The following is a 121896-nucleotide window of genomic DNA, read 5'->3' as shown; positions in this document are numbered from 1 at the left end:
ATATGATAAGTAGCCTGTCTGCCTTAGTCTTCTCTTACTGATATAAGGGCACCGAGACCGGGGCAAGCAGAGAGGGGAGAGGGAGGTTTTCAGGGCAGTGCAAATGAGGGAGGGAGAGGGAGGTTTTCAGGGCAGCAGCGAGAGGGGCAAAGGAAGAGAGCAGAAGTCCAGCAGAACTGCTTCATATGGATGAAGAAAGTTGGGTTGGGGATGGAATTTGGTGGATTTTCCCATCTCCCTTCTTCTGTCTTCCCATCTCTCTGCTTCATTTGAGGTTCAGAAAAATCATGGGGCGGTTCAGAAAGACACACTGTCTGGTGTCATTTGGAACTTCCAGGTCTCATCTCCCACCACCCCCATCCCTAAACCCCAAGGAGGCTCCCAGGAGAGAGCACAGAATGCACTGGGCAGATAGTATTAATCCTCACAACATCTGGGTGAGGTAGAGGAAGCGGACGGGATGCACTGCTGTCTCTTCCCACTGTAAGGAGAAGGAAACGGAGGCACAGAAAGGAAGGGACTTGCCCAAGGTTGTCAAAGAGTCAGAGAAAGAGCCAGAGGCTAGGGACACAGGACTTCCCAAACCCAAACGAGGTGGTCTCAGTGCTGGGGCCATCTCTGAGGGACTCCATCGGGATTTGAGACATCCCAAAGGAGGCGCGAGTTCCTTCTCCGGGTCCACCGTGTTTGACCTCAGCCCCTATGTGCTAGCTGAGAGCACTTCGGCCAAGACCTAGTGTCCATCACTTATGCTAACTTCATCTTTAGCATCTGGTTAAGTTTTTGCATTAGGGAGGCAGTGGCCAAATTGCCTCTATGTGACAGGGTACGCGCACAGCTGAAAGGAAAAAGCTGGAGCGAGCAGGGTTATCTTGGCTCTGAGGAATCTGGGGGCAACTCTAGCTGAAGGCTGACCCCTCCTGGTTCAGTGTGCAACCAGGGGAGGGAGGGATGGCTGGAGCTCAGTAGACGGTCTCTGGAACTGGGGAGCCCTCCCTCGAGATAATTCTCCCCTCACCTACTCAAACACTGCCTTCCCAGGCCGGCTGAGCCCCTCCGAGGTCCATCTAAAGCCCCCATCTGCTCCTACTCCAGTCCTCCCATTTCCCAGACGCCCCCCTCCATGCTCCGTGCACTGTAAACATGAGAAAAACAAAAGCTAAGAAAAAGCAAAAACAAAACAAGAACCCCCCTCCCGCCTCCCAACCTGGGTGAAAAAAAAAATCATCCTTTTTCACCGTAAACAGGATTTGGCTTTTTTTTTTTTCACCTTTGATTCCTTTTTTCTCTTCTCTCATAAAGACGGGAAGATTTGGGCTGTCGTTGGTTGGTTCAGTCAGGCACCAAAACAAGAAACTCAATGAGAAATATTTGGTGCGGATTCGGTAACAGCGACATGTCCACCACAGATGACGAGAGCACCACACACGACATTTTTCTGAAGCTAACATGCTCTGGCTGCCATCCACAGGAATAGCTAGAGACCCCTACGTGGTTTCTACGTGGTCGAGAGGTATATGTACAACCCTTCAAAGGACAGGACTGAGGGGCCGGTCTGTCAGCTGGGACCTCAGGGTCACGGCTAGATTCTCAGCAGCGCGGCCCCCCCCACCCCGCTCCGGGCACCGCCAGCTCCCTCCCTCCCGCGCCGCAGGTGGATGAGGACTGGGCGCCGGGGCGGCCACCACCGGGATGGCTGAGCCCTCCCCCACCCTCCTTTCCACCGGCAGGGATACCACCGACTCCTCTTTCCACACAATGTGCTTCGAGGCTTTTCCTCTAATTCAAATGGCTCAGAAGGCAAAGTTTGGCTGCAAGGGCTATGGCCGTGGGGGGACCTGGTGAAGGAAAACGGGGTGTCCACTGGCTAATTCCTCCCTCAGCTGTCGGCTCCCAGTTGTGTCTCAATGTCCACTCGGCAGATGGGGCATTTCTTGCTCATGGCGAGCCACTGATCCACACACAGTTGGTGGAAGAGGTGCATACAGGGTAGGCGCCTGGAAGAGAGGAGGGAGGGTCGAAGGGAGGGTCAAAGGGAAGGGGCCCCAGGCTGTGCCAGGAGCTGAGAGGGACACTGGCCACTCAGGGGACCAGATGACTCACAGCCAGGACACCTGGGGGACTGGCCCAAGAGGGTCTTAGGGGCTCAGACATGGAGTGGGGCTGTGGCTGGGGTGGGAGGACCCCCAAGGCCCTCCTTCTCCTGTTGCTCTAGACCAGCCTGGAACAAAGCCAGGACTTTGTCTTCGATCCATCCCGGCCAAAGGTCACTCCGTTCTCTTACACTGTGTGTCGGGGAGTCCACACCATGGGCACCACACATCTAGAGTGTTCTACACTCCACCTTCCTAGAACAACCACAGAGCACACTGTGCACACTTAGCACACCCACACACGAGCAAACAAGCAAGGCCCCCGGCCCCTGCCACACGGCATAGGCCTGATCACCAGCCCCACGGAGGACCAGACAGGGACTGGACGAGCAAGGCTCCTACCTCACGTCCTCTCCATCTTCCAGCAGAGACAGACAGATTGTGCACTTCTCATCTGTGTCTGACTCCTCCCCCTCTTCCTTCTTGCCCTTGCCGTCCTGGGGTCTTCGCTAGGGGAAGCAGAGGAGCAGCGCTCATTATCTGAAGCCCGCTCACCTGGTGGCCATGGTCCTTCCTCCACAGCCTCTTGCCTCCCTTTCAGCCTCCTTTCCCCAGTCCCTTTTTAAGTTCTTCAGTAACACCCCGACTTCCGTGCTCTTCCCTGGCCCTCCTCCCTGCCTCCTCCCACGCCCCACTCCTTGCTGCAGGTACAGAGGGTTAAAGCCAAGTGAGGTAGGGGCCTTATTTTTGTTGTTTCAGATAATTTGCATTCCAGGCATAGACTTTGTATTTTCCTAGGGGCATAGAGTTTGGAAAGGAATTGGGTACCTAGCGAGTCAGTCCTTTGCAAACCTATGGCTTGTGTGTAAACAGCTTCCCTGTTTCTAGTCTCTTCATGCTGTCCACCCCTCCTTCCATCCTTTCCAACCTAGATCCCTGCCTCCAGACTTCCCCCTCCACTTCCTGGTCCAGCATGCTTTATCCATCCATCCATCATCCATCTATTCTTTCTTCCTTCCTTCCTTCTTTCCTTCCTTCCTTCCTTCCTTCCTTCCTTCCTTCCTTCCTTCCTTCCTTCCTTCCTTCCTTCCTCTCTCTCTTCCACTCAACTAATACCTATTCATTTATTCATTCATTACTAGATGAAGGCAGAATTCCTCAACTGGGTATTACCTCCCATAATTTGTACCACGCCATTATTTTATATTGTTGGATCTCTCTTCTGGTTCAGAAAATTCCTTGAAGATAGGCACTAGTTCCAACACGCTTAGACATCACGCAGGCACTCACACTTGCTAACTTTAATTGTCCTGTTTTAAATTCTATGCTAATTGGTTGAAAATGGTTAACTACCCTGCAGAAAGTTCCGAGCCCTTAGATGGCGTGGACCATGGCTCACCCTTCTGTAGGTACAGCCTCACACTTGGCCAAGTACAAGATATATCACTGGAGCTTAAATATATATATATATATTCTAGGAACAAAGGAATTTCTAATCAGCGAATTAAATCAGCCCATCTTTCTTGTTCCCAACTCCATGCTGTGCACTGAGACATTCTGATGATACTCATGAGAAGAAAACTGGCCCCTCTGTCTCCTTTCCAGGGATAAAGCAGATTGAAAGGTCATTTGCCAAGAGAAAACTCTGAAGAGTCACAAGACGAAGACAACCTGGAGAATGACTATGACCTTGGGGCCAGGTCTGAATGCCAGGTCTCCCTATTCTGGTCCCTGGTCCTCGTTCCCAGAGGTTCTTAGTCAGAGTTAGTCTGGGGAATTCTGTAAGCTCATTAGAACATACAGGGAAACCTGTGCCTTCTGCTGTGCCCTATACACCTCACTGCAGTAAGTTTCCCCTCATCCAGAATCCAGAAAGTCAGAAGCACACACAGAGTCCCATGTAATTGTCATGGGTGTGGAGTATGAATGGGGCCATGACGATCCACCCGCCTGAGACCCCAGCGGCATTTGCCGGAGGAGTAGCCTCTTTTCAGCTGGCCCTTAGAAAAGGAAGTTCCATAAAAAATACCAGTAAGACTATTTTCTATTGCTCTCGCCCCTCATTATCCATGATTTCCCTTTGATGGTTAATAATTTTAACTTAACATTCTTAACTGTGTTTTACTCTGTCTCTATTTCTTTCAACTATCATCTCTTTTCAAATTTTATCCTATTTCTTCTTTTGTATTTTTAATCTTTTAGGTCTTCTGGGTGAATTGGCTTCTCTTATCATTGTCTATGTAATTTTTACTTTAACTATGACTTTCTTCAGCATTTTGAACATTTAATATTTATTTTCTCCCTTTTGCCCTTACCTTCTCTTTTTCATTAACATTCCTTTTTCACTTTGATGTTAGTGATGTTAATTTTCTATGTTGTTTTCACATCCTAATTCTTGTTCTTTTTATATTTCTATTTGACTGTATGTTTATTTGTTCTTATCCTGTCATTACTATTGTAAGATATCCTGTTTGTTTTATATTATTTTACTCTCAGTTTAAATATTAAATTTTTTTTTACATTTTATTTGGGTCTTAAATGCTATCATTTTGTATTTTTAATTCTTCTTATTCCTTTTTTAATAATATTTTATTCTCTTAATTCTCCTTTTACTTTTATAATATTTTTAGCTCAACTGTATTTTTTATTGAAATATAGTTGCTATACAATATTACATAAATTACGGGTGTACAATATAGCAATTCACAATTTTTGGAAGGAGGGTATAGCTCAGTGGTAGAGTGTGTGCTTAGCATGCACGAGGTCCTGGGTTCAATCCCCAGTACCTCCCCTAAAATTAAACACATAAATAAACCTAATTACCTCCTTCCCCCAAAAAAAAACCCTACAATTTTTAAAGGTTATACTTTATTTATAGTTATTATAAAATATTGACTATTTTTCCTGTGTTGTATGATAATATATCCTTGTAGCTTATTTTATACCTAATAGTTTATACTTTTTAATCCCCTACCCCTGTATTGTCCCTCCTCCTCCGCTCCCCCCACCGGTAAGCACTAGTTTGTTCTCTATATCTGTGAGTCTACTTCTTTTTTGTTATATTCACTAGTTTGTTGTATTTTTTAGATTCCACATATAAGTGATATCATACAGTATTTGTCTTTTTCTGACTTATTTCACTTAGCATAACGCCCTCCAAGTCCATCCCTGTTGCTGCAAATGGCAAATTTTCATTCTTTTTCATGGCTGTGTAGTATTCCATTGCATAGATGTACGTGGCTGAGTAGTATTCCATTATACACACACACACACACACACACACACACACACACACACACACTACATCTTTATCCATTCATCTTAGATCAACTCTTCATCTCATTGGTTTAGTCCGTTTCCCCTGTTCATTCTTTGTGTTTGTTCTTTTCTTTATCTCCTCTCAGCCTGTGGAGATGGTGATAGGTCAAGTGTGTGGTTCTGGCAGGAGTGAGCACACCCTGGTCAGGAAGGCAGAAGTTGCTCCCTGAGCTCCTGAACACTCCTCACTCCCTTCCATGTTCTTCTCCAGCAGCTTAAAGCTCTTTCTCCAGAGAACGATCATTTTCTCTGAGCAGATGACACCCTTTATTACTGAAATATTGTCGTTTCCTCTATTAGCATACTATTCATGACTGATACATAATAGATGCTCAATAAATGTTGATTGGAGTCACTTCTGGATAAATCCAGTGGCTCTATGAGATGCTGCACAGACCCAGGTCTTTGACACTGACGCCATGGGTACCCGGGCAAGCAATAATGAGCCTTCCGTCAAGGTGACAGCACTTTCCCACGCCTCAGCACTACCAGGTACCAGGCACTGTGCTGAGCTGTGTATTCGCACTGTCCCTCTGGACCCCCAGAGCGCCCCTTGTGGCGGTTAGTATTATAGCTTTTCCCATTTTACATTAAAAAGGGCAGAGGAGGAGCCAGAGAAGCCAAGTAAGTTGTCCAAAGTTATGTAGCTTTAGGTGGTGGCTAGGGATTGGATGTTTGTGTCCCCCACCTCCCAAATTCATATGTTGAAGCCTAACCACCACCCCCAAGGTGATGGAGATGGGGCCTTTGGGAGATAATTAGGTTGAGGTGGGGTCATGAAGGTAGGGCCCCCATGATGGGATTAGTGCCCTTGTAAGAAGAGAAAACCACTCCAGAGTTTCCTCTGTGCCACGTGAGGAGGACACAGCCAGAAGGCAGCTGTCTGCCAGCCAGGAAGAGGGCCCTCACCGAGCATCACATCTGCCAGTGCCTCAGTCTGGGACTTCCCAGCCTCTGAAACTGTCAGAAATAAATGTCCATGGTTCAAGCCACCATGTAGATGGTATTTGATTATAGCAGCCCAAAGACAGCCGTAAAATTGGAATTGAAAACTGGCCCTGTCCGATTCCAACACCTAGTGCTCACTTTTTTTTTTTTTTTTTTTTGGCTCAAGAAGGGAAAAGAGTTTATTGCCCTTTTCCAGGACAGGGAACTCATGAGGGCGTGAAGATGGGTGCTGGCATGTTCCTGCTCCAGGTTTCTCTGTGTTAAGAATTTAATTCTTAAAATTTAGCAAGTATTTGTTGGTTTCATAGCAGATTTTGTTTTGTAGCGCAGTTTTGGTTCATATGAAAATTGAGCAGAAAATACAGTGTGTTCCCTCCCTTCCCCTCCCAGAACACACACATTTTGCCCTATTATTAACATCTTGCATTAGCGTGGGTACATTTTTAACAAATGTAGTGACTGATGAACCAAGAGTGATACGTCATTATTAATAAAGTCTGTTAATTTACACTGGGGTTCATCCTTTGTGCTGTGCAGTTCTAAGGGTTTTGAGAAATGTACATCTAAGGGTTTTGAGAAATGTACAATGTCCCATGTCCACCACTACAGTAGCATAAAAAATTGTTTCACTGTCCTAAAAATCCCCTATGATCCACCTATTCATTTTCTATCCCTCCCCCAAAGCCCCTGGCAACCATGAATCTTTCCACTGTTAGTTTTACTTTTTCCAGAATGCTGTATATTTGGAATTCTACAGTACGCAGCCTTTTCAAGCCAGCTTCTTTCACTGAGTAATATGCACTTAATACATATTTTCTGCATCATGTCTTTTCATGGCTTAATAGCCTTTTTTAAAATCATAGAATAATATTCCATTATATAGACGTACCACAGTCTATTTATCCATTTACTTATTAAGAGACATCTTGGTTGCTTCCAAATTTTTTATTTATTTGAATTAAAAAAAATTAACTCCAATTCCTGGGCTATAACCCTACTCCAGATTCCTGAGCCGTAACCCTGGAGAGTCTGTCTCTACAGGCTTAGGGTAGAGCCTGTGAGTCTGTGGCTTTACAAGCAGCCCACGTGAGCCTGACACTGAGGACTGGAAACCTCCGCTCTGAAGCCTTATTGTCCACGTGTCCAGTGTGAGGCTGGGCTTGGAGTCCTTTTCTAAGGCAGATCTTAGCCCTCAGTGCAGGGCCCCCCTCGCCCTCCTCATTCAGATGCAAACATTCACATGCCTGTACGCCTACCCAGGACCCCTCACGAGTCCACCTGCGCACATACATCCAGCTCCCCTCAATTACTGATGAGAGCCCCCCCAACCCCCACCCATCTCTCCTGGTCACACCTGGCAGAGGCGTGGAGAAGACCCTGGGGAGGCAGCCCAGCTTCAGAGCATCTAACCAGAGCAAAAGCTTCTAGATTTTGGACTGGGCTCCTCTGTGGAGAACCAGGCCAGGATCAACTAGATCACAGCCACCCCCACCCCAACCCCAATTTGGCAGGCTGGCCTGCTGGCCTCACCTTCTTGTACTTGTGGGGGAAGGTGAACCTCTCAATGGTGTTCTGCACCGCTCCCCGGGTCACATTTCCCAACCTGTCCTCGAGCTGCAGCAGCTCCTAGAGAGAGAAAACATGTGGATGGGTGCCCTCAGCACGTGCAGACACAGACACACACACACATGATAAGGAGGAGGGGCCCAGAGAGATGCAGGAAGCATTCACAGAGCCGTCTGAGGCCGAAAGCCCCCATATCTCTACTCTCTCTTTCTCTCTCTCAGTCTCAACCCTGAGGCTCCCCCCACCACCACCCATGCCCTGCCCACCTGTGGGGGAGAGAGAGGGGCCGATGGTAATGCCACCAACCCAGCGGGAGCCAGGCTGGCAGGAGGATCCCCAGGCAGAGGGGTGTACCTCGTAGCTCTCTCGCACAGCAGAGGTGTGCCTGCTGGGGTTCAGTCCCTGGAGAGCAAGGAAGTGAAGCTGAGGGTAAGGGTAGTTTCGGATTTCATGGACGACCTGTTGGGAAGAGAACAGAGTTCAAGGCTCCAGGAGCCCAGCTTCTGACTCCTCCTCCCTCAACAGCCAATCGGCAAAACCAGCACATCCCTGAGATGCTGCCGGTGGACGGAAGCGCTGTGTGTCCTCCTGTGTCCCCCTCCCTTCCATCAGGAACCAAGCTGTGCCGAACCAGCTCCAAAAAGAATAACCCAGTCAGTAAAGTAACCACTAACCTGGCTGGGCGTTAATTTCATGGCAGGCACTGTTCTGAGCCTTTCACGTGACTAATTCAGTTATCTCACGTGATCTGTAGTGAGGGTACAACTACTATCCCCATTTTACTGATGGGGTAAGTGAGACACGAACAGATGAAGTAAGTGGCCAAACCATGGTTTCAAACCCAGGCAGCTGGATGGCAAAGTCCCCTCCCTTCCCCTCTGCTCTGCGCTGCCTGGCCAGGCTGGGGAGCAAGGGAGGGGCACAAAATGTATGGAGGCACCAAATGACTCAGTAACCAAGATAAGTAGCATTTTAATGTGATTTTTTTTAAAAAAATCCAAATTAATGCCAAAAATCCATAATGAATCAAATATCAAAGTTTTAACCAAAAACAGGACCTGACTCTATCCTCGCCCGGCCCTGCCTCACTCCCCTCACCCTGACTCCTGCTGGGAGTCAGAGCACCTCACTTACTCCTGCATGATCCTGGGCCAGGGGCTTAACCTCTCTGTGCCTCCACTTGCCAATCTGCAAAATAGGGATAAGACCTTTCATGTGGGGCTTCTTCAAAGCTTAAATGAGAGAATTCACATAAAGTGCTTAGAACAGTGCCTGGTATTCAGTAAGTGCTCAATAACTGTTAGCTTTGATTCCTAGGAGATGGTGCTTTATAAGGGAAACCTTAGAACTTCAGAGCTGACAAGGCTTTCAAGATTTCTCACCCAAGCCTCTCACTTTACAAATGAGGAGACTGAGGTGCTGAGGGGTTAAACCAGAGCCGGGGGCTGGAAGGGCGGAATTTTGCTCTAGGGCAGCAGCGTGAAGAAGCTGCCCGGAAATAAGATTTTCAATCAGTCTCCTGCTGCTTTCATGGAGTATCTTCATCTGCATTCCTGAGCTCAAGATGCCAGGAAGGCGAAGGACCCCAAGCCCAGCCTGATCCATTGTCAGGCTCCTCACCCTGCAGCGCTGAAGGCCCGCCCTCTGCACGTCGCAGCACTGGGTCAGCAGGCCGGCCTGAGGGGTCTCTGTGTTCCCCACACTGGGCATCTCCATCCCGTTTCACAGATAAGGCAAATCAAAGCCCAGGGAAAAGCTGACCCAAGACATTGACTAAATGAGGTCATATGGGGTCCAGGGACTACCCTGCTTGCTCTCTGCCCTGAGCCTTTTCCCTCCAGATCACAGCCGGCCACGTGGCCCCTTTTCCTCTTCTGGTCCCCCCTACTTCGCCCACCCCGAAGCCTTCCTTTCTTTCTCCTTCAAGCCAGATTGGGAATAGGAGCTGAGAGAGGAGGGGAGCAGTTGGCTAGCCTGGGCACAGGGGGGCAGGACACAGGGGCCATGACACAGTGGGGGCAGGACACAGAGGGCAAGACACAGGGGACAGGGCACAGGCTTTAGCCCTCCACTGGCACCAACAGGCAGCGGGGGAGTCTTTCCCGGCAGAGCCTCTCACTCACCATCTGCGTGGAGGAGGAGTTCCGGGGGAAGTGGTGCATCCGAGGAGTCGCTAGGTAATGCTGATAGTGTTGAGGGATGGGCCGCACCTGGAACTGAGCAGGACTCAGGCCAGCGTCCACACTGAGATCCCTGCAGGGACACGGCCACAGTGAAGCACAGGGGGTGTGATTCAGCCGTCAGGTCACAGGAGGAACCTCAGACATCAAGCCCATCAAGTAGAATCAGAGTCACCACCTGCTGGAGCTGCAAGGGACTCAGCCTCACCTCGCCCTTCCCCTCTCCTTACGGTGAAGGAAGCCGAGACTCTGAGAGAGAATGGCTCCGTGAGAGCTGAAGGAACCAGACCGGTCTGAGCCTCGTACGACCTAAGATCCATGCACAAAAGCTCCCTCTGGGGACCAAGCGCATCCTTGAGAGAAACGCTGAAAGAAGAATCCCATAGGCTGTCCGGGATGCAGAGCAAAGGAAAGACAGGGTCCAGGGAACATGGAAGGGGGCAGAGGCCATATTTTTACCACTTTGAGAAAACAGCAGGAGATGTGCCTGTAGTCGTGAGACAGGAAACTCTCTGGAACCACCACCCCCATCCTGAACGTACAGGAAACTCACTTCACTTAAAAATTAATTCATGCAACTGAAGAGGAACCAGGGCTCCTTGGAAAACGGCTAAATTCAGGACCCCCCAAAAATGTGCAAAATGAGATTTAAACATCTTGTCATAATTCAAAGTAAGGAAGTTTTCAAGGTCAGATCAAAGTATTCGGGAACCACCCTGAAGAGGCTCCCAGCTGTGGAGTTTGGACATTTTGCATCAATGAACGTAACTGCAATAGGCTGAAACACATCAGGCAGGTTCAGATCCATCAGAGCAAAATGATGCTAAAGAAAACTGGTTCCCTTGGAAGGATGCTAGGGAACCAGTGCTTCATTTTCAACTAACAAAGCGGAAGAACCAAACATTTATCCTGCCTTTCCTCTGTTAACTGAAATTCAGGGTAACTAAATCGTGGATGAAGGGAAATTGCTTTTCATGAAAATTTTCGAGCTAATAGATGAAGGAGTGATTGAATTATTTGTCACCTTTTTGCATCCCCTGAAATAAATGATCTGGGCGAAGATCACTGATCGCTACTAACATTACACAGAACAGACAACCAGCTTCCTGCTGGAAGAACACACCACCACTTATGATGTTTTTTCAGCAAAAAGTGAAAGTTGACTCTGCTCAAGCCTCGGTCTCGGTGCCAGTGTACAGGGGGCGGAGCAAACTGAGGGGCATCTGACGTGACCCCTCCAGGGCATAACCAGTAGAATTCAGATGAGGGGAAACTACAGGGGGAAAAGGCTGATTTTTTCATCAAATACATTTAGAAATATATATGTATATGAGGGGCATTAAACGAATTTCTGCTTCCAGCTGTGACGTCTGTATTATGACATACATATATATTCCTATATTTCCTCTATGCATTTGCCCAGATCCCTGGAGCACCTCCTGATGAGTCTGTCACTTGGGAAGTGATGTAACTCTTGCAGCCAGTTGGAAGCAAACGTAGAAAGCCTCGTTTCTAAGTCTAGCCCCTCATTTTCGCAGGCCCATGGGGGGCCTGAAGAAAAGTGATGTCTTATCCACGGCCCTACGCGAGCCATCTAGGGCCCCGAGGGTTTCTGACCCTTGCCTGGGCTCAGCCCTGACTCTTAGCACCTGCCCAGCAGTCCCAGGGAATCCAGCAGATTCAAAGCCGAAAAGAGATGTTCAGGGGATTCTACCAAAAGCAAAGTCCCAAGAAGCTGGGAACGGAGTTGCTCCTGTTCCAAGGATGCTGACTGATGAAGAGAGGAGGAGAGGGGTGATCTGCCTGGGTTGAGTCTGGGGAGGGTCTGGGATCCCCTTTCATCATATCATCAAAAATTCCTTCCCAAACCCAGGATTCCTGATCGGGGAGCTTTGCTGAGGCCGAGCTTCCTGCAGGGAAAGGACAGTAAAAGGCTGTCACCTCCACCTCCCCTTTCCCATGGGTCCTGGGGTCCAGACAGGGCAGGTGGTGGAGTGGGGTGCTGTCTGCACGGAGGGCAGAGTTGAACCCAGGACCGAATCAGAGGAGCAGGATAAAGGCGGAGGCATTGGAGCAGTGGTCCAAGGTCAGGGTCAAGTCGTCAGGCCTGGGCCAGATAGGATTTGGGGGAGGCTTGTCCCCTAAGGCCTGCTGCTCCCACGCACTCCTGGGCCAGATGCTCAGCTGAGAGCAGCTGTTGGGGAGGACCAAAATCTCCTAAAGTAGAGGGGAGAGGCCAGGCAGCCTCAGGCCTGGGGCTGGACAAGGGCAACTGGGGTGTGCCAATTCCTGGACCAACTAGGGCAGAATTCAGTGGTTTCTGATGAAAGCGGGGAGGGGAGGTGTGTAGACATGATCTCCTCCTCTCTCCAGGGCTCCTTGCAGAGGGTGAGAGTGGTCTCCCCATAACTCATGTCCTGTCATCTAATTTCCAGGCAGCACAGCTCCTGGCAGAAGCTGCTCTCCTGGAAAAGAGGGGTGGGATGCAGTTAGCACGAGCACAGTTACAAAGAGCCCCTCGTCACCCGCAGGCTGGCCCTTGCTGGAGAAGACCTAGTTACACAGGAGCAGAAATTGTTGGCTCCTCCTCTGAAAAGGGCTTCCTACTTGGGAAGTGGGGACAAGACAGGCAGAATGGGCCCAGATGGACCCGGGCATGGAGGATTCTGCACAGGGGTCTTCCAGCATCCCCTGCTGGGGCACAGGCCAGCCTCTCAGGGTCCCAGTCTCATGTTTCTCGGGGCAAGCAGAGGTCAGGAATGCAGAGCGACTGAGATGAGTGAGAAGGACAGGAGATTTGGCCAAAGACAGCAAGCTGGCGGGGCTAACCTGCACCGCTGCTCCTGATGTCTCTGCAGGGCCACCCTCACCCATGTCACCTGCCCTATCCCACGTGCCATGTTGGACCCCATGTGTTTGTTTCGATCACCCAGCCACACGGAAGGACCCTGGGTGCTCTGTGCACTGAAGTGAATTAAATTGGATTGACTTGCCCAAATTGGATTGACTTGCTAAGGGACAGAATTTCATCCAAACTACAATTAAATCTTCCTAATTTGAATCTGCTAATTAGAAAAAGGCTGGGCTGAAGCTAGCCGAGGTGCAATCCATCTTTTCAGGGAGCGTTGACTGCAACAGAGAAAACCCAAGCATGGGAGAAGGCTGGAGATGACAGACCCCATTAAAACAACCATTTCCTGCACGTCGAGCACCTTTGGCACCCACTCATCCAGACCTTCCCTTCTGAGCTGTTCCTGGGTGCCCAGCCCCAGGCTGCTTCTAAAGCAACCCTTGCCCACGTCAGTTTGCCTGACTAAGTGGCTGAGCAATGACACTACTACGGTCTGTTGGTCTGTTTTTTAAATAGTCCATCCCTTTCCATTGAGGTTTTTTGTTTGTTTTTACATTCTTAAAAAACAAACAAACAACATTTTTTATCTCAAAGTTGCAAGAATAGCACGAAGAATTCCTGAACACCCTTCACTCGGATTCCCCAAGTGTTCAATTTTTACTGCTTTCCTGCATTTCTATTTCCTCCTCTCTCCATCCATCCATCCATCCATCCATCCACCCATCCATCCATCCACACACACAGTTCTCCATGAATTTTTTTTCTAAAATTTCTAAAATTAAGTTCAGGCATGATGCCCTTTACCTCTAAATACTTCAGTGGACTACACATCTTTTTCAAGTGTTTGGGTGTTTGGATGTGACCCTAAGTCAGCCGTCCCCTAGAACCAGTGAGTTGGGTGGGACCCCGGATCCAGAACAAAGCAATTCTGCCTCCCAGGGCAACAAAGAACTCTGTCCTGAGCTCAGGAGGTTGAGGGGAGACTTCACAGGGCCCACTGCCTTTAAAGACACCACGACAAAGCCCTCAACCTCTCTCCATGAGTATCGGTCTCCATGAGCTGGCTTTGACTTGCTGGCATGCTCTGGCACTTCTTTCTGGACTCAAGGGCCACCCCCTCCAGGAAGCCTTCCCTGATCACCTTCACTCCTGAGACTCTCCCTTCCACCCTCCTCCCAGGGGCCATTGTTCACAGCACTCACTGAGCTTGGTTAATGTTTTGCATCCAGTCCCCTCCTTCCTTGCAGGACCATGAGCACTGAGCCCTAGGCTGGGCTCACAATGGCACCCAGCCACAACTGAGCTCATTGCTGGAACCAGGCCCTAGGCCCTTGGGGGGACATCTGGACCTGAGGGTGGCTGGGGACAGGGCTAAAGCTGGGGCTTGGGTACCAAGCCTCCTGCACCATTGAAGTGAAGGAAACAGGAGCTCCATGGACTAGGCAAGACCCTCCTCCCTCCCTCCCCCAGGGACCCCAAAGACTCACCAGTCAGTGCCCTCAGCCAAATACCTGGGCTGAGGTGTCTGGAGTTGGTGGCCGAAGTCGAAGCTGGGGTGGAGGCGGTGGGGGTGGACAGACACACGCTCCTGACTCCGCCTGTGCGGGAAGAGAAGGAGGACCCGCAGCGTCAGGGATGCTCAGGGCCAGCCGGGAGTGCTGAGCAGCCTCAGCAGCCCAAGCCTACAGCCTGTGTATGCGGCAGTCGGCCTTCTTCCCAATTTCCAGGGAAACCTCCTGGGCAGCAGCCGGTAACTCTGACATTCCCATGGTCTCTGGGCTGCTGACTATACGGAGGCCTCTCACTGCAGGTCACCTGCCCCACCAGGCTCTCTGTCTCCTCTGCTCCTTTCCCTACTACTCCCCTCTGTTCTTGGTGGGCTGTCTTCAAGACACAGATCTGCCACCTACAGGCTCTCCCACCTCTGTGTACCCCCTCTGCTCCCTTCATGCTCTTCTCGTCTTCTCCTCCCTTCTGCACACACTTCCCAGCTTTCATGGCCCAAGGTAAAGCCACCTCCTCCAGGAAGGCTTCCCAGAACACTTCAGATCATGGTGACCTCTCTTCCCTCTGACCTCCTACAACACTTACCTTCTGCCCCAGGCACCCCAACCCCTACAGACATGGATGCTTAGGGCCTTAGAGATTATCAAGGTAGAGGTTCTCAAAGTGTGCTCCAAGCAGCCCTGGCAGGCCCTGAGACTCCTTCATGGGGTCTGTGAGGTCAAAATGATTTTCATAATAATAATGTACTGCTATTTGCTTTTTCACTCTCATTCTCTCACAGGTGAACCATGGAATTTTCCAGGAACTATATAACATGTGATTCTGCCACAGCTTGAGTGCGGAAGCAGACTTGAAAGCACAGCTATCTTCTATTAGGCCAGGCATTAAAGAGATTTATAAATATGTGATTTCAAAAGGTCACTCTTCTCACTACATTTATTAGAGCTATTTTTCAAAAAACACATTATTGGTGTTAACATATAACTTTGTTGTTATTTTAAAATGAATTAATAAGTATTTTAAAATTTCTCCACTTTAATTTCTAATAGCATAAGTATCAATAGTCATAACCCACATAAACAGAAGCTTGTTGGAGTCCTCGATAGTTTTTAAGAGTGTAGAAAGTGTCCTGAGATAAAAATGTTTGAGGATCACGCATCTCGTCCACCTCCTTCTCTTGACGGTTGAGGCTCAGAGAGGCGAAGTGACTTGCCCACGGTCCCACAGCTACTTTGGACACATTTGATAAGTATTGGCTAATTTTATTCTGCATTTGTTTCATCGCTGGTCTCTCCAATCAGACTGTGGGCTCTTTGAGGGCAGTCCTGATCCAGCCCTGTCCTGTGATATCTCTTAGGGATCTCAGGTGTTAGGATCAGGTGATCATGAAGCAAGGGGGGACATGAGGGCCCCCCTAGTCAAGCCTCCCACAGCGCACAAAAGTTCACTCAGCATCCTAGCCCACAGTAACCCAGCTCCCATCCCTGCACCTGGGCGATGTGACAGGGATACACACTAGTAACGGGGGGAACCCATATCAGGTTAAGGCAGCACTCATTGCCTGAAACGAATGACTGACTGGAGCAAAAGCTGCCTCCGGCGCCGCGACCCACTTGCTGACTGACTGCTGGCCAAGCCTGGAGGGGTGGAAGCCGGGGTCCAGCCCTCGACCCCGCCCCCGCCCCGGAGCCCCGCCCCCGCCCCGCCCCGCCCCCGCCCCGCCCCGGAGCCCCGCCCCCGCCCCCGCCCTGGCATCACCCACCTGGGGTGCGAGACGAGCCTGCGGTGCTGGGCTTCCAGGAGCTGCTGCTGCAGGAGGTATTGCTGGTGCAGGGCCTGAGGTAGGAAGGAGGGACCTGTGACGTCCTGGAACTGCAGGGTGGGCAGCGGGGTCAGCGACTGGTGCAGGGCGCCGCTGTGCTGGTGGGCCGGGGCCATGTGGGCGCTGAGGCCCGGCTGCGACTGCACGGGGTGGGCCAGGGGGAAGTCGGGAGCGAGCTGCTGAGGCTGCGGGGGGCCCAGGTGGAAGTGGCGACAGGAGGTAGCGTGAGGATGCTGAGACCTTTGAAAGGGGGCACCTGGAGGGGCAAGGACAGAGACTCCATGAGGACCAGCACTCTCCCCTCCCCCACAGACCCCGTCTTACCCATCCCTACCCCCAACACCCGGTGAAACTCGAGACCTTCATCAGAATACAGCAATGTCATCGCTTCTGTACACGTATGCTCATGGTCAGTGCTGCCCAGTAAATGCTCTGTGCAGTATGTGTTGGAGGAGCGTTTTCTTTAATAAACAGATAAGCATCCTTTTTAAAATTAACACACTTGTTAAAGGAATTTTAAGGTACCTGGAGCAGTCTGGCTTTCTTGAATTTCTCCCATGCAACCCTGTTGACACTATTACCTTTTAAAACAGATTCCTGGAGAAAAGTTAGTCCAGCCTAGGGCAAGCTCTAAACTTCACTGGGAGCCTAAATTTCCAGCGAGAAAACAGCCAGAAGTTGTTTTCCATGCAATTTTAAGAAAAAAAAAATCACACAAAAATTTTAAAGTCATAATTAAATAATGTGTTATACTATTGTAATTTATTTAAAAGCAAACATTTCCAGGAAAAAGCCAGACTCAGGCTGCATTTAACTTAGTCTTCACTATTTTCTAAATAAAATCGACCTTGATGACAAGAAAACCTTACAAATTCTTCATAAGCAGAGATCCAGCTCTCGGCACTGGGGTCCTGTAACAAGGCAGGGAAGTGGACTTGGCACCTCACAAAGATTTACAGAGGCTTCCTGCTAAACGTGGCAGATTCAACACATCTCCCTGCTCCTTTCCAAACCCCACTGAAATGGGAGCAAAGGAATAAAGAGAAAATAAACAGACAAGGACAGAGAGTACAGGAGAGGTGACATCAGCAGGCAACAAATGTCAACAGATTTTTGGAAGATGGAAAGCAGATGGAGGAATTAGCAAAGCTGAGAAGGGGCAGTCAGCAAGAAGTGGACAGATCTTGCCACACGTGCTGGAAGGATCTGGAGTTGGGAGGCAGGAGGGATGGTGGTGCTGAGAACTGGGAAATGGGAGCAGTTCTGCTCGGGGTATCTCCCCTTTCCCATGCAGGGCTGTGACTGCCCTTCACTTGCCCTGGCATTTTGCAGCGAAACTGAGTCCACAAGTCTCCGAAGGAGGAGGGCAGGGTGCAGAGCCAGGCTCAAACAGGGGGTTAAGTGAGAGTCTATACATGGAACTTTGGAAACACCTGCTCCCTTCTGCCACTTGGTTCCCAAAGTCCTGCCACACAGGTGCCCTTCTCCTGCACACACCCCAGCCCCAGGCTGGAAACTGGTCCCAGCAAGAACTCTACGTTTGTGTTGGAAGTACCCTGGGAAAACACTTGAATTTCCAACTGGCCACACCCTGATAAAGCCCCTAAGTTGAAAAGTCGGTGTATATACACACACAGCTTCTGGAAGCTTTTAGTGACCCACTATTCAATGTGAACAGACAGCCAAGAACAATCAATTTCTTGAGGAAGATTACGAAGTGAAGAGAGAGAGAATATTCTAAATTTTCAAAAAGAAAAATCAAATAAACTCAGAGTAACAGAAGTAAGGCAAGGATCAAAAAAATAAATAAAGTTTAAAACACTATAATTAATATCCTTGGAAAAAATAAGATGTTGGATCCACGAAACAAACACAAGCTCCTTTAAAAGGAGCAAAGGGAAAACAGGAAAGCTCTTGGAAGTAAAAAATACATGAGGTGAAGCCTGGAATTCAGCAGAAGGGTTAGAAGATAACGCTGGGGAAATTTCCCAGGAAACAGAACACAAAACAAGGAGATGAGGAAAACGATGCCAACATTGAAGGGCTCAGGCAGGAGAGTCCACATTTGACTAATAAGAGAGAAAGAATGGAGAAAGTTATGAAAAAGGATTATGAAAACTATTTCTGAGAACTGAAGGTCAGTTTCTAGATAGAAAAGGCCCTCTGAGTGCCCAGCAAAATGGGGTGCAGGGGTGGGGGAGAACCACACACCAAGGCATCTCACTGGGGAGTAGTGTCCAAGCAGTGGGGACAGAGAGATTTTCAACCTAGAATTCTGTGCCCAGTCACACTATTAATCAGGTGTGAGAATAGAATAAAGCCATTTTCAAACATGCAGGGACTCAAAAAAATTAACCTTCTCCCCACCCTTTCTCAAAGCAGTACTGATTACAAACCAAGAGAAATGAGAAAAGAAATAGAGGTGACATCTGAAAAAGGGGGTTGCCCATGCGCACAGCTGTGTAGGGCCTCCAGCAACCATTTCAAGGCGGGCAGGAGGGAGGGCGCTCCGAAGGGGTGTCTAGGGGGTGGCGATAAAAAAATGCAGAATTACCAGCAGGTTTGGCCACATGAAAATAGTATTTGAAAGAATTTTACAATTTTATGGAGAATTTGGTAAGAATTTGTAAAACTGTCACAGAAAGCAGGCAGTTATTACCTCCAGGAAGAGAAAAAGCTGTGCAAGAAAGTGTAATTATTATGCACTACTTGGCTCAGCTGTGAGCAATATTTGTATATTAATAATACAACAAGCATTAATAAACTATTTTAGAATAGAAATGGACATTTCTTTCATAATAATACAAAAATAGACAATGTCAAAATTGAAAAACCAACAAACAGCAGTATAAGAATTCACTTAGAAATTTACTTAGTAGGTCGTGTGTTTCAGGAAGAAAATACTGGAAGAGGAGTTGGAAGTGTTGAGCTTCAAGGAGTGGGACCCGGGTGGGGAGGGCAAGGGACCGACGGTCGCTGTTTTCCTAAATGTGTCTTATATTGATGCCATTTGTCTTTGTAAATGACCTGCATGTCATTGATAGATTTTTTTTAAATCCTTTAAAAATAAATATTTGCAAAACAAAATGGAAATGAAAAGTATTTCTGATTCACTGAGCCAGAAAAGAATGATCTAGAACCTTAATTCCCATGAGCGGTCCAGATCAGTCAGGCCTCTCTGCCTAATGAATTCTGGCTTCGGTGAGTCCAGGGGCCGTGGCCTGGCCAAGCAGACTCTGGATTCCCTATTCTCGTTCACCATCATCTATCATCACATGTGACCATAAAAAAAAAAGAGGGCCCACGTGACCAAAGGAAAGCAGGCAGGAAGGGAAAGGAGAGATTTCATTTCGAAAGTTAATGAAAAGAAGTGAAAATCAGGCATGGCTGCAGAGGAGGGGAATGGGGAAAAAAAAAGGATATTGTAAAGACTCCAATCCAGCACTGTCTATTAAATTACAGCATGACCCACACATGTCATTGTAAATTTTCCAGCGGCCACCTTTATGGACGTAAAAAGAGACAGGTGAATTTCACTTTAATTGTCTATGTTATATAACTGAGTGTATCCAAAATGTTATCATTTCAACATGGACTCAAAATAAAAAGTTATTGAGCTATTTTACATGGGTTTTCTTTTCATACGAAGTCTTCGGTGTCCTGTGTATATCTGGCACTTACAACACATCATAATTGGGACAGCCACCTGGTCAGTGGCTTCCATGTTGGACAGTGCAGCGCTGAAGGACACAGGGCAACCTCATACCTAGAGCAAAGCATTTTAGCCAAGTTTGCTGATGGGTCTTTCTTCAGATGGGAAGCCCCCGTTGCTTAGTGGTGAGATGCACACCCCTTAGTCTGGTCCTAGAGCTCCATCCTGCTGACCACCCCCACCACCGCCCCACCAAGCCCTCCCCCGCCATCCACGTTGGTCCACTCGCATCTCCAGACACTCCAGGCACATTCCCACCCAGGGGCATTGCTCACACTCACGGCTGCCTTCCTCGTCTTTAAAGGCCATCTCTCAGCTCCTGAAAAAAATGCCTCCCCTGCCCGCCAGCCCCCAGGGACACCTTCCACCTCCACAATCCTGTGGAACGCCCTGTCGCTACCACTCATTTGGCACCTGGCAGCAGCCACCTTGAGCTGTTTCTTCACACCCACCACCCCCAGCTGGCTGAGCTTGGTGTCTTGCTGTTTCTGGATCCCCCACGCGCCTCCCTGGAGGTGGCACTCAGTAAATACCTGGTTGACTGACTGCTGGGGGTACTGAGGGAAATGCAGGGGCTCAGGGGGATGGATGAATCAAGACTGGTTGAAACCTAAGAGTGTGCTGAGTGGGGCCCGGTGAGCTCTGGGTTTTAAAGCTGCAGCGCGGCAGGGGCGGGGCGGGCAGAGCCGGCCAGTGTCTTCCCCCTTGGCGCTGATCGCCAAGAACAGTGCCTGCTTCCTTGCCACAAGCCACCCCTGCCATGAGGGCACCCACCCTGCGAGGGGGGACCTTCCGGCTTCTATGGAGGCCCATCAGGGGGAGGACTGACCACCACGGTAGCCTGGAGAAGCTTCCACTCTCCTGCGACCTGCACCCTCCAGCTGATGTGCTGAGAGCAGCTGCTTCTCTCCTGAATGAGCAGCAAGAGAAAAATGAGCAAAAGTATCTGTCATAGTATTTCAAGCAATTTTTTACCCACAAAGGTCTTTTGACTTCTGTTCTGGGACTCTGTGCCCCTCTCCCCTGTCATCTCCATCCCCAGAGGGTTCTGAGTCTCATTAGCCCTGTTCAGAAGGGAATTAAAGCCAGGAGACCCGCTCTGGGGCCCCCGCCTCTCCCCAGCCCTGTGTCCTGTGGGGTCTGTGAAAGCAGATAACAGCTATTGCATTTTTGGTCTCTAAGACCAGAGGAGTGAAGTTCCTAGGGTAGACTGTTTGGGCCCGTGACAAGCCAATGATCCATGATGTCTGAACAACACTTAAATCCCAAACGCCCCCATCAATAGACAACCTACAGGGCTTCCCTTTAGAGTTACTCTTTGGAGTTAAAAAAATAATCTTCAGATGTTCTTGAATCTACTATCCATTTATCTTATTGGCTGAAATGCCACCAGTTGGAAGATTCATCATGAACTAAATAACACTTTTAGGGAGTGGGGAGAAAGAGGGGTTTCTCAGAAAAAAACCAACAAAGGCATCACACTGAAGAAACACAGCAAGGGTAAGACACAAATTAGTTTGAGAAGTGTGAAGAAAGCACATGCATCCTCGAATTCTGGAAATGGATGCTTTAGTACCTCCTGAGAACTGGCCGGGGGCAGCGTGTCCAGGCAAGGGCTAGGGCCTGAGCGAGGAGGGGCAGGGCTGGGGAGGAGGCCCGCATCCAGCCCTGCACAGCTGGGGCAGGGGGAGGCCACCACGTGGGGCTCGCCTGCTGGCCACCTGGCACATGTGGGACATAACAGGCGCTCTACAAGAGCCGGGACTGGTGGCTGATTCGTGCCGCATGGGCAGAAAGCCAAAGAGGCTGGCAGCTGGAGCGTGGGTGGATCAGAGGACAGCAGAAACCACACAGCCCTGTGGGGAGGGAAAGGTGAAAGAGAAACAGAGGCTGCGGGGGCTGAGGGCTGTAGGCAAAATGGGTGGGGAGATCCCGAGTCTCTGGAAGGTTCATTGACACTCATCTGGTAAATGGCAGAGTGGAGATTTGAACTGAGGTCTTTCCTGAAAGCCAGCTGTCAATAAGAGGGAGGGACAGAGCCCGGGAACTAGAAGGCTTGATAAAGCAGACGGGGCCGTGGGTGGCCCTCTCGAGGAGAAGAGCAGGGCAGAAATGGCCTGGTCACCCACAGGACATGCTGGGTCAGTCCGGGCCTGGGGACAATGGGGCTGGAGTCAAGGGTGCTGGAGGAGCCTGGGCAGGAGCCAAGACAAGCCAGGACAAGAAGTCAGAAAGCCAGAGACGGAGATGGAGAGGGCAGAGCCCTGTAGCCTAACAAGGGCTTCTCCAGAGCAGGCAGCATCCTGAGCTGGAGGAACATTCTAGCTGAATTCTAATCTGCACCAAAATGGTCACCCCGAGTAAAGTGGCTTCCATCCTCCAGACTCCAGGGCTGAGAGGCACTGCCTTCGAGCCCTCAGGCAAAGAGGAAAGGGGAAGGTCGGGTGGTGCTGGGGGCAAGGACCAGGGTGGGCCTGCCACTCACCCTCCCCGCCCCCGCCCCAGGGATAACCGCTTCCTGCCAGTGGGAGCCTCAGGCACAAGGATACAAGCCCACTGCCAAGCTGGCCAAATGTCCCCTACTCCTCGCAGGGTTGAGGGACCCTGGGAGGGCAGGATGGAAACCAAAGCTTCCCAGGTTCCCAGGGAAGCCAGCAGGTCCCATCCTCCCGAGGCCAGTTCTCAGGTGTCAGGTTCCCACCTTCCTCAGCTCGGTGACCCGCATCACTCTCCCTCAGAGGTGGGGGAAGACCTGGAGGGAGGAAGGGGAAGGGATGCTGGGCAGGGCCCACAGCAGAGTCAGAAGGAAAGGCAGGGCCAAAGAGACTCCCTCCCAGAAGCCCCAGGGTGGAGGGCAGCCAGCCAGGCGAGAGGTGGGGGGTGGGCGGGGAGGTGCTGACACTTGTCTCTGCCGAGCGCCTCCAAGAAGCTGGGGCTGGAATCAGTCTGCTCCTTTCTGAAAAGCCTGCTCTCAAGCCACAAAGAAAACCAGTCTTGAAAAGGAGATTTCTGCCCACAAGAGCCAGTGAAGAAGGCCTGGGCTTCGGAAGAGGCTTTCAGAGCCAGGCAGAGTCATCCGGTGTAAGGGCTTCATCTCGGAAGCCAGGGAGCCTCCCGCAGCAGTCAGGCCTGGCGGGACATTGGACTTCCCCAGGCCTGTGTCCGAGACTGTGACCCACAATGGTGACACCTGATTCTACATGCCTGCTAGTGTCTCTCGGCTGCAGGGGCCACAGACATCTCCTGCCGGACCTCACCTCCCGCTCACAGGGAAGCCGAGTAGAAAGCACGGGATGATGTTGTGGATTGAGTTCTGTGACTGCCCCCAGGGTCCCACAGCGGGCAGCCCAGGCGCAGGTCTCCAGCCTCACCTCCTGTCGAGATAAGTGCGTGTGTTCTGTGTGACGCCCGGCACCTGAAGTGAGCGTGAAGCAGCAGGAGGCAGGACAGACCAGAGCTGACCTTTGAAGCCTGTCCTCCAATGGCGCCACATCATCCTAAATCCAGTTCTGAGCTTTCCATCCCTTGCCCAAATGCCCCCTCTGGTCTTTCTTTCTCTCATTGTTCCCTCTCCCTCTCCCAGACCCTGAGGGGCCTTGCTACCCCCTGGCCCCATACCCTACTTCCCGGGGCTACTGCGTTCTGTCCAACCTCCAGCACCCAGGGCAGGTGTTAACTCTGGGATGGGCTCTCCCAGCCAGAGGAGGCTTCTCTCTCCGCTGAACCGTGACATCTGCCCATTATCCCCGGCATTTTTTTTGTGGACAAATTTTATCTCCAACACTGAGCTGTAGAGTGAGTGATTCCAGGACAAACACCATGCAGTAAGTGTCTTTTGTTCCTAGTAGGAATGTGGAAACTTCCAAGAGGGGATGGAGAGGGAATGAGAGAACAGAAGAGAATGGAGGAGAGAAGGAAAAAGAAAGAGGAAGAGGGGGAAGAGAGGGGAGAAAGGGAGAAGGAAGGAAAGACCTTCATTACCTTAGAGAAGGTAAGTATTGTATTATTAGCTAGGAAGGAAATTCTACAGTTCTTCACGGAATCATCGAATATTCAAGCTGAACGAGGCTCAGAGATCATATAGTCTTTATTCTACTTGAAGAGGACACTGAGGAAGCTGGGAAATGGGAGGGTGGCTTGTCCAAGTGCTGTCGGGTAGTATGGCCGGGCTGGGACTAGAGTTCAGGCCTCCGGATTCCCAGGGCGGTGGGCCACTCCTGTGTGGCCATTTCAGAGCCCCCCTACCAGACCCAGCTCCTCATATGCTCACAGCCATCCACTCTTGGCATCCCAGAGAGGAACCCACCTGCCCAGGCCCTGGTGGTCCCACCTCCCTTCCCCATCCACCCCAGCCACATCCCACGCTCCCCCGGGGAGGAAGCCTTTCCTCCTTAAGGGATTAACTATGAGTGACAGGGACCAGCTGCTGGTACCCATGGGGAACAGTTTGAATCTCTTCTGTGAGATGCTGGGGAGTGGCCGTGCCGAGGGACATTGTCTCAGTTAAGCCCGATCCTCCTTGACCAGCAGCCCCAGTCTTCTTCCCGGGCCTAAGAAAATGCCAAGGGCAATCCCGCCTTTGCGGAGTAGGCCACGGTGTTTCCAGCCCGCTGGCGCTCCTGTCACAAGGCGACTCCTACAGGGCCCCTGGAAATCCTTACGTGGAAGGTTTTAGCCCTACGATTCACAGGGTTTAACCAACGAAGAGGGATGGAGGAAACTGATGGAGGAAACTGCTGGGGTCCTGGCACCAATTCTGGGCACCTGGTGTTGACATGGACACAGCTAAACTAGACGCTGATGGGGAGACCTGAATTGTGAGGGGAATTGAGTTTTCTGATGGGAGGACCAGCTGAACAGTGAAGAGGAGACTCGGGGTCAGGCAATAGCTGCAGGCAAAGGGATTCGCTCTTTCTGGCAGATTTGGGTCAACACAAGGAAGCTATTTCTTAGAATTCACTTTGTCCTCCAAAGTTCCTCATCACTGCGGACGTTCGTGCCGAGGCTGGCTAACTGCCCAGCCCACGAGTGTGAAGACTGGAGGGGGAGGTGGCCTGGAGCACCTCCAGGGCCCCTTCTGTGCCTACCATGAAATGATGTGAATTCACGCAGCCTCTACCCACTGCCTGAGCATAGTTAGGACAAACTGGTCTGTGAAGGCACAGAAAGGCTGGGCTAGGTGACGGGGAAAGGAGGAAGGGATATGGCAGCAAGGACAGAGCAAACCCAAGCCTGGAGGGTCAAGGAGGAGAGGCCAGCCACAGGCAGGCATCCAAAGACAGACTCCCTCTTCTAGTCATTGCAGTCCCAGGAGCCTTCTCTCCCCTCTGCACTGACACAGCTCAGAACTTCGTTTCCTGCATCTTCTGAGCCTCCCAATGCTCCCCACTGACTTCTCCATCCTGGGACACCTTCAGGTTTCACGTTGCTAGGTAACGCATCCTTTGTGATCCACTCAGATGTAGGATGCTGGAGGGATGACACAGGAAAAATGGAAGAAGGGGCAGATTCTGGGGAGTCTGAATAGCAGGACCAGGAGGCTGGAGTGTAGTTTGTGAGCCAACTATTTGAGTGAAACCCAGAGAAATCAGAGATGAACATGGGAAGTGGGTCATCTGCCCAGAACCCAGCTTCCTAGGCTGCCCTCCCCGGCTCCCTCACTGGAGGTAAATCACATTAACCTCTTTTGCTCCAGCTGATCAACCCAAAGAAACCTATTCTGGGGCTTGGCTTCTTGGGCTGCCAGAGGTCTGCTTTCCTCCCTTGGATGGTTGGTTCCCTGACCAATGAGAACAAACTGGCCTTGAAAGGAACTGATATGCCCAGAGGGATTCTTTACAGCCGTGAGCAGCTTCGTGAATGCTTCCCCAGGGCCAGCCTTTGATCTCTAATGAAAAGCTCAGCTTCTTTCGAGGAACTGAATTCCTGGCTCTCAAAGCACTGATGGGAGGGGACTTTCCAGCCTAAGGAAGCCTCCTTGCCCGTGGGCATGAGACAATTCAACAGCAAAACTTCCAGCAAGCATCCAAGGGCCAGTTTTTAGCTCCAGTAGTGGTTACAGACCAGGAGTAAGGGAACGGAGCCCAGGAGCAGGAGGTCAGCGAGACAAAGGAGACAATTACAGAAGAAGAAACCTCCTGGGGTAATGGGACAGTCTTCCAGCATCATCCATCCCAGAAAATATCTTTTCTCTATCTAATGCCAATAAGCTCTATAAAAACATTCCCACTATAGTCATAAAAGGGCATTTTGTAGAGGTATCTATACAGAAGCCCTCATCCATGAGGGCAGGACCTGGCTGTATCCCATGCATCTGTATTCCTAGTGCCTGGCACAGGTCTTAATACATGGTAAGAACTTGGAAGGAAGGAAGGGAGGAAGGGAGGGAGGATAGAAGGAAGGGAGGGAGGGAGGAAGGGAGGAAGGGAGGGAGGGAGGAAGGGAGGGAGGGAAGATGGAAGGAAGGGAGGGAGGGAGGGAGGCTGGGAGGGAGGGTTATGAACTATTGAACATGAAGTGGCATCTCGCTACCTGAGAGTGTGCAAAGCAGCTGCCTTCTAGCATTTCAGCACTGGGGGCTTTGCATGGTGGCAGAGGAACAAATGTCACTCAGGGAGGTAAAGTGTAAGGTGGAAAGACTGACCTGGCAGATGCTGCAGAGAGAAGACAGAGAATTCTTTCAATGAGCCTAGGGGCCTGGTTGCAAGTCCAGCACGGACCAGGGTGGCCCAGCACAACAGAGGGTCTCTGTGTATCACAACCAGCTAACCTAGAAGACGTGGTTTCAGACCCAGAAGCCTCCTGCCGTCCCTCGCCAAAGACCACAGCGTCTGCACCCGTGATGGCATTGGTTAGCCTTTTTGTGAACATATGCATATTTCCTCCAAGGTCATGAGTTCAGATACTCTTCTAATATTCTTGATAAAGACTCACGTAAATAAATAAATTAAAAAACCCCAAGCCCCAACAACTTTCAAGAAATGCCAGGCTGGCTACCTGGGCCCATCTCACATTGGCATCGCCTGGTGCCCAAAATAAGCCAACCAGGCTCAGAAAGCTCCTTCGAGTGAGACGCCACTTGTCACGGTTTGCAGAACACGGGTTACTCTCACACGAAGGCCTAGCCCTAGGAATACTGTGGACAGGGCTGAGGCTAATATTGTCCTTCAGCCTCCCGTTTCCCCCAGGAGAACTCTGTTTCTTCTGACTCCACGTTCTCCTGTGAGCTCCTCTGCCTGCTCCCAGCCTGACTCTCGGGCTGCTCCCGGTGGCAGGCAATAATAGATGAGCAATGATGGCTTTTCCTAGGACCAGTTAATGAGCAAGATCGCATCATGGAGTCCCAATTAATGGTGGGATTTCAGATGGCAGCCAGTGAGTCTAGGCACTGGGGGAGGGCCTGGCTTCCCTATGCCCTTGAAATCAAATTCCGCCAGTGGGTGGGTGTCTGCTTGCTTACAGAGGGAGCCAGAGCCCATTAAATTAGATTCCCAGCAATTACTACCCGTGGGCACCTGTCTAGCACCCTGGGATGTACGGTGCAGTGCGTGTGTTGAGTTGGGGGTGGAGGGTGAGGGAGGATGTTGATTGAAATATATGAGGGAAGAGAAAGGAAGGCGAGGGGAGAGGCTGTAAGGGGAGAACAGGAAGTGAGACATTTAAAAGGAGAGAGGGAAGAGAAAGGAGGGAGGGAGAAGATGCCTGAAAAAGGCTGAGCTATCGGCATCTCAGAATTAGCAGGTCCCAGATGCCTAAAACAGCAAATGTCCCCCTCAAGCCACCTTAAGTGACTGTCAGTTCCTCCAGTGCTCCGGCCAGCCACGTCCAGCTGTGCCCTTGTCCTCTCAGCTCATCACCTGGTGTTCTGCATAGTCATCATTTCAGGCCAATATCCCTTTGACCAGGTCACCCCAGCTGGACCAGTAGCCCCTGCAGGCCAAGACTGTGCCTCTGGAGAACAGCCACAGCGCTTTGCTTCCTAGCTCTGCACCGAGCTTTCTGATCTGCAGAATGAGTGCACTGTGCCTCACCTGCCCACCTGGCGGGGTGACTGCCATCAGACACCGCCTGCGAAAGTGTCTGACAAGAACGCACGCTTCTCATCCTCCCCTGGGCTGGCTGCGGAGAACAGGCTTAGAGAAGACCTATGGCTCCCAAGTCCCCTCTTTCGCCATCAAGCCCCAGGCAGGGTCTATAGTGAAATGGCAGGCAGGGGACAGTGGCCAGGATACCCAGCGACAGGTCACCCAAGATCTCCCTGCCAATAGAAGCACCCTGGCTGACCCGCTATTCCTGGGGTGAACTCAGGGACACCAGAGAGACTCATGGTCCAGGAATAGCATTCCCACTGGAGCCAAAAATTTTCCAGGAGGGAGTCATGGCTTTGGATTAAGCATTGCTCTCTCTCTCACTTCTGCTTTTAAAATGCAAGTGTTCCCAAGAGGGCGGCACATTAAGTCCCTAACGTTGAGTGTGACTGAACTTGTAAGGCTTTCTGTCTGTCCAGAAGGAATGGAAAAATCAGAGTTGCTGAGTGAGATGGCAAGGCTGGGAGAGAAAGACTGTGTCTCCTTCATGGCTCTGCTCCAGCAGCCCTGGGAAGGAGGACAGTCAGACAACAGGTCTTTTCTGGATCTGATGCTGTCTGATCACATGCATCTGATTGGCCAATTGCGTGTGATTTCAAACTTGACTTGCTCACCAAATATTTATTGCACACCTATTACATGTCCGGCACTGTTCTGGGTGCTGGGTGCTGGGATGCGGCCATGAATAACAGTCAAAAATACCTGCCTCGTGGGACTGTGGTCTAGTCCTGTATTTCCCTGTGTTGTCACCATGTGTGGCTATTCAGCATGTGAAGTGTGGCTAGTCCACATTGATATAAAATATGCACCGAACTTCAAACGTTTAGTACCAACAAAATAATGTAAGGAAAACTAAAAACATTGCACATTATTTACATGTTGCAATGATAAATGTTGGATATGTTGAATTAAATAATGTATGTTATTAAAATTTTTCTTCATTTATTTTTACCTTTTTAAATGTGGCTACTAGAAAAATTTAAAGTATTTATCTCCTACATTATATTTCTATAGACAGTGCTGGTCTAGACAATAAATAGGTATATAAGAAAATACGTCATTTGTTGATAAGAACTATGGAGAAAACTGAAACGGGGAAGGAGGTTGAGTGCAGGACCTCGTCTGCTATTATAGGATGCTGGCTTTTACTCAGTGATTGTAGAAGTCAAAAGAGGGTGTCTGAGCAGAGAGGCGACAAAATTTGACTCGCTCTGGCTGCTGTATTGAGAACAGGATACAGGGACAAAAGGGAAGAAGCAGAGACCAAGAAAGAGACGATTATTCCATGGATGAGTGTGTGAATGGGGCAGCGAGAGAGGTCATCATATCCAACACGTAAGTCAGCGGTAGAGGTGACCAGATTTGCTGATGGAGTGGACGTGGAACGTGAGAGACAGAGGACAAGGACTCCAGCTCTTTTGTCCTGAGCAACTAGAAGGATGGTGTGTTAAACAGTTTGCAGAATTGGCCCCAAGTTCCCCCTCCTAGTATGCACACCCCTTAACAGGTGACTTTGTAGCCCCTCCCATCAAGAGGTGGAGCCTATTTCCCTACCTCTTGGATCTGGGCTTCACCATGTGACTGACTCTAGCCAACAGAATGCAGTGGCAATGACATCATGCCAATTCCAAGCCTGGGCGTCAAGAGATCTTGCGTTTCCACTGTCATGCAGATCCATGCCTCTACCACATGAGCAAGCCCAGGCTAACCCACTAGAGTATGAAGCAGAGATAAACTCCCAGTTGAGGCCATCTTAGACCAGTCTGTCCCAGCTGATGGTCAACATATGAGTGAACCCAGATAAGACCGAAAGAACTCCCAGCTAAGCCCAACCTAAACTGTCAACCCACTAAACTGTGAGCTGGGTAGACGGCTGGTGCTTTAAAAGCCAAACTCTGGAGTGGTCATTACACAGAAAAAAGCTAACTGATACAGATGATGCTGCCATTTACTGAGGTGGAGACTCAGTTTTCAATTATGCTGTAATTGTTTTGAATGTGAGTCTGGATGCTTAGAGAGCAAAATCCTTGTCCTCCTCCTTGCAACACCCAGAGAAGCCTTGGGAAAGGGCCAGATGGAATCTGGGTGCTCATGTACACTTGGTGGATGGATGGATGGATGGATGGATGGATGGATGGATGGATTTGATAGATGACTTATTAATTGGCTCTCTAAGCAACAGCCAGGTTCCCAAGTCACCGTTCTGCTGACAAAGCCAGAACGATTTTAAATGCCTCTCCTTCCCCTCCCCTGCACCCACACCTTCCACTCTCTCGAGAGTTTGCCGCTGAACTTTGATTTCCTGTAGCTTCCATCACTGATGGCAACAGAGAACTGAAATCCACGGATCCATGTGTTTCCTTGAGAACATGAAACACTGACTTTTAGCCTGTTTTGACTTCCCACACCCGGCCTTTTCCCAGATGTGCTGGCAAATAGACAAATCAATTGTTTTGAGTTTTTCTTCCTCTCCACCCCTTTGACATGTTAATTAGCAGGGAAAATGCCAACAGCAAAGTCAAAAGGGCTGAAGACAGTTCCCATCCCTGAGCAGCCCGCTGGTACAGCACTGGGCGTCCTGACTTTCCATCCAGGGCCCATGTCCCTTTCCAGGGCCTGGGACACTATTTTCTGCTTCCCTGCTTGTCTTTTCTGCCACCTCCCAGATGCTCCAAGTCCCTCAGGAAACCCGCTCCGGTTCCTGTGATGGAACCAGAGCCTCTGTGATGCTGACAGGAATGTCGGTGCATCATGTCAAAGCATCTCCCCAATTCAGCCAGCCACACAGCCATCCGGCTCTGGGAATTAGGAGACAATCCCCATTTTAGAGATGGAGGAACTGAGGCGCAGAGGGGTAGGCAGACATGGCTAGCAGCCCTTGGCCCAGGGCTGGGAGTTTGAAGCCTGGTTTTCTTTTATGGTCAGCACCATCAAAATATGTTCTTAAGAAAGTGCCAAATACACTGAGGAGGGGGGCGAATTGCTGGTCATTTTAGGCAAGGTCTCCTGTGGGCATTTAGCTGATGTCAGTCTGGCCCAGGTCACCCAGGCCCGGGGAGGGGGCAGCTTGAAGAGACACAGGGACTCTCCCACGCCCTGAAAGTGCGCCTGTCTGCGTCTCTGGGGCTCCAGCTGTCCCTCGAAGCTAGCAGGGTATCCAAGTGCCCAGAATAAAGGTCCATCTTGCCAGGTTCTTTAGAGCCTATGGGACTTGTAGCTCCGGTCAGGCCCCGGTCCCACCCACAGTCCCCATTCATAAGGCGCAAGAGGAAGATGTTTACCAGGAGCAAATGGCCCCACCAGACCTAATGTAGCATCTCACAAGGCCCTCCCCACCAGCTGTGACTGCATCGCTTCCTCTCCATCAGGGCCAGGGGAGCGTGAGGAGCAAGGGACTCCACATGCTGCCTGCCCTTCTGGAGTCTGAGAGGTGTGGAGGGTTTGTGTGTGTGTGAGTACGTGTGTGTGTGTGTGTGTGTGTGTGTGTGTGTGTGTGTGCGCATGCGGGCACCCACAGAGGGCAGCTGTAGCCTTAGTATCCATAGCCTGCCCCAGGGCCTGCCGGGACTGGGCAGGCCTGCCTGTTGGCAATGCCAACTCATGGTCCTGGCTTACCAGGTCAAGTGTTTTTTTATGAAATACCTGCTCTGTACCCCCACATAATACAGGGAGAGTAAAGGATTTCCCCTCAGGGAAGCAGTGGGATACATCTGCCTGGAAAGTCAGGCAAGTCGCATTTAAGTGAGTCTGAATCACTCCCTCGCTGTGTGACTTTAGGTAAGTAGCCCAGCCTTTCTGAATCTCCACTTCCCAACCTGCAAAATGGGCATAAGGATTTGTCATCGCTGCCTCCAGGACTGTCATGGATTCAGTTGAGTTATGCTGGGGTGAAGTACCTTGAAAACTGTAAAGTGACTTAGGCATATGAGGCCCCGTATCAATGATGCCACAACAGGCACGTGTATGAGAAGACCCTGAGGATGCTGCAAGAGCTTGAATTAAACTGTGCGGTGTAGATTACAGCTCACGTGCAGCAGAAGTAAATACGCAGATGATTTTGAGAAGGATCCGTGAGGTCTGACAATGGAGGTTCCCCGTGAGGGGAGAACTTGGGTGGCTGGGGGCAGGGGAGGGGGAGCATGTGGTTTTTCCTGTTTATATTCACCCTTTTGTGCCACATGAATTTTGTACCATGGGTATATATTATAAGGTTGTTAAAATACAGAGTAGTGTTTTTTTTTAAATGAATTAAAATGTGTACCAAAACAGGAAAGGTGGTTAATATTTAGGGTTGCTCTGCCCCTCTTTCTCATCCTCTCCCTCCTTCCCCCAAGGTCTCCCACCCCTCTCCCCAAATATCAACTCTCTCTGTCTCCCCGCTTAAAAGACAAGCAAGCTGAGGTGCAGAGAAAGTCAGCACCTCGCTGTCACACCTCCCAGCAGCAAGGCTGACACAGGGGGGATTTGGGGTCAGTTCTGCGGAGCTCGGTAGGACTCCGGACTGTCCTCTGCCCCCAGGGCGAACCCACAGCTCAAGTCTGCGGAGAAGGCACAGTGATGCCCTACGGCCGTGAGTTCAGGCCTGTGTGAGAGGCCGCGGCAGGTGTACTTTGGGGCAGAGAGGGTCTTCCCGGGGCCTCTCAGATGTCACCACAAGTCTGCTTCGGGGTAAGGCTGGGCCCCAGTGACACTGCTTTATAAAAGGTGCTTGGGGTGTGAACTTGGGAACCAGGGTCCTCGGACAGGGTCAGGCAGCCCCCTTACTCTAATTCGACTTGGGAGGAAAGAGACCTTGGCAGGGTTCCCAGCTTGCAGTGTTTTAACCAAACAACTTTGAGAACTGAGTTCAAGACCCATCCGTGAAGCCACAAGCTCTAGCAGAGTGCCACGGGGCCCAGCTCGCCCCGCGAAGGGGGCAGCCGGGACACCGCCAGCTTCTGAAAGAGAAGACCGTGTTGCACTTGAAGTATCCCTCATGTTTTGCAGCCCAAGGCCTCAGAAATTCTGGGGGGTTTTAAGAATCCCTGTCAGGGACAGGGAGGACCTGCCAGTGACCTTAGACAGAGGGTCCCCATTCGGGCCTCTGAGTCCTTGTCTGTAACAGGGCACGGTGATATCTAGCGCACAGGTCATTCTGGTCATAGAAGGCATGCGTGCCATGTTGGCTGCTGGCAATACCTCCACTTCCAAGACAGCTCCTGCCTGAGATGGCCTGCCCTCTCCAGGAGTGGCGGTGGCCCTGCCCACCAGCAATTGCCCCTCCTGTCTGCTATGTATCTCCCAGAGAGGGAATATTTCACAGCCCACCTGTGGCTCAGAGGCCCTTCAACCAGGGGCTGCAGCTGCTGGGGGGAGCTGGGGAGAAGAGGGCGGGGTGTGAGAAGCAGCAGGCAATGGAGGCAGCCTCCCGGCAGCGTGACTGATGCTGGCCTCCTGGGAGTCCTCCCCACACCCTGGGCTGCACGCAGGACGGGGCTCAGCAACCAGAGGGAGGTTTGGCAGGTTGGCAGGAGGGGGTCTGCTCTCTGCTCTGACTCCCGCTGCTTTCAGAGCCTGACAGGCTGCTGTGAGCTGCTGCTGAGAGTCAAAGGCAGTGGCAGATGGGCAGGGGCACGTTTGTCTACAAACTTGGTGGTGAGCCTCTGGGGCTGCCAGGTAACCAAGAGACCAGGGTTGGGGCTTGCCTCCGGCCTGCTGAGCAGTCAGCCCAAACTGGGACGTGTCCCCAAGACCCCAGGCCCCTGGAGTCCATGGTCGTGGCAGGGTTCATGGGCGGTGGCTCAGTGTGAAGTCCGATTCTGAAGAATGGGGGTGGGGAGGCTTAAACCTGGGGCGGGGCTCTGTGCTTTGATTCCCAAGGCTCCGAGATGAGATGAGCTGTTCTCTCCTGCTGAGCTTGAGCTGTGCACTTGGGGAAGAGAGGGCGTTTAAAAATAGCACCACTGACTTGAACACCTCTGCTCCCAGCCTGCTGCAAGTCAGATCCAATTACTCTGCTGACAAGAGGCTTTTAGCCCAGGGATCCTGGCCTCCTGGATGCCACTCCAGAGGGCTGGACCCCATGGTCCCCTAGCCCCCCCTCCTCCCAGGGTCCAGGAGAAAGGACCACAGGGATGCAAAGATCACATACACACATGGCCCAGCCCAAGGTCGTCATCTGGGCACATCCCCCTACTTTGTTGAATCTGGTTTCCTTGAACACCCTCCAACTTTTCTTTATCTTGGATGAACAGTCCTAAATATCTGACCCTTGCCTGAGATTCCAACAGTAGAGACTCGCCCCTTTGGGATTCCGCCACGAAGATCTGAGCGACCTTCCCTGGAATGGGTACTTGGTCACAGTTGAGGGCACGCATAGAATGTCAACTCCACGAGGCTAGAATTCCCATCTAGTTCACTGCGGGCACACAGTAGGTACTTAATGAAGGTGCGTAGAAATGAAAGGATCAGTAGTAAAGGAAACTTGGCAGGAAAATGCAAATGTCTCTTTGCAATCTCTCTTACTGCAAGTGTGAGAAAGAAGCAGCTGGACCCAGAAGTGCAATGCCTATTAATAATGGCCACGTGGCATCACCTCATCCCCAAAGGCCCAGTGCAGAGGCCTCTAGGAAACGTCTCTTTCCTTTCTCCAGCCAATGTCACTGTCACTGCAACTTCCAGCAAACTCGCCCAACCCAAAGCAACTTGCCAGTGACTCTGTTAAACCAGCAAATGCTAGAGCGCAGGTCTCTCTTGTAAGGTTTAGAAGCAGTTCCGTGCCGGGAAACCCGCGTTGCCTGCCTCCCAGTGCAGAGGTCCCTCCGCTGGACCACGATTTCCACCCTACTCAGATGTGGCCAGGAGTCCACAGCATCTTAGCCTTCCCCATTCCGATACTTTACCACCCAGACTCAGACTATTCTTTCTCTATCAAATTCAACTCTTGGGGTCAGTCCTTTCATCCCTTCCCTCCTGCTATGTCCTCGGCTCAAAGAAGAATGTGTCACCACCTTTCCTGGCAAATGTGCCCCAAACTTCAAAGCATCCTTTGATCCCCTGCCTTCCCTTCTCAGGAGGTCATACCAGTCAAACAGGACTTGTTTATCCAAGATCGTGGTAGCTGCTCCCTACAATACCATCCTGTTCAGTCAAAGTATCTCATGTCGCGGTGCCCTTTTCCCCCCTTAAGTGGAAAATAAGCTGGCAGACTCTCTTCTCTTTGGGGACAGTGGAGGCACCAACATTATTTTTCTCAGTCTTCAAGGCTTGTGTTTTTGATGATGGCTCACTGCGTGCCGGGTACCGCTAGGTCCTTCCCACATCCTAACTCCTGCGGTCCTCAGGACTCCACGGTATAGCAACTGAGGAATCCTAGGAACAGCAAGGGCAAGTCACTTGCCCACGGACAAACCTGAAGTAGGAAATGGCCCCGAGGGCAGCTGGGCAGTGAGTAGGGAACTGAGACTTGAAACAGAAACCACAGCTTGCAAAAAGGCCTATGCAGTGACTCACAAAACGGATAAATGGCAGACTGTCTAAGCTCAAATTCTTCTGACACCAGCTCGTTCACACGCTTATGTTCCAAGATAAGACCACAGACAAGCTGATCCGACAGCAGTTCCAAATAGGCTGTGTGTTCTAAAGATATGGTTTCTGACTGTTCCAGCAGGGCCCTAGTTTACCAACTCTGACCAAGACGGTGCTGCAGGAAACTCCCCCAGCCCCCAGCCTGCATAAGCACCCCTTCTGTAAGCTCCCTTTTGAGGTGCCCCACAGTCTCCCATGGTGTGTGCTCTCTCTTGCTGCGGCAGGCTAACTCACCTGACTTTGTTTGGCCAGAGGTGTGTTCTTGGTGGTCTTGGCCGGTGGGCTGTAATGAGATAGACCTGGAATCTGAACCTAGGAAGTCAGTCTGTGTGCTGAGTCTCTGGGTTCCACCTTCTAGGCCGTCATTACAGATGCCGGTCATATGGGCCTGAGATCAGCTCTGGCTCTGGGTAGGAGGGAGATCTGGCCAAGAGGATGGCAAGGCTAGGCCTGCTCCCTGGCAGATCCCCCTCCATCTCCTGTGGCCTCTTCATTGTTCCTTAAAGTAGACCTAAGATTCCTCCTGCTCACCTTCTCCTGAATCAGCGGCCTCCATGACAGCATCTTAATCAGGGCTCCCTCCTCCCTCCAGGTCAGATGCCACCCTTCACCTCTGACTCCAGCCCACTGCCCCTGCCTCTCCGAACTAGTTCCAGGCCCCCAGACCTACTGGAGCTTTCCTGCCTCCAAATATCTCCCCAGGCTGTTTCTCCAATCTGCAACATAATCCCTCCCTCAACATCCACCTGCAAAGACTTCAAAGCTCAGCCGCTATCCCACCGCTTCCCAGAAGGCTTCTCTGACCGCCCCATGGAGTCTCCGCCACCCCGGATTCCTGGAGGCGCCACCAGTCTCCGTGCTTCTCAGGAGGCGAGCCTCTCCCAAGCAGCCTGTGACACTGTGATGCCGTAATGCCCGTGATGTCACCCAAACTTTTCCTGGGTGCGGCTTGTCGCCCCAACTGGAATGCATGACTTTCCCAGGCAGGAATTCCCTCATACGCCTCAAGCCATCATGCCCAGGGCCAGCTCCCAGCAACTGCTTCCCTGCTCTTAAATTAAAAACCCAGCTATGAGGAGTAGCAGCTGTATTTCATCTTTTACCCCATGTAAGCCACTTCTGGAGCTGCAAGGCTGCAAAGGGCCTCTGCATTAGAAGGGGTTAAACTTCAACTTAAAAAACTAAACTAAATGAGACTAAACAAACCTTCATCGGCCAAAAGAGAAACTCCAGAGGGAGGTCCCAGTGGGTAACACGGTCCTGCTAGGTGATGGGGTTCTGAATCACATTTTTCAAATTTGTTAACATGATTTTATAATGGCAGAAGAAATAAAGCCATTTAACAATAATAAAGACAATATGTACCGAAGAAAGAACATACGTGAGGCCGCAAGAAAGAGCTAATCCTCACGCCGGCTGTCGGCCGCAGTGCTTGGATGGGACGTCGGGAGACTGGCCAGGCGGGGCAGCCTGGTACCTACAAAGGGCTGGACGGGTCTGCCGCCAGACGCCCGGCCAGCGCTGGTCTCCCACCCTGTGGGGTGAAGGCTGCATGTGCCCCGGAGAGGGAGGCAGTAGCCCTTGTCACCGATCCCAGTACTAAAATAGACGGCAAACGCACAGGAATTCCAGGCAAATCAAAGGGAGCCCAATTGCTGTGGTAATGGCCGCAATTTATAGTCCTCACGTCCCCCCAAGAAGTGGGAGAGGCAGGGGCAAAAACCAGGTTCGAGGAGGTTTTAGGTAACTCTTCAATAAGAGCTCCATAAATAATCATTTTTAAAGGGAAACCAGGCTGTTCGGGGGCAGAACCAGGCTGATGTCAGGAAAGACAGCCATGCTCTGCCTCCCCATCACTAGGCGTCCCCATCAGCGCCAGGATCCCGGGCTAGGCGGGCAGCGCCTGGAGCCACCTGACCCTGCCCTCACTGCCCACGCGCAGGGGCCAGCGGGGCGCACTCAGAGCCCCCGCCCCAGAGCTTGGTGAGCTAGTCCCTAACCTGCCACCGTGGGCAGGGCGACCGGGCAAGTCAGCTGCTTACGTACAACGAGCCAGGCGAGAGGCTCACAATGAACCCAGTTCCCACGCTTTGTTCCGCTCCAAGGACACCCTGTCTCGTGTTTACTTGAGGCCTGGAATTCAGAAGGACAGAAGGACCGAAGGGCTGCCAGTCTCTCAGGGGCTCGCCTTCAGGTTTGGGGGCGGTTAAGGTTTGGGAGACACCCCAAGTGGAGCTGTCCCTCCTCCCGGCGCTCAGCGCCCTGATGGCAGCCACCCCCCCCAGGAGGTCGAGAAGGGACTGACTTAATGCAGCAGGAACACCTCACAAGTGGCGGTGGTTATGAGGGAGGGTACACACGTGTGAGTGAGTGCATGTGTGTGAGTGTGTGTGGATGATGAGTGTGTAAGTGGATTCTGTGAGTGTGTGAGTGGTTAAGGGTGTACATGGTGTGTGTGTACTTGTGTGTGATTGTATGTATGAAGGGAGTGTGTGAGTGTGTCTAGGGATGTGGTTGTGGGTGTGGATGTGTGTACACAATATTTGTGAATGTGTTCTAGTATATGTGTGGGTGAGCTGTGAAGGTGCACAAATGTGTATGGGGGTGTGGGGTGAGTGTGTAAGGCTGTGTGTGAGTGTATTGAATGTGCGAGGCCGCACCCTATGTGTATGTGGGGTGTGACCATGTGCGCATGCGTGAGTGTGCGCTGTGTGTGGATGCGCATACAGGGTGCACACACGTGCACAGACCCAGGCAGCCGCGCGCCCTGGGTGGGAGGAAGGGAACATTGGTTCTGCAGGGAAGTTCATTGCAGGGCAGGTCTTCCACACAAATAACTCCTCAAAACATCCACCCTCACACAGTAACCCCAAACCTCTCCTGCCAGCCCAGACGTTAAGAAGCTCTTTGTCTGAGTGCCCCACGTACACTTCAGACTCAGATCATCCAGACCAAATTTATTTCCCCTCCCACCTGCTCCTCTGCCTGTCTTACCCCTTGGGGTGCATACAACTCACCTGGACCCGTGGCCCAGGTAAGGGTCCGGGGAACCTTCCAGGGTGTCTCTCAGGCTCTCTCGTCCACCACCCTTCCTATCCAATCCCTCAGCCACCTCTGCTGTGTCTGCCACCCCGAATGACTGCGGGCCCCCTCCCACCCTACTCTACCCCACCATCTCAGCTGTGTCTGCTGCTCTCATTGTCCTCATCGTCCTCGTTGTCCCCTCCCGGGCCACTGCTCTGGCCCTCACTGGCCCCTCCACTGCCCCTCACACTGCGGCCGGGCTGGCGGCCAGGAGCCAGCCCGTCGGCTCACGGAGCTTCACGCCTCCCAGCGGCTGCCCTGACTATGCCCCCGGCCACGGGTACCTCCCTCAGGCACTGCTGCTGCGGACCCTCAGGGCTGAGCGCTAGCTGACCTCTCAGCTGAGGACTCTGCCAAGGGACACTCAGCAAGTCCCTCCATGTCTGTGACCCCGAGAGCAGCAACCCAGTCTGCCATGCTGTCCACCAGAAATGGTTCCAGAATAATAAACTCATTTTATGCATCAGCTCTTCCATCAAAAGGAATTCTGTGATGAACTTCCTGCCCCACAAAAACTGGATTTTGCCATATTTCTACTTAAAGGCCAGCTCAGCTCTGCAAGAGAGTAGAAAGAACACAGACTTTGAAGCTAAACAAAGCCGGATGTGAATTCTGCGTGTATCACATAGCCATACCAGCTGTGTGACCTTGAATGCCACTTAACTTCTCTGAACTTCTCAGCCTCAGTGTCTCCAACTCAAAAAGGAAGCTGACAATCTCTACTTCACTGAGTTTGGAGAGAGTGAAGTGATATAACGAATATTGAATGCATGGCAAGTCTGACACAAAATAAATATTTAATACCTATTCATTTCCTTCTGTCACGCTTTGTCCTGTCCTTGACCTCCATCCATCAAGTTACTTAGTGATAACTCATTCAATTAAGTTCAAAGGAGTGAGGAAGCCACTCAGCACTGACCCTACATCTTCCAACTAAAATTGTAGTGCAGCACAAGGACCGAATTTGAAGACAGGACCCCAGAACTACTGAGCAATTTTTGAGGAACCAAGAATTACGGCAGAAGGGGAGATGCTTCAGACCGTGAATTGTGTTTACATTTTCCCACAAGGAAAAAAGATGAAATCCAGAGACTTTAAATTCGAATATAAAACATCTTGACAAAGTTTTGATGGATTTTAAAAATGATTTGTGATGACTTCAAAAGGGAAGGGGGAGGGGGAGGGCACTGATGATCACCAGGGGCCAGCAAGTTCCCTGAGGAAACGAGCTCTTGCGATGGGGTTACCTGGGTTGGGAGATGAGCACTGAGTGTAATGGATCAGACTTCCACGAGGCACCTGACACACTATACAAGGAAGCACTCAATAAATATTCACTGAAATGAATGAGTGAGGAAAGTGAATTAGACTGCTACGAAATGTTTGTAGATAAAAATGAGAAGTGTCATCTGGGTAATAGATACTGCACTTAGGTGAGTTGCCCAATGAGTGTTGGTTGATGTCAACCTACAGGAGGCGGGGAGGGGGAGGGAGGGCTCTCTCCAGGGCACACCACAGGCATCTGCGCTTAGCTTTGGCCTGCTCACATTTCCACCCGTTACTTGCTTGAAGATCTATTTGATTTATCAGACTTGACTATATTCTACCCTGAGAGGGATGAACGTCTGCTAGGCGACAGACTCTGGCCTCTGTGAGATTTCAGTGGCCTAGAAGCACGAATAAACCACCAAGATGAAATATCATCGGCACAGATGGAAAAGCCAAGGCTTTGCTCAAAACCTCTGCCTAAAGGCTGGAGGAAGGCCTGCCCGAGGGCACCGAAGTGAACGAGCTGTGGGTTTTGAGTGTGACCGGCTTGGCAGGAGCCACAGGGCTTGACTCAAAGAGGCTAACGTGGGGCAGGGGTGGGGGTGGCATATAGCTCTAGTGTTACAGAGCACCTGGGTTCAACTCCTGGTACCTCGTCTAAAAATAAGTAAATAAATAGACCTAATTACCTCCTTCCCCTCCCCAATTTTTTTTTTTTTTGTTTTAAAAATTGAAAAAATGAGGTGAAAACAATCTTGACATCAATGATTAAGCTCGTGACATTGAGAACAGGGGGAGGCGCTCTCCAGTGTCCTGAAACACCAGGAAGCTTCAAAACACATGGGCGCCCTGGGACCTGTCTTCAAACACCAGAAGGGCCGTCCCAGGACAGAGAACACATGAGTTCTATATAGCCCAAGTGGGCAGAGCTTAGGGCTGCCAGTTAGCAAACAAAAAATGCAGGCTTCTCAGTTAAATCAGAATTTCAGGTAAACAAGGAACGATTTTTTAGTATAAACATGTCACAGGCGATCTTTGGGATGTACTTATAACGAATCCATTCATTGTCTATGATTCTAATTTCACCAAACATCTTGGATTTTGTCTGGCAACCTTAGGGAAGCTGGGGTTGGAGAGCAGAATTCAGAGGAAGGCAGGGTCTCACTGAATATAAAGTTGTGACAGCACACGCCCAATAAGGAGATTATCTAATAAATGAATTAGTACATGATCAAGAAGAGTGAACCAACAGGGAAGAGGTGATTTCACAGGTATATACATATGTCAAAACTCATCAGATTGTACAGTTTAAATATGTGCAGTTTATTGTCTATTTTTTTTTAACAGAGGAGGGAAGACGGGACTGTCTCACACACGACGTGTGGGACCTTTCCCAGACCAAGTTCAGTCCAAGGCCTCTTGTCGGGTAGCAAGGAGAGGTTTTCTGAGTTCGCATCAGATGTGTGGTTTCTGATTTCTTTTCTGTGCAAATAGATCTTACTGAGAGCCCCCTACCCCCACTGCATAGAGCACATAAAAGCAGATGGCCCCCTCCCACAGTGTAAAGCCCCCGACTCTGTCAGGAGATGCTTGTGGTCAGCTGGGCTCCTGGACCCTTACTAGGCCTTCCTGCCCTATGGGACCATAGGAGGTGACACCTCCAAGGCCTCCTCAACTCTAAGTCCCCACTGGCACCAGCAAGCTCCACTGGGCTGATTCCACAGTTCATACTCACTTAAAAGGCAGACCAGCAGGTGCCTGACATTTGCTAAAGAGAGTTCAATATACAATAGCCAAGACATGGAAACAACCTAAGGTCCACCAATAGATGACTGCATAAAGCTGAGGTATATTTATACAATGGAATACACGTCAGCCATAAAAATGAATAAAATAATGCCATTTGCAGCAACGTGGATGGATCTGGAGATTGTCATTCTAAGTGAAGTAAGCCAGAAAGAGAAAGAAAAATACCATACGATATCACTCATATGTGGAATCTAAAGAAAAGAAAAAAGAAGACACTAATGAACTTATCTGCAAAACAGAGACAGACTCACAGACATAGTAAACAAATTTATGGTTACTGGGTGGAAAGGGGGTGGGAAGGGATCAACTGGAAGTCTGAGATGTGCAAATACTAACTACTACAAATTTCTTCTGTATAGCACAGGGGACTATATTCACTATCTCGCAATAATCTTTAATGAAAAAGAATATGAAAAATATATGTATATGTATGACTGAAATATTATGCTGCACACTAGACATTGACACATTGTAACTGACTAGATTCAATCAATTTTAAAAAATAAAAATAAGGGACACATTTTATAATTAAGAAGATGAGTGTTCCCTATAATTCCATTTCCCAGAGAAACAAAAAAAAAATAAAAATAAAAAAAAATAAAGAGGGTTTAGTGGGAAGATCACAGGACGATGTGAGACCTGGCCAAGAAGCAGGGTGACCATGGGCCAGTAACTGTCCTGTCCAGAAGAAGACAAGGCCCTTGCCCTTTTGAACCCTAATGCTCCTGGATCTATTATAGAATTTAAATGCAAGGTATTTTCACTCTTGAGTGACACTGAGAGATCTGGAAAATTCCACAATAAGGAAAAAAAATGTCCTTGAGTGACACCCGGTGGTTGGAGATGTGGCGACTGGGGAGAGATGCTGCGTGATGCCCTCTGACCACTTTGGATGGAATCTGGTCTGCTGATTTCTGAGTTTGGTGTGGCCTACAGAGCCACCCAGGAGGCCCCAGGCCAGGCCTGGGCTGGTGTGGCAGGTGAAGTGGCTCCCTGGGAAATGGACTATGCTCCCAGGTTCTCGCTCTCAGACGGGGCCTGGTGGCAGGCTTTGCCCTCACCTCTGAGCAGGACCAAGTGGGCCCCTGGGGGCCCAGGTCCAGTCTTCCTGTGCCCTCACCTCCCCCTGAGTTCCAGGCTCACATCCCATGGCCCAGGGACTCTCAACCTGCACAATGCATCCCTCCTTGCCTTTTGGGGATGTCTGGCCTTCCAGCATTTCTAGTAAAGGCTCAGCTTTGATGGTAACAATCTTTGCCTCTAGCAGCTTCAGTCTCCCTGTGTCCCATCCCCCACCACTCCCACTTGCCTATCCAAAACCTGCCCTCCCCAATAAACCTGGGGTGGGTGGGGTTGTAAATGCCTCCATGAGCCTAATCCTGAGCCCCTTACCAGCATATTTTATTCTAACGGAAGACCAAGGAGAGAAAAAAATGCACACAGGGAGGGGCAGGAGTCGGTCTTTCTAGAAGCGCAGTGACAAGCTGCTGAGAAGCTGGCACAATCCGGGCTGTTCAGACCCAAGGAGACGACAGAGCACCCTTGGCAGACCCGGGCCAGCACACCACCAGACGCGAGAATGTTCTGAACAGCTGGGGACCTTGAGAACAGGGTGGGGTGCTCCGCCTGCCTAGAAACGACATTATCCAGGCAATGCTTTTCCCCCTTGTTTCTGTAGGTCACACAATCTTACTGACTGCTCATTAACAGACTGAGGGTTCCCGTTTGATCTGAGTCAGAGAGGGGGTGGAGGCCTGAATAGCACTCTTTGAGCAGGCCAGGAGGAAGCCACAGAGCCCTTAAGAAAGCCACCTCTATTCACTGGACCTGCTGGGTGCCCAGTCCCTCTTGTAGGGACCCAGAGAAGTGAGCGATCAAGTCCCTGCCCTCCATGCAGATGCTGGCTGAGCCCATGCACAAAGACTGCCCACGTGGTCAGAGGAAAAGCCTCAGAGAAGATTTGCTGATAAGAGGGGAGAAAAAACAGGAAGGTCAGAAATATCTGGACCATTCTCAAAAGTCAGGGCTGGAGCTAAAGAGTGAGACCAGGACAAGCAGCCTGAGCAATGAAGCCAGGTGAAGGGGCAAGAGATGGGGCGAGAATCCCAGCCTGAGGTTGGAGGATGCCCTCTTTGAGATCCGGAGTGCCCAGCACCCCCGGAGCCTGAAGGTCAGAGCACTGGAGTCTGTCCTACGTCTGCCCCTCATTAACCTTATAAACCTCAGTCACCTTATCTGTAAAATGCAGTGAGATTGCTTGTCCCAGTCGCGTTCCAGGAAGGTGTACACCAAAGTACTTTGGAAAAGCCAGCCACAGTGCAGAGTGTGAGGAGTTGGTATCAGGGAATTTGAGAGAAAATGAGAGAAGTGGTCAGAGACAAGTGAGACGAATAAGAGTCAGGCCTGGACAGGGAGGAGGGAAGCACTCTGCCTGATGATGGATGAGCCGCGGTCAAATCTGAGACACAGAATCTGGGCATGCGCCCTGAATCTGCCCTTCATCAGAGCGCGGCGTCCAGTGAGTCATGTCCCCCTCCTCTGAATCTCAGCGTCCGCACCTGTAAAATGCGATGCCCTCCACTGAACAGTCTGCGACTCTGAGGGCTCTGGTTGTCCTTCCAGCCATGAGACCTGCCTCTGGGACTGGCCACAGGCAGCACTGGACACTGTCATTGTCAACTGACCCTGCCTCTCATGGCTGACCCCTTCTCTTCCTTCCTGTCAAAGCCTACCACCCTGAGTCCCAACCCCTCAGACTCGACCTCTGCCACTAGCCAGTAACCACAGCACATTAGCTAATCAGATAAAGCAGGCTCTCCCCAGCAAGTCACACGCCTGCTCCCACCACCGCCCTGATTGAGTGCAAACATTTCCAGGAGCCTTGCTGTCTGATCCAGTCTAGTGGGGATGTTTGATGGAAAAGCACACCCCAGTTCTACCACCTGCTACCTGTGTGAACCTGGGCAGTGCTTCTCCTCTCGGGCTCCACTGTCCCCATCTGGAAAATGGGTACAGCTATCCTCCCTGCTCAGCAAAACTCATAAGGCAGCAGAGTTCTAGAAAAACTCTGTGGTTGGAGGTATTGCACAGTCATGAAACATCAGAGCAGTTTCTCATGTCCTCCTGGGGTGGCGGAGGGTGGGGCTTTGTTAAAATGCAGGTTCCCAGGCCCTAAGGCATGTTAGCTAAGCCAGCATGTCGGGAGCCTTTTCCAGAGCCCGCACCTCAGCAAGCACTCCCCAGAGCATTAGCAGAGTGCCGATTCATAACCACTGCCCCACACGTGTGTCCTATGTCCCATGTCCTACAACACGTCTCATGTGAGATGGGGATCCAAGGAGGAAGCAGAGGGAAAAAGGACAGTGGGCAGCCACCCACCTGGGAGCACTCAGTGGAGGAGGGAGGAGTCGCGGCTTCGGGGATATTCAGCCTCCCCCTTCGCAGGTCTCAGACCCCTTGATGGCAGCAGCTTTAAGGCCACCAGCCTCCAAAGATGCCCTGAGGGCTGGACCGTGTGCCCTGAGTTCAACAGCAATTCACAACCCACCAACCCAGCTCAAACCCCCTGCCTCCTCCAACTTTCCTTGGCCTCTGTGCTCAGTGTTTCTTCTGCCTTGAAGTCCTGGCCACACCGTCTGACATTTCGTGGCCATCATTGCTGGCCCGTGGTCTCATCTGTGCCAGAGTCATGTCCCCACCAGTGGTGGGCATCTTAGGGGCAGGGGGCTGGGTTTCTTCTGCTGGACCATCCCAGCTTCTGACAAAGGCTCAGGTCACCTGACAAGCACTTAAATACCTGGTCTTCTGGTGTTTGCTCTTCCTTCTACCTGGCTCCTTCCTCCTACCTTCTCATCTCCCCATGACCACACACACACACACTCCCACCTCCCCGTGACCACACACACACACACCCACACTCCCTGCCATAAGTGACTGACACGGTAATCTGCTCTCAGTTACCCCTGAGAAACCACAAACACTGCGTCTGGTTACTTCCTGATCTGGAAGAAATCCCACTTTGCCTCCCACCCCCAGGCTCCACTCCTGACCCTGGGAAAGGCTGAAGGTAGAGGTGTGTGAGAGGAATGACATCTAATTAAGGTCCCTTCCTTCCTCCTCCAAACTGGAGGGCAGGAAGGAGGCACAGCTCCTCTGAGGCGAACCTCGGTGGCTCCCGGCAGAAGGCAGCTTCCTGTTTCTAAGAACTTGGGGCTTTGAAAGGCTTCTCCTGTCCCGGCCGCCCTTACACAGGCAGCTTTGTGGCGGATCTCAAGCACCGTCATCTCAGATTTCCCTTCCAGAGCTCTCAGGCTTTCAAAGGAAAAGGGGAAGCCAGCAGGCTGCAGAGACACCCGCTGGATCTGACTAAACCGAGCCATTTGGAAAAGCAGCAGAAAATCCACCTGGTCCACATGGTGCCAAGACCCGGGAGGAGTTTCCAGAGCCGGGGGTGGGGGGGGCTCGGCCACGTCCTTCCTTGGATGGTCCAGGCTGTCACGTGGGTGCGCTTTGCAAGGGCAGTACTTCCGAGGCTGTCCGGAGCCCTTCTCTGCAGCCCGCATCCATCATGCCGACCTCTGGTTCGTGGTCCTAAGCCCCAGGCTGAGAACTGGGCGGCCTCTGACTCTCTTGGATTAAGTAGGGATGGGCTCCAGGCAGTAGGTACTTAACAAAGACCACTGAAATTAAGTTATGTTGAATTGAGTTGAGGTGAGGTAACTGAATTAATTTCATATTTAACAACTGTTAGCTGAGAACCTACTATGTGCCAGGCACACGCCAGATTCTTAGAACTCAGCAGGGAACAAAGTCCATATCCTCCAGGAGCTCACAGTCACAAGAGATACATCCAGGCAGCCAAAAGGTCTGCAGAAGCCTGGACCTGCTGGCCTTCCCCTCCGTCTCCCACTAACCGACCTGGGCCTCCGGGAGGCCAGGGGAGCACCAGGAGAGAAGGAAGACAAAAGTGGCCTCAGCCGCCCCCTCCCCATCCCTCCACGTCCCTCCACGTCCCTCCCCGTCTCCACTCCCTCGCAGTGTGGCTTTGCAGCCACTCCCATTAAGAGACTGAGCCTAATTTCCCCACCCTAGAATCTGGGCCAGCTTTGTGACTTGCTCTGGCCAATAGAAGGCGGCAGAAGTGACTGATCCAGCTCTAAGCCTGCGCCTCAGAGGGCCTTGCACATTTCCTTTCTCCGTTTCTTCTCACATAAGCCAGCCTGAGCTAAACCTGCGGGACCATGAAACTGCACAGAGCTAAGCCGGGACAGCCCACTTGTCCCGGCCAAGACAGTACCGGGTGGGAGAGCCCAGCCAAAGAGCGGGAAACCACACCCCGAGGAGCCCCGAGGAGCCCCGCTGAGCCTGCATGAAACCAGGCGGACTATTCAGGTTTCCCGGAGAATCATGAGCAGTAATAAATGATTATGTTCTCAGCCATTGGGTTTTGAGTGACATTACACAGCAGATTGTGGCTCTAGATATGGACACAGCCACTCCCTGCACCCCCAGCCAGCCAACCTGTTACAGAAGGACACCAGATCTACCTCTCAGCCACCCGTTCCCATCCCCACGGGGCCCCGGACAGACTCTGAAGGAAGAGAATTCATGGCTGGGACCCTTGCATTGAGGCCGCCTATCAGCTCACTTCTTCCAAACTCCAGCTTGGGCGCTTCCCCACGTGAACACCAGGTGAGGTCCTGGGCTCCTTGGAGCTTCAGAGAGTGACCCAGATGTCATCCTCTGCAGCAGGAATCATGGTAAAGTCATGGACTCTCATGCCAGACAGACTTGGGTTGGAGTCCTGGCCCTGTCACTTGCAAACTGCAGATAAGTTATGTAACTCACTCAGCCTCGGGGAATTCATCTGTAAAGTGGGGATGATGATAAGGTTGGTTCCTCAAAGGACTGCTGTGAGGATTCCATGAGATAACACACGTAGAGCAGCAGTTCTCAAGTGGGGGTGAGTTAGCCCCTCGGGGGACATTTGGCAGTATCAGCAGATGCTTTCGATTGTCACAAAGCGGGGAGCGGGGGTGGGGACAGGGGCTGCTGCTGACATCTAGTGGAGAGAGGCCGGGATGCTGCCAAACATCCTAGAGTGCACAGTCAGCCCCATGATGCAGAATTATTATCTCTGCTGCGGCCCAAGCTCAAGAGGGCCGAAGCAGAGAAACCCCGAGGTCCGTAGCCCTAGTCCCTGGCACACAGAAAGCAGAAGTGGAGATGGTCACAGAGACCCCAGGAGAAGGGGACCCCTGCTCCCTTCCTGGGAGGTTCAGGGAAAAGCAGCAACAGCAAGCTGGGTGCTGAAAGTCGCTGGCCCACCTTCCATCTTTGAGTCCATCTACCCTAAAGGTCTATACAATGAGAGTCTAGCGAGACTGGACTGATTCTAAGTGTTGGCTTGAGTTACGACAGGGGAAAGGCATTTTTGAGTTTCCGGTAGCTAAGAGTCTGTGGCCCAAAGGCAGCCTTCTCCACAAGGTAAAGAGGCTTTGCATGGGACTTATAGCACATTTGGCACAAAGCCCCACCTATATGAAAGTTCACATTAATTGAGTATTGTAAATTCACAGAGTCACCCTACATTTTCTCCTAGGGCATCTGTTTTCAAAGAACTGTATTTCATAAAATACACAGGAAACTCCCTTTGTTGACTCAGAGGCTTTTGGGTCCTGCACAAACAACCATGGGGCCATTTATTAGGAGCCATGGTGGTCCGGGTGCAGTGCAGGGGACACGGAGGGACAGCTCTGCCTCTCTGGATTCCTGCTTGTTTGGATTTGGGGTAGGTTACGGAGGGGCTTATTAAACCAAAATTAGAAATAAGTAGGAAAAAAACCCACCACGGTAGCTAGTTATGAACACACTCTGAACCAGCGTTCCACCCCATCCGCCTAGGTCTCACAGAAGCCTCCTCCACTGTAGGTGTGCGAGCAGGGATGAGCTGAGAGGTGATGACGGGGGCGGACGAAGACCCACAGAAGCGAGGTCTTGGAGAATCACTCGGGCATCAGTCAGCAGACAGTCTGGGAGGGAGGGGGAGAGGCATGGCCTTCCCAGGGGTGAACAAGCCAATGTCAGGGACACCAGGCAGCTGGAAGGAGAGCTGTCTGAGTCTTGGGCAGTGAGCTGGTGTAGGGGTGGCCAGACTGCGGCTCTCACTCATGCCCCAGAGAGACCGTGCTTCCACGGTGAACACAGACATGGACTTGATCACTGTAGGTTCAGGTTTTCACCTTGTTTACAGTCCATCCTCTGTAGGAGGGCCCCCATCTGTCTTGCCACCCCTGGTCATTTGCACCTAAGTGAGAAGAAGATTCTGGAGGAAGGAAATCAGTGAGAGTCTGGTTCGCCGCAGGGAGTGCACCCCCAAGGGCGGCAGGAGGCCAGAGTGGAATGTGGGCGCACATGGGACAAGCTCCCGGGCTTCCCCGCAGCCAGCCCCACTGGAGCCACCATGATCACTGCCTGGCAGTGGGCGCCTTGTCTCTTCCAGGCCTCACATCAGTCAAGACTCAGACTTCAGTGACTGCACATTATTAAATAGTGTAGACAGGTTTTGAACCCCCGTCTGCAGACTCCAGACCCCAGGTGGGTAAGGTGAGTTCTCACGACTTCCAGGCTCTCCAAACTGTGACTCCACATTCCTTTCTACTCACTGGACCATCTGTCTCCCCACTGATCGCTGCACAGTGGCCAGTGCTCCTGGATTGGGACACGGCTTCCCTGGGTGGAAGGTTTTGGAACCCAGAGGATACATCGAGGTTGGAGAAGCATTTGGAGTGAGGGGACAGCAAATCTGAGACCTCACACCTTGATGAGTTAGACTAAGGTCCAGCTCCAGTCTCATCTGGAAGACAGAGAAGGGGGCCACGGCCCAGGCAGGGCATGAAGCTACGGGGAAAAGAGGAGAGAGCCTCCCAGCACTGAAGACAGGGTTTCTAAAACCCTGGGAGGGAGAGATACCAGTGTTGCCTGGGGTCTGCCCTCCGGAAGACCTGATTTGGCAGCTGTTGGCAAGGAGGAGGTTGTTGCCCGATCTGATGCTGCCCAGTCAACTTCACAGGGCCCAGGCCCAGCCCTCCCACTAGGACTGCCCTCCACCTCCCAGAACAAGAGCTGGGAGGATCCACACGAAGCAGTTCTCCTCAAACATAACCGGATGTTGGCAGAATGAAACCCACGGGCATATCCTCTAGACCAGTATCAGAATTCACACCCCAGTGCCCTTCCTGGTTGCCATCTCCACCCTGAACCGACAGCGTGCAGTGAGCCAGGCTCTGTGCCCAGCCCTGAGGCGCAACGTCCTTCCCACCTGACAGACAGCGGGCCACACGCACACGCACGGCTCCAGCTTACACTCTGCAAGTGATGGAGACGCTACCGCCTCAGGGCTACCAGGGACAATCCATGTGAACGCAACCCCCGAGGAAGCGCTTGTGAACAGTAAACTGGCAATAATGGACAAAGAAGCAGCAGCCGCCCATTTAGGGAGCCTGGACTGGCGCCGTTTTGTCCTCAGCCCCACTGAGCTAGGAAACCCCCTCTGCAGCCACCCAGCTGGCAAAAGCAGAGCCCAATTCAAACCTAGTCCATCACACTCAGACTCTAATAAATGTGAAGTGTTTCCACTGTGGTCATTACTTCCAAGAGTTTCAATGACACTGTCATACATGGGGGAGGTTCAAGTCAATCAAAGTCCCCTTTAGCAGAAAAATCCGTCCCATTCACTGAGTGCTTCTGAAATGACTTACAGTCACTGTCTCATGCAACCTCACGCCCCTATGAGGCATCCATGCCCCCATCCTACAGATGAGGGAAATTCACTACTGAGACCAGGATACAGGGCTCAGAAGTGGAGCCACAGGTCAATCTGCAATTCTGAGCCCTGCTCTCCCACGTTCCCTTTGTCTCCCCTTAGTCTCAGAGTCCACGCACCATCAGCACCCACGGATGGGGCAGAGGGACCATTGTCCTACAATGGGGGCAGGGGGAGAACAGAAAAACTGGCCTATTTCCGTCACTTAGAGAAGGGTTCGTGTTCCATTTCACAGGAAGCTGGAAATCCACATGCTTTACGTTCGGGTTCCACTGAAAATAGAATTTACTTGCCAGAGTCTATGAAACCAGCCACAGCACCTGAGGAGACAGAGGCAGTGACCCATCTCCAGCCGCTGTCATTTGTCGTCAGACAAGTGATGGCTGATGGAGTCATCTTCCCCAGAGACCCCCACCCTGGCTTAATCTCCCACAATGCCCCATTCCTGCACCAGCTCCACCCTGGGGAGGTGGGGGTCGGGGGGCAGGAAGTGGAAGAGTCCCAGGGTCCGAGATGTGAGGGAAGGCTGAGGGGCTGGTTGGCGGAGGAAGATCATTCTCGCCTCCATCAGCCCTGGGCCTCTGACTGGGTGGCTCCCTCCCACCCCCTCCCCTTTCTGTGCCTTCAAAACGAAGGGCTTGAGCCAGGTAACTCTGATATGCTTTGTTTCTCGTAACAGATTATGCGCCCGTCCCCCAGTATATCCCATGGGAATTTATCTAAAGTATTTAGAAGTTACAGTGAGGTTTCATTTATCAGCCTTGTTGAGAAAGACTCACATAAGTGATTTTTTTTCCCCATCACTGCAACTTGCCCATATAATCGCCATCATTTCGTATGGAAGCCTTTCGTAAATGCTCACACACTTAGCTGTCTTAGCGCCTTAAACAGTGACTAAATATGCTGTACCCCTCCCCATGTCCCTGGGGTCAGAATCACCTAATGTAATGGGACAGAATGACCCTGTCCCTGTCCCTCCCCACAAGCTTCTCCTCCCCTTCCCATTGCTTGTTTCCAGTCTGCTGTGGACTGTAAACCACAGAAACTACAAAAGGAATCCAGGAGACTGGGCCCCAGGGTGAAGTACGTGAGCTCCATGGTCGCCATTTCAGGGTTTTGGGTCTTTTCTTCCTTTTCTTTTTACCTCTGTGTCCTTGGATCTGTTCAGTATTCACCCACATCGACCTCTCCATGCAGACACGCCTCCTGGAGTTCTGTGGGTTTACTACCACTCCCCAATACTGCCTTCTAAAAGAGCTGTTTTCTCTTGTTGACTAGGATTTGGTGGGCTCACTCGTGCCCACCCACCACTACACGCTCCCCTTACCCCCACATCTGAGAAGCTCAAGCCAGCAGAGTAAAAAGAAGCCATAAAGGCCCAAAACCCGAGACCCCGACTGCGGGCAGCTCTGCCCAGCGCCCACCGTGGGCTTCCCGCACCCTCGGCCGCGGCTCAGGCAGACCTGGGAGCAGAGCACGGGCACCTCGCCACCTGACTTCTTTCTGCTCATCCTGCACGTCCTGAAGTGTGTTTCGGAAACAAACTGTTCTGCAGGATTGAGCAGCTTCTACGCCACAAAAGGGCCCTGGGACCAAATGCATCTAGGAAGCAGTGGGTTAAAAAAAGTTCCAAGCCTGGAATATCACAGTGAGCGGTGCTTTTGGAAGGGAGGAGATATGATATTACAGGAAATGTCAAACTCAACAAACCGGGACCCAAGCATCCTGGACAAGACCACCTAGCTCTGCGGCTACTCCTTTCACGTCCTGAGGGTAATTGCATTAATCATGGAGCAAGCCTCTTTCCCTCACTCAGCCTCATGCTCCTCCTGTGTCAAGCGGGGGGCTTAATCTGGATCAGGAATGGCAAAGAGGCTTGTGTGGAACGCATGTGCCAAGTCAGATCTTGGAACATTCCGGCCTGCAGTGTGTGTTAAGAAGAATTCCGATGCTGCCTCCAGGCCGGAGGGGAAAGCTGCCGCGGTCAATTAACATATCTGCCCCGGTCCCTGGACCCGGGCTGGCAGCCCGCGTGGCCCCGTTGGCTGTCCCTGTAACGAGATGACGCCTAAGCTTATCGCCTTCTGCCTCAAGAGTCTGCTTTTGGGGACGTGACCCTGGGATTTCAGAAGTCCTCAATGGCAGAGCCTGGAAGCCTCTCCCTCGGCCTTGGCCTCCTCCTGGGCAGTTGCCTGGGGTTGCTGTCTGTCCCCATTTGGTGGGAGCTCGCACCCTCGGTCCAACCACTTGCTCAGCTCCTGACCTCCTCCAGGTCTGTGACACTGTCCTCACTTCCCACCTTCCGGACTGACACTTAGGTGCCAGTTGGACACACAGGAGCTCAGGGGGACTTTGGCACCAAAGTTGGGACAAACTTCCACCTACAAGACCTGGAATAAGACAAGTTCTGTACAGATTCCCTATCCCCAGAGCTAACTGCTGTTTTCCTAGTGGAAAAGGCATCTGCTGTCCTGAGGAAAGCTGTTTTCCACCCTCGGGGAGGCCCCAGAGCACCGCACTGGAAGCGCGGCTCGTTTTCAGCCAGGAGCTTGTATTGACCTCCCGTGCCCATCCTGGAACTCTCTACAGGTGGCGCCCGGCTATCTGTCTTTTTTCCCACGTGCCTCAGCAGGACGCTGCCGGTGAGAACCACAGGGCATCAAGAAGCGTGTCTGCTGAGCTGGCCGGATCGAGGCCCTATGCTAACAAGGTGTGGCAGCGTATCACTGCGTGAGACCACCAGTTAGCACTGTTTCCCTGACCCGGCCCACTCTCAAGGACGTGGTGAGACATGAATTCAATGAGCCGTGTTTGCAAAGTGCCTGGTCCACGCCAGCACCCAGTGGAGACCAGAAACCTCAGTATCCCCCCTCCCCTCCATAGCGTTCAGCTGCTCCTCCACCACCCACACCTCACCCGCAGAAGGCTCTAGAAGTCAGAAGGTGGAGGATTCCCAAAACGACCTAAAGCCAGTCTGCTGTGGACAGAAGGAAGGAGGAAATGTAGGAAGGGAGACAAAACCTCCCTCTGGGAGCTTCATGTCCAGGCTCCCACTCCACACCCTGGATCTTTCTGTCCACAGAGAAGAGAGTCCCCACTTAAGGGACAGCCACTGGGGACAGGAAGCAGGCCTGGTTTTGTTTACTACTCTATTCGTGCCTACGTGCTTGGCATGAAATGGGCCTTTAGTAATTATCCATTGAGTGGATGGATGGATGGATGGTTAGGTCGTTCGATGGATGAATAGATGGATAAATGGGAGATGGAGGCATCTTGGATCAAGAGATATAAGATACCATAGAAAGAGACCTGGGTTCTGGTGCTGGTCCCAGTACTTACTGACCTTAGAAGAAAACTGATATTAACCTCTCTGAGCTCCTGTTTCGTTTTAAACAACGATGGTTACACCTGCTTCGACTCTATCATAGTGGGAGTTTGTGCCTCTAATGGGATGACTACATGCATGGTGGCACTTGGTAGATCATCAGATTACAAGTGCCACACATGATGGTGACGATGGTGACAAGGCACATCAGTACTTCGGAGAGTAGCCAGAGTGGCAGGGCCTCCGGATCCTTGTACAAGGATGGGGAAGACTTTATTTCAGGCTTTCTCACCAGCGCGGGCACTGAGGCTGCCAGGAAAAGGAGGATAAACCCTTGCACTGTGGGTACCCACTATCTTCTCACCCATGAGAGCATTCTCCCTGAACTGGTGGGCTGAGGCATTTTCTGCCAAGGCCCCACAAGGCCATGGGTGGACCCCACTACCTCTTTTCAGCAAAACAACTCAGAGGCAGGCCCAGATGGCAGGGAAGCTCCCTCCTGTGGACACAGGGTCCAGCGAGCCGGAGTGTCAGAGCTGGCAGACACCACCATGAGGTCACCTAGTCCCATCCCCTCATATTAATAACAGCGACTCCTCCAGCCCCAGACACCTCACTGGGCTCAGCTGAAACACTTATTACTTACAAAAGGGGGGGAAAATCACTTTTCCAAGAAGGAGGCAAACACTGATTTATTAATTAATTATGTCCAGGGGGTCCTGCCAAACCTGCAAGAGTGCAGCAACAGGCTGAGGGCTGGGTGGTGGCGGAGAAGCTCTGGGAGTGGGTGGTGGGTGCACAGGTCACACGCCAGAGGGTGAGGGCTGACACATCCCACTGAGGGGCTGGGGCGCTCATATTTAGACTTTCTCTCTGTGCATTTAAAACAAAGCTCATCTTCCTTCCAGTATCCGCAGATTTCTGAATCTGGGGACTTGGAGGCCCCAGGGGCAGCTCCCAGTAGGGTCAACAGAGCCACCCTGGAAAAGTCCTAGTCTCAGGTTCAACGACCACGTACAGCGCTTCCTTTTCAGGCCCCTCCGTGCGCGCGCACACACGGACACGCACACACAGTCTTCCCCGTGCTCAGAGCCCTCCAGACAAGACAGTCTGTCATCAGTTATTTACACCCCTTTGTGAAGATGCGCCACCACTTCTATGTCCCAAGAAAACATACAATATCACTCTCACTTCTGCGCCATTTGATTTAGAGCCCAGGAAGAAGCCATAACCGCTGGGGAGGGATGGGCTCTTCGGGCCCCTGAGATCACATCACCCGGGCAACCACCGTCTCCAACCCAAGAGAAAAGAGCTGGTATCAGCGTGGTGAGCAGGAGCCAGGAGAACACACGCCAGTGTTGGCTGGACTGTCTCCCGCCGGGACTTCAAAAGGTGTGCCAACCAGGAAGTGTAAGGGAACCCTGGAGAGGACTGTGGAAACCTCTGAGGGGCCGGGGGCGGGGTCACTGTGTGTAGATGTGCCGTCTGTGATGGGCACGGAGAAGTCCCGCAAGGGGGTGAGTAGGGCTAAGGCTGCGTGGGTGCCCCGGCCCTGCCCGCAGCTGCCAGGGCTGCGGGAGGCATCTTCTAACCCACGCAGAGGTGCAGAGTGGGCCCCGAGCCTCGGTCACGGGTGGGAAGAAATAGCGGAGATCGGCCCTCCTTCTGCGGAGGCGGTGCCGCTTCACAGAGCACCTGAGTGAGTGTGCCTGCTTGTATAGGAGGTGTTGTGTGTGGGGGTCTGTGTGGTGGGGCGGGGTGGGGGGAGGGAAGGTAATATATCCACGGGAAAAATTCAAAGCAATGGATGTGGGAGAGGATAGAAAACAGGGGCCAGGGATGTTTCAAAACAGAAGAGGCCCTCAAGCCCCAGTTCTGGGCAGAGCCCTGAAGGAGAAGATCCGTGATGAAAGGACGTGGAGTCACACCTGTGTACACACACACACACACACACACACACACACACACACAAGCACATACACACCAGCCTGCAGGTCCTTGCAAGACCAGGCACCTTCAGGAGATCTTGGGCACCCCCAGCCTCTCAAGACTCACGTCCATCATAAAGCACCTAGGTTGTGCTAACAACCAGAGTGGGGTTCTAGGTGGAGGGAGGGTGGGGCAGGGCCCAAAGAGAGGGGCGGTGGCCTTGGACGGTAACAAACCTGCTGTACCACGTCTGTGCGGGGCTCTCTCTGCCTGCAATCCCTCCATTTCACTTTCTGTTTCTGTCTGCTCTTAAGTCCAAAACTATGAAATAAGGCAAAAAGAAGACTCTGCATCCTTTCAAAATCATACTAGAACACTACCTGAGAGTCACCTGGCTTTCTAGAGAAATAGAGCTTTATTTGACTTACTACTTACTGTTGGTAAAGTTAGACAGTATCATTAAGAACCTGATAAGGGTGCAAACGATTTTTGCCCAGTGGAGAACACCAGCTTTGTATCTAGTTTAGCCATCTGATTCCGGTGCCCCTTTTTTCCCACTAACGTGTGTATACATCATCCTGCTGATTCCCCCGTTAACCACGTAAATAAATCTTTGGCTTGTGCTCACTATGTATTTGTAGGAGAATTGCCTTTTTAACATTTGGAAATTTGATTTTGACACTGTCTGGGGCTGATCCTCTGCCTTCAGCCCCCAACACTGACTGCCTCCCACAGCTGGATAGGTAGGGTCTGTCCGTGTCTCCCTCTTGGGCAGCCAGCATCCAGCTTGAGTCTGTCTCACTCACACAGCCCCTTTCCCAGCCTGGGCGGGCCCTCAGCCTGATCCTGGCCTAACACAGTGAGAGGAAGGAGGATGCCAGCTGGGTTCTCTGCCCCGGCCACGCTGGCCCAGCAGGTGGGTGTGTGTGTGCCGTTCCAGGCCTGGGGCGGGGAGAAGTCTCACTTCGTCAGGCTCTGCCCGATTCTGCTGGACCAGCACTGGAGCTCCATGAGCCTCTTTCTTTCCCTGCGCACAGAGGAAATCACACCTCCCAGGGCTGTGGTGGACATCAAAGGAGATGGACAATAGAGAGGATGGTTGGAAAAGCTGGAAACTTAAAGACGTGCAACTGCCAGCAGAGCCTGCTGGGACAGGATCTTACCTTCAGCAGCAGACAAAATCAACAGTGGAGTAATGAGAGACTGACACTAGCTGAATGTATTAATTAATTAATTTTAAAACATGGAATGACATACAAAGGGAGGAATTCTTCTTTGCAAAGAAAAAGAAAAAAAAATCTCATCTCATCTTTAAAAGCCACAGGTTTGCAGACACCCAGACCCAGCAGGGCCCAGCCCAGGGCTCTGAGCCGAGCAGTAAATCTGAAGCCAGACAGAGCCTTCAGGGTGAGGCTCTGACTGCAGTGTCTGACTGACTCTCCAGCTGCAGGCCTGAGGGACCTCTGCCTCCCTGGGGCCGCCCTTCTCAGGAGGAGGGGACGCTATCTGTCCAGGAGGGAATCTGTGATGCCAGGGATCCAGCTGCTCAGATGACAAAACCTGTCTTTGAAATCCTTACAGCCTCTTATTTAAAAACCAAGCTGTCCAAAGCCAGCTGGCTCCAACAGACTGAGGCTGAGCCAAGGAGGGCTGACCTGTCCACACAGCTGTTCACCAGCACCTCTGGAAGCTCAGCCTCAGGGCCCTTCAGGAGCATCTGGCCATGAGGCCTGAGGGAAGAGGGGCGCTGCTGGTGAGCTGAATCCTGCGGCCAGAGCCAAGGAAAAGGGCATTTCTACACAAGTCCCTTCTCAGTGGTGGTACCGAAACCCCACCACAAGAGTTTTGTTTTTTCTCTTTGTTCAAGAGTCTTAAAGGATGTTTTTCCCTTCCAGGAGGCCTCTCTGGAACTGGGAGGAGCCTGAGAGGGGCCAATCTTTGATGCAGTCAGAGCCCGGGGAGCATGGGGCGAGGGGCAGCCTGGGGAAGAGGAGGAGGAAGAAGGGAAGGGGCAGAGAAACACAGCATCGCCTTGGCACAGGTCACTGTTTCCTGGGGCCAGACCTACCCTTGTGGCCTGAGATGAGACAGCCTGTCTTCTCAGAGACAAGAGCCAGAGCAGCAAGTCTGGATGGAACCCTGGCGTCGGCTGCCGATGGCAGAGCCCATGCCTGGCCTCACAGTGACAGCGCCCCCTCCTCACTTCAGACCAGCTTGGCTTCCCTGCCCCCATCCTATGGGAAGGGCAGAGTGATGCTACTGTCCCTAGTTTATAGATGGCGAGAGAGATCCAGTGATGTGTGGAGCCCAAGGCTTCACCATACCTCCACACATGGCCAGAGAAACCCAAGAATCAAAGATGTCCTCCACGACGAGTTATTTCAGAGAAAAAGAAACCCAAGCCGACTGGGGCTCTGCTCAAAGTCTCCCTCTGCCCCTTTCCTTCCTTCTCCGCCAAGGGACTGGCTCTGGGCTTCCCCTGAGACATCTGGGAGGTGGGCTGGGGAGTGTGATGGGTACCTGACCCAGGAGGCAGCTCTGCCTTCCAGCCTCTCTTTCCCCTTAGCTGGTGGGGGCCACTCACAAGCACCCAGCCCCAGGTACCAATCCAAGCTCAAAGCTCCTGGATCCCAAGTAGGTTCAGAAGTGTCAGGTCTGAGGGATGACAGTTCTCTGGGCCATAGTTCAAAGCGCTGAGGAACAGTGTGTGGCAGCCGCATGCTCCACGCAAGCGCCCATTATCAGGATGACTCTGCTATTGGTCCCATACCTGGCAACACCAGGTTGGCCACAGGGCCGGCAGGTGGCCCAGAAGGGAACCTTGAGACCTGACCCCGCCCAAAGGCCGCCCCGCCCAAAGGCACGTGCGCGTACACACAGGTCTCCTGAGCCGTTCCCATGCATCCATCAGTGGCCTCTCCTTGTCCCTGTTCGTGTCCCTATCCCTCTCTTTGGGAGTCACCGAGCGAGGGGCTGGTAAAGCCGAAGCCAACCCCACTCTCCTATTTTACAGAGGAGAAAACTGAGGCCCAAAGGAGGGAGTGGGGGTGAGGGGTGGAGAGGGAGGTGAGGTTCAAGGCTCTTCCACTCTGCCCCCTGCAGGGAAGGGGTGGCAGGGAGTGAGATGTTTGTTTTTGGTTTTGTTTTTGTTTCATCTTATTTTATTTTTTAGCACCTTTATTGTAGTATGGTTCCTTTTCTATAGTCCAGCTATAGTCCAGCTCCTGGACGAAGAGAATTTGAGACCAAGGGTCAGGAGGAATTTCAGAGTATGGGTGGCCTTGGCCGTTGGATCCTCAACTCTTTTTCTTCCCATTTGCGATGAGGTCATCAAGCCGACTTGGTGGCAGGAAATTCCCCGTGGGCCAAAGATCCGCCCCCCCCACCTCTCCCGGGGCAGGACAGCTCCTTCGGCAGTTGGCTCAGTAACAGTACTCACAGGGTGACATCTCTTGAAGTGACCCTGAAACAGACTCTTTTCTCAAGCTCCTCCTCCCCATCTGTGTCCTGAGTCACGTCCTTTAAGTTCAGAAACTGTAGCCGCCCTTGGAGAGACCAGACCTTCGCAGTCAGCAAGGAGAGTCCTGGGCAGGGAGAAGAATCTGGAGGGTGTCCTAAAGGAGGAACCTGGCCATGGGGGCCTGGTGAAAAGAGAAGGGCTCAGAAGAAGGAGACGAGGACCACTGCTGCTGTCCAGGCCCAGAGGCCAAACTCCTGTGTGACCTCAGGCTGGTCACTCAACCCCTCTGGGCTTATTCCCTCACCTGTAAAATGAATGGGGGGAGGGGGTGGTCGTGGGAGATAAGTAGGGAGGGGCCCCTCAGAATCTGGAGGGGTGAAGTATCAGCCTTGAAAAGAAACCACACTTTGTCCTATGAGATTGATTTGTTCTCTTAAATTTCAAGTTAAGTTTAAAGAAAGGGTTTTGTGTTCGCCAAAGTGGGGTCAACAAGCTTAAAATCATCTGGACAGATGTCCCCCCGAAGGAAGATAAGAGGGTTTTCTTTGGTTAAGTGACTCCCCAGGGTCCTTGTATTTCTAGGTCCTCTCTTTTCATGGGGTAGAATCAGAGGTCAGTGTTGGGGGACTGGGGTTCCCAGCAGGATCATGAGGCCCCAAAGCCTTCTCTTTCCTTCACCACCTCCACCCACCCGTGGGTCCTGGGGACCAGAAGCCATTGCTGCCCTGCTCCCCTCCTCACTCCAGTCCTAGTTAGGAACAAGTGAAGTGAGCCGCATGCAGGTACCAGGGTCCCACCACTTGACACATGGTTAGTTTCAGCTGCTCATCCATCTGAGCAGTGGGAGGGGAAGAGGAGTGGGAGGGGGAGGGAAGTTAGACATCTAGCAGCAAAGACACCTCAGAGCTTACCCCCCACACCCCACCCCCACCCCCTGCCAAGCTCCCAGAAGCCTTTCCAGGTTTGGTGGCGATTTAGAGAAAGAAGCACAAAGGCCAGCACTTCTCACCCTGCGCCTCCCACTGAGTGTGTTCAGAGGGACAAATGTTCTATAGGATGAGCCCCAGGAGCCTGACTGCTAGGCCTGACGCTGACTCTAACTGCTATGTTCAGCAGACACCCAGCCTCAGTTTTCTTGTCTGTAGTATGGGCAAAGGGAGAAACTATTGTGTGGTGCTGTGCAGACTAGAGCTAGGCTGCCTAAGGGAATGTGCAAGTCTTTATCTCACTTTCAAACACCACATCCTTGAGCTTGCTCCCTCGCTACAAATTGATAAATGGCTGGGGTTGCCTTGGGCCATTAATGAAGTCTGAACTGGGATCTGGCAGAGCAGTTAGCTAAAATGCAAAGCCCAGGACCCTCTTCCAATGGCCTCATCCTTTAACTACTGAGACTCATCAGCTGCCGAGACCCACCACCTTTTTCCAAATTCCTCTCCATTCCTGCGCCACCTCCCTCGTGCAGCCCACCACCACCTACTAGCCGTCCTCCTGCCCCAGATCTTCCTCTCAGATGCCTCAGCATGACAGGTCCCACCTTCTTGTACCCTTTACCCTAGACGTGGTGTCCCGAACTTCACCCCCTTAATACACCATGCATTTATTAGTTCAAATCACTTCCTCTACCAGAGTGCTCTCAACCTTTGCCTATCAAACTCCTACTCATCCCACAAAGCCCCAAACACCAGCCTCTCCCTAAAGCCTTTGTCTATCTCCCATGCTTCTTTCCTCAAGCAAAATTAATCACACCCTTCCCTGACCTCCCATACATTTGGTTCATAAAGCCTTCACATGTGCTTTTCTCTCTACCTGGTACCCTCTGTCCAGCTCCCCACCTCATCCACCACCCCTTCATCTGACAAGACACTACTGTCAACTCTCCCACACCACTTCTTCCCCAAAAGCTTCCTCCAGCCTCTTCCTGCTCCAGATTTGAGTGAGTACCCTCCAGGGGGTTCTTGCAACATCTCCGTGCATAGTCATTTTAGAGCAATGTTGCTATTGCCTTTTTCTAATAGACTTTTTTTAGTTTTAGGTTTGATATTGCTTCTTATTTGTCTGCCTCTCTCATCTCACTGAAAACTCCTTATTCATTGTGTGACCAGCACGTAGCAAGTTTCAGTGAGTTGAATAGTAAGTTGAAGGGAGGGAGGGAGGGAAGGAAAGAGAGAAGGAAGGAGGGAGGGAAGGATGCCACCAACTCAAAGTCAAATTTCCAGTCTCAGTCTTATGAAATGTTCTTTTCATTAAAAGTTATCTACCAAAGATGTAATGAAATGTGATACAAGCTATACCTTTTCAAGTCACAGGGCCATGATTTTGCAACATCCCGCAAAACCTGGTCTAATGTTCCAGTGCACACAAGTGAGGTCCCCCACCTGGGAAACGTCATAAGACCCTTGACAAAAATATCTCCCCAAGGGACTGCACCTACTGCTTCCTCTATGCCTGTGTTCCTCCTCTTCACCTGCCAGGAACAAAGCTCAATGTGGGGCAGGCTGGGCCTGGCTGTGGCCTCCACCACGTCCTGATCGTGTTGTCCTGGGCATGCTCTGAACCACCCTGAACCTCAGCATCCTTGTTGGTGAAGGGGGCGTGCTAACACCTCATAGAGATTCTGACACAGAGAAGGTACCTATCTAATGTCAATTCCCTGCCTACTGTATGTTAATTTTAGAAAGGATTTAAAGTGGACAGGAAACACAGGTGACGGTTTTGCTGTCTGAAGCCCAGGCCCATCAGCAGGTACACAGAGGAGCCTGTTGGCCCCTCAGCCACAGGTGAGGGTGATACTCAGAGGGACCAATGCTGACTCTGTGTGAGCCCCTTCTAAACACTCTATGCGCTGTATCTCACTTAATCCCTATACATCCCTAGGAAAGATTATCATCCCATTTTACAGATAAGAAAACAGAGGCAAAAGGAGTTGAAGTTACTTGCCCCAAACCACAGTCTCATTGAAGGCAGAGCCTAAGCCTGTTTTGTTGTTTCCCTGGCACTTTGGCCAGGACCTGGTAAAAGATGGATTTCAGGCCACCCTAAACGTACTCTACTCCACATGCTGTTCCTATCCCAAAATACTGTCCCCGTCTTGTTTCTCATGGGGTCTGAAATTCTGTGTGCTCTAGACCTCACATAAAACTGCAGGGATCCAATAGTCACCTGACAAACATAGAACTCCCCGGAGCCCATAAACTCATGCAGCCACTAATACTGCAGTTAATACCATGGTTAATCCATACTCACAAAGAAATGGAACTTAGGACAAGTCATGTATGGTGAAAAGGACAGGAACTATTTAGAGCCAATATATAGATGGGGCCAGTGGGAGCGGAACAAGATGGGGCGGTGGCCTGGAAAGAGCTCGATCAAAGACTGTGAGGGCTGGGAGAAATGGGAAGACAAAATGGGGATCGGAGGGGAAGCAGGAGCTTCCGTCAGGTCCCAGAAGCAACCCAGACAGATGCAGATAAACCCAGACTAAGGGAGGTTTGCAAGAGGAAACTCAAAGCCCCCAGGCAAACGATGTCTTTAACTTTCTCTGGACCTTCGCTTGTTGAAAGGGTCCCGGGGTCCTGGCTGGAGCCTAGACATGTGAAGAAGCAGTTAGGAGAAAAGTGGACGAGGCAAGATGGAGTCCAGGCACCCCTGCATCAGCCTGTGGGCCCACTGTCAATCAGATCGTCGCCCCCTCTCTGGGGCATGCAGGTCCAGCGGAGGCAGAGGCCCTGCAGGGTGCCCAGGAGCTCCTGGAAATGGTCTTCAGGGATGCCGAGGTCAGGGTGTAGCGTCCTCCGTTCTCCCCCCAGTTCAGCCAGAGCTCCTCTGCTTCATGTGCCTTATTTACTGAGCCTCCAGGTAAGATTTGGGACAGAAAATAGCTGGAGGAGGATTCCATTGCTGGGTTTGTTTGTTTAAAAACCAAGGAATAAGAAGGGGGTGGGAAGGGATAAATTTGGGAATTTGAGATTTGCAAATGTTAGCCACTACATATAAAAATAGATTTTTTAAAAAGTTCCTTCTGTAGAGCACAGGGAACTATATTCAATATCTTGTAATAATCTTTAATGAAAAAGAGTATGAAAACGAATATATGTATGTATGTGCATGACTGGGATGTTGTGCTGTGCACCAGAAACTGACACATTGTAACTGACTATACTTCAATTAAAAAAAAATTTTTTAAGACACCAAGGAATTAGAGCAAATGAAAAGGCATAAAGCTTCCCGTCTGGGGAGAGAAATTCTGATGTGTGATAAAACATGGACAAAAGTTGAAGACATTATGTGAAAGAAGCCAGCCACAAAAGGACAATTACTGTATGATTCCACATATGTGAGGTTCCCAGGTAGGCAAACTCAGAGACAGAAAGTGGAACAGAGGTTGTGGGGGCTGGGGGAGAGGGGACGGGAAGTTAGTGTTTATTGGGAACAGTTTCAGTCTGGGAAGATGGGAAACTTCTGGAGACGGATGTGGTCATGGTTGCACAACAACGTGAATGCACTTAAGGCCATTGAAGTGTGCATTAAAATGGTTAAAATGGTCAATTTTATGTTATGAATATTTTACCACAATAAAAAATTAATTAGTTAGTTAATTCATTAAAAGAGAACAATGTTTTTTAAAGCCACCTGGCTGGTGCACGCCCTGCCTGGGCCCCAGATTTCTTGTTTGTGACAAGGGCTATAGACGGAGACACTGGGTAGTTCGGGGAGGTGGGGGACCAGGATGACGAGAATGCCCCAGCCTGCCCGTGATCGTGTAGAGGGGAGAAAGCACCCCTCTGTAATTAGAAACATGAGGGGCCTGAGTTTGTCATGGGAATCGCAGCCTGGGCGCCACACGTCCCCTTTGTGGGAGCAACTGTCCATCTGCTCCAGGAAGCAGGCAGATGCCAGGGGGGCTCACGGCCATGGGGCTGGGGGCCGAGGCTGCTCTGAGCCCTGCTTCCTGCATGCATGATGCAGATGACTCCTCCTATGGCCCAGATCTTGAGGAGGGTCCAGTCCAGGGAAGAACCCAGGGGGCTGGGTACACACGAGTCTGCTCAGGCAGTCACTGCAGGCTGTCCTGGAGCCCATGAGCCATTGCAGGGGTGCTCAGCTCCATCCTTAGCATCAGCAGGGGTTTACTAAGCCCTCCATGTCCCCAGCACTGTTCTCGCTCCTGTCACGACGTCACTGTCAGTTGGGTCATCCGCAGCCTGAGGCACCACTGCAGTGACCTACCCTGTGAGATGCGTCCAGCTCGGCCAGTCCTCCCCTCCAGGACACGGTGGGCTCCAGGGGAGTCTGGAGGCGGGACAGAGTCCTCCGCTGGCTGGGCCTCTCCCCACGACCCCTCAGCCCCCTGGGCCTCACTTTCCTCACCTGCCTGGTGGGCCAGCCATCTTCACAGGTGCTTGTCAGGATGAGTGACTGTTACTATCCCTGGGCTCCGATTGGCTTCACCATCCCCCAAGGCTGAGCACCAGCCACCCAGACCAAGAGTCACGGCATCAAGTTCATGGCCCTGGAGGCCCCTAGAGGAGAGCACAGCCTGGCAGGGGGCTCTTCTCAGTTTAGTGTGTGTGATAAGAAGGCATAGTCTCCTCTACACACACACACACACAGGAGGCTGCCCCTCCCTCAGCAGGGCTGCTGGTACCACTGGGAAGCTATGGGAAAAGAAGGGAGAGGTGGAGGGTGCAGAGGTGAGAAATCTTTTCCCTGCACCCTCAAGGCTTCCTGAACACCATGCAGCCCTTACACAACAGGACTGCAGTGTGGTTAGAATAAAGGAAACATACAGATTTTGTCCTTCTCAAAATGGACAGGATTTAACAAGCATGGATGAAACAGCTCGGCCAAAACAGGAACAGCCTTTTGTTCCTGTAGCCAGAGCAAGAGAGGGCTCTCTCTCCAGCCCTGCCTCCCCTCCACCAAGTCCTAACAGGAGAGCCCCAGCCCCTCAGGCCAGCCCCTCCCAAGGCTCCAGCTTCCTGTTGCCATGGTGACATGGGCCAGTTCTGTGGATGGTGGTCCTGTCTTCCAAGACAAACAAGCTCTAAAGGTCTGGGGGGAGTGGGAGTGAGCTCACACAGGTGGTCCACACAGGGATGGTGGAGGGGGCAATGATAACTCTTGACATCGAACTATTTTTCCCGGTCCCTACGTGGGCCTCAGGGGGGTGCGGTGGCAGGTTTATGGCTCCCAGCACTGAGGCCTAAAGAAGTGAAGTGGCTTGTCAAAGGATGCACAGCAAGTGAGTGGTGGAGTCAGTGCTAAACTCAGCTCCCCATTCTCCAGCCAGGCTCCCTGAGAAAACTCTAATGCCACCCTGATCAGCACGCTCAGAAGGACCCCATAGAAGACCTGGTGGATCCCTAGGGGGAGCCTGAACACGGCAGACCCTCCAGCCTGCGAGGACCTGCTGGCCAACCCACGGCCCACCAGCACCACCCTCGTGGTGCACTCCTGTGTAGATACCAGTCCCTTCTTCTACCCCAGAGGAACTCTACCCTGCCCCCAGGACACCTCTCAGCGTGGGCTCTGTACCCGGCTCTCAGAAATGACATGTACCCAGTCCAGTTCACTGTGAGTAGGTACTTCATGAACAGCTGTTGGTTGAACGGATATGAGCAAACATGCATGAGGACCTGGAAGGTTAAAGAGGGTCAGTGACTTGCCGAAGGTCACACTCAAGCATTCAAGAACCCAAGCATTCTTGCTGTGGACTTTACGAGCCTTTCTGCAGAGACTGGCCACTTCTTTATTCACAGCCAATCCTTGGTCCCTGGTAAGTGCTCACGACCCTCTGTGTGCCTGGGAAGACTCAGCTCTGCGGAGTTGTCCTGAAGAGAACAGGGCTGCAGACTTGACTCACAGGAGAAGGACAGCCAAGGATGCTGGGGACAAAGCTTGCCAGACTGTGACCGAGGTGACCTGGGGCCCCTGGCCCACAAGGAAGCTGCAGACACCCGTGGATTTCTTCCTGCTGCTCTATATCCTGTGACTAGCCCTGTCCTGAAAGTCCTGGCTTCCCACCCAATGGCCCTGGGGGGTTAGGATGTGGGGAGAGTGTTGTAGGGGAGAAAGGAGGCAGATGGAGGGCAGTGAATATTCTAACCAACATAACCTCTTCTCTGTTCAGGACTTTATGCCTGAAGCCAGTCTCGCCAACACCACACAGGCGTAACTTTCAGGGATGAACCCACAGTGAACTTCCAGGAAACTTCACCTGCACAAGGGCGAATGGAAGTCCAGGGAAGCAGACAAGGCCTGGCCCGGTGGTTCTCTACCGTTAGTGTGCATCAGAATTACTGCATAAATTCTCACTCAGTAGCTCTGGGGAGGGGGCCCGGGCATCTGCATATTCGACAAGCTCCCCAGGTGAAGGCACTGCTTAGGGGGCTACACTTGGAGACTTGCTGGCCCCAAGTTCTCAACCCAAACTGGGCATCAGAACCAAGTAGGGAGGTAGTTAAAATACATAGAGGCCTGCTCCACCCCAGGCCAGCTGCAGTAAATATCAAGAAGGGCCCAGTATCTGATTCGTTTGAAGCACTGAAGAGATGCTGACGTTGAAGAAGGCTTGAGAAGCGTACTTCTGATACTCAGGGGAGCTGGGGTCTGGTCTTGACTGAAGCACAAAGTCACAGGCTGCTGGTGGGGAATAAACCACGGCCAGTCTACTAGAATAGGCTGCCAAAGGTCACACAAGCACATCTTGCTCCGTGCTGGAAGCTTTATGCGATGTTCAGTTTTAAGCCCAGGCTGGGGGCTACCCTTTCACTGAAATTGCCTGATTATGAGGACAGCAGGCAATGGGTCCAGGAGACCCATCTGGAATTCAAGAACTAATTCTACCCTGCCTCAGAGAGGATCGGCACAAGGCTTTGGCACAGATGCTTGGAGCAGAGAGCCACTTTTCTTCCAAGCAGGAGTCCACTTCCTCTCCAGGTCACTACTATGGACAAGTTGTTCCCTGCCACCAGAGCTGAACATTGATACAATCTTCCAGTTTGAGTTCTGATCCTGAAAACCCCTGAACTGTTGAATTTTAAAGCAGATGGAGACCTCAGGGGTCATCTGGTCTACCCTACATCTGGCGAGGGCTGAACCAGTTGAGTAGGAAGCTGAGTCCCAAAAGGTCCTTGGAAAACCCCCAAACTCAGCATCCGGAAGGAGCGATCCCACAGCCCCCAGCAGACCGGCAGCCTGGGAGGAGCCTTTCATCCGCCCAACCCTAGGGTCCTCCTGCTGTATTTGCTTTATAAGGTCCACAGCGTTGTTTTGCTTGGTGATTTATTGCCTTTTTCTTGGAAATTAAGTATATGATGAATTTCCTCTTGGTGTGAATCCCAGAAGCCCAACGGGAGGACTGGGCCCTAAGCCAGTTCCGGCAAATCCATTCTCTCCAGCAGGACACAGAAGACCTTTCACTAGACTTGCGTTTTCACTCTTCAAGACAATTTTGTTTGCTCTTGCTTCCCCAGCCCCTAGCACAGAACCTAACATAGAGCAGACAATCTGTACATGTACGTTTAAGTAAATGAATGAATGAATGAATTCTATCAACCTAATCTCAGAACTAGGGAGGGCAGAGAAAGGTCCCAAGGCAGAGCTGCGCTTGGCCCTTCCGAAAGAAAAGCCTTTCTCCCAGTTTAGATAGAAGCTTTTCAGAAGTCCAACTCCAGCATTTAATAACCACTGTGCTATCAAGTTCTCCTTCCATCCCCCAGAAGGTACTGCTGGGCGCTCCATTTACTAAGAACATAAGGAAACCAGGGAGCAACGCTCCATGACCCTCACCAAGCTCTCAACGGTTTATCATAGAATGAACCACAGCGTCTGAACAGCATTTGGAAAGAACAGAATGTCCTCCGGGGCTGGGGCTGGGCTGGGGTAGGAGGCGGTGACTGTCAGTCGTTCCCAGCTCACCCCCCTAATCTTCCAGAAGGCTTAATCCTGTGTCACTAGAGTTCTCTCTTAGTGAGACCTCAACTTGTATCGATTCCCCTTTGTTCCCAGGATGTGACATTTCCTTTGCAAATGATTTTAGCTTCCTTCAGGGCCACTCCCTTGCTTCACGTCCCTTCTGTGTCGTTCCAATCCCTTGCCCGCCCCCTGCACTCTTGGGACAATCCAGCCATGAAGTTAGAGCTCTCATTACTGAATGAGGATGTGGAAACCCAGAGTATAATGAGATGTCCAAGGTCACGAACGAGAAGTTACCCCAGCTGGAGATGAACTTGGGACCCTGCACATGCTTGTGAAGAAATAACTGGATGTGTTCACTTAGCATAGAAAAGTCTCCTCCAGAGACTTCTCGAGACAGATACCGGTCATCCCAAAACAGAGCCCTGGACCCCATGAGACCCTGAGTCGGGGGCGAGGGGTGGGTGACAGACAGGAGGGTTTCTGAAGAGTCCCCATTGGAGCCTCAAGGCGTGGGCTCAGACCCCCTGCCATCCGAGCCCCCTCCCCTGTCACCCTAGTCTGGTTCCCAAGAGCAAGGCCCCTCCCTCTCCTCTGACAGGAAGGCGGGAAACTGCCCCAAGAGGACGCGGCAGGAGAAGGAGGGAAGGAGAGACAGCAGGACACCTGGGAGAACTGGAGACCCGCAGGGCAGTAGATGCAAAAGGGAGTCCCAGAGACGGTCCCAACCCACCCACCTTCCCTTGTCAGAGACAGAAACAGGCCCTGAGAGCCGGGGAGGGATCCACAGGGACCAGAGGCCCGGGTCTCCTGAATCCTAGGCCAGGGCCCTTCCCCATCTCCTGAGCCACCATGGAGGTCCAGGAAACCTGGCCAGGCAGCCTCCTGAGCCTCTAGCCTGCAGCCTAATGAGGAGGTGGGAGGAGGGCCGCACGGCCCTGGTTCTCCGGGTGCTACTCTGCTCCCAGTCACCCCAAGGCCGCTCACAAGGGGAGATTGTCAGAGGAAGCCAAGGGCAACCTTGTGAAACCACCCAAGGAGACTCCATGTTACCTGCAGCCTCTCTTTTGGCCCTTCTAAAGAACACAAAATCCAGTTGTAAACCAATTCTAAAATCCAGGCACCAAGCCCTAGATGGAGGAGGGCGCCTTACAGTGAGGGGTGGAGAGGACCTGAAATCACAGGCCCAGGTGGTCACCCCACCTTTGTGCGAGGGGGCATCCCCCAGGGCCCTCCAGGGACCCCACAAAGTGAGCCTCCCTGTGCCACTTTAGACGGTGTGTTCTGCGTCCTTGGAGCTTTTTTTCCAAGCTTTGTTAGACCACACCAAAACACATTTTGGGTAACTCTTGAGGACTTTTGACCAAGCAAACTTCTGGGTGGGGAGGAAGTGCGTGGGTAGGGGGTGGGGAGCATAAGAAAATTCTGGAAGACCTCTTGTCCTTAGGAAAGCAGTTCAGGGAGACGAGACTGGATGTCAGGTCCTCTGAGAGGTGAGTCTGGAGGTCACACTCACCAGTGGCCTCAGCTACTTTGTGTGGCCTTTTCAATTTTGCTCAGAAAGTCCAAGGAGACCCAAGACACAGAGGCACGTTCCCTGCCCTCAAGGCCAGCTCCCCACGGCAACGAGAGCTGTGGCTCCTTAACCAGCCCGCAGGCCCCACGGCCTGGGCTGCGACCTGACCACCTGCTCTCCCCACGTCCCCTCCCCAGGCCCACAACAGGGCTGAGCTCAGAGCAGATATCACCCAGCCCATGGGAGGGGCGTGTGCAGGGGTAACAGGGGACCCAGAGACAAAGTGAATCCTGATTCATGGGTGCAAGTCAAGGAGAAGCAAAGACTCGGAGAGAAGCCAGGCACAAGGGCCACTTCTGCACCAGCACAGGGGCCACTTCCGGGCCAGCACAGCTCCCGTGACAGCTGGAGCTTTGCAAACAGCAGATCTGGCTGGGGCACTGCGGGGTGTTCCCTTCTGTGTCTTTAGCACCTGGCATAGAGCCGTCGGTTCTGCCAGGTTAGAAGACTTCTCTTTTCCTTCCTCTATGGCCAAAGGAGGTGGAAGAATTACGAGCGCTCATCTTTGGGGCCACATTCAGAGCCCAGAGAAGGAGGCATTTTCCTGGCTGGCAGCACAGCAAAGCCACATCTTTTCAGACCCTTCTGATTTAGAATGCGTGGTACTTCCCATCCACTTGGTCAATGAATATTTATTGAGCACTAACTCTGGGTCAGCGCTGAGCCCAGCACTGGGGCTACATGGGGACACAGGAGACAATGATTGGGCAGAGCCCAGGCCCTCGTGAGCCTCCTTCCTGGGAGCATAGAGGCCGGCCTCGGTGTAACCCTACCTTCTTTCTACAGGTGTGGGCTCTGCACAAGCCCTGGGGTCGGCTTGCCCTTTGCTACTCTCTCATCCTGAGATTTTCCCCTCTCGAGACTCAGCCTCCACCTCTGTGAGATGGAGGGGCTGTGTGAACACCTCTCCAGGGTCCTTCCGGCTCAGGTGTGCTGAGCTTCGGTCGGTCATTTAAAGACAAGGACCAGAGGGGACTGTGGGAAAGAAAAACTTGCCGGGCACCTTGAACACACCAACTTCAGTACAACTGACCTTGGTGTGGTCATCACAGATTCCTCTCATTTGTTCACCGAAGCAGATTCCTGAAGTTTCTTTTGTCCAGGCCGCGTGACCCTGTGTCTGTAGGTAGCAGAGCTTTGAGGCTTTCCCTGGCTCACACGAGTGAGGCGTGGCTGCATCACCGCCTGCTCGGGTGGCTTCTACGCTGTGCTCAGGGTTTTCAGGAACAGAAGATGAGTCGCACAGAAGGTACTGAGGATGGAGCCGCAGACAGTGCTCGGGAGTGGCCCAGGCTCTGGCCGGCCGACCCTCCGCCCACACCCGGCCCCCGCCCACTCCTGGAAGGCAAGCTTCTTGGGAAAAGTCTGTTATTCCTTTTAGAAGCTCCCTGAGGGACTCGCCCAGCAGAGTCTAAGAGTAAGGAATCTCGAGTAGAAACCAATTTTTTCACAAAAACTTGAAGGGAACACCTGGCCTCCTCAAGAATCCACCCCTAGGGCGCTCGGGGTGCACCACACGGCCTGATGGAGAAAAGACTGGTCTTGGAGGGGAAGCCACTGCCCTTTGACCCTCTTGTCACCCTGGACCTGCTCCCCAGCCCTAGGGCCTGGGGCCTCCCCTCTGCACCCCCATTTCTGAGAGGGGAGAGGGCGGGAGCCGGCCGCAGGCAGGTCTGCTGCAGCCGAACCAGAGAGGCATTTTGAAGCGCGCTGTAAATGCCTTTGAAATCCTTCGGGGCCATAAATGAGCTATTATCTTCACTGCTGCCCTATTTCTTAATTTAAGTGTGGAAACGGGGCATGCAGCAGATAATAGAATCACGGAAATTTGAGCTGAACAGGCTCTCTAAGAGCAGCTCACCCCGCCCCCTCATTCACGAGTGCTCAGGATTGAGATCCAGGGAGGGTCAGAGACTGGCTTCCCCACGAGCCAGCAGGCGTCGGGGACAGTGGCCTCCAGAGCATCCTAGCTCACACCTGGGAGGGTACGGCCTTCACGCCCAGGCCACCGCGCAGTGGTGGGGCCTCAGCAAGCAGCGCGGGACTCGGGCAAGTGGCTGTGCTCTTTCCTGCCAGGTCCCCATCAGCTGCTCACTGCGGGGCCAGCTGAAGTCCCGTGTTTTCTAGTTACAGAGACTTGCCTCCAAATGTAACGTCTGTGAAGCCCACTTTGAAAGCCAACGGGAGGTTGCGGTGGGGCCCCCAGGCTCCCCTACAGCCCTCCTTTACAGCTCCAGTCTCCAGGGGGTCCCCAAGAGTGGCTTGAACACCCCAAGACTGGACAGTGATCAGCTCCCTCCCAGCCTGAGGACCCTGGGCCCAGCCTGACCCTCCCAGGCCTGACCCGGCCTGGACCACCCCACACAGGATTCCACACCCCCTCTCCTGGCCCCCAGGGAAGCTCTGGCAACTTCCCCAGTGCAGGGACCTTCTGCCTGGTGCTGCCTGCTGCTCTGGTCCCAAAAGAGAGGAGGAGAGGGCTAGGCTGGAAGGCAGGGATTGCCATGGCAGTGTCTTTGAGAAAAAGACACAAGCAAGGCTGTCTCAAGAGTTTGTTTGTAAAAAAGTTATTTGCAATTCCAGTTGCATTTTCCTGAGGAACCTGCAGCTCCCAGGTTTGCACAGACGCAGGAAGACCACTTTCTGATTTGGACCTGACACCTGTCTCGTCCGCTGTCCACAGAGCAGCCTCTGTTCCTCCAGGTCTAGTCACAGACCCATGACCCCTCCTTCTCCCATGCTCCCAGCAGTGAAGACCTCTCACAGCCTCAGCGTCTTCAGCGGAGGGCGAGGGGGGCGTGGGGGGCGTGGAGGGGGAAGGGTAGCCCTTGAATGAACTACACAGACGGGAGGAAGAGGAGCTCTGTCTGAAGGAGTGGGGTGGAAGCCCCTCAGCCGAGCCAGCACATGGATTAGTGATGCATCTTGTGGTACTCTGGACCTCAAATGCCCTCATCAAATGAAATACTAAACATGATGGCTATGATGGAGGCCATGAGTCATCTCCAATATCCATCTTCCTGTCTTTCCATAACAATCAAATCCCTCATTCTTAGCTGGCCATGGCTGTCTGGAATAAAGACACTTTTTTGGCTTCCCTTGAAGCTAAATGCAATCACTAAAACCTGTCCAATAGGATTTAAATGGAAATGATGCATGCAATGTCTAGGAAGTGCCTTAATTTGAGAAAGCATCCTTCCTCCTTTGTATTTGCTGGAATGCAGACACAAAGGCTGGAGCTGTAGCAGCTATGTTCAGCCATGAGTGACTTTAGGAGGGGTCATGAATGGCACAGCGATTAGTAGAAGGAGCCTAGGTCCCTGACACTATGGGGCACCACACCAGCCCTGGACTGCTCCTGCCAGACTTCTTCTAGACAGGTGAGAGAAATAAACTACATATGTTAAACCAGATTGAACGCTTATATGATGGCCTTTCTACAGGAGTCCACCTGGGCTCTCTGGCCTCAGTTCTCACATCTCATTTCCTCTCTTTGCTCCAACCACATCTGGCTGTTCGCTATTTCAAGGAGAGCCCATGAGCTCTACCCTCCAAGGTGCTATTCCCTCTGCTGAGAATTCTCGTCCCACTCTCTGCCTGGCTAACTCCTCCTCATAGGCCACCTCCCCTCGAGGGATCTACTGACCCTTGAACCAGCTTAAATACTCCTCAGAGCTGCCTGCACCCCTCTTGGTGGTGTCCCTCAATTTGTAAACTCCTTACACATGATCCATACCCTCTTTGGGCTGGGAGCTGCCTACCTGGTCCCCCCTGCACTGCCTGGCCCACCCTGCATTGCCTGGCCTGGAGTAGAGCTCAGATCACACAGCAGGAGCGCAGATGGTCAAGCTGAAATCAATTGCATAATTCTAGCTTCTCTACAGTTATTTCCATGTCAGCCCTATGAAGTGGGTATTACTACCTCCACTATATGGAGAGGGTGGCTGAGGCCCGGGAAGGGACAGCTCTCACCCAAGCATCATGTCAGCCCAGTGGCAGTGGTGGGACCTGAGCCCAGGCCTCCAGATGCAGCGGTGTGCATGAAGGGCAGGGGGAGCTAGGTGTCTGCAGGGTGTGACTGTCAGGAGTCTCTCATCTCACTGTGGTTTTTTTTAAGTCTAACAATATTTCTTGCATGCGTGCGTGCTCTGAGCAGATGCTCCCCGGGCACTGGGGGCACAGTGAAGACAAACTGGGCTTCGTCCCCCCTGCAGGTTTCTCCCTGAGTGTGCGGGAAGGAAAGGGATGGGAAAGAGGCTGGGTGGCGTGGTCATAAAAACAGGAGACAGGCCCCGTCTTGGATGTTTGGAGCATGCCATCAAGGGCCAGAGGCCAACGCTCCTCCCAGGGGCCCGGGTGATCATCAGTCCTCTGCCTTCTGCAGCCGCCACACCTGAAAGCTGGAGCCAGGGCGGTTGGGAAAGTTCACAGAGAAAGGCTGAGAACGCCCAGAGCCCCATCGCTTCCTTCAGAGGAGAAACAAGCGGGCCCCCTTTAAGATGCGCTGCAGGCCTCATAATCACTGTGGCCTCATTTTACTGGACTCACAGTTCTAGAAGAAGGCTCGGGGCCAGTCCTGAGAGCCTCTTCCCCGGGGCCATGTGTGCTTTGTGCATTCCCGCCTCCACTGTCTTTTACTCATTCGCTTTCTCACTCTCTGCCTTCCTCCCCATGTACCTGGATCCTCCCGAACCCTAAAGACCCTTCCCACCCTGAAGGCTGCCCTGCCCCGCCCACCCAGGCCCCCTTCCCTGAATCCCTGCCGCCCCACAGGCTGTCCCGCTCCCGGGGCCTATGAGTCTCATCCTTGCTGTGGGTTGAGTTGTGTCCCCCCAAAAGAGATACATTGAATCTTCACCCCCAGTGTGAGTGGGGCCTTATTTGGAAGGAGGGCCTTTGCAGACACGATCCAGGTGAGATGAGGTCACCCTGGACTACAGTGGGTCCTAATCCAATGACTGATGTCCTTATAAGAGGGCAGCGTGGGGACACAGAGACACACAGAGAGAACACCATGTGGAGGTGAGGAAGAGACTGGAGAGATGGACGTACAGGGCCAGGATTGCCACAACCACCAGAAGCTGGAAGAGGCGAGGAAGGAACCTTCCTCAGAGCCCTCAGAGGGAGCGCGGCCCTGCCAACGCCCTGGCTTCAGACTCCCAGCCCCAGGACGATGAGACAATAAATCTCTATTGATTTAAGACCACCCCCCGTCATTTATTTGTCACAGCCGCCTTAGGAAACCAGTACAATCCTTATCATGGGTGATATCCTGTCTCCCTAACTGAATGGTGAGCCCCAAACGTTGGCAGGGGTCTTGCTCTCCCCTCTACCCCAGAGGGAAATGAATGGAGAGGGTCCTGACAGCGGCCCTCACCCGCCACCACCAGGGTTCCTTCAGCACTGCTGGGGGTGCTGGACAGGAGGTGGGGAAGCCCCACCCGCCACCCCTCCTCCGGCACAGCCCACCAGTGACGTCACCCCCGCTGCGGACACCCCCTGCCTCCTCCCTCCCGACACGCCGTCCTGCTCGCACCCGGCCCTTGTCACGTGTCGCGAGCATGCGTGTGTCTGTGGGTCATTTGTTTACCCCAGTCGCCTCCACTAGACCACAGGCTCCATGAGGGACACAGGGGTTCTGCTGACACAGTACGTGTGTCCCTGTGCGATGTCTGCTGCAGGGCTTGCTGCTCTAGTAGATGAGTGTTACAACCAGGGCCTCTGGGGACGGGCCTGGGGGGAAGGCGGGGTGGGGGAGGAGAGACACGTTTACTGTTCGGTGTGGAGTCTTCCATACTATTTCCACTCCCCACCCCCGTGCACCTCTTTCTTCTTTAATGACCAAACAACTAGCTTGTATTTAAAATTCACAAATCAGTATTTTCATACAGATTTCTACTTCAGAAATGCAGCTCTGCTGTAGGGGCTGGGAATATGGATTTTTTGCAAGCTCCCCAGGTAACCCTGATGACAGACATGAGAACGGCTCAAAGCCAAGTGTCCCCACTTGAAATGGCCACTGCGGCTCAAAGTCACAGAATGCTGCCTTTCCAACCAGGGCTCCATCTGGTTCTGAAAGAAGGCTCTAACCTTTGGGGTCTCAGTTTGCCCTGAGTGTAAAACCTCTGACCACCCGCACCGTGATCGGATGTGACCAAGGTCTAGAACAGAGGTAGGGAGTCGGGGGCAAAGAGCTGACACCATGAGGGGAGCAGGTGGCAATGCCACTGAGAAGGGCCTGGGGTGGCAGAGCCCTGGAAGTGGGTGCTGAGACCCCAGGTGCCCTCCCAACCCTTAAATGCCCGTGTCTCGGACTTGATTCCTGGGCGCCCTTGGTGGAATCTGGACATTCTCTTGTGTGCATGTGCGTATACCCGCATGCATGCTCACATGCACGTAATCACAGACACATGAGCACACACTTGCACACAAAGACACACGTGCACGTGCACGTGCACACATGCACACACCTTGTCCTCAGAGTGGTCCTGAGAAGACGGACAGACCCACTAGGCTCCCACCTCCTGCCAGCCCCCACTGCGGCTCTGAAGCTCCCAGGCAAAGAAATCAGACAAAGGGAGGAAGTCAAGGGAGAGGGCAGTCAGAGAACCTCTTTGGTTATTAATTGGTATGTGGTTTTGAGCAAGTCAGTTCACCTCTCTGGGCCTCAGTTTCCTCGTAGTAAGAAGAACCAAGACATGTGCACTGAGAGAGGCTCTGAAAGCTGAGCCAGGGCGCCAGTCAGCATCCCTGCCGACGGGCGAGCTGGGGAGGCAGCCTTCTGGCCCCAGAACTCAGAGAACCATTGTGCCCCAGTGTGTGACAGAGACGTAGGGGCCAGTGTAGCAGAGTGGTCACAGCTCAGACTCCAGGGTCCCCTGCCTGGGTCTGAATCCCGGCTCCACCTCTACCAGTGTATCACCTTTGGAGACCTCTCTGCACCTCAGCTTCCCGTCTGTAGAATGGGGATAATGACAGTCTCTACCTCCCAGGGTTAGTGTGAGGACTGTGTCGATAGGATGCCTGGTGCAGAGGGAGCCCCGGAAGTGTGGGCACACCGGGATCTGGAGGCAGGAAGCAGCCACACCAAGCCCCTCCCACAACAAGGGAGGCAAGACTCACCCCCTGACATCCTCTGGGCTCCCTCTCCCCCTGCCCTCAGGCTCAGGGCTCTGGGCAGCACGGCACTGACAACAGGGCTTTTCCTGATGTGGACACAACGTGAGCACCCCATCCTCTCTCCCTATCCCGCCCCAGCATCACTGCCACCTTGCCATGTGCTCTTTTGCACCTGAGCCCGTCACCTCCTACATGCTGTTTCCCTGCTTACGTGTTTGCTGTCTGCTGTGTCCCCCACTAGAACGTAAGTTCCCTAAAGTTGAGGGAGGGCGCCTGACTGTCTTGCTCATTCTCGTGTCCTCGGTGCCTAGAACTCGCCTGGAACCGGGTAGGCCTGTCAATCAACATTGTGGGATGAGTGACTGAATAAACAAATGAATGAAAGGAAAGAAGATAAAGCAATTTTTTTTCAGCTTTTGCACAGACTCTGGGGTCCCCTGCCTGGGTCTGAATCCTGGCTCGACAGTTCGCGGCACAGAGTAGGGTCTCAATAAACATTTAAGTAATAAATAAAGGGGAGAATGAGGGAGGAATGGTGGAGATATGGACCAGGGTCCTGTACTGAGCCAACCTCAGCCTGACATAGGGCCAAATACCCTGTAAACCCTGCCAAGGACCAGACCCCTGGCCTTGGCTCAGCAGGCCCTCACCTGGCCGTGCCTCCACCAACACAGAGGTCCTCTGTGTCATCCCGGTCATGTCATTATCACCCATGGCTCAGATACCCCATGAGGTGGGGCCATACCGGGCATTTTGGTGCGGGGTCCTGCAGGCACAGTGGGGCCGTGCAAGGCTTTGGATCATGTGTGCAAAGCCGGGTTGAGGGAAGTTCTTGAGGGGGCAGCTGAGTACACGGGGTGGGGGGAGGGGGAGGAGAGAGGGAGGGAGGCCAGGCAGGTACTGAATGCAGGGGCGGCAGAGGCCCTGGGAAGGGTTATACCAGGGTACTGGGAGTCTGTGGCTCCTGGAGGAATGGGAGGAGGAGGAGTCAGCCTTCCAGAAGGGTCACCTGAGTGTCTAGAAGTTTGGTGGCCCTTGAATAGACACAGGAAGGGGGTTTGGACAGCCGGTTTGGGGAGAGAAGGTTAAGAAAGTTAGTATTTTTTTAGAATATTAACTCTAGGGCACTTCTGTTCTTTCCAAAGCTTTTTAGACAGCAAATTTCCCTGAGGTCCTCACCAGCCCCTGAAAAGTGAGGCAGAAAGAGGATGCACCTTCCTGTGGACCAGCAAGGAGCTCAAGGTCCCCAGAGAGGTTAACAAAGCTCAGAGGGGTCCTAGGACCCCCACCTCCCCACCCGCTGACTTTTGGTCCTCTGGGATGTGTTCGTCCTCTGGAGCGCTTGGGTGTGAGGGGTCATGTTAAAAATAAGCTAAAGGCGGATGTCTATGGTGAGAAAGAAAACTAGATCTTATGAATCACAAACTTGGCACTGATAATTTGCCTTTGAACTTTCTGCAGACTTATTTGTGAGCCCCAAAGCTTTGTGTATGGGAAACATTTAGAATAGAATGCTAAATTCCATCAATTCTAAGAGGCTATCAATTGCACGGTGCACTGTCACTTTATGAGCAACCGAAAGACTTGTAAAAGGCAATTAAACTGGGACACACAGGCATTTATGAGATGCATCTCAATTTCAGAGATGTGATACGTGCGAGTGAGTGAATGCATCTTAGCGCTCACTGATGCCGGGTCTGACCGCAGTGGCACATTCTGGGAAACCCTGAAGTATCAGGCAGAGGCCCTGGAAATATTCTAACCAGATGTCTCCTGTTTGGCCTCTAAGATATCAGGGGACCCTGTGTTGTCAGTAGCACTGTTGCATTTAGATACCCACACACCCTGATCTGTCCTTCCCATCCTGTGCTTTGTGCATGACAGCCTCATCTATTCAGCCTGAATGGAACCTCGCATCTGAATGGCCCCCTCCTGGTTTACAAACTTACATCAGTTGGCTCCACCCTAACCTTGGGAGCTGGTCCCATTTGCCCACTCTTGCCCTTCAGCCCACCCTGATCAATCCCTGATCCTGCAAAGCTCCGCCCCATCACAGTTGCTCCCTTCAGAGAGGACCCCCGCGTAGGCACCTCTGCTAACGTGCCTGCCCCTCCCAGGCCTTTCCCAGACTGGACACAAGGAATGCAGTGGGAAGAAACAGAATGATTCATAACTGGGGGCAAAAGGAAGAGGAGAGAAGAAGTGAGGACCAGGGAGCTTTGTGGCTCCTGCCCCCTCCCCAGAGACTGAGAGGAGGGAGCCTGGGTCTTTACCCCAGCTGAGTGCCCTTGGCCAAGTCCCCTGTCTCTCTGAGTCTGTATTTCTTATAACATGGGGGTGGCTGGAAGGGCTGGATGTCTCTGGAGTCCCTTCCAGCCCTGCCATCCCAAAATTCCAAAAAAAACCTTAAGAATTGGGTTTTGATGGACAGGGCCCAACCAGGCTAACCCCCAGGAACCCCTGTGAGCCAGGCCCCCAGCCCCAGGTCTCTGGGACCTCCACATGGGATATCTGTGTCTGGTTATCGCTTCTGGAGAGTGAATCTCATTTCCCTCACCATCCCTCAGGGAGGACCTGAGGTAGGAACCTGGGGCGTTGGGCACCTCAATGGCCTGAGGAGCCAGAGCCCGGGGCCTCTACCCACCAGCAGCGCGTGTCTCCTTGGCCTGTCACTTCTGATCTGTTTCTCAGAATCCTCCCCCATGACTCCTCCAACCATCTGTGGAGGGATGGGGTGATGTCCCTTACCCGGGGTGGCAAGACTGAGGCCAGGGAGCAAACTAGCATTCGTGGAGTGCCCATGGCTTGCTGGGAACCTGTGCTAAAGCCTGTGTAGATCCCACATAATTATCACAACAGCCTCTCTGGAAGTTCCAGCCTCTCTGTCTCTCCCAGCAGCCTGAACTGCAGTCTGTGCTCTTGACTCCCAGGCCACCCTGCCTCTGCGGCAGCTTCTACTCCTGCTCCAGATGAGGTAGGAAGCCCCATGAAAAAGACGGCAGGACCCCCAGGCAGGGCCACTACCCTCCTGCCAGCACCATTCAGTTCCCCGGCCCTTCGGCATTATCTCGCTTTTTAAACTCTGAAACGACTTACTTCTGGGAAAGCAGAACTTATCCCTAAGATTCTGTTGGTTCCCTGAACTCACTCCTGATTGGTCCATTTCTCTCACTCTTGATTGGTCCATTTCTCTCACTCTTGATTGGTCCATTTCTATCACTCCTGATTGGTCCACTTTGTCACACGTTTTTTGCATACGATGTTGCATAGTCTAGACTGACAGCCTACAAAAGCCTGTGTAAACCTACAGACGGGGTCCAGAGCTTGGAGTGTTAACTCTTCTGGGCCCACTGGTGTAATAAACCTGAGTTCTCCAACCCTCCCATTGCTGCTTGGTCTCTCACCCGGATCCAGGTTCCTGTCACTACTGAGCTGTAACACACTTTGCTGCAACACAGACACTGTACCAGGTGCTGCCTATGGACTCACCGAATCTCCCCCACAACCAAGGGGTGGGCCATGACTACACCCCCATTTCTCAGATGAGAAAACAGAAGCTCCAAGGACACCCAGCATTGGTTGAGGGTCTGTACATCATGCCCTGGGCTGGGCACTCGTAGTCATCGTCTCATTCTTAGCTGAAACCTTGACTGTATTCTCATGGACAAGATGGAAAATGTGAGCTGGTGACCAGGACAATGAGGAGAGTTTGTAAGTTACTGAATGAGCACATCTTGTCAACACATGTCTGTGGTTTGACACCAATTTGGGCCTTGGTGGCTTCTCACTTCTCGCCTTGGCGCTCTGTCCTTGCCTATTAGGTGACGCCCTGGAAGGTATGCTAGCCCCACCCACCATGACACTAAGCTGAGCAGGGTGGGCACCAGATAACTCTTCAAAAAACAAATTTCATAGGGGAAGAGTTTGCTTGTGAGATCTTTCTCCCATAGGACAATTTTTAAGTAGGATCAATGTAAGACCTCATCTGTGGGCCCTAAGAACCAAACGAGGGAGAGATGACTAGTTGTCCCCCAATATCTGTTCTCTCCTTCCATAGTAATAGAACCCTCAAATTTAGCCAAGCACATGGCCTTGCAGAATAAAAACTACATTTCCCAGCCTCCTTTGCAGCCATGCATGGTCATGTGATCAAACTCTGGCCAATGGGAAATGAGTGGGGGTGCCAGGCAGCAGTAAGTCATGCTCTTCCTGCTCTTTCCCTTCTTCCTCCATCCCGCTGCTTGGAAAGTGGACCTGGGGGTACTGTCCTGCACAAGCAGAAAAGGGCTGTACCCCAGGGAAGGTGGAGCAAAGAGAGAAGAGGTGCCAACATCCCTGACGTCAGCACCGGCCTGCCGTGCCTGCCCAGGACCACTAACTCCAGGCTGTTCTGAGACAGTGTACCCCCATTAAGCCACCTTTATTTTGTCTCCAGCTCCAGAGCCAAGCTTACACCCTGCCCGATAAACCAGCCCCACCAGGTGGAGGCGTGAGCGTCTCCAAGCAGGTGCTGTCAGATTCGAGAGTTCTGGTCTGCGTGAATTAAGCTCAACAGCAGGGTGATGTGTGCTCAAAACATCTGACACACACTCAGGCTATATTCATGGGAGCGTAGATTCTCGACGAAGGGAGGGCATCTGACAGAGTCCACACTGGCTTCCTTCCCACTTTCTGGGCTTCGACCAGCTGGCGTTCAGCAAGGTCAGCATCTGGATGGAACCAAAGGCACCCGAGGAGAAGGCACTGGGGATGCCTGGCCTGCTTCTCAGAAGCAGAGCCCTGTGAAGGCTGCCGAGAGGACAGTCAGTGGTGGGGAGGGGCCAGGGCCTGGGAGGCAGAGGACAGAAGTCTGCCATTCTGGGACAGGCCCAAGAAACGCAAGGAAAGGCAAGGGGCAAGGTCACTGCCATGGGCCCCTGACCTCCATCACAGCAGGACGGGGGTTATGTGTGTGAGTCAGGCCCTCCTGTCCCACAACCAGCCCCACCACCGACCTGCAGTGACAAGGTCTGCAAGCCATGAGTGGAGAGAGAGCTACTGCACTGGACTCCAGGGGCCCCCAGGGAGCTATGACCCACCTCGGGTGAGGGCAGCCCAGGAGCGGGGGATCCCCTTTAACACCTGTGAGTTCCCCCTACACACCGCAGATTCACTGCCAGTCCCTGCCACCCGTCCGGGGTGGGAATACTGCCTGGGGTCACTGAAGGGACCTGGTGTGCCAGCCAGATTGAAACCCCAGCCTCAGTGTCTAGGCCGTGAAATTTAAAGCCGCCTCCTGCCACGCCTCAGTTTTCTCATCCCTCAACTGGGTTTAATAGAAGACAACCCACAGATCAAGATAAGAGGACAGAGAGGCGGTGCCTGGAAGCCCCCAACATGGCCTTCGTGAGCTGCGCTTCTCCCTGAGCCGGCAGGAGGTGCTGAGCTGAGGGGTGACGGTGCTGGGCGCTCGGTGGGAGGAAGGAGGCAGCCTTTGCGGCCTTCACCCTTTTGGCTCAAGACCCAACCTCTCAGCTTTTCACTCGGGGTCTAGTTCTTGCCAGGAAGTCCCAAGCCCACCCCTCAGAGGTGGGGACTCTGTAGGGCTGGAAGAATCTGTGTTTTAACAAGTTTCCGAATGATTCTTACTTGGTATCGATGCTAGAGTTTGAAGCCCCTTGGCCAGGTGATGCCCCAGGCCTCTCTCCCAGCAGGGATGGTGTGCCCTCCCACCTGGCTCCGTGGGTCTGCAGCTCCCCCCACCTGCTGGGACATCCCGCCCCGGCACATCCCAGCTCGGGCAGCTCCCAGCCCCCCGGGCTCAGCGCTGCTGGTGCCTTCCGTGATTTATGGCTGTGACTCCCACACACACACTCTAGGAACAGGAGAACCCAGCGCACTCTTCACAAATTAAATCCAGCCCGCCTCTCCTCCCAGGTAATGGGCCCATCTGATGATAGAAGAGCTTATAAACAGCTATCGTCAAATTAATCGCGATGTCAGAGAAATAATAGCGGCCGTAAATAAGACTGAGTGTGCCTGGCTCGCCAGCTTGTTAGGGCGCTTTATAAAACAGGGCAGCACCATTAATATCGCACAGTCTGTTTAATTCCCCCAGCCATCCGCACACAGAGGCTGAGCACTGGCTGAGGAGTCCCCCAGGCGTCAGGACCACCACCCAGGCTGGCGGGTAGAAACCCCAGCTGAGCAGGGGTTTCTGCTTCTTCCTCCACCTCTGCCCAAACTGTCCCCATACCCTGGCCGGGGTTCTCAGGGTTGGGGGCCCACCAGCCGTGCTCAGTCCTCCCCGCGCTTCCCACCTGGGTGCCCTCCCCTCTCTCACTTCCTGCTGACCTGGACCTCAGCCTTCAACCCCAGCTCGAGTCCCGCCTCCTCCACAAAGCCCCCAGGCCGCATGGCATCTCGAAGGAGCTGTGTGATGTCTATTTCATCCTCCATCACCAGACAGCTACAGTGGGGACCACGGCGAGTCAGCCCTGCCTCCCTCGGGGGCCCACACAGGCCACTGCCCACCCCCAGGCCTCAACAAGGGCCCACAGAGACAGTAGAGCCCTGAGGACGGTGACAACCGGGGGCCACGGACTCTGCGTAGACCTGGGTGCCTTAACTTGGCCGGCCTGGTGGTACACGTGGCCACGCTCAGGGTGGCGTTATCTTGGCTGAAGGCTTCCATCTCCTTGTTGGAATATTAACCGTGAATTCAGTGATGGTGTCCACCTCACAGGGCTCAGGAGACGTGTCAGTGGAAAGAAGTGGAAGCAGGCATTTAGGAGGTACCGTGCGTGGGTATCCTGGGTGTTGCTATGTGTGCTTGTGTGTGAGCAGCAAGTGACTGTACGCATTTATTAGCATCTGTGCTTGTGACTGCACGTGTGCTCCGTGTTCTGCCCTAGCAGGTATTTACGAGCATAAATGAGGGTATGTGCTGACGTTACGCATGTGTGTGGACTGTGTACAAATATGTAAATGTGTATTACACAGGGTCTTTGTGGGGATGGGTGTGTGTCGCGCTGAGCATCTGGGTGCACTGTTATGCCAACACCAAGTGCTAGACAGATCGTGTGCAGTGGGTCAAATGTCGCTGCGGGTTCAGGGGCACAGGGGCTCACAGGAGGAGAGGGAGAAAGCTCACCCCGAGGAAGCTGGGCAAGGTCTTAAATATACAAAGATGGGAGGGAAGCCCTGAGCAGAGTGGGGCTTCGGTTCGAGGCCAGTCCCTCCAGCGGCCAGGAGCTCCCTCCAGGGTCACCTCGCCTCCCTGGCTGCTGGCAGACCTTCCCCAGCTGGCCAGAAAGGGTGGCACTGGGAGTGAGTGACAGGCCCCCTGGTGACCTCCTGATCTTGGAGTCCTCTCCTGAGTAGCTGAGGATGGCACTCCCAGGAGGAAGACAGGGCTGGGGAGGACTCTTGAGACATGCAGTCACCAGATGAGGAGCTGTCTTTAGTGGCCTTTTAGTCTCCATTTCCCCTCAGTATAAGGAGCTGCTTTTAGCCAGTCAAGCTAGATGACCAGCTCTCGGGCCAGCATTTGCCAAACTGTGCTCCCTACACCAAGTTCAAGACATATTTCTAAGAGTCACACACACACACAGTTTTGTGCTCAGATAGTTTGGGGAAATGAAGCAGAACCAATAGGCTTTCTTTATTACAGGACTTATCAGAGCCTTTAATAAGCTAACAGACATTGGGACTCCCTAAGACAGAGGTATATAGTGTGTACCATTTTCCAAATTGTTGGAACATGTAGCCCTTTTGCAGAAACAACTTTTAACAGCTCAAGAGGTCCCAGTGTTTGGTTGGGCAACATGTCAGGAAATGCTGCCCCAGACAGCACTGCCCGGCAGGGTTGACCCCACATCTTAGGGAGCTACCAGACACCACATCCCCTTTGTCCTCCCTTCTTCTGAATTGCCTCCAGCCATCTCAGCAGTAGACCGTGATAACACTATTATTATTGTTGTTGTTGTTGTTATTATTATTATTATGCCCCATCGTTGCTTTCTGAGGGTCTGTCAGGATCCCAGCTTGTTTTCTAGACCTCCAAACGCACGGCCCAGATCTTGCCCTCAGCCCTTAACTTGCACCGGACATGCCAGAGCTCCACATAGATTGTGTGCATTTCATCCCTGACCAAAGACAATCAGCCACCAGCAATGCTGATCAACAGGCAACATTGCTAAGTTGACAATGAGAAGTGACAAGGGCCCAGCTGCCTCGTAGGACATTCGCCTACTCCCCATGTCCCCTGTGCAGTACTCTGCCCCTCAGCCCGCCTTGAGCCATGCAGTCCTTCTGCCTGCAGCACCCTGCCCGCATCACCCTACCCCTGCCTCTCCCCCTGGTCAGCCTCATGCATCCTTTAAGACTCAGCTCAGCCTGAGCATCTCCAGGCAGCACCTCCACTGAGATGTCTCCCCTCGGGCTGAGAGCACACCCAGCACGTACCTTGAACCACACATCCCCCATTGCTCACGTATCTTTTTCCCATGAGATTGCATCTCTTTAGGGCAGGTAAAGTGCTCAGGAGAGTGCCTGGCACAGAGCAAGTGCCACGTGGGCGTTTGATGCTGCTGCTCAGTGTCGTTCTGCGATCAACCTCATGTCTCTAGTGCCTGGCCGGGCACCTGGTCCAGTGCAGATGCTCAATGCACGTCTGTTAGGTCAGCTGAACAAACCCGTGATCAATTCTGAGCCTCATTATAACCCTGTTTGGCGTTGGGGGTGGGGGTGGTGAGTACTAGGATTGTTCCCATTTTACAGATGAGGACACCGAGGCTCTGAGAAGTTTTACCCCTTCCCTTTGTTCCCCTTGTTCCCCTTTCCAAATCCCAAGTGCTCCTAGGAGTAGTCAGGGGATTCTGTATTCAACTCCCTAGCAAGTAGCCACACACAACAGTAAGAGGAGCCCTGTGCTCTGTGCCAGACGTCATGGTGGGTGTGTTCCATCCACCGTCTCATTTGACCCTCGCTCAGCCTAGCAGGGAAGAGTGAGAAGAATGAGTACCCAGTTCTGCAGGGAGCAGAACCAGTGCCCTTCAGAGGAAGGGCACAAACCCTCAGGTCCCCATGGGCAGCCTCCTCCTCTGTGTAGCCCTCCCAAGGGACAACACGTGGACCCCTGGGGGCGCTCAGGCAGACCAGCTGGGCAGAGGGGCAGAAGGGGCTGGAGGATTACAGGGGAAGTGGCCAGGGCCGGGCAATAGCAAGGAGGAAGGGGACTGGCATGGGTGGGATGACGATGAAATGAGAGGGCCCGATGTTTCAGAAAAAAAAAAAAGAAAACTCAGACAAGGTGACAGCCGCAGGACTCTGAACATTCACCTCTTGGATCAGATCTGGGTCTACGTGGGAGAGGGGCAGGGGGGCAGGCTGGCCCGATAGCTCCCCCAGGCGGCAAGCTGCAGAACACCCTCCTGAAGGAATAACTCCAGGTCTGCCCCATTTGGGAGGCCCTCCTGACTGCACCAGGCCTCAGTGACTTCCCATCCCGGGCACCAACCCCGGCCAGCTGCCTCCAGGCTGGGCCACACTTTCAGCCAGCATGACCTGGCCCTCGGGGTGGCCCAGTCTGTGCATTCTCCACCCACTCCAGGGGCGTTTGGGGTCTCCCCAGCTATACTGCGGGCCAGATGCTATGCCTTGGTTGCCCACAATCCAAAGTCGATTCTCAGTAACTGCTTACCCAGTGAAGCCGAAATATGCCCAGCCCTTTCCTGTCTGCCCTCTTTGCACTCCTTTTGGACCCTTTGGACTGTTCCAGGCCCAAATACACGGGGCCATGTGTTCAGATGGGGGGTGGGGAGCTGGGATAACCATCTTTTGCTAAGTATTTCCCAGGGTTTTGTGTATCTTGTGCTTTATATGCATCATAGCTCTCTTTCATCCTCACCTCCCTAATGACACTGATGTTAATAGCAATTATCTCTGTTTTTTCTGATGAAGAGACTGAGGGTCAGAGAGGTCGAAAGTCATCCGAGGTAAGTAGCAAGACCAGGATCAAACCCAAGACTTCCTGAGGCCAAAATCTGTGCCTTCCTCCTTACCACTTAGTCTCCCGCACCATCCTGCATGAGACGCGGCAAGCACAGCCTGGCCCTGCCTGGGAGCCGGCCTCAAGGTCAAAGGGGCCCTGAGTTTCTGGGGGCGATGAAAAGGCTTTGGAAGTAGGAAGTGGTCATGATGGCACAACACGATCAATGTACTTCATGCCACTGTACTGTACACTATAAAATGGCTAAAATGGCAAATTTTATGCTGCATATATTTTATCACAGTGAAAAAACAAAGTCCTTGTAGTACTAAGGACAGCCCCCCACGGTGTGTCCCCCACAGGAAGACCCCCTCACAGGCCTGTTCACGGGGTTCATCTCCATCTGCTGCCCTCCCCTCTCAGGCCGTGGCCCCCTGTCCTGGCTTTGGCTCCGTGGACTAGGAACACGTGGGACTTGGCCACTATGTTGAAATGCCACCCTTTCTCCCTCTGCCCCATCAAACCCCATGCTTCAGCCTCTCCCAGTCAGGCCACCCAACAAAGTGCCCCTTGACTGTCCTGCTGGAGCTCGGGTCGCCTCCAACTGGCCTTGAGTCAAGAACCAAGAAAAGCACTGGCCCTCAGGGTCAAGTGACCCAGGGCCAATCCCGTCCAGGGCCCTTGGGAGCTGGCTTTGCAACTCTAGCCACTGGACCGGCTTGGGTTTCCACTTCTGCAAAGAGGAGACCTTGGACCACAGGGAAGGGCTCTCACACTCTGCCCCGGGGCACTCAAGTGTCAGAGGGATGCAAAATGGCCCCAGCCGGCCCCCCTGCTGTTAAGAGGCCTGGCCTGGCCTGGAGTGTCCGGATGTAATATGTCATTAAAGTCCTATGTTTTCACTCAAAAGTTCGTGCAAAGTCTGTAACTGGCGGCATGAGAGTTTCTTGCTGAGTTTAATATAAAAATCTTCTTTTGCCCAAGTTTAGCAAGAAAACTGAAAACCACGCTGTGTTTATTCTGTGGCAGGGCAAGGCCCTTTCTGGCCCCAAGTTGAGGGTTCTGCCCTTTGTCTGCTGCACACCTGTCCAGTCTCCCCTCCAGTCTGGGTGCTTGCAGCGTGCAGGCCAGGCCCACCCACCTAGGCGAGCACGAGGCAGGACTCTGCAGGCACTGGCACAGACTTAGTGAGTCCCCAAGAGATGGGTGCTTCCTGCTGAGAAGCGGGGACAGTGACAAGAGAGCGAGTCTCTAACTTCCTCCTCCCACCCTCCCACGCTTCTCGCTCCTTCTTCCCTCCACCTCTCTCCTGGGGGAGGCTTGGGCTGGTCGAGGACCCCTCAGGATGAGATGGGGATGGGAGGTGGGCTCGGTGAACGCCATCCCAAGTCCACATCTGGGCGCCCAGCTCACCTGCCCAGATGAGGGCTGGCTGGCTGCTGTTCCCTTTACCCCGCGTGACCTCACTTCCCCTCACCCATCCGGCAGCCCTATTCCTCCTAGTGGGGAGAAGGCTGGATTCCTCAGGTCCTGGGAGGCCCAAGCTCCTTCCCAGAGCCTCTTACCACCTACCCTTCCCCTCTCCCTGGATTCCAGCTCTGGCTCTGTGGCCGCCCTGCTTCCCAGCACCCCTGTCTATGGCAGCCTGTTTCTCCTCAGTCAAAGGAAGTCAAGCGAGAGCAGCCTCCCAGGCCTAGCTTCCCTGCAGACCAGCCAGCCGAACCCCTCTTCAGTCCTGACTTCCTCCTATGCCCTGAGGGACGGGAGTCCACCGAAGGTGAGGCCAAGGCTGGGCCCACCCACCCTGGTGTCCCAGAGGGGCTCTGGTGACCACTGACTGAACCAGGGCCAAGGCTCTGCCCAGCTGCCTCTTCTGTCTCCCTCCCTCGGTACCAAGCTGGGCATCACAGGCGGCTGGCAGTTGGGCCGGGGACCCAGGTCTTCCGCACCTTGCCCGGAGCTGGACTTCTCAGCTGCATTCAGCAGGGCCATGCTGGTGGAGGGGTAGGTCTGCAAGGGCCAGCCCCTCTCCAGGGAGCACCAGGGCCACTGGCAGGGCCACCCTTTGGCTTAAGGAAGGCGGGTGTCTCCAGCCCTGGGTGAGTGGGCACATTCACCCGTTAGCACCCGCAGAGCTTGGGAGCAGAAGTAGTTGTTCTAGGAGGGGGTGGTCTAGGGGGTAGGCAGCACTGTGGAGGCCCTGAGCACTGGGGAGGGGGTGGCCTGAGGGCCCTGGCAGCTGGTGGAGGAGAGCCGGAGCCAAGCACGCTGGCTGTGGGGGGAGGGGAAGCCTTGAGAGGGCCTCCGCCCCCTTCCCTCCCACCCGCAGCCCCGAGAAGGCGCAGCAGCTGTTCCGAAGCTTCCTGCCCTTCCTTGAGACAGGTGTTGGCTGAGTTCTCACTTCCTCCCAGCCTCAGAGAGCTCCTCCACCCCCTCTCCACCCGCAGGCTGGTGCTGACTCAGCACATGCCACTTCCTCTCCTAGACTTGGGGCGACCAACGCGCATCCCGCCTCCTAAGGGGCGTGGCTGAGCCCCGCAGCGGAACACGTGGCCGACTCTCCTGTCGTGGCTCACCTCAGGGGGACGCTTAAAGGAAAGGACAGCATTGGGAAGCAATGATGCCCCAGGGACAATGATGCTCCTCTTGCTCAGGGGCCAGGAAGCAGGACAGACCCTAAGCTCAGGACTCCTGGGGGCCGGCGCTCACTGCCTTAGCGCCAGGACTCACCCGGGCTCCCCATCCCTCCGTTGCCGCGCGGGTGCCCATCTACTGAGCACCAAGGCGCGCGGCTGCTGCCCCGTGAAAAGGCCAAAAGGCGGTGGGAATGGGAGTTATTCTCGTCGAGAGGAAATCACAATTTTCTAGAGCAGGAAGGGGCAATTAGGCCAATTATCTCCCTTGGCAGATAGGAAGCGCAGGGCCAGAGCAGCCAGACTAGCCAGCACATCACACGGCTGGTTCCTGGCAGACTGGCCTCAAAGCAGGGCTGTGCCTGCGGTTCTGCACCGCCTGTCTGAGCATCACCTCCTCAGTAACGGGCCATTATTGTCACCGTCCCCCTCTGGCTGGCTTCTCCCTCCGTTTCATGTGTATCACTTCATGGGACAAGTCCTGGAAGGCAGAACAATGGACCTATCATCCCCATCTAAAGGATGGGGAAACTGAGACCCAGCGGACGAAGGTGACTTGCTCAGCATCACGGTGGAAGCTTGTAGCAGAACAAAGACCAGAACCCAAATGCTGGAAGAATTTACCCAAATCTTTCTCCCCCACCTCCTCTTTTCTGCCTCCCTTCCCCTTATTTGGGCCTGTTGATGGAAGGGGCTGATGGTGAGCAGAGGTGCCTGGGAGCTGTCAGATTCCACTCACCCCCTCCCCCGAGCAGGGCCAAACAGGTGGAGGGAGGTCTCTGGTAGACCAGCGGGAATGGCCTGTGACCCAGGGCCACCAAGTGCCTCACAAGCCACCGAGCCTGAGTGCAGAGTCGCCTTTCAGGTGGAATACCGTGCAGCCATTCAGAGCGATGCTTGTGAAAACAACTCAGCAAAACATAAAAAGGCTTTTGATGTGTTAAATTTAAACAGTAGGAGAATGCAAACGTGTATATTGCTGTGTTTACAGCTCTACCAAAAATATGTATATGTGTATGAACAAAATGTGAAAGGCCTTTCACTAGAGTGATCCCAGGGCAGTGGACTCCTAAGAGGTCTTTTCCCCCTTTGGTCTATTTCCTAAACTTTCCCAAATGGGATTCTATGACTTCATGATATAACGGAGACTCTGGGAAGGCGTCAAGAAGATCTAAGAAAGCACAGAAGATGTGCTCATGACTTGGGAGCCAAAGTCCTCGAAGGGTGACACCTGGTTCTTTCTGCGGCGATCAGAGCACAGAGCCCCCCCAGTTAAGCCCGCCAGGCCTCCTCTGAGCCTGAGTCTGCAGGACTCACCGCAGGTTCTGGCCCACAGGAGCCTCTCTGGTCCACTGTGCACCCTCCCTGTCTCAGCCTCTCCTTCCAGGAGGTGGGGGCTCAATGTTGGGGACTTGACCCGCCTCGCTGCTTTGCCGGTCATGAGCTGGACAGAGGCCTCTCCCAGTGCGGACAAACTGGTGCCCCTGGACGTGGAGGAAAAGCAGGGATTCCTTTCCAATGCTTGTCTGGGTTTCAGGAGGGTTCTTAACAGTGTTCAGGCCGTGGAGGGCGGTGCAGGGAGCCACGGCCAGCCAGCCAGTCGCCAGGCATCCACGGCTGGCTCAGCGGGCAGGGGGCAGCCCTCCCCAACCTTGGCCTCATTTGCCTCCTCTGGTCCCCAACTACCTCCACCTAGATTGTGTCAAGGAGGAAATAACAGAAGAGGAAGAGCTGCAAATTCAGGAAAATCAGCTCTCTGCAGACAGGACAGATCCTGAGGTTGGAGCCCGTGCCCCACGTCTAGCACCCTGCCCTTGTCTCCAGCTGCCACATCCCCGCCCCTGTCCTTCTCCCCAGTTCTACTATCCAAGGGCTCCCTCCAGCTCCCCCTCATGTGGACAGGGCTGACCTTTTTACAAACCCGTGGAAGCAATAATCCTGCCACCTGCCTGCCTTGGAGGGTCTTTCTTCTCAAGAGGGGTGAAATTTGATCAAAGTTGTTCAAACTGAGATGGGAGGGCACAGCTCCCTGGCCGGTCAGTGCGGTCAGAGAGGTTGCCGCAAGACTGACCTGTGAAGCTGATACGTCCGCACAGCCGAACAGGGCACCAAGGGGGAGTTTTTGAGGGTGTGTCATGGAAATATGATCAATTTTTATCATCGAAATTAATTTCTTACTCCACCCAGGTACTAGAATCTCAAATCCCAGGACATTGCCATGGTCCCCTTCCCTCTGCCACCCTCAGCATCTCAAAGTCTGTCTGTTTCTCTGCACACTGAACTAGCCTCTCCCTGAAATGGACAATTCCTCCCATCTTCCCTGTTTGTCTTCATGGTCTTACATTCTCCCAGACACGTCAACTCAGTTCCACTTGCTTCCTCTTACGGTAAGGTCCCTCGTGCAAGCCTTCCTTCCCATCTGCCAGACCCCTGGCTTGGGCTTCCAACACCCCTGGAAGCCCGCCAAGGCTTTCTCCCTGGGCTCGGCCCCCGGGCTCACCCCTCTGTCATCGGTTGCCAGAATAAGCTGTTGAAACACTGCTCTCCCCAGAGAGCCCTCAGTGGCTAAAGTTGCAAGTCCAAACTCTACAGGAGCTTCCAAAGACCTTCAGAAACCGGCTTCAAAATATCTCCCAGCCTTTTCTCCCGTATTCTCCCAACCTCATGCTGCTTAACTCCTGGAGAGAGAGTTAAATGCTCTCAGGAGAACCGTTTAAAGACAGGACAGTGGTTCCAGTGCCTCCTGTAGCTGTTCAAGGGGACAGGCCTGCACGCATACCCACTCTTCCACACACACACACCCTCTCCTCATAAGCACTTTCTATTCTTACCAAATCAGCAGAGCCACCTGGCCGTGGCCAAAGTCTCACTCCTTCCCCATCCGCACCTGGAGCTCTCGCTCCTCTTCCTCCTGTGTACATATCACCCTTTGAGGCACATCTCAACCCCTCTTCCTCAGTCAGTCAACCCTGACTTTATTCGATTCCTTGGCCATTAAATTCCTACAGTTGTGGGGGGGCGGGAGGCAGCCACCTCGCATGCCCTAGGCACCTGCTCTGCGCCAGGTGCCTTAGAAAAATCTACACACACACCCCCAGGCAGGCATAATGACAGTCATTATTTAGATGATGCTCAGAACAGTGGCCTAAGTTCCCCCTTCCAGGTCAAGACGGGGCTAGGACTCAAAGCCTGGGCTGCTCCCAGCTCTTCCCACCTCACCAGTCAGAGTGTTCTGCCATGCATTTGGGTGCCGTGGCACAGAACATCTTAGACAGTGTCTGGTTTCCTGAGCATTTGTCTCCCAGTCTCAGCATCAGCCTCAGGAGGGCAGGCACCCAGGTCCCACGTTTCCTTCATGTGCCCCCTCACCTGGCCCCCAAGCAGGTATTCAGTAAACACTCATTAACTAAATGAACAAATAAATGAATCAGTGAATAGATGAAATGATTGAATACGTGAAAATACAGGCATTGCAAGTGGCTCAGCTGTGGGGTTACAAATGTTTGCTTTAGTTCTTAAATCATCCAGAAACCCTGAGCCTCTCTAAGGTAAGCCTTCCCCCACCTCCCGATTCTCTTAACCATATAGTGGTTCCTCTGTGGCCAAAGCATGCCAGAAACTAATAGACACTAATTCACACTCATACTATGTTAAGCTAGGAATTTTTAAAGAGCTGTTTTGATTCATAGAGAAACCAAGGCACAAGTATCTTGTACATTTGGGCAACTGTGGTCAGGTAGGACTCAGCCATCCAAAGTCACCCCCCGAGTCGGAGTCAAGGGTGTGTCTCCCAGCCCAGAGAGGGGTTTCACACTGCCCTTGGATCGAGTGCCGAGCTGCTGCTTCCCTAGCTGGGGAAACCATTAAGTTTTCCAATGCACACCACAGGCTGCTTATTTAAAGAAGGGAAGGACATGGTGGGGGGGGCGGGAGGTGAGCAAACTGCAAAAGGGAGAGGTGAGAGGTGGCCCAGCCTCTGTCATCTGCATGTTAGGGCATGAAGACTCTTGGCTTTTCCCCCTAAACTTGAGTGATGAATAGTATTTCCTGGTTTATAGGAAACTATTGTTTAAGAAAGCAAGCTCATCAATTAAGTGGGCCTTATCCGATGCTAGTTTCAGGAGAGAAGTTCTCTTGTTCAAAAGGAAGAGCTGTCAACAAGAACTGTGTTCCATCTTATTACAAAGTCTGGTGTCTAGTCTACAGAGCAGATGGCTTTTCCCAAATCTTGGAGTTAAATTTATTAAAACAGTTATGTGTCCGTTGGCTGAGAGAGCAAAGAACAATGGCTTTGTGGTGACTGGATCATCCACTCAGAGGAAAAGTCTCCTTCAGGTGAATGATTATTCTGGCAATCTGGGTAAAAATACAGTATGCACGCGATAGATTGCTAAAACATGGCTTCCCATTAACCCACTAACTTTCTATATTACTAGTAGGTTACTAAATCATCCTCGAAATGTACTGACCAATAATTTCAACACATATAACATTAATTTAAAGAAATAAAATCTTAGAGCTGGTTAATAGCGATCTAATGAACCACTGCTCTCAGGGATGGAAATGAGGGTGATCACCTGGTTTGGGCGAGTTTTTATTATTGCTGCGGCTGGTTTGGGGGTGGTTTATTTTGCTTTCTCAAACTAGGGACAAAATTAAAAGTTTCATGAAAACCGAAATAAAAGGAGAGGAGAAGAAGGGAGTGAAGGAGGGGGAGAAACAAAATCCTCGAAGACCTGCCCATCTCTCCTTGCACAGATGACAGCCTCAGCCTCCGCTGGGAACTTGCATGTGTGTCCATGTGTCACAGCAAATCAGCTCAGCTTTGCCACCCCGGCTGGGGAGAGCATGGGAACAAAGGGCCAGAGCAGAAAGGGCAGCTGTGGGGGATGAGGAGAGCTGCCCCAAGCCACAAAGACGGCAAGGAAGCCCTGTGTTCAGGCAGGGCTGCGCCTGCCTGGGGAAGGGACGCTGGCAGAGGGCAGAGGCGAGCCCGGGAGACAGCCCACAGGAGCGAGGACGAGGCACACTGGCCCAGGGAAGAACGGCTCCAAAATGATGACCTTTGAAGGAACCGTGAATTTCTTTAATCAACTAATTTCCTGGGTGACTAAAATGCCTCACTTAGCAAGGCTTGTTCTGGGCGGCAATTGAATAGGTGTAATTGACAAATGCTGGAATTTGGGTTCCACTCTGGGGAAAACATACCTCTCCACTGGCTCCTTAAATGTAACGATGGGGGAAAAAAAGATACATTTTAAGGGTTCTTCTTCCAATTCCAACTGGGGGTAGGTCCTGACTTCCCTCCTGACCCTCCCTGCCGCCGCCACCCATACACACACACACACACATACACACTTTGACAATGGCAGAGATCTGGCTTTCTTTCTCAAGAGAGGCACTAGGGCCACAGATGAGGCAGCTGTCAGGAAACTAGGCTGTAATCAGCTTTAACTGGCTTGCAGCCCGCAGAGGGCACAGGCCCTCTTATTCCTACAGTAACAGGTCAGGCTGCTGGCCCCGGGATGAATGTGGGAGTGGTTTGAACTGGTTTCTGTTTCAAACATCTTCCTGATGTAGGAGCTCAATGCGAAACTTACATTGCAGGTCCCAATGATCTATATATGCACACAGAAGAGGGTACCTTAAAATTCCAGGTCACGGCTTCAACTACATGTACCTTGTCACCCCCAGCATGACTTATAAGGACAGTAAATCAATGAAACAGTAAAAAGAAAAGTTAAAACACAACTAAAAATGGGTTTTTTTCAGGCGAGTCTGAAATGCTGCAAGATTGCTAGTTAAGAACAGTATCCCTTTTCTCACCCTACGTGTTACATCCCCATCTCTTTACCAGCATCATAAACTGAGTGCGCATGTAATTTGAAAACTGAGATGAAATGTGGAGGCTATTGGGTACACAGGTGGCCAAAGACAGGAGTTCTTTCTAGGCAGTAGAGCTATTTCGGTGTGACAGGACAACTGACCACCCCCTCATGGCCCCGGACATCTACTGTAGGAAGATATGGACTAGATGAGATTAAAGTCACCGTATCTGTACCACAAAAGAAAAAAAAAAGGAAAAAAACAAAAACCAGAAGGCATTCACTCAAATCTTACAATGGGAGGTGGGAGTGGTGGGTGGGTGAGGGTGGGGATAGAAAAGCAAGGGGGGGAAACTCTAAACAGCAGGATACGACAATCAATGGGAAAACAGCAAGAGAAAAAGCACACTAGGTTAATATAGGAAACTAGTTCTTTATTGAGAGATTGTATATTAGTATTAGTGGATTCTGTGTGTAACAATGTCGTCATGCACACGATACAAAAAAAAAAAAAAAAAGGCTGGGCCCACCATGCTTCGGAAGGGCAACAGAACAAAAGCAGCGTACAATGAGCAGATGGCCCGGCTACACCAGCACAGTACGGTTCAGCAAGGGAACGTCTCTAACCGAGCGCTGTACATTGTCAACTGGGGAATGTAAAAAAATACAGATCATGCTTTAGTTTTAGTACAAGAAAAGGTGAAAAAGATACACAACCAAAAGGATATTCGATACAGAAAAAATTACCCACAAAATAAGAACAGGAAGTAATTCAGCACAGCAGAACACGCTATCCCTGTTTAATGGAAAACCATTTTGCTGGGGGTTCTTTTTTTCTTTTCTTTTTTTTTTTTTTTCTTTTCTCTTTCCTTTCAGATTGCTAAATGGCAATCTGGGGAGGCCACTTGGGACTTTATTTTGGAAGAGCCCTCGAAGTAGAGGCCTTATTCTTTCATTAGGGCTGCTGTTTTGTTTCAGTTTTCAAGCAGGTTTGGCCAGCGAGGCAGCAGAAGGGAGCCGGCTGTTAAAGGGGCAGCTCTGAGGGCCAGGGCGGATGTCCAAGGATGCTCTTGACATTGTACAATTAAACAATTAAGACACCGTAGCCATGGCTCCCCCTTAAGCCAGGGACCTTGCGGCACCAAGTTTTCAGATTAGCAGCAACTGTCATTTCCTCAAAATTTTTCATATAGATATTTATTATTTTTGGCCTCTGACTAAATGCAGTCTCTTCACTTATCCCTGGGTGCTGCCAGGAAGCTTGCTGATGGCCCCCCAGATAAGTGGGAAATGGGGTGCTGTAGCCTCCAAGCCAAGGCAAAAGGAATCCACTTAACAGGGATTTACAGTGCAATGTACTCGGCTAAACAAGATGAAGATACAAAAATGGTTATTTCTCTACATCTATTCTGAAATGGCCTAACTCCTATACTACAACAATGGAAACTAAAAAGAACAGATTTAAGCTGGCAAGCTATCTAATAGTTTTACAAGAAGATTGTGGTTTAGGACCTTGTTGGGTTAAGCATTAGTATCCTCTATCGGAAGGTCATGAATTTGTACCACATTGTGCTCAATTTTACCCACAGCCTGACTAACCCTCAGCCCTTGAATTTCCTATGGGCATGTTTGCCATGAAAGTAAAGTTTGACTGACTGGCAGAATTTATTTTGTTGGGTGTCGTGTTTTTTTGTTGTTGGTTTTTTTTTTTGGTGGGGGGGGGTGTTAAAAATAAAATTTAAAGGCAGCTGAGCAATTTGAATTTCAAAACGTGGAATCAGCATCCTGCAATGGTATTTAGAGATCGGTGGTATTAATGAGGATGATAATGATTTAATCAGGATAATTATACTTTCAGGCTCAACATCCTTCTTAATCATTTTTGAATTTCTGCCTAGTGTAATGTTCCACACCCGTTTTAACAGGAAATGCCAAGTAATAAGATATAATTGTGTATTGGGGGAGGGGTTGGCATTTCAAGGGAGATCTCACGCAGCCCACCCCCCATTCCTATTCTTCCCACGCCCACTCCACCCCCCACCCCATTACTAGGCTGGCCTGAGATAGGGGATACTGCCGCTTAAATAGCAATGCTTTCCTCAGATGGAGACAGGAGATGGTTAAGAGGGGTGTCACAATACAGCTAAATGCGGAGGCAGAAGGGTCACAGCGCACACAGCAGCGAGTTGACCATTCACTGAGCTACACAATGAAGAAAAAAAAAGATTTGATAAATGCAGAATGTCATCATTCTATCATCACACAAAAAAATTGCGGTTCAAACAGGCCTAAGGGGGCCAACCTTGCCTTTTAGGTTCTGGGGAGAGGTGTGGGGCTGGGGACAGCTGGGCTGGAAGAAAGAAGGCTGGGCTTTCTTTTTCTTGCCCAATCGGGCCCCTGGGGCGCACTAAAGCGCCGGCCCGCGACCCCGCCCCCCACTCTGACTTGGTGGAGCAGCCCTGGTTGCAAAGGGAAGACATCATTCTGTGTGTGAGGGAGGGGAGTGGGGGAGGGCCTTAGCCAGCAGGGATTTCAGCAGACGTGGAGTGGGAGAGGAGAGCAGAAACATTTCCAAGAAGAGAAATGTGAGTCCAGAGGCAGAATACAAAAAGAAAAAAAAATCTAAATGCATCTCGGCTTTGCTTTGGGAGGTGGGAGCTTTTGATTAAAAGAAAATGGAAGAAATGTGAAGGGGGAGGCGGGAGAAGAGGGGGAAATCAAGCTATTGTTGTAGCAGAATGTAAGGGAAAGGGGACGTGGGGAAGGGGACCGTGCAAACACACCCCATGTACCACAGTTAAAAACAAAGCCGGCGCCGGCCTGCTGCTTTGTAAACGCCTGCCCGGGGCAAAGGCCTGACTTGGGGGCAGCGTCCCACCGCATCCTCACACACAGCGCAACACCCAAGGGCCGGCACTCGGCTCCGGCCGGGCCCAGGGCTGCACAGTAGTGCACGTCTGACTCTCCGAGGCGCGCACACACTTGCATGCACTCACACACACACACACACACATACAAGCATCTTGAACCCATAAAGGCAACTGTCATACAAAGACCGTGGGGTGGGAGGGATAGCACAAGGGCGATACACAAAAAGGGTTAAAGGGGAGGAAAAGATGGGACGGGAAATCGTGCAAGTGCCCACGAGAATGTGGGGGCTGGGGCATGGGATAGGGCAGATGCCAGATCCCAGCTAACCGGCCAGCAGCATCAGTGACCAAATAATGGAGATATACAAACACAAGTGACACGAAACACACATACACCTCAAGAAGACCAAATCACAGAAAGCCAAGTATGCTCACACACACACAAACACGCGCGCGCGCGCACACACAGTCATGTTTCTCTCTCCGTCCTTCGATCAGACAGGGCTAGGTACTGGGGGAAGGGGCTATGATTTGAGGGAACCGCGTCCGCCGCAAAGAATAAAAAAAGGGGCTGGGGAGGGAGGGAGGGACTCAAATTCGCCAAACCCTAACTTCACTGCAAAAGCTCCCACGAGGGCGGCCACCTCCACACTCGGGGGTCCCCTCAAAGGGGAGAGGGGAGAAGCCACCGCTCGCCCTGCGTCCTCGCGGGTGTGCCCTGAGCCCCCCGCCGCCCTCGGCGCCCTCCCCCGCCCCGGTGCCCGCGGCGATCCACGCTCGGAAGCGGACCCCGAAAGGAAAAAGCGATACCTCTGTTTCGCACAGAGCCAAACACTGGAAGCACGAGATAGCCGACGTGGACCAGGACCATCCTGGCTCCTCGCGCGGCGGCGGCGGCGGCGGCGGCTGCGCGCGGGCCCTTTGTGGCGCGGCTCCGGGGCGCGGGCGCGGGCGGCGGCGGGGCTGCGGGAGCCGCCGGGGCGGGAGGCGGAGCGCGGGGCGCGGGCGGCGGTGGGGCGGCGGCTGGCGGGGAGACAGATGGCCCATGGAAAGGCTCCCTTCCCGGCCCCTCTCGACATTCAAAGGCGCTGGGGCCGCAGCTGCCGCCACACAAAGGCGCGCGCAGCCAATGGGAGCGGAGCGCAGCGCGGCCTCGCCGGAACCGCGGGGGACAGCGGGGACCGCGGGCGCGCGGGTGGCGGGGGGAGGGAGGGGTGACGGCTGAGAGGGAGCGGGCGACCAATCGCGGTGGCCCGCGGCCGGGCGCGGGGAAGGGGTTAGCCCCACGGGGCGCGTGGAGCCCCGCGCGGCTCCCTGGTCGCCCGCAGGCCCGGGTGCGCGCGCGTGGAGCGCCCTGCGCACAGACACGGGCGACGTGCACACGGGCCGTGCACACACCGAGAGGGACGTGCACCCAGACATGTGGAGGTGCCTTCATGCGTGCGGAGAGACAGACTCGAGCGCTCCAAGCGCACACGACCCGGAGGTCCTTGCACAGCGCGCCCGGGTCACTCGGGGACGTGCGCATGGAGGCTGGCGCACGTGCAGAGCCCGGCTGCGGGCACAAGTGGAGCTGGAAAGCCAGCAAGCGGCCGCACACGGGACCCAGGCACTGTCACACAGACATGCACACACCCAAAGCCTTGTGAACAAAACACGTGCCAAGAACGCATTCCCAAAGACACACAGAGAGGACACACATTGCAGATATGTGCACTCACAGGCTCCCTGCCTGCCGCTCCGCTTTGTTGCTTCTGCAGAACACAAAGCTCGCGGTGTTTATTTGCGGTACTGAAAACCACTCATACCCTGAGGTGTGTGCACACATGCTATACGGAGACACGCTCACCCAGAAAGCCCAGAGCCACTCGACCACCATTCTCCCCACTCTGACACAGGTTCAACCGCCATGTGCACAGACACGCCCACTTCCACAGCCGACAGGCACATACGTGACATCAGGACTAGAAGGCTCCTGAGAGTCCCACCTGGTGGCACAGCCAGCGTGTCACATGTGGCCTGTGGTTGGCCTGCCAGGTACAAGCAAGACAGAAGCAAAGAGCCTTCACTGCAAAGCCCGGTTGTCAGGTGGGCTGCTAACACCGAGTTCATACACACTCAGCCCACCTGCTGCGAAACTCCCAGCACGACCCTCAGACCAGGCTCACAGTCCACACGGAAACCAGCGTGTGCCTGGGCAGCCAGAAGCAGAAAGACAGAGGTCATTTCCTCCATTGGGACTTGTCTTCAGTGTCTCCTTTATTTAATGAGTCTGATAAGACTAGATGGTAAAATTGCAGTCTGTGGAGCTGGAAAAATCTAATCCAAGCCAACTTGCCTCCTTTTTTGAGATAAGGAAAAGGAGGCTCGTTCGTTGCGTGCATTTTGTGTTGTGTCAGGGCACAGGGAGGTGATGCAGGTCCTACCGAGGCCCCAACACCTGCAGCCCAAAGGGGCCTCAGAAATGTAAGAGATGGGTGTCAGAAGGGGTGCTGAGGAATGGGACACCTGGGGGGGCACCTAGCCAGGGGGGTGGGGTGTAGGGAGAGCAGCTGGGGTTCACTCCAGAAAAGTGACTTCTAAGTGTGAGTTGAAGAATGAGAGAGGTGGGGTCAGGCAAAGAAGACAGCAAAGGGAAAACTGTAGGCGGGCTTTCCCAAGACACTCACCATATTCCCAGTGGCCACAGCAGGGTAGGATCCCAGCACACACCCTTCTCTCTTGTAGAAGCACGAGGAAAACTATCCCTCAGACCTCTTCCCCACCCCAGATGCCCCTGCTGTCCCCAGGGAACTCAGGGATGCAGGCAGCCGGAGGACCACACCGACAAACCAACACCTGGACAGCTCCAAGCCCCGCTCTTGGCCATCATTCCCACCCACTCCCGCCACTAGCTCTTTCCTTGGTTCATTATCTGTCAAATAAATGTAATGCCACCACTAATAAAAATGTTTTTAAATGAAAAGACCTTAAGCAACACCTAACTATGTGAATTTTTTTCCTGTTCTATTTCAGGCTTTGTCAATATGCACATGTATTGGTCTTATCATCACAATCTACACATTTTTTAACCTGCTTTTTAAACTTATCATTTTATCAGAAACATTTGCCATCCTTCTCCATAACTGTCTTCCTAATTTTCATTTTAAATGTTTTCATAGTACTCCTACAAGTGAATGGACTGTGAAATTACTTAATCACACTCTATTCTTGGGCACTTAATCTGCTCCCAGTTTTCCATTGTTGTAAATCATACAGTGAACTTTTCCATGCCCATAGCTTGTTGCTTTTGTTGAACTATAACTTAAAATAAACTTTTAGAGTTGGTGGGTATTCTTAAATTAACAAGTATGGAAAACTTTCTGTGTCTCCTTCCCCACAATTAAAACACTTTACAAAAGGATCAAACTTGTTGTCAGTGCTACCAGCAATATACGGTAGCAATTCCTCTGCAATCTTGCTAGCTTTGGGTGGGCATGCTTTTTTTTTTTATCTCACTTTGTACCAGAACAGCTCACAAAGGCTTATGCCAACCCAATCTGACCTTGACAACAGAGTGGTTTGGGTATACACCCCATAATCAGATTGCCTGGCTTTGCCTTCTGCCTCTGCCCCTTACTAGCTTGGAAAAATTATTGAACTTCTCTAGGCCTTGGTTTCAATAGCTGTAAAATCCTTCCCCACAAGATTAGTGTGAGGACCCAGGAAGTCAATACTTGTAGAGAACACAGAACAGTGTCTGGCTCTTCCGCCCTTAGTTCTTTCCCATTTGCTTGTCCATCTCATCTTGTCCACTCCGTCTTGCCCTCCTGCTATTATTTATAACTGCCTAGTTAATGCATCTGGTGTACATTCTACCATAACACAGATTATCCATCGGACAAAAGCCAGCACCAGGAATCAGACCAGCACTGCGTAGGGAAATCCACCCACTAACTGTACCTTTCATATTCAGACATCAAAGGGACTCAACAGACAGATGCCCCTGATCACCAAAATACCAACATTCACAAACAGGCCTGTACCTCCTGCCAAGAAGGAATCACTGTGGGTCAGGAGGACAAGCTTCATTTGTAACGAAACCTACCGTCCCTCAGCCTCAAGGCACCTGCCAGACCTACCTTAAAGGTTTGTTGTGAAGATCAAATGAGAAGATAGGTATGGAGTCTGTAAATAATACAGAGAATTCTGGAAGCATAGGGACAGTCGTGTCTCCAAGAGTGGAACTGGATTATTGTCTTGCCTACCTCCTTGTTTTGCAGATGAGGAAACTGAGGCTCAGGAATGGGCTTCAAACAAGAGCAGAACCATTCAAGGCTGAGTAACAACTAGAATCCATCTTTCCCAGCACACAGCCTAATGCCCTGCTCTCCTTAATTTTTGCCCCGTTGTTCTGGGATGTCTGTTTTCACTCCCCCTCCCATTACTTAAAGCCTGCAGAAGTACAATAAAGCAGATTCCTAAGAAAAGAAAGATTTGTAAAAATAGTCCATTCATCGGGTTTTTTCCTTTGTACGCTCTTCCCACCCACTGCTGAAATCAATACCTCGAGCATGTTTGCAGGCTTAGCATGTAAGACTCGGGAAGAAATATAAAAAGGGAAAGGTGAAGGTCAGTCTATAATTCCAGATCCAAAATGGAGAAACGTGACTCCTTAAAGTAGAAACAGCACTGTCCACTTGAACCCTGACCTGCGCTTTGGTTGCTCACTCGCCTATGTCTCCACGATGGCCACGTGCAGAAAGGGTTCTAGCATGTTTCAGGGGCCCACAGAAGCACGTTTCGAGAGCCACCCCTTTGGAGCCCGGTCCCAAATCTGGGTTATAACCACCATCTCCCTTTAGTCAACAAATGGAAACAAATACACCTCGTTAGTCACATAGACATCAAACATTTTCCAAGATTGATGACAGAGTTCCTGCTCCCCTCAAGGTTGTGTTGGCATCAGGTAGACACAGCTATCAGTCTCTGCACAAAACAGCTGTGCCTCCATCACCGCACCCCCATGATTGGTGTCACAACAGCCCCTGTTCTGAACAAGGAAGGAGGTCTCGATGCAGGCACTCGGTAGTCACTGGGGAGTCCTCAGCGGCATAAACACAGGAGAAGCAGAGGGATCCAGGAGGGGCCACCCATAACCAGGGATGTTGGTGAGTCAGACGGAAGGCAAGGTGGGCTCGAGTGCTCGGGAATCCTTCAGGGCAGAGCAGGGTAGGAGAGGTCCTTGAAGGGTGGACCCATTTCCAACAGGCTGAGAGAACGGGGGAGGCATTGAGTCAAGGAGGCAAAGCATGAACAAGTAAGTAAAACAAAGTAAATGGAGGAGAAGCTGGAGAGAGGGGAGGAGAGAGAAAGAGAACAGAAGAAGAGAGGAGAGAAGGAGGGAGGAGGAGGGGAGCAGCGAAAAGGGAGAGGGAGGAAAGGTAGAGAAGTGGAAAGCGGCAGCTTGGGGTCAGTGAGGCACTAAGAGGCAGCACAGGGCCCCCCTGAACTAGAACTTGGGCTGTGAGTGGACAAGAGCAGCAGGGGCGGAACTGTTCACGCACGTGTTCCGCGCACGCTCACTGAGCAGAGCTCTGTGTACCAGGTACTTGTCTCAGCCCTCAAACAGGAGGGGCCGACAGGAAACACAGGAGGTACCCGGGTCCACGACCCCCTTTCCCATTGTAATAGGGAAACCATCGAGCACCTGGCTGCCCAGCTTACATGCCGAAGATCCCAGACCCCCTGGCAGTGGGGTGGGGGCCTCTGACTCTGTGCTGGGGAAGGCGATGGAAGCTGGAATGGTGTGGGATGGCTTTCTTAGAAAATTAGCTGATTTGGGGAGTGGGTACAGCGTGGTGGTAGAGCACATACTTAGCATGCACGAGGTTCAATCCCCAGCACCTCCATTAAAAAAAAAGAAAACAGAGTTGATTGGGGGATGCTAGGAAATAACTTAAAGAAAAATAAAAACAAATAACTGGTAAATAGAAAGAATCAAGCACGTATCCTGCCTTTTCTTCTACGGACTCCATTTCAGGATAATGAGATTGGTGAGCACCATCCAGTCCACAGAGGCCCCAGTAGAACAAAGAGGCAGACGAAGGGCGAATGTGCTCTCTGCCTGAGCTGGGACGTCCATCTTCTCCTGCCCCCTGCCGGACATCGTGCTCCTGGTTCTCCAGCCTGTGGACCCGGACTGGGCCCCCGTCATTGGCTCGCCGGGTTCTCAGGTCTTCGGATTTGGCTTGGGACTCCATCCACCGGCTTTCCTGGGTCTCCCGCTTTGCAGATGGCAGGTGATGGGACTTAGTCTCTGTGGTTGTGTGAGCCCATCCCTTAGTGAAAAATCTCGTTCTGTATATCTCTATACATCCTATTTGTTCTGTTTCTCTAGAGAACGCTGACTAATACAGCTTATGTGTGAAATTTGTTTAAAGTGAATTATATACAAAAAGGCAGCAGGCACGCAACCTTGCACTTTGCGGGCACTTCCGGTTGGGCAAAGTGGAAAAAGGTGCTTCTTCCTCATATTCCTCGCAGCCCTAGGCCAGGAGCTCGGGCTGAAGTGTCAGCTCCCACTCCCCCCTGCCCCTCCCAGGATCACCTTTGCACCATCTCTGTGCCGCAGCGTGAGGTACCCGGGCACGTGGCTCACTCGAGTGGCCACTGTGGATAGTTTACTTTCTATCTTGTTTAAACCACTGTTCCGTTGGGTTGTGCTCACAGCCAAACCTAATTCTAACTGAAGGTAGAAGAGGTTCATACCCTAAAAGATGCACTGAAAATACCGCAGGGTTTAGATGAGGAAAGAGCGTATCTAGCCAGGTGAATTGGTTAGCTATTGCTACCAAAAATTTACATAATGAATACCTATAAAATTGCAGTGGCAGCCCTCAACAAGCATTTATGCTGGCTGGGGGCCGGCCCCACTGGCCAGCTCCGCCTCTGCCATGGGGCAGCTGTGGCGATGCTGCCGGTCTGCGGAGTGCTGGGTGGCTCTGCTCCACCTGTCCCTCATCCTCCTTCAGCTAGCCTGGACCTGTGCTTCCCTGGCAGCGGCACGTGGAAACACAGAGCCTTAGGGTATACAGTGGTGACAGCAGCTTACTCGAAAGGCTGGAGAAGCCAAGATATAGGGTGAATTAGGGGAACAGCCAGTGGTTTTTTTGATGGGAATAGCGTGTGTGTGTGTGTGTGTGTGTGTACTCTTTGTGAAAAAATTGGGAGCTTATTGGGTTAACAGTGGGAGCTCTGGAGATTTCTGAGCAGAGGAGTGAACTGATCAGCAGGAGGAATTCATCTCTGCACAAAGTGAAGAGGGGTGGGGCTGGGTTCTAGGGGCTGGGGAATAAGTTAGGGGGAATAAATCACGGGGTGGACTCACTTAAGAATGGCACATTGACCCTGAGGGCGAAAGCCTAAAGGAGGAACAGGGGACACACCTGACGTTTTTAACCATGTTGAGAAGAGCAGGCACTCCTCCCCTTTTGAGGATGTAAGATTCCAAAGGTAGTTCCCAAGCCCAGTTGTCCCAAATGTACAGTGATGCCCTTCAAGGGATCCCATACATTCTGAAAAAGTCATTCCCTTTGTAATTATCTGATTCTAATTGTACACATTTCCTCTGATTTCACTTTTATTAGACACGAGGCAGTCATATATATATATTCATAAATCAACTCAAATGTAAGGATGCACATAGCAAACATGCCTTGGATTAAGGACAACTACACTGGTGCTGCAGAGTGCTAGGTGCCCCCATTATCTGCTCTCCTCTTCTTCCTTGATAATACAACGGCTGGCTTTTAGTCGGACATATGGCCACCTGGAATAAAGACTACATTTCCCAGATTCCTTTGCATCCAGGTGTGGCTGTGTGACTAAGTTCTGACCAATGAGATATAAGCAGAAGTCCATGTATGACTCCCAGAAGATGCGTCCTTTTTCTACTTTTTATCATTTATACTAACTGGAAGAGGGATGCAAGGGCTGGAGCTGGAGCAGCCATATAAGACCATAAAGTATAGAGTGAAACTCATGCAGATGGCAGAGAAAAGTTTGAAAGAGCCTGGACACTAGGTTGATTGATTTCATAAAACCACCCTACCAGCCCCAGACAGCCTCTCTGTGACTTTTCTAAAATAGGAAAGAATTAAATTTCTCTCATTGAAGTTGTGGTTATTTTGCAGCTTTCCCTTACTTTCCCCAAAATGCAGCCAGGGGTATAGTCACCACGTGCCAGTGATTCCTGCCTTCGTGGGTACTAGACAGAGGTGAGATGTTGCAGCTGGGATGCAAGAATCTGTCCAGGCTGCTGGAAACGTGTAAGCTATAAATTCTTAAGTAGAGAGGTGTTACTTTGTGCACATCAAGAGACAACGAAGGAGGGAGGGAAACATCCAAATGGAGTCAACGAACGTTAGGGCAGATGCACAAATTGGGTGTGAGAGGATGAAAAAGTTAGCCTGTCCTTGAAGGAGTGAGGGTGTTAGGACTTTTCTTAGCTCCTTGATTCCCTCGCCCTCCCTCAGGAGTGTTCGCCTTTGTAGGTGGGATATGTGATGGTGGAAGCCCATGTAGAGGGCCGAGGGCAGTCCCTAGACTCACCATCCTTAGGGGCTGGTTCTTATAATTCAGTGTGTGTACGAATCATATGCAGACACTTTAAAAGATAGATCCCCGGGTCCAAGATTCTCAGGAGGCCCCAGAGCAGGGCCTCAGGAATCTGCATTTTAGCAAGCCCCACCCCTCCCAGGTGAATGTCACGCAGATGGCGAGGGGGCAGCTGGGCAAAACCCAGCCCCAAGGGCAGGTCCGCACTGCGTCTGCTTTGCTCTGCGCCGTGTGCCCGGCACCCAGCTCCCTGCTGGCACCAGGGGCTGCTCCACGCTTCTGACAACCTGGAGCCGCTAAGAGATCCCGAGTCGAGCGTGACTTTAAAATCATTTCCCCTTCTCCTGGCTCTGCCACTCTGAGCCTGCTGAGGGAGAACAAAAGAAATTTCTAATCCAACAAGAATTGAGGATTTTCTTTTCTAAAAGAATCAGACTCTGAGGCCAGCATTTTGATCTCCGACCTGCTTTCTGACTTTGCAGCTGCTGTCTGCTTGGCACACAGGCGACTCTGGTTAGAACTGGGTGGTTCATCCTTTAGGAGGTGGGAAGAGAGGTGTGGAGGTGAAGCCTCCTGCTGGCAGAGCCTGCCTTCTGTGTCCTCACTCCTTGTCATCCTGGGTTCCTCGCCCCTCCCTGCAGCGGACAGGGTGGCTCGGCGTGTCCTCATCTCCCAGGTGAAGAAACTGAGGCTCCCAGAGTCCAGGTCACCTTATCCAGGTCCAGGGCACGAGAGTCGCACCTCAGTGTGCCACCTGGCTCTGGTGGCTCCACCATGGGACACTGCTCTTGTTGGCATCATGTCACTCTCTGCCCCACCCCCCAGATGCCAGGCTAGCCCCACACCTCATTAGAGGTACTGGCCTCACTTTTCAGTGGGACTTGAGGGACCCAGGGGTCCCACCCATCCCCTCAACATTTCACCCCCAAATCAGGCACAGAACCTTAAAATGCCACCATCCCTCACTGCTTTGATTTAAGGCATCATTCTTGCTTAAAACCTTTCCTGCCTTGGAAAAAAGCAGTTAATGTTCAAGTAAATGCATGCACCAGCCCCCTGCAATCAGCCTTCTAGAAGCTAAGTTTCCCCACAGCGTAGCAAGCACTGCTCAGCCCTCTTTAGCATATCTACCATGTCAGCTGAATTTACTTCCAGAGGCTTTTGCTTTTCTGTCCCCTCCCCTGGGCTCCTGTCCCCGCTTCTCTGGGTAGTCAAGCCCTCAGATTCCAGAGAGAGAATTTCCGTTTGGGCCAGGCAGCGGGATGGATTTGCAGCCTTGGAGGCTGATCCCGCGGAAGTGGAAGGGAGAGGGAAAGGTTTAGGCCAGGGACCCAGCCTCTACCCCCTAATGGAGCCTAGAAGGAGGTAGGAAGAGGTCAGAGTTCAGCCAGACCCCCTGGGTCTGTTCCTTTGCGAGGCAGATGTGGGCCAGGCTTCGCCACACGTGTGTTCAGGTTGCATCATTAGGGCTGAATTGATGGTTGATTACCAATAATAACCGCTCCAGAGCAAAGCCAGATGGGGAGTGTTCAAACTGAATGAAGAAGGAAATGAGCTGCCATCCACAGGGAGAAGGGCTTCGTGGGAGGCCTGGGATCAGGGACTCTCAGAACCAGAAGGGACGGTTTACAGAATCCAAGCCATCCGCCGGCTCAGAAGGAGAATCCTCACCGCAGCATCACCCATGAGCCGTCACTCAGCATTTGCAAGGATGCTTTTGGTGACCAGGGGCTCCCAGTTCACATTTCTGTCCTTCTGGGTTCTGTCTACCCTTCTGTCCATCGAGGGGTTCCTCTGGATGCTCCAGCACTCTCTAAGCCTCGGATGATTAACCCTTTAGAGGCATCTGACCAGAGGGCTTGCCCTTAGGCAGAATTACAGCAGCTGTGGCTAAAGGGGGCGTCTGGAGTGCCGAGCCAGTGTCTGCAGCGTATTCACCTTAGGTGCTTCCAAGGGACCCTGAGACCCCTGGAAACTACCTGAGGTGACAGCACAGGGGACCCTCTGCCATTTCCTGGCAGGTCACAATCTGGCAGCCCCATGGTGTTCGGGGCCACAGAGGTGGGGGCTTTGGTGGGTAGTTATTTAGCCAGCAGAGCCCTGGTTGTGTTTGGCTTTCATGGCAAAGCTCCTCATGCCACCGTGTAACACCCCTCCCTACCCAGCCTCACTCGTCTCATTGCATTACCTGCCCGCCCCTGGAGGTGCTTGAATTTGTCATTCCCGGTCCATCTCTGCCAGGACACCTTCCTAGGTGAACACCTCCCACACCTGGCCGGCCCCTTGCCCCCAGCATGAGGCTAAGCCTGCCTTCCGTTATTATTTTGCATGTGTTCTTAGACCCCTCCATCTGCCCTGCTTCCTCCAGGCCTAGGCCTGTCTGTATCATTTCTGTTTCTCTACCTAAATCAGTGCCTGGCACATAGTAGGCACTCAATATATATTGAATGAATAAATTGCTAGTTTATCTTCAACTCCCATGAGGCATGGCTTTTGTTACAAGTGGACTGTGTCCCTCCCATATATCCACATGTTGAAATCCTACCCCCGAGTGTGACAGTAATTAGGGTTAGATAAGGTCATGAGGGTGGGGCCCTCATAAATGGGATTTGTGCCCTTTAGAGGAGTCACTAGAGAGCTTGCTTCCTCTCTTTTCCGTGAGGTTACAAGGAAAAGATGACTATCGCAAGAACTCAACTATGCCGGCATCCTGATCTAAGACCTCCAGCCTCCAGGGCTCTGAGAAATAAATTTCTATTGTTTACAAACCACCTGGTCTATGTAGCAGCCCTGACTAAGACAGTTTTTTTTCCAGGCACCAGAAGAATCTGAAACCAGAAGCATGGTCTGTGACTGTTATTAGTAAGACTACTTTTAATTGTAATGAGCAGACAACCTTATTAATGGAGGCTCAGACCACACGTTCACTGATTGTTGACTTGGCAAGTCCCATGGTGGGAGTATATGTGGTATCAGGATAGGTTCAGAGGCTCAACAATATAATCAAGGTCCCATAATCTTTCTACCTTTGACTCCACTAACCACAGTGCATGAGCTTTACTTGTCTGTTTTTATTGCCTCATGTTGCAAAATGACTGCCTAAGTCAGGCATCATATTCTCACATGATAAAGTCCAAAATAGGAAGGGAAGGAAGGAGAGAAAGGCTTTGTCTCTGGGCAACTCTCTCTCTTATCAAAAAAGAAAATTTTTCCCAGAAATTTCACCACATACTGCACTATCGCCTAGCCTAGACCAGACACATATCTCAGGGCCAGAACCGGGTGGCATACCCATCCCTGGACCAGTCATGACACAGGGGAATGGGATTGCTATGACTGGTGCTGATCACTCATGATCCACCCTAGGGTTGGCCCGACACCAGCTGCACCAATTAATATTCTGTTAGGCAGAAAGAGAGGCTGTGGCTGTTGGGTGGGTAGCAACAGTGCCCCCTGAATCACACTGCAGACTCCAAAGCTGCCAATATATGGGAGGACATCATCCCCAGGAGGAGCTAACCTAACAAGCAAGAGTCAGCCCACGCTCGAACAGAAAGAACCTGGGCACTTCTGACTTCAGAAAGCAAACATCCAAATGAAGACCAGAAAGAGCGATGCCAGTGTCTTTTCAGTGTGTGGCTGTCCTCCCCACCATCCACAGCATCCAGCCACATAGACCCAAAGGCAAGTGTGCTGCTCACCCAGGCTGCTGGTGGGGAGGGGGGTTGCCCTTGGCCACGCCTGGTTGCACTCCACCCCTCTTACCAAAGAAATCCCTACTGGCCAGGGCCTCCCTCCCTCCCAGCTCCCTGTGAAGGAGCTGCAGCTCTTTAGGGATCTGAGGGGGCCTGGACAGTCTGGGGCTCTGTCCCTAGGGAACCTGTCTCCACCTCCCAGCTGCAGCAATTTGAGAAGCAGCCCCATGGGGGCCTGGCCTGACTGCCAGGTGACAGACAGTTGAAGTCAGCAGGACTGAGGCCTCTAAAGGGATCTGATCACTTGGTAGGATAATTAGAGTAGAGCAAGAGAGAAGGCAAAAAAGGCAGAGTGAACACACACACTGAAGCTTGCTCCCTTCCAAAATTCACTAAAACTAATAAAATGACTTTTTTAAAGACAGAAACCTACAAGGACAGGGAAGACAGAAAAGGCGGTTTTGGCAACAGATTTGAGAGGCTGGAAAGCAAATGGACAATGGTAACTGGAAATGGGCAGGCCCCGGGGAGCTGAGTCCTAAACAAGTGGGAAAAACCACTGAGAAAGGATCCAATTCCACTGTGGAATTCTCAAAGGGCTCAAGAGCTGACCGCAGTGGTACCCTTGGAACCGGGAACAAGAGAACTGACAAAAACTCAGAGATTTGAGAAACAGACAGATACCCCAGGTCCACTTCCCTGCTCCACAGTACTGGGCATCTGCCCCCTTTCTCCATCAGGGCAGGGGATCTGGAGGTTTATTCTGTGCAGAAGATAAAGCAGAGTCTTCATCTCTGCTTTAGTGGAATTAATTACCGCTCCCATAATAAACCTCTCCCCATCCAAGCTCTCCTCCCCATCTCAGCCTCCACAACACTGGCACCAGACCTTTGCCCTCCAGACAGGAGATCAGAAGAGACTTCTCTGGGCACTTGGCCAGCCAAGAGGAAAGACCTAAAGACATTGACCCAGAGCGTCCTCAATGAGGGGCCCACGATGATCACCCTACAGTGAAGGTCAAAGTCAAAGAGCCCCAGTCACCACTCAGAAGTTCCAATCAGCATTTCGGTTCCTCCCTGCCCACTTAATCATAAGCAGACAACCAGAGGTTACCAGACTTCCTAGTAAAACCTTCAGTAAGGAATATGGAGACCAAATGAACTGGAGGCAGCAGAGATATTACAGGGAGGAAAAAAAAAAGATTTTTAAAGACCATGAATATCCCCAGGGAAATCAGAGAAGATGCTGCATACCAGGAACAGAATGTTGTTTTTTAAAGACTATTTAGAGAACAAAAAAAAAAGTTTTTGGAACTCAAAAACATGAGAGCAGACATGTGAAACTCAGTGGAAAGGTTGAAAGATCAACTCGAGGAAATCGCATAGAAAGAAGAACAAAGAGACAAAGACACAGAAAACCCAGAAACTCGGGCATCAGAATAACAGGGGAGAGAGACAGACAGAGAACACTGAGAAAGTGGAAATCACGGAATCATTCTCAAAATAATTTCAAGAGTAATTCTCCATCCAGAAGAACATAAGTTATAGAACTGTTGTAGAAATGAGTCCTTCTGGTTTTCGCCTATGACATGCACCTGGGTTCAAGGAGAATTTCTCAGTAAGTGGTAAGGAATAGTGTTTGCTGGAGAAAGAGGAAACCACAAGGCCAGGGTCTGTAAGAAGAGACGGGAAGACAAGGAGTGGGAATGGCTGAATCTCCCATTATTTCACAGGGAGATATGTTGGGGTCATGGTGCTGGGATGCAGTGTGGGTCTGGATCCAGTAGACGGACCCCATCCTCACTGTGGGTTTCCCTTTTGTAGGCAACTGTAGGAAAGCCATCTTGTCAAGGGGGTGACAGTAGGGTACTGGTCCCCAGGCAGTCTGGATCTAGGGTGTCTGATGTTTGCAGGTGTTAGGTAATGCAAGCTGCCCAGCATCTGGTGACCTTAGCATCTGTGAGAATTTGTAGGTGCACCCCCTAGGCCCCCACTGGGGGAGAGCAGGAGAGAGGAAGCTATTGATCTTATAGGAAGCTATGTTACCAAACCAAACTTGAGTCCACTCACCCCCAATCTACTGACATCGGGTTGTGGTGAAGGAAAGTACAGCGTTTATTGCAGGATGGCAAGCAAGGAGAGCAGGCAGCTAGTGCTCAAAAGGCCCGAACTGAAAAAGCCTTCAGGGAAAAGTTTTTAAAGATAGGATGAGGGAGAGGGTTTGGGGGTGCATGATCTGCTCATGGACATTCTTCTGATTGGTTGGTGGTGAAGTAACCAGGAGTCAACATCATCAACTTTCTGATTCCAAGTGGTCTGGATTCTACGTGCTTGTGATCAGAATGCAGTTAACTTCTTCCACTGGATGGGGGTTTCAGTACCTGCAAAACATCTCAAAGGACATGGCTCAGAACATTATCTATAGCCCTTGAGGAGGAACTAAAGGTCCTGGACTTTGTTTAATAGCCAAACTGTTAGTATTTTTGTCTTGCTTAACTGTTTTCCTTTGTTTCTGCATTTTCTCACTGCTCTGATTAAATTAACTCTTTGGAACTCACCTAGGAGGCTAAAGTTTTTCTGCAAACAAGAGGCAGGCGGAGGACGTGGGGTTGGGGAGGGGGGAGTTATGTCCCAGGAAGGCCCCTAGGATACTGCTCAGTTATGGCTATGCTTAGATATAGCTCCTCCTACCCTGAAGCCAAGCTGGCTTATGTCTAGTCAACCCAGGGTAGGCTCCAGGGTCTTTTAAATAATTCTGCACCATGAAGGCGGAATAGCCCACTGAGCTTCCAGCATAGTGGCTGAAAACAGTTCCATCCTAATGCATGTCAATAGGAATTCTCAGAACACTGAGGATGAGGAGAAAATCCTGCAAACTTCCAGGGAATCAAGCAACTGGTCTCATATGAAGGGTCAGTGATCTCAATGGATTTGAACCTCTCAATGTCCATACTGTCAGAGAAGACAATGAAGCAAGGCCATCAACATTCTGAAGGAACAGGATTTCCACCCTAGAATTCGATATCCAGACAAATTATTAAGCAGATGGGTGAGTGGTATTTTTCAGCCATGCAGTCTCCAGAAGTCACCACTCCAAACTCTTTCTCAGGAAGCTACTAGAAGTTGTTCACCACTGAAACCGAGAAAGAGGGACATAGAAAACAGGAGATCCAACCAAAGCCAAAATAATTTCCTGGAGGATAATGGAGGGAGACCGCGGAGGGCAGCCAGTCCAGACTGGAGCAGTGCTTATCATGTCCTTTGCTGCTATACCATGTAGTTCCCCCGATCATGTGCTTTTAGGAAAGCAAGAGAGTAAACCAAAGAAGAGAAAGCCTTGAGATCCAGGACACATGGACAACCCCACTCCAACCAACTCAAGAGAAAAGCAAAGGAAATTTTAAGGAAGACGGCAAAAGAAAGTCCCAAGATGACAACTGGATGGCAGGCCTAGAGAAGAGCAAGTTCAGACTGGAGAAAAATGAAGGTCTCCCAGAGGGACAACTCCAGGGAAAAATTGGAAAGGATAGATTATCTCCTATGACTGACCTTATGGAAATGTGTACCATGGGAAGAATATGCAATGGGTGTAAAGAAAGTTAAGCAAATGAAAACAATAAGGCAATTATTAACTTTGGAGAAAAACAAAAGCAAAAAATGAAAGAAAAAATAACATGCATTTTAATGCTTAGCTGTGAATAATTTTTACACGGGCATAGTAACATAGTCTCTGAATGTTGTTTTAAGAAAAAATTGTAAAATAACCTACTGGAAAGATGAAAGAAGAGAAGGAGAGAGGATATTGGTATAAGAGCACTAAACCCATCTATCATGATAAGAAAACAGTTGCATAAATGTTTACAAATGTTATATCCTCTTGTTGAATTGAACCCATTATATAACACCCTTTTGTCTCTTACTACAAACTTTGTTTTAAAGTTGATTTTTGGTAGGGTGGGTATAGCTTAGTGGTACAGTGCATGCTTAGCATGCACCAGGTCCTGGGTTCAACCCATAATACCTCCATAAAAATAAATAAATTAAATAAATAAATAAATAAATAAAAAGTCAATTTTTTTCTGACGTAAGTATAGCTATCTCAGCTTTCTTTTGGTTTACATTTGCATGGAATATCTTTCTATCTTTCTGTGTTCAGTCTGTGTGTGTCCTTACATTTAAAATGACTCTCTAAAGGCATCATATAGATAGAATTTGTTTTTCTCAGCCACGGTATGTCTTTTGATTGGAGAATTTAGTCATTCACATTTAAAGTAGTTATTGATGGGTATGGGCTTACTGCCATTTTGTTTATTATTTTGTAATTGGTTTTATGGTTCCCTCTCTGTTTTTCCCTCCTCTTGCTTTCTTCTTTTGTGATTTGGTAATTTTCCTTAGTGGTATGCTTATATTCCTTTATTTTTTTATCTTTTGTGTGTTTATTATAGGTTTTTGCTTTGTGGTTATCATGAATGGATAAAGAAATTGTGGCATATATATATATATAATAGAATATTACTCGGTCATTATTAAAAGAATGAAATCTTGGGAGAAGGTATAGCTCAAGTGGTAGAGGGCATATTTTGCATGCACGAGGTCCTGGGTTCAATCCCTAGTAACTCCTCTGAAAAATAAATAAATCTAATTACCTCCCTCCTCTTACCAGACAGAGAGAGAGAGAGAGAAGGGAGAGAGAAAAAAAAAAAAAGAATGAAATTTTGCCATTTGTGACATGGTTGGACCTTGAGAACATCTTGCTAAGTGAAATAAGTCAGAAAGATAACTACCATACGATCTCTCCTACATGTAGAATCTAAACAAACAAACAAGCTCATAGATACCAACAACAGATTGGTTGTTGCCAGAGGCAGGGGATGGATGGTGGGAGAAATTAATTAAGAGGATCAAAAATTTTAAAAATTTAAAAATAAAGGAGACATAGGCAGAAGATTTGAATTGACATTTTTCCAGAGAAGAAATATAGACGACCAACAGGTACAGGAAAAAATGTTCAACATCACTAAGCATCAGAGAGATGCAAATTAATACCATAATGAGATATCACCTCACACTTGTTAGAATGGCTATTCCCAAAAAGATAAGAAAATAACATGTGTTGGTCAGGCTGTAGAGAAAAGGGAATCCTTGTGCACTGTTGGTAGGAATGTAAATTGATGCAGCCACTATGGAAAGCAGAACAGAGGTTCCTCTAAAAATTAAAAATAGAACTATCATATGATGTCTAGGAATTCCACTTCTGGGTCCTTATCCAAAGAAAACAAAAATACTAACTTGAAAAGATATATGCACCCCCATATTCATTGATCATTATTCACAATAGCCAAGATATGGAAATGACTTAAGTGTTCATTGATAGATGACTGGAGAAAAAAGATATGAGATATATATATATAATGGAATATTACTGAGCCATAAAAAGAATGAAGTCTTGCCATTTGCAAAAACGTGGATGGACCTCAAGGGCATTATGCTAAATGAAGACAGACAGACAGAGAAAGACAAATACCATATGATCTCACTTTTATGTGGAATCTAAAAAAAAAACAAAACAGAACACCAAGTTCATAGATACAGAGAACAGATTGGTGGTTGCCAGAGGCGGGGAGTGGAGGGTGGGCAAAATTGGTGAAGTAGGTCAAAATGTACAAACTTCCAATTATAAAATAAATAAAGCAAGGGGATATAATGTACAGCATGGTGACGATACTTAATAACACTGCACTGTGTATTTGAAAGTTGTTAAGAGAGTAGATCTTAAAAGTACTCATCACAAGAAAGCAAACAAACAAAAAAGGAATCAATTGATAACACCTAATGTGACTTTGCCACTCTTCCCGTCTAGGGGTGGTGAACTCTGCCCCATGGATCTGACCAGCCTTGGGGCATATTTTGACCAATAGAATACAGTATAAGTGGATTGAGTGAGTTCTGGAGCCTAGACCTAAAGAAGTCTTACAACTCTGCCTGTGCCGTCTGGGAACACTGCCCGGACCACCTCATAGGAAGCTAGTCTAGCCTATGGGAGGATGAGTGGTCCCAGGGAGGGAACTGAGGCACCCAGCCAGCTACCAGGCACGTGAGTGAGGCTGTCTTGGACCTTTCGATCCTGACCAGCCTCCAGCTGAATGCGGCTACAGGAGAGAACTGGTAAGACCAGCAGAACCACCAGCCAACCCACAGAATCATGAGAAATAAGGAACCATTATTGTTTTACAATTTTAGGACGCTCTGTTCCATAGCAATAGATAACTGTTATATCAAGCCAGTTACCACTAAAGGCTGCTGGAGAGTCTGAGAGACAGTGTGGAACATGACTCAGAGTTATCTCAGTCGAGGGATGGGGGAGCCGGGGTATTTATTCACCAACTTTCCATCTGTTATTGGTCGAGAGCTGCTTCCAGGGGCATGAACACTCTAGCATTTCCATTTGCCCTGCAAACACGCTAAGCATGCTCCCTGTGGCCAGAGATCTGTCCATTGTCACAGTAAGCAGACTTTGGTGTGTGGCAGTGAATGCAAGGGGGACGGGGCAGAGTACTGACAGAGCTTGCTATGGTGTGTAAACCAGGGTGCTTTTCAGAAACTTCTTTTCTGTTTAGTTGGCTAGAGTCACTGCCTGTTTCTTGCATCCTGGAGCCTGACTGGTGGATGTGTGTCTCCACTCTGGTCCTTCCTGCTACCAGCTGTCCTGGTCCCGCTCTACTCCATAGTCCAAATTCTGGAGGCAGCCAAGTGGATCAACTCTGCACACCTCCATCATCCTGAACAGGCAGAGCTCTTCCCTCCAGATGGCCACCAAGTGGCCTGCAAATGGGCTGCCTGCAATCAGGGGCCCGCCTGGACCAGTCAGGGTTCAGTTACTTTCCTGTGCAGGGCCATTGAGTATGTGCAGGCACCATGACTGATCTGCTCCGACGAGGTGGGAGAGGCATTTGTATCTGAATTCCTGTCCCTGCCCTATCTCACCGTGGGGACTTGGCCCATTGTTCCTGGATTCAGAATTTCTGGGGCATGGAGCCCTCTGTCCACTGTGGGGGAGAAGAAAGGAGTACCTGGTACCCAAAGTATTTGCCCCATCCCCCAGTGTCCCTAAGGATCCCTCAACCCTGATGCCAACTAGAAGTGAGGCGCCTGCCTACACTCCAAGCTGGAACCTGAAATGCATCTGCCCACACAGACCACACTATAAATGGTGACCAAATGCAGTTAACATTGCACTGTTCATGATAAACTTCAGGAACGTTATGAGTTAAATAGAAATTTGTGGACTGGCCTGAAAAACCAACCACCATTTATAACTTGGTTTCTATGGGAAAATGCATTCTGAGTTCCACACAACTGGCTCACATAGCGATTTCTGGAACGCAGCCTGGTGACAACGCGGGGAGCTGTAGGTGGCTTCTCAGTATACCCAATGAACACGGTCACTGTGGGTAGTTCCTAGTGGGCCCTTGCTCCAGGCTTGGGGAGCCCTGAAGAAAGTTGTGGGATACTCTGGGCAACCCTGGAACAGCCCATCCCTTCCTTCAGGGATGGGGCCGATGGGGACGGCACAGGACACCTTGTTCTCCATGCAGCTTTCCTGACAGTCTCTGCTCATACGCTCCCAAGAGCAAGAAGCTCACGGCTTCACAAACAGAGATTTTGTAGGGCCAGCTGTCACTGCTGAACAATGCTTTCCTACACTGAGCTGAAATCTGTCCTCCACTTCCTCCCACCCCGATTCCAGCCCTGCAATTTCTACTCATCCTTCAAACCTTGCTTGAGTTTTAACTTCTCTATGAAATCTTCCCTAACCCCCATCCTCCTCCACGTTAGAGTAATACTAGCTGCTGTAACAAAAAAGCCTCAAAAACGTCTCAGAACACATCTTTCCTTGTCAAACAGTGGGTGTCTCAGTCAGCTCAGGCTACGGTGATGAAATGCCACAGACTGGCAGCTGAAACAAGGAACATCTATTTCTCGTGGCTCTGGAGGCTTGTGGAAGTCCCCTGAGTCTGTGCCGGCAGGTTTGGTGGCTGGTGAGAATCTGCTGCCTGGTTCAGAGACAGCTGTCTCCTCACTGTGTGTGCACATGGAGGGGAGAGCATCTCTCTCATGTGTCTTCTAATAAGGGCGCTAATCCCACTCCTGAGGGCTCCATCCTCATGGACTAATGAATCCCGAAGGCCTCCCTTTCAAATACCACCACAGTGGAGGGTGGGGCTTCAACATACGAATTTGGACAGACCTTTGGTCCACAGCAGCGGGTGTAGGGGAGGCTGGCAGGCAGGCAGAATTTCCCGACTGGCGATTAAGGGCCTCAGGCTCCTGCCAACCTGCCAGCCTCCCCTCAGCAGGTGGAAAGGAAAGCAGGCAGAAGGCCCATCTGCTTTTTAACTTGACTTCTTGTCTTGGCAGTGAGCTATCCTTCCCACTCAGTGCCACTGGCAAGAACTCAGCACGTGGCTCCACCCAGATGAAGACACGGGAGAGGCCTGGAAGTGTCCTCCATCGATAGACAGGCATTTCTAGTGATAACTCCAGACCAAGGAGGCAGAAGTGCAAAGTTTTATGGACATCAAGTTGTCTTTTAGACACACACACACACACACACACACACACACATACACACACATACTGAGTTTGCTCTCAGCAGGTACAGACTCCAGGCCAGTCTGAGTTCAGTCTTATTGACGAAAAAGACCAAGACAAGCCCCCTGCTCTGAACTGGTCCATGTGTCCCGAGGGTCACAGGATACCAGGAAGGGAAAAAAAATTAATGCTCCAGGAAATCCTTTCTCTAGTTAGAGGCACAATGGGAACAGAAGGCTGGGCCTGGATCTACCTGCAAATGCACAAGCTTGAGAGAGGCCCTGAGAGTTCCTCGTCCCTGAAGTGTTCCCTGTTGGCCGGACGTCAGCAATTCCACCTTGCGGCTGAGGCCTGACGCACTGCATGCAGATAATGGGCAAACCAGAACAATCGCTCCCATTTACTGAGCACTTACTATGTGCCAGCATTGTTCGGAGGACTGGATGCTGTTAATGCAATTAAGCCCCTTCCACCCTAAGACTGAGCTCTGTTCTGCCTGTTATTACTGATAAGGGCGTGGAGGCCCTGAGGAGCTGGGCTGTGTCCCAGGCTCTGGGGCAGAGCCGGGACTTAAATCACTGGGCCCTATTGCCCGGCAGGGCAGCAGGAGGTCCTCAGTCCTGGGCACTTCTTTCTTTGTAAAGCCATCCCAGCTCCCCTTAACTCCAGGGAAGGTGGAGAGGGGAGTAGGGAGGGAGCATGAAGCCTCAAGGCCAGGAGGACAAAGACTGGAGTTCCTGAATCCGCCTGGGTGCCCTACCTCTGGGGGAGAGAGCAGGGTCCATGCGGGCCCTCCCCACCCCAGTCCCCTGCCCGGCTCCCCAGTCGGCCACCTGTCACTGAGCATCGCTGAACAGCTGTGCCTGGAGGCCCCTCTGGCCCCTCTCAGTGAAGAGGCTCCAGGCAGGGGAGGGGAGGCCAACCCGCCTTAATGGGCTTTTCTGCTGGGTGTGCAGCAAATCCTCCAGCCCAAGTTCACCGGGAGGTCGAGAGCTTCTCCTCCCACCTCCCCACCTCCCCACTGCCTCCCAACCCCCACAGCCTGGACCAGACCAGCTGGCCCACAAGGATCCTCCTTCCCCACCTGCAGCCCTGTGGTTGAAAGACCCGAGGAGTGTGGGTCCCACCATCCCAGGATGGGAGGTACCCACCCCATAGTCTGAGGAGCAGAGGTGGAGACCCCCAGGGAGGCTGCCTCCCCGAAAGGACACAGGTGGTGGGGGTGAAGGCTCAGAACACTTGGGCTCCAAATTCCTATATCAAATGACTGGAAAATAGCTTAGACGGCACATCACCATTTGGGGTCTCAGTTTTCCCATCTATTAAATGGGTTTACCACTCTCAGTCAAAGCCTTCTGGGGCTTTGCACTGTGTCAGATTCTTACTAACCTGGTGACCCCACTACACCCACCCTTAAAACCCTTTACCATGGTAGCAAAAAAAGAGAAAAATTTTTTGTGTGACATTGTACAGCCATGAAAACAAATGTCACAGAAAAAACACTTCATGTTGTGGAGAAATGTTTACTGTATATTGATTTGTTTCTTTTCATTTGGGGGGGCAGGTAATTAGGTTTCTTTTTAATTTTTTTTTTAATGGAGGCTCTGGGGTTTGAACCCAGGACCTTGTGCTTGCTAAGTGTGCCGTCCACCGCTGAGCTACACCACCCTCTCTGCTGTATATTGCTGAATGAAAATGACAGATTATAAAACAGTAGGTTCATATGATCCAAGTTTTATTTATATATTTGACATATAAACAAATATAAAACTTGGAAATCTCTATATATAGATATATAAAACTTGGAGAGAGAGATACACGCCATAAAACTAATAAGGTGGAATAATTATGGGAAAGTTTTCATTTTCTTTTTTGTGCTTTTCAGCTTTTAAAACCATATTTTCTACAGGTATTTGTTTTCAGATTAAATTTTTTTTCACTTGCCTAAAAGTTTAATATTCCTGTGGTCACTTCCTTGCTCCCCAAAACACCCAAGGGTCTTTCCAGCCCACGTAACCAAGTTGGTGAGACACCTTTCTTGTGAGGAGCATCCGGGGCAATGATTTTTAACTCTTGGGAGCCCCCGACCTCTTAGAGTCTGCTGGGAGCTGCGGACCTCTCTCCAGAAAAATACACGTAGATGCAAATCTTACGTAGTTTGGCAGGAGGTTCCTGGACTCCGTGAAGTCAGTCCACAAACTGCAGGTTAAAAGCTTCTGATCCAAGTGAATCTCAAGCCAAAAGAGACAAAACAACTTACTGAAGGCTAGTGACATTCGGGTTCCTTTAAGGTTGTCTGCAGTCTGGCCCCCACCAACCTCCCCAGCTGTACCTCCCACTGTCCCCTACACAGAAGCACTGGCCCCTGCTCAGCACACTTGGCCTTCTCCAGGCTTTCCCCAGCCATTGCTCTCCACCCTTTCTCCTCCCCTCTACCTTCCAAATCCTCTTCATCAGTATCAAGGTTGGCCCCAGCTACATATAAGTGAGCTCCCTCCTCCCCTGATAGGACTGGCTCAAATTCCCAAGGGTACATTCTATCTGGGTAAAGTCTGGAGGTGTGCGATCCAGGGCTGGGACGGTAACTCCATAAAGTTGTCAGGAATCCAGGCTCCTTCTGTCTTTTTCGCTCTGCCACCCTCTGTGTGCACAGTTGATACCCAAGGCTGACTCAGGGACAAGGACATCCACCTGGTGAAAGCAGGAAGAAGGAAGGCGAGAGGCGCAATGAAGGTGCACCTCCTGCAAGAG

The 121896-nt window shown here is 51.7% G+C and overlaps 1 protein-coding gene across 1 annotated transcript; it reads right to left on the bottom strand.

The window, feature by feature from the left end:
* Positions 1-1250: 1250 nt before the first annotated feature.
* ARK2C (arkadia (RNF111) C-terminal like ring finger ubiquitin ligase 2C) lies at positions 1251-99175 on the bottom strand. Its single transcript, XM_072952341.1, has 8 exons — positions 99072-99175; positions 16225-16540; positions 14444-14554; positions 10049-10178; positions 8280-8384; positions 7890-7985; positions 2496-2602; positions 1251-1997 (listed from the first exon to the last, which is right to left on the bottom strand). The coding sequence occupies exons 1-8, from the start codon at positions 99130-99132 to the stop codon at positions 1880-1882; spliced, it is 1044 nt and encodes a 347-aa protein (XP_072808442.1). The 5' UTR covers positions 99133-99175; the 3' UTR covers positions 1251-1879.
* Between the last annotated feature and the right edge of the window lie 22721 nt (positions 99176-121896).

The sequence above is a fragment of the Vicugna pacos genome, chromosome 30 (assembly GCF_048564905.1).
Source record: "Vicugna pacos chromosome 30, VicPac4, whole genome shotgun sequence".
Lineage (NCBI taxonomy): Eukaryota > Metazoa > Chordata > Mammalia > Artiodactyla > Camelidae > Vicugna > Vicugna pacos.
This window is presented reverse-complemented; position numbering and strand designations above follow the sequence as displayed.

Excerpts from the sequence above, each read along its gene's own strand:
- ARK2C (XM_072952341.1), bottom strand. The coding sequence starts at position 99,132 with ATGGTCCTGGTCCACGTCGGCTATCTCGTGCTTCCAGTGTTTGGCTCT. Across the intron at positions 16,541-99,071 it reads TGGCTCTGTGCGAAACAGAG|GTGCCCCCTTTCAAAGGTCT; the intron begins GTATCGCTTTTT and ends TTGCCCCTCCAG. Across the intron at positions 10,179-14,443 it reads TTGGCTGAGGGCACTGACTG|GGATCTCAGTGTGGACGCTG; the intron begins GTGAGTCTTTGG and ends GTGTCCCTGCAG.